The sequence below is a fragment of the Heterodontus francisci genome, chromosome 7, assembly GCF_036365525.1.
Source record: "Heterodontus francisci isolate sHetFra1 chromosome 7, sHetFra1.hap1, whole genome shotgun sequence".
Taxonomy (NCBI): domain Eukaryota; kingdom Metazoa; phylum Chordata; class Chondrichthyes; order Heterodontiformes; family Heterodontidae; genus Heterodontus; species Heterodontus francisci.
The window spans coordinates 42100776-42244954 of record NC_090377.1 but is presented as its reverse complement, the minus strand read 5'-3'; the positions used below and the strand labels follow the sequence as shown (position 1 = coordinate 42244954).

The following is a 144179-nucleotide window of genomic DNA, read 5'->3' as shown; positions in this document are numbered from 1 at the left end:
GATTACCTCTCTCACCTCACTGCTCCTCCAGAGATTTCCCCTCTCCCTTACTCGCTGCTCCTCCAATCAAATTCCTTCCCTCTTGTACTCACTGCTCTTCCATTCACAGCTGCACTTTTCCCACTCTTCAGTCGCTCGTAAAATTGCCATTGGGGTTTAATGCCCTGCCCTGCCCACCACTCTAACCCACTGTTGTGAGTGGCCTGTTTGTTACAATGTGCAGTACATTCAAGATTGCTGCATTCCCATACATACGCAACTTACAGGGAACATTGCCACCCAGGCTGGTAATATATTTTGTACTTAACTTTCATAAAAAGTTCCTTTTGCACTTCCTGTTTATTTTGGTTGGCCTTGATTTTTAAATATGACACCTTGCGCTAAATTTCTGTACAAGGCTTTGCAAACCTTTCATAAATTAAAACACATTATGTGTGGTGCCTGGCTGTACGTTGAGCACTTTAAAAGCAGCACAGAAGATATGATTGACATGTAGAGTGTGTTCCGGTTTCAGTTTAGGTCTGCTGTAGATAACTCCTTGGGTTCAATATCATTAAGTCATTCCCTTAAGCAGTCTAAGCATCTTACTTTGTGAGTTGACTCACTGCCGTATATATACTTATACAAGGACAAAACAATTGTATCCCCATGTGATTTGAACTGGATATTCATGTCTTTCAGATGTGTACATCCTCAATCTTCACAAAGGCAGACTGAGCAAACAATCGAGATAAAGCTCAATGAATCAATGCGCTCCTTTATATCACAACAAATCAACACACAGAACAGTTGTGAGCAGAATAGTTCATTCATTTTTTATTCGTTCTTGGTATATGGATGTCACTGGCAATGCGAATATTTATTGCCCATCACTAATTGCTTGAGAAGGTGGTAGTGAGCCACCTTCTTGAACCACTGCAGTCCATGTGGTGTAAGTACGTCACAATGCTCTTAGGGAGGGAGTTCCAGGATTTTGACCCAGTGTCAGTGAAGGAACATCAATATATTTCCAAGTCAGAATGGTAAGTGACTTAGAGGAGAACTTTCAGGTAGTGGTGTTCCCATGCATTTGCTGCCCTTGTCCTTCTGGTTGGTAGAGGTCGCGGGTTTGGAAGGTGCTGTCTAAGGAGACTTGGTGCATTGCTGCAGTGCATCTTGTAGATGGTACACACCACTGCCACTGTACACTGGCGGTGGTGGGAATGAATGTTTAAGGTGGTGGATTGGGTGCCGATGAAGTGGGTTACTTTGTCCTGGATGGGGTCGAGCTTCTTGAGTGTTGTTGGAGCTTCATTCATCCAGGCAATTGAACAGTATGCCATCATACTCCTGACTTATGCCTTGTAGATGGTGGACAGACGTTGGGGAGTCAGGAGGTGAGTTACTCACCACAGAATTCTCAGCTTCTGACCTGCAATTGCAGTCACAGTATTTATATGGCTGGTCTAGTTAAGTTTCTGGTCAATGGTGAACCCTAGGATGCTGATAGTGGGGGTCTCAATGATGGTAATGCTTTTGAATGTCAAGGGCAGATGGTTGGATTCTCTCTTATTTGAGCTAGTCATTACCTGGCACTTATTTAAGAACATTACAGCGCTGTACAGGCCCTTCGGCCCTCGATGTTGCGCCGACCTGTGAAACCATCTGACCTACACTATTCCATTTTCATCCATATGTCTATCCAATGACCACTTAAATAAACTTACCACTTTTCAGCCCAAATCTGAATCTTGTCTAGGTCTTGCTGCATGCAGGCTTGACTATCTGAGGAGTTTTGAATGGTATTGAACACTATGCAATCATCCGCAAACATCCCCACTTCTGACCTTATGATGGAAGAAAGGTCATTGATAAAGCAGCTGAAGATGGTTGGGCCTAAGACACTACCCTGAGGAACTCCTGCAGTGATGTCGTGGGGCTGAGATGATTGGCCTTCAACAACCAGAACCAACTTCCTTTGTGCAAGGTTTGACTCCAACAATGGGTATGACTCCAACCAGTGGAGAATTTTTCCCCAATTCCCATTAACTTCATAAAAACATATGAATTACGAGCAGAAGTAGGCCATTCAGCCCGTCTAGCCAGCTCCGCCATTCAATAAGATCATGGCTGATTTGTGTGTCTCGAATACATACGCCCATCCACCCCTGATAACCTTTGATGCCCTTGCCTAACACGAATCTATCCACCCCTGCCTTAATACCACATTTGGTCAAAAGCTGCCTTGATGTCAACATAAGAACATAAGAAATAGGAGAAGTAGACCATTCTGCCCCTTAAGCTTGCTCCCCCATTCAATAAGATCGTGGCTGATCTGATTGTAGCTTTAACTCCACTTTCCTGCCTGTCCCCCATAACCCTTGACTCCCTTGTCAATGAAACATCTGTCTAACTCAACCTTGAATATATTCATTGACCCAGTCTCCACTCCTCATTGGGGAAGAGAATTCTAAAGATTAACTACCTTATAAGAGAAGAAATTCCTCCTCATCTCTGTCTTAAAAGGGAGACCCCTTATTTTGAAGGCTGCATTGTCAGGAGTCACTTTGTATTTTGAAACTGTGCCCCGTGTCCCCAGAAGGGGGAATCCTCTCTGCATCTACTCTGTCAAGCCCCCTCAGAAACTTAAATGTTTCTGTAAGATCACCTCTCAATCTTCTAAACTCTAATGAGTACAGGCCCAACCTTTCCTCATAAGACAAATCCCTCATCCCAGGAATCAGCCTGGTGAACCTTCTCTGAAGTGCTTCCAATGCAAGTTTGTCCCTCCTTAAAAAAGGTGACCAAAACTGTACACTACGACTGTGCTCTAGCTGTGGCCTCACCAATGCCCGGTACAGTTCTGACAAGATTGCCCTACTTTTATACTCAATGCCTCTTGCAATAAAGGACAACATTCTATTTGCCTTCCTAATTACTTACTGTAGCTGCATCCTGACTTTTTGTGATTCATGTACTAGGACACCCAGGGCCTTCTGTACCGCAGCATTCTGCAGTCTCTCTCCATTTAAGTAATATTCTGCTTTTCTATTCTTTCTGCCAAAGTGGACAACCTCACATTTTCCCACATTATAGTTCATCTGCCAAATTTTTGCCCACTCACTTAACCTATCCCTTTGCAGACTCTTTGTATCTTCCTCACAACTTGCTTCCTTACCTATCTTCGTATCACCAGCAAATTTGACAATACAGTCGGTCCCTTCATCCAAGTCATTAATATAGATTGTATATAGTTGAGGCCCCAGCACTGATCATTGTGGCATTCCATTAGTTACAGTTAGCCATCTTGAAAATGACCCATTTACCCCAACTTTCTGTTTCCTGTTAGTTAGCCCATCCTCTATCCATGCTTATATCACTCCCATCGCCATGAGCTCTTATCTTGTTTAGTAACTTTTTATGCCATACAGTCATTGATGGCACAAAAGGAGGCCTTTCAGCCCATCGAGTCTATGCCAGGGCACCTTATCGAATGCCTTTTGGAAATCCAATACACTACATCTACTGGTTCCCCTTTATCTGCCTGCTTGTTACAAGCTCAAATAACTCTATAAATTTGTCAACATGATTTCTACTAAATCATGATTCGATGATACTAACAGAATTGAAAAAGGGGAGTCAGTGGACGTGGTATACTTGGATTTTCAGAAGGCTTTTGATAAAGTCCCCTACAGGAGGTTCATTAGCAAAATTAAAGCACATGGGATAGGAGGTAATATACTGGCATGGATTAAGGATTGGTTAACAGGCAGAAAGCAGAGAGTAGGCATAAACAGATCATTCTCGTGTTGGCAGGCTGTGACTAGTGGGGATCAGTGCTTGGGCCCCAGCTGTTCACAATATATATCAATGATTTGGATGTGGGGACCAAATGTAGTATTTCCAAGTTTGCGGATGACACAAAACTAGGTGGGAATGTGTGTTGTGAGAAAGATGCAAAGTGGCAGACTGGTACAAAAGGTGAAGTCACACGGGATCAGAGGTGAGCTGGCAAGATGGATATAGAACTGGCTCAGTCATAGAAGACAGAGGGTAGCAGTGGAAGGGTGCTTTTCTGAATGGAGGGTTGTGACTAGTGGTGTTCCGCAGGGATCAGTGCTGGGACCTTTGCTGTTTGTAGTATATATAAATGGTTTAGAGGAAAATGTAGCTGGTCTGATTAGTAAGTTTGCGGACGACACAAAGGTTGGAGGAGTTGCGGATAGTGATGAGGATTGTCAGAGGATACAGCAGGATATAGATCGGTTGGAGACTTGGGTGGAGAAATGGCAGTTGGAGTTTAATCCGGACAAATGTGAGGTAATGCATTTTGGAAGATCCAATATAGGTGGGAAGTATACAGTAAATGGCAGAACCCTTAGGAGTATTGACAGGCAGAGAGATCTGGGCGTACAGGTCCACAGGTCACTGAAAGTGGCAACGCAGGTGGATAAGGTAATCAAGAAGGCATACGGCATGCTTGTCTTCATCAGTCAGGGCATAGAGTATAAAAATTGGCAAGTCATGCTGCAACTGTACAGAACTTTAGTTAGGCCACACTTAGAATATTGCGTGCAATTCTGGTCGCCACACTACCAGAAGGACGTGGAGGCTTTGGAGAGGGTACAGAAGAGGTTTACCAGGATGTTGCCTGGTCTGGAGGGCATTAGCTATGAGGAGAGGTTGGATAAACTTGGATTGTTTTCACTGGAACGACGGAGGTGGAGGGGTAACATGATAGAGGTTTACAAAGTTGGCATGGACAGATTGGATAGTCAGAAGCTTTTTCCCAGGGTGGAAGAGTCAGTTACTAGGGGACATAGGTTTAAGGTGAGAGGGGCAAAGTTTAGAGGGGATGTGCGAGGCAAGTTCTTTACACAGAGGGTGGTGAGTGCCTGGAACTTGCTGCCGGGAAAGGTGGTGGAAGCAGGTACGATAGCGACGTTTAAGAGGCATCTTGACAAATACATGAATAGGATGGGAATAGAGGAATACGATCCCTGGAAGTGCAGAAGGTTTTAGTTTAGACAGGCATCAAGATCGGCACAGGCTTGGAGGGCCAAATGGCCTGCTCCTGTGCTGCACTGTTCTTTGTTCTTTGGTTTCAAGAGGATTTGGACAGACTTAGTGAGTGGGCAAGAACATGGCAGATAGAATATAATGTGGAAAAATGTGAGGTTATCCACTTTGGTAGGAGGGCCAGATGTGCAGATTATTTCTTAAATGGTAAGAGATTAGAAAGTGTAGATGTACAAAGGGACCTGGCTGTCCTCATCAATAAGTCACTGAGAACTAACATGCAAGTGTAGCAAGCAATTAGGAAGGCCAATGGTACGTTAGCCTTTATCGCAAGAGGATTTGAGTACAGGAGTCATGAAGTCTTGCTTCAATTGTATAGAACCTTGGTTAGACTGCACTTGGAGTACTGTATGCAGTTTTGGTCTCCTTACCTTAGGAAGGATATTATTGCCATGGAGGAAGTGCAACAAAGGTTCACCAGACTTGTTCCCAGGATGACGGGACTGTCCTGTGAAGAGAGATTGGGGGAAACTTACCTGGGAGCAGAGCAGCGATTGGCGGACCTGCGTGGAACCTGATCCGGATTGGCGGCTGTAAATAAAGAGCGGGGCTCGAGGCCCTCTTTCACTTACCTGGGAGCAGAGCAGCAACTGGCGGACCTGCGTGGAACCTGATCCGGAGGGGCGGCTGACTCCTTGTGTCTCTCAGCGTGTGCTGAGACTCGAGAAAGAGGAAAAAAAGCTTACAGTGACATCACGGGAATTCTGCAAGGTGATTGTGACACGGAACACAAAGGTCCGAGTGTATCAAGCTTGTGTCCTCGGTACCTTGCTCTATGGCAGCGAGGCCTGGACAACGTATGTCAGCCAAGAGCGACGTCTCAATTCACTCCATCTTCGCTGCCTCCGGAGAATACTTGGCATCAGGTGGCAGGACCGTATCTCCAACACAGAAGTCCTCGAGGCAGCCAACATCCCCAGCTTATACACACTACTGAGTCAGCGGCGCTTGAGATGGCTTGGCCATGTGAGCCGAATGGAAGATGGCAGGATCCCCAAAGACACATTGTACAGCGAGCTCGCCACTGGTATTAGACCCATCGGCCATCCATGTCTCCGCTTTAAAGACGTCTGCAAACGCGACATGAAGTCCTGTGACATTGATCACAAGTCGTGGGAGTCAGTTGCCAGCATTTGCCAGAGCTGGCGGGCAGCCATAAAGGCGGGGCTAAAGTGTGGCGAGTCGAAGAGACTTAGCAGTTGGCAGGAAAAAAGACAAAAGCGCAAGGGGAGAGCCAACTGTGTAACAGCCCCGACAAACAAATTTTTCTGCAGCACCTGTGGAAGAGCCTGTCACTCTAGAATTGGCGCTGCTCCACACACCACTGACCACCTCCAGGCGCTTACCCATTGTCTCTCGAGATAAGGAGGCCAAAGAAAGAAGAAGAAGAAGATTGGTTGGGTAAGTAACAGCTGTTAGTGCATTCAAATTGCTTAAAAAAGGGGAAAGTTTTTTTAAGGTGAGTAGTACTACTTAAATTAGAGTAATTTATTCAGGACTTTAGATTGTACTGGGTAGTGTTTGGAGTAGAACAAGACCCCTAGAGTAATTAGTATTTTTTAAAGGGAGTAACTAAATTAATTTAAAGGTAAGTCATGGCAGGAGAGCTCAGCCCCGTGGTATGCTCCTCCTGCACTATGTGGGAAATCAGGGAATCTTCCAGTGTCCCTGACAACCATGTGTGCAGGAAGTGTATCCATCTGCAGCTACTGAATACCTGCATTACAGAGCTAGAGCTGCGGGTGGATTCACTGTGGAGCATCTGTGATGCTGAGGACGTCATGGATAGCACATTTAGAGAGGTAGTCACACTGCAGGTAATGGCTGCACAGGCAGAAAAGGGATGGGTGACCACCAGGCGGAGTAGTAGGCACAGGCAGGTAGTACAGGAGTCCCCTGTGGCCATCCCCCTCTCAAACAGACATACCACTTTGGATACTGTTGTGGGGGATGACCTCCCAGTGGAAAGCAGCAACAGCCAGGTCCGTGGCACCAAGGATGGCTCTGCTGCACAGCAGGGAGGGAAAAGGAGTGGAAGAGCTATAGTGATAGGGGATTCTATCACAAGGGATACAGTGGCGCAGTGGTTAGCACTACAGCCTCACAGCTCCAGGGACCCAGGTTCAATTCTGGGTACTACCTGTGCGGAATTTGCAAGTTCTCCCTGTGACTGCGTGGGTTTTCGCCGGGTGCTCCGGTTTCCTCCCACAGCCAAAGACTTGCAGGTGATAGGTAAATTGGCCATTGTAAATTGTCCCTAGTGTAGGTAGGTGGTAGGGAATATGGGATTACTGTAGGGTTAGTATAAATGGTCGGCACAGACTTTGTGGGCCAAAGGGCCTGTTTCAGTGCTGTATCTCTAAATAAAATTTAAAAAAATAAATAGGCGTTTCTGTGGCCGCAAACGTGACTCCAGGATGGTATGTTGCTTCCCTGGTTCTAGGGTCAAGGATGTCACGGAGTGGCTGCAGGACATTCTGAAAGGGGAGGGTGAGCAGCCAAAGGTCGTGGTACACATTGGCACCAACAACACAGGTAGAAAAAGGGATGAGGTCCTGCAACAAGAATTTAGGGAGCTAGGTAGCAGATTAAAAAGCAGGACCTCGAAGGTTGTAATCTCTGGATTACTCCTGGTGCCACGTGCTAGTGAGTTTAGAAATAGGAGGATAGAGCAGATGAATGCATGGCTGAGGAGATGGTGCAGGAGGGAGGGCTTTAGTTTCCTGGATCACTGGGTCTGTTTCTGGCAAAGGTGGGACCTGTACAAGTTGGACAGGTTGCACCTGAACCGGAATGGGACAAACCTCCTTGCTGGGAGATTTGCTAGTTCTGTTGGTGGGGGGCGGGGGTTTAAACTAATTTGGCAGGGGGATGGGATACAGAGTGGAGGTACAGTAGGCGGTAATATAGAACAGAAAGTGAGTCTGCCTGGAAGACAGAGCAAATATAGACCTGGTAAGGCACAAGGGAAAAATGCAAGGTTGGATTGCATCTGTTTCAATGCAAGGAGTCTTAATAGTAAGGCAAATGATTAGCACATGGGATTATGATATTATTGCTATCACAGAGACATGGTTGAAGGAGGGACAGGACTGGCAGCTCAATATTCCAGGGTATAGAATCTTGAGGCGCGACAGGAGAGGGGTTAAAAGAGGAGGTGGCATTGCACTGTTGATCAAGGAGTCAATTACTGCAGTAAGGAGGGATGGCATCTTAGAAGGTTCCTCAAATGGGGTCATTGTGGTAGAACTTAAAAACAAAAAGGGGGCAATCACTTGGCTGTGTGTTTACTACAGGCCTCCAAACAGTTAGGAAGAGATAGAGGAGCAGATATGTAGGCAAATCTCTGAGAGGTGTGAAAATAATAGGGTAATAATAGTGGGGGATTTCAACTTCCCCAATATTAACTGGGATAGTCAGTGCAAAAGGGTTAAAAAGGGCAGAATTCTTAAAATGCATAAAGGAGAGCTTTTTGAGCCTGTATGTAGAAAGTCCTACAAGGGAAGGGGCAGTACTGGACCTAATCCTAGGGAATGAAGCCGGTCAAGTGGTAGAAGTGTCAGTGGGGGAGCATTTCAGGGATAGTGACCATAACTGTAAGATTTAAGGTTGTTATGGAAAAGGACAAAGATGGACCAGAAATAAAGGTACTGAATTGGGGGAAGGCCGATTTCAATATGATAAAACAGGATCTGGCCAAAGTGGACTGGGAGCAGCTACTTGTAGGAAAGTCTACATCACATCAGTGGGAGTCATTCAAAGAGGAAATAGTGAGAGTTCAGAGCCAACATGTACCCATAAAGGTGAAGGGTAGGACTAACAGGCCCAGGGAACCCTGGACGTCAAGGGATATAGAGGATTGGATCAGGAAAAAAAAAGGAGGCTTACGGCAGATCCAAAGCGCTGAAAACAGCGGAGGCACTAGAGGAGTATAGAAAGTGTAGTGTGGCACTTAAAAAAGTAATTAGGAGAGTGAAGAGGGAGCATGCAAAAACACTGGCAGGCAAGATAAAGGAAAATCCCAAGGCGTTTTATAAGTATATTAAGGATAAGAAGATAACCAGGGAAAGAGTAGAGCCCATTAGGGACCAATGTGGCAATCTTTGTGTGGAGCCGGAGGACATAGGTGAGGTTTTAAATGATTACTTTTCATCGGTGTTCACTATGGAGAAGGACGATGTAGGTGTAGAGATCAGGGAGGGGATTATGATATACTGGAACATATTAGCATTGAAAGGGAGGAAACATTAGCTGTTTTAGCAGGCTTAAAAGTGGATAAATCCTTAGGCCCAGATGAGATGTATCCCAGGCTGTTATGTGAGGCAAGGGAGAAGATAGCCAGGGCTCAGACACAAATTTTCAAATCCTCTCTGGCCACAGCAGAGGTACCAGAGGACTGGAAGACAGCGAATGTGGTACCATTATTCAAGAAGGGTAGTAGGGATAAACCAGGTAATTACAGGCTGGTGAGTCTAACATCAGTGGTTGGGAAAATATTGGAAAAAATTCTGAGGGACAGGATTAATCTCCACTTGGAGAGGCATGGATTAATCGGGGCTAGTCAGCATGGCTTTGTCAGGGGAGATCATGTCTAACTAACTTGATTGAATTTTTCGAGGAGGTGACTAGATGTGTTGATGAGGGTAAAGCAGTAGATGTAGTATACATGGATTTCAGTAAGGCTTTTGATAAGGTCCCGCATGGGAGATTGGTTAAGAAGGTAAGAGTCCATGGGATCCAGGGCAATTTGGCCAATTGGATCCAAAATTGGCTTAGTGGCAGGAAACAGAGGGTAATGGTCAAGGGCTGTTTTTGCGATTGGAAGCCTGTGACCAGTGGTGTACCACAGGGATCGGTGATGGGACCCTTGCTGTTTGTAGTGCACATTAATGATTTAGACATGAATATAGGAGGTATGATCAGCAAGTTCGCAGATGACACAAAAATTGGTGGTGTTGTAAATAATGAGGAGGAAATCCTTAGATTACAGGGAGATATAGATGGGCTGGTAAGATGGGTGGAGCTGTGGCAAATGGAGTTTAATCCTGAAAAGTGTGAGGTAATGCATTTTGGGAGGACTAACAAGGCAAGGGAATACACAATGGATGATAGGACCCTAGGAAGTACAGAGTGTCAGAGAGACCTTGGTGTACTTGTCCATAGATCACTGAAGGCAGCAGCACAGGTAGATAAGGTGGTTAGGAAATCATATGGAATACTTGCCTTTATTAGCCGAGGCATAGAATATAAGAGCAGGGAGGTTATGATGGAGCTATATAAAACGCTAGTTAGGCCACAGCTGGAGTACTGTGTACAGTTCTGGTCACCACACTATAGGAAGGATGTGATTTTACTGGAGAGGATGCAGAGGAGATTCACCAGGATGTTGCCTGGGCTGGAGCATTTCAGCTATGAAGAGAGACTGAAAAGGCTTGGGTTGTTTTCCTTGGAGCAGAGAAGGCTGAGTTGGGGGGGGGGGGGTCATGATTGAGGTGTACAAGATTATGAGGGGCATTGATAGGTTAGATAGGAGGAACTTTTTCCCTTAACAGAGGGGTCAAGAACCAGGGGGCATAGATTTAGGGTAAGGGGCAGGAGGTTTAGGGGAGATTTGAGGAATAATTTTTTCACCCAGAGGGTGGTTGGAATCTGGAATGCACTGCTTGAAGAGGTGGTGGAGGCAAGAACCCTCACAACATTTAAGAGGTATTTAGATCACCACTTGAAACACCATAGCATACAGGGCTACGGGCCAAGTGCAGGAATATGGGATTAGAATAGTTGGGTGCTGTATGGCTGGCACAGACACGATGGGCCGAAGGGCCTGTTTCTGTGCTGTATAACTCTATGACTCTATGGCAATGACTCTAAACTGGGCCTGTATTCTCTAAAGTTTCAAAGAATGAGAGGTGATCTCATTGAAATCTACAAAAGACTTAAAGGGGTAGACAGGATAGATGCAGCTAAGATGTTTCCCCTGGTTGGGGAGTCCAGAACCAGGGGACACAATTTCAAAATATGGGGGAAGCCACTTAGGACAGAGATGAGGAGAAATCTTTTTACTCAGAAGGTTGTGAATTTTTGGAATTCTCTACCCCAGAGGGCTGTGGAAGCTCAGTCATTGAGTATGGTTAAAGCAGAGATCAACAGATTTCTAAATACAAATTACATAAGGGGATATGAGGATAGTATGGGGAAAAAGCATTGAAGTGGATGATCATCCATGATCATATTGAATGGTGGGGCAGGCTCGATGGGCTGAATGGCCTACTCCTGCTCCTATGTTCCTATTTCCCTTTCACAAAATCATGTCGACTCTACCTGATTGTATTGTGATTTTCTAGATGTCCTACTTCTACAAGGGCAGTCACTCTCACCTCACCTCTAGAATTCAGCTCTTCTGTCCACGTTTGGACCATGGCTGTAATGAGGTCTGGAGTTGAGTGGTCCTGGCGGAATCCAAACTGAGCATCAGTGAACAGGTTGTTGCTGAGTAAATGCCACTTAATAGCACTATTGACGACACCTTCCATCACCTTCCTTGCTGATGTTTGAGAGTAGACTGATGAGGTGGTAATTGGCTGGATTGAATGTCTTGCTTTTTGTGGACAGGACATATGTGGGCAGTGTTTTAGCTGTACTGAAACAGCTTGACTTGGGGTGCAGCTACTTCTAGAGCACGACTCTTCAGTACTACAACCGGAATGTTGTTGGGGCCCAAAGCCTTTGCTGTATCCAGTGCCTTCAGGCGTTTCTTGGTATCACGTGGAGTGAATCAAATTGTCATGAAAACTGACATCTACGATGGTGGGGACCTCAGGAGAAGGCAAAGATGGATCATCCATTCGGCACTTCTGGCTGCAAATGCTTCAGTCTTGTCTTTTGCACTGATGTGCTGGGCTACCCCATCACTGAGGATGGGGATGTTTTTGGAGCCTCCACCTCCAGTTACTTGTTTAGTTGTCCACCACCGTTCATGAATAGATCTGGCAGGACTGCAGAGCTTTGATCTGATCTGTTGATTGTTGAATTGCTTAGCTTTCTCTATAGCATTCTGCTTCTGCAGTTTAACATGCATGTAGTCCTGTTTTGTAGCTTCAGGTAATGCCTGGTGTTGCTCCTGGCATACTTTCCTACACTCATTGAACCAGGGTTGATCCCCTGGCTTGATAGTAATGGTAGAGTGAGGGATATGGTGGGCCACGAGGTCACAGATTGTTTACAGCTAGAAAGGGAAAGCCAGCAACTCAAATAATGGATGTGAAGCATATTAAATTTTTAGCAAATGTGTTGCTTGTTATTTAGTTTAAAGGAAAAATTAATGCCATTTCATTATAATTTTAATTACCTATTACCTCACACCGTTTTAAAATAAATCCTGTGAGTACATTATAATTTAGAACATTCCATTTTGCCCACAAATCCCTTTCTAGACAGTCAGTTTTTTTTGCTCGACTTGTTATCTTGAAAGAAAAGACTAAATTGTCATGATGCATCTCTCAGAATTTATCAAAGGCTCTGGTGACATTTTTCAACTCTGACTGAAGCGAAAGGGCAGGTCTTGCAGATATTACATTTTGCAATTCTATAAATGCATTTATGTTGGCCAATCAGGACATCACTGCGAGAGTTCCTCAGGGTAGTGTCCTAGGCCCTACCATCTTCAGCTGCTTCAATCATCATCATCATAAGTGGATGATGATTGAACAGACAAGAACACAAGAAATAGGAACAGGAGTATACCATATGACCCATTGAGCCTGCTCTGCCATTCAATACAATCATGACTGATCCTAGGCTTCAACTCTACTTTCCCACCCGGTTGCCATATATTTTGATTCCCTGAGAGACCAAAAATCTGTTTAACCCAGCCATAAATGTATTCAACAATGGAGCATCCACAACCCTTTGGGATAGAGAATTCCAAAGATTCACAACGCTCTGAGTGAAGTAATTTCTCCTCAACCCAGTCCTACATGATCAGTCCCTTAGCCTGAGACCGTGCCCCCGTGTTTTAGATTCCTCAACCAGTGGAAACAACCTCAGTGTCTACCCTATCCGGCCCCTTCAGAATCTTGTATGTTTCAATGAGATTGCCTCTCATTCTTCTAAACTTGAGAATACAGGTCCAATTTACTCAGCTTCTCATCATAGGTCAATCCCCTCATCCCAGGGACCAATTTAGTGAACCTTTGCTGTACTGCCTTCCTAATTTCCACCCATACGGATTCTACTTCATGACCTCGAGGCCAGATCCTTTCTCATGAATGTCCTTATATCATCCAGGATACCCCTCCTGCTTTGCCATTCTGTCTTTCTGAAATATTGTGTACCTTGGTTTATTTCCCAATCTTGATCATTGTGTAACCATGTCTCTGTAATGGCAACTAGATTTAAAACATTTATCTCTATCTGTGGCACTAGTTCATCTATCTCATTATCTGAATGCATGAAGCATCAGCAAACAGGCTTTAATTTCATTTTTAAAAAACTTCTATTCCCTGCAATGACCTTATTCGCTGATGTACAATAAAAAAAAATAAACTCTGTCCCTTCCTGCTTGTCTTTACCCACAACACTACACTGTTCCGATGCCTAGCCCTTTCTTTTTGGATTTGAACTCACCAAGATTCCTTCGACAGCACCTTCCAAACCCATGACCTCTACCAACTAGGACAAGGGCAGCAAGCACATGGGAACATCTGCAAGTTTCCCTCCAAGCCACAAACCATTCTAACTTGCCATTTCTTCACTGTCACTGGGACAAAATCCTGTAACTCCCTTCCTTTCAGCACTGTTGGTTTACCTACACCACGTGGACTGCAGCAGTTCAAGGTGACTCACCACCACCTTCTCAAGGGCATTTAGGGATGAGCAAAAAATGCTGGCTTAGCCAGCGATGCCCACAAAGAATTTCTAAATCTCCTTCACCTGAACCCTCCCCATTAGTTCACAACCTCTATATATATGAACTTTTGGTAAATGAAGTTAACTTCAGCTGTGTTTCTTACTGGAAAAAATGCTGCCTGTACAGTTTGAGTCAACCAGAATTACTTGGAGACAGACTAATAAACAGATAAAGGGAAAGAAAATAGATATTTAAAGCTATGCAACAAGCTACGATCAAAATACAACAGAAATGTGGGCGGCACAGTGGTTAGTACCGCAGCCTCACAGCTCCAGCAATCCGGGTTCGGTTCTGGGTACTGCCTGTGCGGAGTTTGCAAGTTCTCCCTGTGACTGTGGGTTTCCACTGGGTACTCTGGTTTCCTCCCACAGCCAAAGACTTTCAGATTGATAGGTAAATTGGCCATTATAAATTTCCCCTAGTGTAGGTAGGTGGTAGGAGAATGATGGGGATGTGGTAGGGAATATGGGATTAATGTAGGATTAGTATAAATGGGTGGTTGTTGGTCAACACAGACTTGGTGGGCCGAAGGGCCTGTTTCAGTGCTGTATCTGAAAAGCAGAATGAGTCTCACTGGAAATGTCTGATCTAATGGACCTCAAGGTTATAATGGACTGTTTGTACACATTGTGTTGTACATGTGATCATGATTAATGTACAAACGGCAGTACTGAAAAATGAAATGGCAGGACCAATGGAAACAGTGATACGTATGAACCAACCAAACAGTGCACAAGAGAAGCCACTAGCTACAACAATAAAAGAACAGACCTGGAGAGGTTCAGTACATATATTTGAAGATGACAAAGGGAGAGACAAGAGCAGTCATGAGCACTCTGTGCCACGAAAGCTGAAGAGTAATGGCCATTTGGACTAGGATGTTAAGTTTTGCTTTTAGCCTTAATAAATCATCCTGATATCACAACATTAGCTGTCTCCTTGACCGAATTTTTATTGTCTGGTCCAAGAACCAATTATAAATAAGCTTCCAAATTTTGCACACATTCTTAAGTTTGTAAGATCTGTCCCTTCCTGCCACACTGATCATCATTACACTTATTAATATTGTGCCTTCTCTCTCTTTAAATTATCACATCTTCCCTCACCCCTACTATTTATTTTAAAGCCCTCTCTACCACCCTACTCACTAGGATGCTGGTTCCAGAATGGTTCAGGTGAAGACAGCCTCAATGGTACAGCTCCCACTTTCCTCAGTCCTGCTGTCAGTGCCCAATGAATTGAAACCCATTTCTCCTACACCAATCCTTACCATGTTCAGTCCCATTTTCAACTCCTCAGATACTGAAGCTGTTTGTGCCTGCATGTAGTGAGACCTAGGCAACATTCAGGCTTCACTGATAAGCGGCAAGTAACATTTGTGCTACACAAGTGCCATCTCCAACAGGATAGAGACATTCAACATGCTTGCCATCACTGAATCCCCCACTATCAACATCCTTCAGAGGGTGGGAGGTGCTTACCACTGACCAGAAACTTAATTGAGCCAGCTATATAAATATTATGGCTACAAGAGATCAGAGGCTGGAGGTTCTGCTGTGAGTAACCTACCTCCTGACTCCCCAAAGCCTGTCCACCATCCACAAGTCAGGAGTGTGATCGAATACTCTCCACTTGCCTGGATGAGTGCATTTCCAGCAACACTCAAAAAGCTTGACACCAACCAGCCAGCTTGACCAACACTCCATCCACCACCTTCAACATTAACTCCCTTCACCACTGGTGCATAGTGGCAGCAGTGTGTACCATATACAAGATGCACTACAACAACTTAGCAAGGCTTCTTCAACTTGACCTTCCAAACCTGCGACCTCTACCACCTAGAAGAACAAGGGCAGCAAGCACATGGGAACACTGCCTGCACATTCCCCTCGAAGTCATACATCTTCCTGACTTGGAACTATAATCGCTGTTCCTTTACTGTCGCTGGGTCAGAATCCTGGAACTTCCTTCCTAACACCATGGGCGTACCTATACAATATGGGCTACATCAGTTGAAGAAAGCAGTTCATCGCTACCTTCTCAATGGAAATTAATGCTGGCCTTGCCAACGACACTCACATCCCATGAACAAATAAAAGTACCTGTATAAACTGATGAGTGAAGAAAAATAGTTGAATATGAAAAAAGTGATTTCATTGGCTTCTCTTCTCTTTATTAGAAGTTTCATAGGGTCCTCATCAGTTTTTGTTTAGAGAGGGAACTTCAAAGAATACGATCCAAACAACTTTGCCTCTCCCTCCTTCAGAAACCTGCTGAAAACCCAGTCTTTCTAATCTCTTCTTTCCTGGCTTGGGTTCCATTTTACATGTACTTTTTTTGTGAAACTTCTTGCTCATTTGTTACCTGAAATATTACTCAACAGGTAATAGCAGTGCTATTTAACAAAGATTTGTTTATTAAAAAGCAGGACATATATTTCACATGCAATTTTTTGAAGAATAATGGTGCGTGTTAGATCCAATACTTCTACGTCAGCCTGCAGGATATGCTGGATTTCACTTATGCAATAAATTGCAAAGAGCAACTTCGCTCATCATAAATACTTTCACTCAATTTCAAATCCTTGTCCTGAAACAGATCTCTGGAGAAAAGCTATTAAGTAATAACTGGATCTTTTATGATTTCAATTACACCAAATCTGACAACAGATCATCACCCCATAACAGAATTTACTCCATCAATCATAAACAACTGTTTGTACTGGGTTTACACCTGGTACTATCCAAGTGACCTCCAGTCAGATACAATATTAATTTTTCTAATCTGCACAATAAAAAACGAACATACTTCCTTCTCCTACGAACATATTTTGTAAGCCATATCCTTCTCCTCACTATTCCCACACTTGCAATGCACTTCAGCTAATAGTTAAGATGTATACAAAGGTGCTATTGGGTAAATACCTCACCTCACTCTGCAGCCATCCTAACACGTGTGAGTATGTCTACATTAGAATTAAACAATAAATTGATAGCTAAATAGAAATTGATGTATAGATGGAATCTCAAAGTTATAGGGTGATAGTACTGGGTAAAAATATAATTTCCTTTACATTTTAATTAAGCCATCACATGGTAATTTCAGGACATTTTCTACATGAAATATATTTACAACAATTGCCTTAGATGTGCAGCTAGCTTTGAAGTAGCCTCATGGTTTACTTAAATTTTGCTTGCTCCTTCAAATTTCACCAAAACAAGATCCCATAAAATCTTTCTTACTTTGTTGGCAAGGGATTAAAATACAACTCCTTCTAGGTTGTATCACTTCTAAAACTTCATAATGCAATCCTTGTAATCTAGTTTTGATATAAATGCAAGTTATTCAGTCCTACTATCCAAAATAAAATTTGCTTACATTTTTCACTTCTAAATGAACTTTAAATCAGTAAATCGTAACTGGTAAAATGTAAAAGGCAGTGTCAGGAAAAATGTCTGCATTTTAAACTACTTTATCAACAAAACGTTGTGAATACAAGTTTGAAATACATACTATAATTTCCTTTCACCATTCAATCCAAAATACCACTGGTCTTCAAACCAAACATAAAAGTCCTAAAATCAAGCATTTTTAAAAATGTACAAGGCACCATTAGCTTATCCTCGATTAGCACTTCAATATCTTGTTCAGAGCCAAGGCCCAAAGCAATTCTACACGAATGGAATTAGTTGATATCAAAGCTTGTTTCATGCCTACAGTTTCAAAGTGGTGTGTATTTTATTGATGTTGTTAGAAGTAACTATAGATTCCAAATACAGATTCCAAGTTGATCCAGTGTAATATTTGGCATTTAATCTTCCAAAGCATAATTGGGATTAACTACAAGATAGGGGTCCTGCTCCAAAACTTCATCTCCCTCTCCTTTTCGGCTTTTCAGACCAGTCTGTTTCAATTCAATCAAGATGTGGTCCTATTAAGAAATTCAAACACAAATTAAGATTCCTACAATACAATGATGTAGACTTCTCCTGTTTTGTTTTAAAATCATTCTAAAGATCTGGATGATGCACCGTCCTTTCAAACCAATGCTTGAATGCAACCCAGCCTGGTGGGATAAATCCCCTCTTTTTAAAAGGTAAAAAAATTTTAAGTTTGAGTAGTCTAAACCAAATTTCTGCACCATGTGGGTCTACAGCACATAACTAACTATAATTCAGTACAAACTGGCAATTTAACCTACAGAAGCCACAATGATGACTAATGTGGAAAATGTAAAAACAAGCATTGTATCTTTAGTCAAGTAATTTAGGCCTTCCATGGCCAAAGTTAAGTGTGCGAATCCCCCAACATAGATATTAACATACACACACCAATTAAAATCAATGTTGGCGATAGCGATGCAGAACGTCATACTTTTCCAGTTTTGACATCCAGGATCAGTACTAGGATAAGAAGCAAAATCAACATCTCCTCCTATTGTACTCCACCTCAAAAGAACATCTCAAGCTATTTATATGATTGATCAGTTTTCTATAGCTTCATATTTATGGACCGAATTAATTGTCTCTATAATTTTCAACACCATATTGCAATACTAATGCTGGTAAATAAAGAGCAGATCAAATTACTATTTTATACAGCATTTATGCCAAGTGATTTGAACACTCAGAATTTGGTCCCACACTGCTGTCTTTTTTTCTTTATTCTTTCATGGAATGTGGACATCTCTGGCAAGAACAACAATTATTGCTCATCCATAATTGCCCTTGACAACTGAGTGGCTTGCTAGGCCATTTCAGGTGGCAGTTAAGGGTCAACCACATTGTGTGGGTCTGGAGTCACAAGTAGGCCAGACTTCCTTCCCTAAAGGGCATTAGTGAACCAGATGGGTTTTTACGACAATCGATGAAACTTTCATGGCACGATTAGAGACTAGCTTTCAATTCCATATTTTTATTAATTAGTTGAATTTAAATTCCACCAGCTGCCTTGGTAGGATTTGAACCCATGTCCCCAGGCATCTTGTGGTCTCCCATGATCAGTGATCTTCTGATCAATCTTTTTGCATAGGTTTGTTGGTTGCTATTTATCCACCAAGTTGTGCCTTCAATACACAGAATAGTTGAAGAAAGTGCAAGACAAGATATACTGGTACAAACTGCAACGAGAAACTACATGAGCAACTTACATAAATTGTAGCCCAGAAGCCACAAAATCAAATTCAACTGAGTAATTTGTGCAGGAAGTTCAGTCATAAGCTGCTACTTTCAATTTGGGTAGCAATTGCCATTTGTAGAAACCAGAAATGTTCATGTGATCTGTAATTTGGATTTTTCAGCTTTTACCTCTAATGTAATATTTTCAAAGGCACTTTGGACGTGCTAAGAGTGACATTTCAAATGTTCTTCAAAAAAAAAGACCCATCAACCTACCCAAATAGGAGCTCCAAAAATAAAACATACAAGACTAGAACAGATGATCGTGGAAATACATCACATGTCCACCACCAACTGGGAAGCAAAACACACAGGACTGAAATTTATCAGTGCACCAAATTGCAGCAGTGCGCTCTGATCCCAGTTTTCAGGCGCGAATGCATCGTCGCTGAGCCCCCAGGATATTTCGCACGGGGGCTCATTTAAATAGAGGGGGTGGAGTGACTGCCCCCGATGACGTAGAAGGGACGGCGGCTCTGACCCTGGCAGCAGCGTCCGGCGCAGTGCCATTTTTAAAGGGCTTCAAGCCCTTAGAAGAAACTTTAATTTTAAAGATATATTGTGGTGCATTGTTTGTAAAAATTTAAATAAATGCTGGAGGCCATTTCCCACTCCCTGCAATGTCTGTTTTCTGGGCAATATCAACAAAATGAATTTTATTCCCAACCCGAACTTCCCCCCGCAACCTCGTAACATGTACCCTTCAACCACTTCACACCATCCCCTCAGGCAATACAAAGTGTTTTCCCCGCTACCCACTCCGTACAGAGTTCCGAAGGTGCGGGAGTTATGGCTAGAATATTGGCGTGGGACAGCTGCTAGGACAAAGTAAGTTAATTTGCATCTTTTAAAATTAATTTCAATATTACAATGAAGGCCCCACTGCCAATCGGCAGGGTGTTCCGCAACGAGGCCCCCCCGCCGCTGATAAAATATGGCAGGGCCTTTTAGTGTTGGAGGTCGTGGCCAGCCTCTTCCAGAAGAATTTTCCGGGCCCCCCCTGCCACGACCCCCGACGCTGGAGGGCTCATAAAATTCAGCCCACATTTTCACTTCAGTTGAGTAAGATTCCTTCGAATAGGTGCTTTTCCAACAATTGGTTTGGATTTCAGATTTTCCAGGTTATTTTAATATAGCATATTAGGTTATGAATATATTTGGAAAATAAAGCTGTAATATCCATCCAAAGTACATCTACTGAAGACCCTAGCCTAGTATGTCATTTTAACTCTATCGTTGACATCACGGCCTCAGAGTCAGAAGGTTTTGGGTTAAAGCCCCACACTTCAAAACAGCACTGAAGTAGTGCTGCATTGTTGAATGTGCCATTCTTCGAATAACACATTAAGCAGAGGTTCCACCTGCCTCTTCCAGCACCGCACCACGTCGTGGTGGCGCGCTTTGAACTCGACAGCCTTCTGACATGGAATGCTGCCACTGAGCCTCCGCGATATTTTGCGCAGGCGCTCATTTAAATGGGAGGTGGCAGAGAGGCCCCTGATGACGTAAAGGGGGCGGCTGCTCTGTACCTGGCAATGGCGTCTGACGCCAGCGCGTAGGCACAGTGTCATTGTTAAAGGGCTTCAAGCCCTTAGGATAAATCTGAACTTTTAAAAAGAGCTGTCATTACACATTTAATTTAAAAAAAAAATTAAAAGCTGGAGGCCCTTTCCCAACCCCCACAGTGAATTTTTTTATTGTCTGATATGAATAAAATGTATTTCAGTCCCAATATGAACTCCCCCCGCCCCCAACCACATCAAATTTGTCCTTCAATCCCTTTGCACCACCCCCACAGCCAATAAGAATTGTTTTCCCCACATGCCCACCCCCGCCGCTCTGATTATTTCACTCCTCGCCCCTCCCCACTAGTGTCTCGCCTCGAAATTCCAAATGGAGTTCTGAAGGCGCGCAAGGTGCGGCTGGTGGCTGTAAAATCGGCGTGAGACGGCCGCCAGGACCAGTTAAGTTTATTTGCATTTTTTAAAATTAATTTTAATATTTAAATGAAGGCCCTGCCACCAAGTATTGAGGGGCTGGGGGGGGGGGGGTGGCCGCAGCGGGCCTCCCAGCCACAACCACCCCCTACGTCAAGGGGCTGGTAAGATTCAACTCACCATGTCACTATTTGGCAAAGAGCAAGGAATTGTCCTTGTGTCCTGAACATCCTTCCCTAAGTCTTCACCAGAAACACATCAATTGGTTATTTGCTTCATTTTCTTTGAAAGCATCTTGCTGTGCAGAAAATTATTGCATGTCATAATTATTCATTGAGACATTTTTGAGCAATGATTAAGTGCACGTTCCCATTCTTCCAAAAGTGATATCCTCAAGAAATAAACAGTAATAGATCTTGACCAAACAGGTCAGGCTGTGTGAAAGTATCAGAGTTGAGATACATTTCTTACTTACATAATGAATAAGTCTGTAAATAACTTTCTCAATTAATTTCTTTTTGTTAATTAGTTCTTCTTCTGATTCAATTTCTGATTCAATTTCTTTTAAGTACCAGTTAATGAGTTCACTCTTCTTTGGGGAAGCATCTTCATCTTCTGCAGACAGAATGAGACACACAAATCAGCTTCACAACATACAAACATAAATAATGTTTATTTTCTTATTTAGTCATCTAAGGTGAACTAAAGTCAAAGCATCTTAACACCAAATCTCCCCCACACCACAGCAACTGGCTTTTGAATGACTCAAGAGTTTCTGTCTTCACTAGATAACCTGCAGGACTATTTTCCAAATCGCTGTCCATGAAGTTCAGAACTTGCTGTTACCAGTTTCTAACTAGATTATATCCACTTACCCTGCTGTACTGATTTAACTTGAAACTGTGCTCAGGATTAACCTTTTCTATTCCACTTAGTATCTTACATCACTCAAAATGTTCAAGGTGGAAAAACCAAGCTTTTGTAACCTTTCCTCATAATTCCATCCTCTGATACTAGCAATCAACCACACTGCCCTCCCTTGTACTGCTTTCAGAATCCAAAGTTTACAGTGCTGCTTCCAGAACCTAAAGTTTCACTTGTCTCAGTGGCTAGAACTAAGAAGAGTATTCAAGAAGCAGCTTGACCAGAGTACAATGCATATTCATCATGGTCCCAGACTTAAACTCTACTGATCTGACATTATTGGTCAGCAATCTGCTTGCTTCTCTGTAAATGACTGGACTTAATGAGTGCATTGTCTATGAGAATGCCACTATCTTAGCTAGTTCAATACTATTGATCATGTTCCCCATTTTTCCTTCTAATCTGCAAGTTATTACACTTATTGAACTCCATCTGCCACAGTGCCTGTCAAATTAAATATTATGTAGCTCCAGCTGTGATTTCTCAGTTATTTCACTCAACTGCACCAATTCCTCCATCTTCATTAAGTTTAATTGGCACCTCCTGCAACCTCTCAATTTTTTTTATGCACCAAAATACCCTCTGCTTCAAGCTTTTCACTCGGACCTTTACTGAAGGCTTTTTGGAAGTCTACACACATTACATCATAATATGCAAAGCATGGTCTGTGAGCTCCTTCAACCCAGTGAGAATTTTCACTTCCCCTTTTTGTATACTTTGTGTACTAAGACTTGAGTGGCTTAAGTTCCTGGACGATCAGAAAAGCTGTTTCCTAACCGGTGTATTTAGATCAGAAGTTGCCAAACTTTTCTTTAGTGAGAGCTACTTCTGATAAAGGAAAAATATCACCAGCCACCACCCACCCCCCCGCTCACTCATCATGGTGGTGTCAGTGCGCGTGGTGACATTAGAATGCTTATGCGTCGATTAATGCTGGCAGGATGATGTAGGCGATTGGACTGTGTTATCAGGAGCTTTATGCGAGCTATGCTTATGATTGATGTGTTGGTGACCCCTGATTTAAACCAACCAGGCAGCAGCTTCCAGGCCTCCTAGTTTAAAAAGAGGGTAAAAATGTACAGGACTGCAGCAGACTAGGCAAGTCAGCTAAGCAAAAAGGCAAAAGCAAAATACTGACGACACTGGAAATCTGAGCTAAAAACTGAAAATGCTAGAAATACTGAGACAGAAACAGAGTTAACGTTTCAGGTCGACAACCTACCAGAGCAAAAAAAAAGCCAAGAATCTATGCATTTTTTTTTTTTAAAGGGTGCTAGCTTTTTATTCCATAGCTGGGCTTGCATTTCCTTATATTGAGGTTGGGTTGGGTTTTCAGTATGGGGCCTTGAACTTAATTGGATTTTGGGTTTTGTATAAGGTAGAATAGATTTTTACTGGAATGGTTTACAGCATAGAGGATAAAATTGCATGTACAGGTCTTGGATTTCTCATGCGAGGGAGTCTTGATTTTTAAGTCATTTGTTGCCCACTTAACCATGTCGATCTGGTCTTCTGCTCTGAAAAATAGACAGCCTTTGCACTAGTTATGGAGCTCTTGAATGTACACTTGGAATGTCACCTCTGTTCACTAATTTCCACTAACTGACTCAGATGGTACTTTCTAGATGTTTGTAAAATAGATTTACCATATTTCTCATTTAATATTATACCTCAATGGGAGCTTTTCCTCTTAATTGGCTTCTTTCTATACTTCAAGATTCTCTAATTTTCTTGTTCTCTTAACACCTGATCAATACTTGTTGCCCTTATCTACAGTATTTCAAGGAAGAATTTTTTTTTAAAAAATGGTATGCTGGCCACAAATCAGCAGAGGATTTTTAAAATGTGGTTTAGACAAAGCCTTGGCATGAGTTATATGGATTTGTATTTTACCGCTCTATAAGATTGCTTAATTGCTTGTACATTGAAGGTTGTTTCTAAGCCTTCCTATGTTAAATCAATTCCATTCATTGTGTATTTGTATCCCATTTTTCAACCACCCATGCTAAAATTAGCTAGTTGGTTGCATACCCAATTGCACAACCAATCTAAATCCATTGCTGCTTCTTCAATCTTCACCACTTATGTTGTCACCACAATTACAGCTATTTTATGGCTAATTTTATTATCTAGGTAACTTATGTAAATTAGAAATAACAAAAGTCTAAAACTAACCTGTGTGAGTACTCCACTCAACGCTTCTCTCCAGTGAATGCACGTGTACCATATTTTTATATCATTGCAAATATCAGGTGATTCAAGAACAAGCGTCTGATGCAGCATTTGTTAACCACGACTGGCAGTATAGTCGCTTTTTCTCATACCTATTTCTGCACAGGACTGGTTCCCAATACAAAGGTGAATGGATACTACAACTTCCTAAAAAAACAAGGTTTGTTCTAAGCATGTAGGGCTTTTTCTTAAGTCCTAGAGGACTTCCCTGAATCTATGCGGCATCCATCTTGGGTCAGTTACTTAAGAATCCACCATTTTAGCACAATAGCTGTCAGGACACATTATGTGCCTGATCAAAGATTTGAGCACCATTTTTCCAAACCATTATATTAATATCTTAATTGCATAATGCAGGTTGAGTAATCTGCATTCTTACCTTCTTCTAGTTTCCGGAGATGAATGACAATTAGGTTGGAAATTTTGCGATACTCCACAAAAGACAGTTTCATTGTGGATTTTGGCACTTCTTCCTTGATACGGTCTTCAGAATGGCCATTGACACCATTAATCCCATTTGGAATATCAGAATGTCCTGTCAGAATTACCATTTATTAGAACAACTGAATCCAGTACTATGCTTAATGCATACCAGCTTTCAGCATACAATGATAAATAAAACAAAAGTCACCAGTACTCTGCTGGTGTATCCATTATCTAAACCAATTATTTTGGGTCCAAGCAGCAATTCATCAGGTCTCAGCCAGGGTACAATGTGAGGAAAAGGACTTCAGGTAGTGCCTGTATGAGCATATCTCAGAGATCAACAGTTCTGGTTAGCACATGTCCCACTCAAAACAGCTGATTTAGGGTCCCCAGTGTAAAACAAAAAAAAAAGAGAAAAAGGATTAATCTTTTCTACAAAGAATAAATACCAGCTGTGCTAAAGCAATCAACTGATGTCAAAAGATGTGGCACTTGCAAATTATGTATTTTGGCAAATTTGAATGCGAGGGAAGTTGTAGAACAACTAGTTGGCTACAATTCCACATCCAGATGTCATCTTGAAGCCAACTCAATCCAATCACGATCACCAACATCCCCCACCCTTTCTAGGAAAATAGGTACTATGTGGGCAATAGCTTTGCAGACCACTGTCCCAAACCTCAAAGTTGACTCATCATTATGTGAGCATTTTGGTAGACGCCTATTTTCTTTTGAACACATTTCTTTTAGGAGTGCGCTGAGCAATAGCACTAGGTGCTTTTGATCTTGCTTCAATGTCTGCAAAATTCAAACTAAGGATTTTAAGTTTTTAAGATGAGCCCAAAAACTTCTTTACTATTTAGAATACTTAGCTATTTAACTATTAAGATCCAAGACCAAACCTGGAATTGATTTGTGGTTTTAAGGGGAAATAGTTTAAAGAGGACACAATCCTACACGAACCTGTTACAAAAAGTGGCGAGGTTCTACAGCAGTTTCTGCGAAACACCAGTTTTAGTACACAATTTTGCACAAGCGTGAAAGGACAAACTTTAAAGGGAAAACAGCTACAAATCATTGTTGTATTTAACCTTGCTAAAAGTACAGGGTTAACATTTCAAAAGGCCACATACCATGCTTATATTCTAAAAAAGGTAAAAATGTATGAAACAATAGATTTCTAGAAACTAGGGTGGAGGAAGGAATAACTACACCCACAGTCAGTCTAAAAAAAACTGTAATGAAGTGAAAAATGTATTCATTTCTGATGCAATTACTTTACCATTGATCCCTTCATGGACTTCCTGCTCCATCTCCTCTCCTCCTTCATCATCTTGGTCAAAATTTACATCTGGAGTCTCCACTCTAATGATCGATTTGTTCAGCAATCGGAAAGCTTCCTTGACATGCTTAGGCTGTACCTATAAATCCACAAGTAAAAATATCATACAAGTTCTTTTCTGGTAGGCTTTCTGTTGAAAGTATACAGCATGTAGTAACTGAATCAGCCCCAAGTTCTTTTTCTTAACCACCAAAAATCGATAATGTATCACTATAAACACAGAATAGTCCCTTGTATTCTGGGTTAACAGAGCAAACCATCAGTTTGCAAAATTCTACAAGTCATCCAACATCCACCTGTAGCAGCATATCACTTCCGAATGCAGCATCAGGGAAAGTTTTCCAGGGTCTCAGCTGGATTAAGAGTTCATTTCTCAAAGAACAGACAGTTCAAGGAAAGCATGCTGTGCAGCATTACATCGGCTGATTAAGGCCAGAACAATTGTAGTTCTGCATGAAGTTGAAGGAAAAAGGATTGCTCCGAAAGGAAATGTTCAACAGGGGTACCTTTCCAGCTCTATCAGCATAGCTTTGTAGAGAACTTCAGCCCCTGGCCTAAGTGCTATTTAAAATAGGTCTTTGGGTGAATCAGTCTGTTACTCGTACATTATAACTGAGACAACTCATGGTAGTAGAGCAGGAACACCCATTTAATCTTGGGAATCGCAATTGGAGAACAGAATTGGTGGAAGACATGGATAAGAATGACAGATGTACCTCTTCTGTATGACAAAATAGTGATAACAGAATTGAGTTGCAAAGAAGGGAAAGCAGAGTAAGCAACAATGCACGCTGTTGAAGAGGTTTGTTCTTTTGCTTTAATGAAGTTAATGGTTACCTCATCACAGCAATGCATTCTAGCCATAGATTCAGAAAGTCGAATCATACTCTCCAGCTGACGCACTGTGATTCGCCACGCTGATTTGGTTACTCCAGATCCATCCCTCTGACGGAGTCGCCTGTACTGTTCTACTATGAAGTCTTCAGATTCCTTTGAGATCTAGAAAATTAAACCCTTAGAAGTTATCGATTAAAAATAAGGCTTTTTAACTTATTTAAGAAAACTGCAAAAAAGTCATCGCATTGTCAGGACTAAAAGGACCGAAAAGCAATCAGGTGTCCCTGTTTTATTAAAAGGGCAATGAATAAAAGCAGGATTTTAAAGCATGCAATATTGATGCATTCCTATCAGGCTCTTCAACTTTTTATTTCACATAATTATCAAGAAACACAGTTACACAAAAAGATACAGTCCAATAAATGCCACATCACACTCATTAAATGACTGACCTTCGGCTTGAACTGCCTCGCAAATAACAGGTATCTCCTGATATCATCCAAGGAGTAGATCCGCTCAATGGATTCTTGAATTCGAGAATGCAGGTCCACTATACGCCTAGCAATGGCGTAATCAGTTACCTAATTTATCACAATTATATGAAGTAAATTTCTCCTACAAGTTGTTTAAAAATTAAAACACTTTCTGTAGGAAATGGAATTTAAAAAAACATTCCCACCTCATTACACTCATCAACCAGAATGAAGAACAAATCAAATCGAGACATGATCGGGGCTGTGAGATTCACATTCTGTTTGAGAGATTTTGAACGATCATACCGTCCACCAACTGGGTTTGCTGCAGCCAAGATAGAAGTTCTGGCATTCAAGGTGGCCTATATCAAAACAAAGATTTTACATCGTTTTTAGATGACTATGGAATTTATATTTTAACCCATTTAAAGGTAAAACACAATCTACACACACTTCATTGACACACCATACTTTCCCATTACTTTCAGCTGTCTACTTCCAAAGCACTAGCAATCCCTAGAAACCACTTCCCATTTTATTACAAAAGGCAGATTTCCTAACAATTGAAGGAAAGAAAACAGGATTTTCCCCAACAACGAGGCATGAACTAGGAATTCTTATCTTCTACACTGAAATTTAGACAAACATCTTTTTAATATCTGATTTTTGAGAAATTTTCCATAGCCTACCACTGATAAATTTTCACAGCATTTAAAATGTACATATACAACTTAGTAATGCAGGTTACTTTTGCATTGTCCTCGAGCTTGGGTGCACAATATTCTCAAATTTTCAGTTTTTTTCAGTTTTGAAAAAAGGCAGTTTAAAAAAAATTCAGATACTAGACCCCCCAAATCCAAAAAAAAAGACCAATTGAGATTTTTCATCCAAGTTGGGAAGGTCTCAATGACAACGGGCTGCATTTTGAAAGCCCGGCCCGCACACATGGGGCGCACATCGCGGAACTTCTGCGATTCCAAACGTGGAGGGGGAAGGCGAGCCGTCCCCGGCACGTCGCCAATGCACAGGAGCCATTTTTAAAGGGCTTAGAGCCCGAAATGACAAGTGAAATTTTTAAAGTGCCAGTTATTTTACAGTTAATAAAAATGAATAGAACTCTTTTCATGCCCTCCCCCCCAAGGCATTACACATCATTCCTGCTCTTCCATCCACCCCCGCGGAATACCTACCATGAATATATGACCTTCCACCCCCCCCAAAGTTCAGAACCTTTGACCTTTACCCCTTCCCATCACCACCCCCCCCCCCCCAACCAATCCAAAGAGTTTGACCTCGCTCCCCCTCACTGAGAAAAGTGCCTCCTCCCCCCCTCCCTACAAGGGTCGCGTCTCGTTTCCCCAGACAGGGATTCGCAAGCATGGCATTACCGGCCGCCAGAATGAAGATCGGTGCAGCAAATAAGGAGGTGAAGGGACCTTCATTAATGAAGGTAGATTAATTTATTTAAATATGGAAATCGTGGTCCCTTCGCCGAGCAGGGGGAGAGTCACCACGCGGCCTCTCTGCCTCTGTTGAGATCGGGCCCTGCCACAACAGTGGTGGTGGTGGGGGGGGGGGGGGGGGGGGGGGGGAGCCTCATCTGAAGCGATCTTCATACATCTCCAACACCACCGCCCCACCACTGTTCCCAGCGTCAGGGACCATTTAAAATCCAGCCCAATGGCTTGGTGCAGGAAGAGCTCAAAAATAAAAAGGATTTGGATTGGATAAAGGCACAAGACAAACTGAGTTCAACAGGAATAAATGGAAAAAAGCAATGATTAAAAAATATGGCATTGAAATAAAGTAAACACAACCTGCTGAACCAAGAACCAAAAACCAAGGTGAATAAAGTCAAATTTACCAGAATGGAAACTAGGCGTTCTGAAAGCAGATGAAAATTAAAGAAGAACACATCCAGTGACATTAGCAACAAAATTAGCTAGTGGGATGGATTTGGAACTTGTGTGAAAGATCACCCAGCAGTTCTTTGGACAGGGAGTTACATCAATAAAATAAACAGATGGGGAAACCACTAGAACAGCAGCAAGCTGGTAATACTGTAATGGAAATTGAATAAGTCAGTAGAAAGATGAGGTTATCACAACACTACATTAGTGCCTTACATTACACAGTGGAGAAAAAGGAATAAACTGGTATGTGTGAAACTTAGTAAGGAGTAAAAGGCTTGTAGAGGTTCTCAAAGAAATGGGAAAAAATTAAAAAGTGACAATTTTCTTTAAGGGGCCATCCATAAAGTATGCCCTTGAAAATTATGGATTTTTGACTCCACACCAGTGGTCCACTATATACCTGTCCAACTCCCTCCTCAAAGTATGCATATTTTGGGCCTTTTCCACTCCCCACAACTGGCAACCACAGGGTAATTTGAAAATAGCATGCATACACTTCAACAAACCACTCCTAACCATGCTTTGGTAATAATTTTCAATTTCCCTCCCATCCCCTAGTGTATCTAAATTAAGGGCAGGTTACAAATGAATAGTGGTTCTAGCTATGGACTAGCATTCTGGAGCTGGAGTTCAAATCCCATCACAGCAAGTTATGAATTGACTGAATAGAGCTGGTAATTTGTGGGCCAGTGCCAGGAAATGCTGGCATGAAATCTGATGGGTTGCTGCAAAAATCAACTAGTTCACTAATAATATTCTGCCATCCCATACTTAGTCTGGCTTACAGATGAATCCAGGGGACATTGAGACAACTACACAGTGTTGATCCAACTTGACCAAGCAAACTACTCAGTGTAAAAGTGTTATTGAAGAGATGGCCCACTTTCTCAAGAAAATTAGCATCGCCTTGCCAGCCACATCCCACAAATAAACAGAAAATAAAACAGATACTGAAGGATACAGATCAAAAAATTAGAATTAAAAAAAATTAGATAAAGGATAAGAGGAAAGACTTGAAAGAAAGATCATCTGTAATACTGCATTTTAGAACACAAGGAAGAAAAGAAGCATGACGAACATGAACTAAAGCAAGAATTGAGAAAATTGTAATTAGGAGGTACCATCTGTCAGAATATTTAAAATGACAAAAATAAGTCTCTACGCATGCTTAAGTTTCACAAGATTGCATTGCGCCATCTAATTACTACTGCCCACAGAAGGCATCAACTATAATTCATTCTTTTAGGATTCCATTTCACAGTAAACACCCATAGGTAGCTCAGTATCTTGAAACAAGTTACTTTGACTCCAGCTTTAGTGATGGAAATGGTCTGCTGCTCCATGGCTTCATGGATAGCTACTTGATCTCTTGTATCCATTTTATCAAATTCATCAATACAGCAAACACCCTGTAAAAAGAAAGGAATAGTTAAAGATTTTAAGAGTTTTTCTCAGAAGATTACAATAATTTATGGAAATTATGAGGAGAGAATTATTTCTGGAAACTTTGAACAATACAAGTAAAAAGAAAATGCCATAAGTCCAAAGCTTAGGACATGCCAAGAAGTGCCAGGACCTGTAAAGTGCAGTGAACTACGTTGTTAACCAGTAGATGCTGGTTTTACCATTTACACAACTCTGAGGCTCTCTAGTGACTGATGCCCAGTACTGCAGCATTACATTGCAGAGAATCATAAGAATGCCAGAGGACCCCTGATCCAGGAGCAAGAGTATTCACTTTTTGGATTTTGAATGCTAAGAGTGCAAAGAGTTATTCACTTCTACATTGGGTCACAGAAACCTTAAAACTAACAATTTCAAATTGAATATACATAGGAATGGGAGTAGACCATTTAGCCCCTTGAACCTGTCCTGCCATTCAATGAAAATCAGGTTTATGCGAGACCCCAACTCCATATATCTGCCTTTTCTCCAAATCCCTTAACAAAAATCTCTCAAGTTTAAAATTAATTGATCTAGCGGGTTCCAAACTTCTAGCACCCTTTACATGAAGTGCTTCCTAATTTCACTCCTGAAAACTCTGTCTCTAATTTTTAGTCTATGCCCAGTCCTAGACTCCCCAACCAGCAGAAATAGTTTTTTTTCTACCTACCCTATCTGTTCCCCTTAATATCTTGAAAACTTTGATCAAATCACCTCTTAACCTTTGAAATTCCATGGGATACAACTCTACAACCAATAATAAATTGTGCAGAATGCCCTTACATTATCAGCAAGCATCAATGCTCCAGCTTCAATTACAAATTCATGTGACTCTTCATCTCTCACAACTGCAGCTGTCAGACCTGCAGCAGTACTAGCTTTGCCACTTGTGTACACAGCCCGAGGGCTGAATTCCTCCACGTGCCTGTTTTACACAGAAAGTATGTATTTTTAATTTGTAAGTATTAAAACAAAATTAACAGTTATTATGCAACCTTTGCAAACCAAATGCTTAGCACATAAAAATATCCTTTTCACTCTCCCTAGCCATATGGTCTTGCTATATCTGGCTGAGAGGTTAGGCAAATAATCTACTTCCAGAGCTAGGTTTATTTAGATATGTCCAGGTGAATCCTCTTTTGTTTATCCCTACCTGTGATAAAGCTTTCAGCTCCACACTGTACTAGCGGTGCATATAATTAATAGTATTGGAGAAAGAATCAAAGCTACAAAGCTATGTCACAATATCCTACTGCACAACACTGAACCTTCAACACCAGCCACCACCCCCAGCATTTTTTCATTAAATGTTGTTAAAAACTCATTGGATTGTTGCTTTCTCCTATTTAATCAAATTATGACATCTCAATTATTTAAATCATAGCATGGTAGAGGTGGGAGAGAGGTAAGAATCATCTTACCGATAACATACTGAGGTGAGAGCAAGAATATCTAACTATATTTCATAAATTAAAGTACTCCTGTAGTAATAGTGTCACAGGTAGTAACAAAAATACTGATTTTTATGAGTACTTGTGCTACTAAACATCTAATATCTCAGCTTGGTATGACTTACTTAAGGAACTGGCTCTTAGCTGTACTTGGGTCTCCAACAACGCAAACATTAATATCACCACGTAGAGAAGTTCCCTCCAATGTAGTTTTTGGAACTCCTCCAAAAAGCATCAGTAAGACTCCACGTTTCACTTCATCATTACCTAAAAGACAAAGTTGCATTCTGTGGTTTCTAAGTAATGTACCACAAAAATAACTGGGCGATAGCTGTTTTAAAATAAACAAACTATAATAAATGAACATCTCAGTAAAAACATTCAAATTGAGCTCTAGAATACACATTACATGCCAATCAATATTATTGTGTTATTGTAGCAACAACTACCTTTGACAATTTTTGAAATCACGAACTTCAGATCAGTGCACAGGACCACCAAAATGTCAATACCAGCTGATCACGCTCACACCAAAAGAAAAAGTGTTTTAAAAAAAAGTACAAAACGTAGCTTCAAAATTTTGCTTCTTACCATGAATGGTAGGGAAAAGACTTGTACAGAGATTGTGATACAGGTTCTTATCTTGACTCATTTCAAACACCTTCTCCCACTCCTGAACCGTCATCTGATTTTTAATACTTTCTGCTGTCTGTTCTTCTTCTCTCATTTCTTTGCCACCAAACTGGTTTTTAAGAAAAAAGATTCAGTGCAGGAACAAAATTGCCTGACAGCACTATATGAAACTAAGATATAAATGCAATTTATGATGTTTTTCAGAACACAGGAACAAATTCTATAAGAGCAGTGATTAGCAAGAAGACAACCAATCATAACTGTAGTCATCCTATTTAATAAAGTTGTAATTCGGGTACGAGCTGCAACCGGCAGATTAATTCTCGAAACTCATTTTTCATTTGCGTTTTCCTAATCAAAACACACACCTTTTAAGCGTTTATTCAGAAGTAACTTTTGTCTAAAGCACCAATTTTAGTGTCAATTAGGTGCTCGCCATCGCTTAGTTGGTAGCATGCTCACCGGAGTCAGAAGGTTAAAGGCCCGCTCCAGGACTTCAGCACAAAAATCAAGGCTGACACTCCAGTGCAGTACAGGGAGTGCTGTACTGTTGGAGGTGCCGTTGTGGAAGTGAGCAGAAAGGCATGACTATGCTTAATGGGAAATATAACCAAGTTAGGAATAGTAGCTTTGCTGAGCTTTGATTTTAAGTGGCAGAAACCACAACGAAATAGTTAAAAGTAAAGGCAGAGCGTGTGAGACAGTAAAGACTAGCCGACACTGGTAATTGCAAAGACATCTGTTCTTTATGGCCTGAGTGTGTGACTCCCTGTGGTTTGAAGTAGATGGATTCATATGAATCAAATGATGTCCATCCCTGTGTGAGTGATAAGGAGTGCTAGGCCCCTCTTATCTTCGTGAACTGCCACTACTTGATGTTGCTGCAGACTGCACGAAACACTCAGGAATGTCCACCTAATAGAGATAGCAGGATGCGCTGCAATTACTTGTCACAGGGTAGAGACAGACTCATGATCCATGTAGGGAGTGAGACCAGCATGGTTATTGATGATTCCTATGCTCTTGTTAATTAGCTTGCTTATCCATTTTGTTTTATCTTGCTGGTACAAAACAATATTTTATTAGTAACAAGTATGTATTGAGAATGGTGTGGTATTGTTAACCTCAGTAACAGATGTACTGCATGTCACCACATGGGTGAAGCTGAATTGTATCGCACTGATTGGTTAAACAAGGAGGTGTAGCATGAATCTTAATGTATAAACAGTAGTACCTGTATCAAAAACTTCACTTACTCTGAAGGGGGGACCCGACAGACTCTGGTGGAGTCAGTGCCGCTGTTCTCAGAGTAAGTCCGCTGGCGACTGCGCAAATAAAGTAATTGATTTTACCTACACATCCGACTCGGTATATTTACTGAACCAGACTGAAGGCAAAAAGAACTCAGATTTACACCATCTTTCAGATGAGACATCAAACTGAGGCCCTGGCTGCCGAATCAGGTGGATCTAAATGATCCCATGGCACTACTTCGAAGAGAATCGGGAGTTATCCCCAGTGTCCTGGCCAATATTTATCCCTCAAATCGACATCACAAAAAAAATTCTGTTCATTATAACATTGCTGTTTGTAGGAGCTTACTGTGTGCAATTTGGCTGGTGTATTTCCTACGTTACAACAGTGACTACACTTCTAAAGTACTTCATTGGCTGTAAAGCACTTTGAGATGTCGGATGGTCGTGAAAGGCGCTATATAGAAGGCATTTTTTTTTTCTTTAGTGCTGGCAGTCAGATTGATGCACTCAAGACCTCATCACAACCTTGTTCCAGACATATGGAAGCAAAAGCTGAATACCACATAAGAAAGAGAGTACCGAGGCAATGCTTGACTGTGTTAATTTAGTCTACTCAGCTAACTGGAAAAGTTGAACATTTTTCACAAACTGCAAGTTCAGAATCGTGTTCCACCAGAATGTTGGGATCTTGAAATGTTAACAACGAAACAAAACAAAAACACATACGCCAGAGGTTGAATCTATGCCAACACGTAAATTAGAGAAACTGGGGTTTAATGTGGTTAGGTGCAATGGCAGCCAAAACTATACCATAAGTACAAGCAGAAAAGTGTCTTCAGATCAACAAATTGTCATGGACTTCAGTGCACCATTCAAAATAAACAAATATACACACCCGTGGATTTGTTTGTGCCACATGACATGCCAGGAAGGCCAGTTTGTAGGACAGGTCACGCACACCTAAAGCACGAAGACCTCTGACTCCTTCTGTTTCATATCCATCGGCACCACTGACACGAGACCCAGTTTCAGCACGGACACCTAAAGAAACACAAAGCTACTGATTAATCATGGGGAAAAATGGCATTGCTCTTTTATTACAATATTGGTCTACATTTCTTTACGAGGCTCGTGGCAACAAATAATTTTTGTTGAGCGTCCAAGGCAATGGGCAACCCTATAGATTTATTCTAGAGAATGATAACTACACTTTGCAGATCACCTGTTATCCAGTATGGCGGGGCAAGAGAAAGAGGGAGAGAGAGGGAGAACTAAAAAAAAATTATGAATGTTATCAGAGATGAATATATAATGGAACATGGAATCATAGAATGGTTGCAGCATTGAAGGCAACCATTTGGCCTGAGTCTGCAGTGTCTCTATGCAAGCAAATCGACTAGTCCCATTCGCCTGCCCTTTCCCCGTAACCCTGCAAATTTCTTTTCTTCGGGTGCTTATCCAATTTCCCTTTGAAAGGCATGATTGAATCTGCCTCCACCAGCCTCTCAGGCAGAGAATTCCAGATCCTAACCACTTGCTGCATAAAAAAAATCATGTTGCTGTTGATCTTAAATCTGTGTCCTCTGGTTCTTGACCCTTCCACCAAAGGGAACCGTTTCTCCGTCTAGACCCCTCATGATTGTGAATATTTCTATGAAATCTCTTCTCAGCCTTCTCTTCTCTCAGGTTAACAGCCCCAGCTTCTCCAATCTATCCTCTTATTTGAACTTTCTGACCCCTGGAACAATTTCCAAACAATCTTTTCTGAATCCTCTCTAATGCCTTCGCATCCTTCCTGAAGTACAATGTCCAGGCTTGGACACAATACTCCAGTTGAGGCTGAACCAGTGTTTCATAAAGGTTCATCTTAACTTCCTTGCCTTTGTACTTGATGCCTTGATTTATAAAACCCAGGATCCTATATGCCTGATTAGCCACTTTCTCAACCTGCTCTGCCATCTTCAACGATTTGACCACATATATCCCAGATCGCTCTGATCCTGCAATTTTGTTAAAATTGCATCCTTTAATTTATATTGCCTCTCCTCATTCTATCAAAATGTATCACTTCACACTTCTCTGCATTAAATTTCATCTGCCACCTGCCCATTCCACCAGCATGTCTCTGTCCTCAAAGTCTATCACTATCCTCCTCATAGTTCACAATACTTCAAAGCTTTGCACATTCACAAATTTTGGAATTGCATCCTGTACACCCAATTCTAAATCATTAGTATAAAATCAAGAAATGCAGTGGCCCTGGTACAGACCCCTGGGGAACACCACTGTAAACATCCTCCAGTCTTAAAAACAACTTTTTTAAAAAATTCATTCATGGGATGTGGGCGTCGCTGGCCAGGCCAGCATTTATTGCCCATGAGAAGGTGGTGGTGAGCTGCCTTCTTGAACCGCTGCAGTCCATTTGGGGTAGGTATACCCACAGTGCTGTTAGGAAGGGAGTTCCAGGATTTTGACCCAGCGACAGTGAAGGAACGGCGATATAGTTCCAAGTCAGGATGGTGTGTGACGTGGAGGGGAACTTGCAGGTGGTGGTGTTTCCATGTATTTGCTGCCCTTGTCCTTCTAGTTGGTAGAGGTCGCAGGGTTGGAAGGTGCTGTCAAAGGAGCCTTGGTGCATTGCTGTAGTGCATCTTGTAGATGGTACACACTGCTGCCACTGTGCGTCGGTGGTGGAGGGAGTGAATGTTTGTAGATGGGGTGCCAATCAAGCGGGCTGCTTTGCCCTGGATGGTGTCGAGCTTCTTGAGTGTTGTTGGAGCTGCACCCATCCAGGCAAGTGGAGAGTATTCCATCACACTCCTGACTTGTGCCTTGTAGATGGTGGACAGGCCTTGGGGAGTCAGGAGGCGAGTTACTCGCCTCAGGATTCCTAGCCTCTGACCTGCTCTTGTAGCGACGGTATTTATATGGCTACTCCAGTTCAGTTTCTGGTCAATGGGAACCCCTAGGATGTTGATAGTGGGGGATTCAGCGATGGTAATGCTGTTGAATGTCAAGGGGAGATGGTTAGATTCTCTCTTATTGTAGATGGTCATTGCCTGGCACTTAAGTGGCAAGTAACATTCACGCCACACATCAGCCCAAGCCTGGATATTGTCCAGGTCTTGCTGCATTTCTACAAGGACTGCTTCAGTATCTGAGGAGTCACGAATGGTGCTGAACATTGTGCAACCATCTGCGAACATCCCCACTTCTGACCTTATGATTGAAGGAAGGTCATTGATGATGCAGCTGAAGATGGTTGGGCCTAGGACACTACCCTGATGAACTCCTGCAGTGATGTCCTGGAGCTCAGATCATTGACCTCCAACAACCACAGTCATCTTCCTTTGCACTAGGTATGACTCCAGCCAGCGGAGGGGTTTCCCCGATTCCCATTGACCTCAGTTTTGCTCGGGCTCCTTGATGCCATACTCGGTCAAATGCTGCCTTGATGTCAAGGGCAGTCACTCTCACCTCTTGAGTTCAGCCCTTTTGTCCATGTTTGAACCAAGGCTATAATGAGGTCAGGAGCTGAGTGGCCCTGGCGGAACCCAAACTGAGCGTCACTGAGCAGGTTATTGCTAAGCAAGTGCCGCTTGATGGCACTGTTGATGACACCTTCCATCACTTTACTGATGATAGACAGTAGGCTGATGGGGCGGTAATTGGCTGGGTTGGATTTGTCCTGTTTTTTGTGTACAGGACATACCTGGGCAATTTTCCACATTGCAGGGTAGATGCCAGTGTCGTAGCTGTACTGGAACAGCTTGGCTAGGGGCGCGGCAAGTTCTGGAGCACAGGTCTTCAGTACTATTGCCGGAATATTGTCAGGGCCCATAGCTTTTGCAGTGTCCAGTGCCTTCAGTCGTTTCTTGATATCACACGGAGTGAATCGAATTGGCTGAAGTCTGGCATCTGTGATGCTGGGGACTTCATGAGGAGGCCGACATCAACTCGGCACTTCTGGCTGAAGATTGTTGCAAATGCTTCAGCCTCATCTTTCACACTGATGTGTTTCCTGTCACTCAGCCAACTTTGTAACCATGCCGCCACTGTCCCTTTTATTCCATGGACTTCAACTTTGCTGACAAGCTGTTCTATGTAATCTATGTGGCACTTTATCAAATGCCTTTTGGAAGTCCATATACACCACATTACCATCCTCATCAACCTTGTTATTTCATCAAAAAACTCAATCAAGTTAAACACAATTTGCTCTTAAATCCATGCTGGCTGTCCTTAATTAATTTATCCTTTTCCAAGTGACATTGATTTTGTCCCAGACTACTGTTTCTAAAAGTTTTCCCACCACTGAGGTTAAACTAACTGGTCTGCAGTTGCTGGGTTTATCCTTACACCCTTTTATTAGGGTGTAAAACATTTGCAATCCTCCAGTCCTCTGACACCACCCCTCCCACATCGAAGGAGAACTGGAAGATTACAGCCATTACCCCTCCAATTTCCGCCCTTACTTCCCTCAATATCCTCGGATGCATCCTATCCAGTCCTGGCGACTTATCAACAACCAGCCTTTCTAATACCTCCTCCATCAATTTTTAACTCATCCAGTATCTCAATTACCTCATTCTCCACTATGACTTCGGCAGCATCTTCTTTCTTGGTAAAGACAGATCCAAGTACGCATTTAGTACCTCAAGTATGCCCACTGCCTTAATGCATAGAGCCCTTTTTGGCCCCACTCCTTTTCTTACTGCCCTTTTACCTATAAATGACTTTTGGATTCCCCTTTATGTTAGTTGCCAGTCTCTTCTCATACTCTCTCATCTCTTTTTTCACTTTCCCTCTGAACTTTCTATATTCAGCCTGGATCTCACTTGTATTATCAATTTGATACCTGTCACACGCACCTTTTTTTTTTGCTTCATCTTACTATCTCTTTTGTGGGTGCTCTGGCTTTGGTTGTCCTCACTTTCCCCCTTGTGGGAATCTACCTCGACTGTACCCAAACAATCTCTTTAAAGGCTGCTCATGGTTCGATTTACACTTTTGCCTATCAATCTTTGATTCCAATTTACCCAGGACAGATCTGCTCTCAACCCGCTGAAATTGGCCCTCTTCCAATTAAGTATTTTTACTCTAGATTGCTCCTGGTATTTTTCCATAGCTAAGCTGAACCATATAAAAATATGATCACTGTTCCCTAAATTTTCCCCCAAAACATCACATTACAAGATACAACAATAGGAAATGGTTCATGAGACATAAACTAAAACAATGAATCTGGTTTAAAAAAAAGGTTTTTGACTTCTTATTGCATTATTACTTTGTTGTTACTTCCCGGGCATTTATTCTGTGAAACAAATTATAAACAACTGTAAGAATCAGAATGTGCAAAACCACATCATGTAATCACAAAGCTTATCCTCAGAAAGAAACTGATCCCTAGTTATCAGCTACTGCCTGTATATTACTGATAAAGTATTGAAACTCTGCTCTATTCTCTGTATTATTCAAGGCTTATCAATAACATGCAAACCAATATAATTAACACAATATTTAAAAAAAAGCCAGAACAGAAATCACAATGAAGGTCCAAAATACAGGATACCATCAAAGTTGAAGAATAAAAAGAAACAAGTCAGGTAAAGTCAAGTAGGATTTTTTCTTTTAATTTAAAAACTGCAATATCCACATGGAAGATAATTGCTGAAAGGTGATGGGCTATTTTGCTTTTGATACAGCCTCTTTACAGAATTCCCTATTTGACAGTATGACATTTTTATCTCCAGTACTATTTCCAATCAAATTACACTAAACTTTGTTGGTCTACAAATCTTGCCTTCATGTACTAAAACAGCACATATTTAATCTGAAATGACTGCAAATTTATTGAATACCTGGTGTAGTCAGTTGAGATACATCAGGAACCACAATAAGCATCCCTGTGAAGTCACATTTGTCACCAGCCTGTGCTGATTCCACAGCTTCTGCACGCAAGATAATTTCCACACTGCGGGGAATACTACCACGGGGTAACTCAGCCTGGGTTTCCTGAATACGAACCTGAAAGGGCAAGGTCGTGCAACTTAACCAAGTGACAGAGGACACAGAAAATAACCATTCTTTAAGCAATACCATAATATTATGTTTAGCTCCTCTAAGTTCACATAGTTCAGCAGCAATACCCATGAAATTTGTCTTTAACTGGTTTTGAATCTTGTTAAAATTTCCAGAGAATGCTTAGAAAAGTACAACACTAAAATTACATGTTGTTATTTAATATTAGGTTTTAATTTTGCCTTTTAAATTATCAGTTTTACTTTTATAGGAGCTGTTATTTGTGCTTTTTATCTTTTTAGATCATTTCTATTTTCCCAAAACGAGAGCTGCAGCTGCTTCGTCAGCTGGGAGGTCAGCAGAATGTTAGGGTTGCATTATAAACAGGTAAAGCACTGAATGCAGAAGTGAAAACTTAACTTTAAACCACTCGCTACACAATTATGTAATACTCAGCACCAGGGTGGTCCAAAACGAATACAATATGGCAGAAATCTGAAAACTGAGCTGTGTGTGGGCCAACCAATAATGCAACCAATTTTAAGAATGTTGTAAGTAAATACAAAGGTCTTTTGTTAAATGCTATAATTATTTCTGTATTTATCATTTATTTATTTTTTTCCATTTGTAATGCAAAATTGTTTGAGTTATATGACCCATTTCTAAGGTGACACGAAAATCGCTGATGTCGTAAATAGTGAGGAGGAAAGTCTTAGATTACAGGACGATATAGATGGGCTGATAAGATGGACGGAGCAGTGGCAAAAGGAATTTAATCTTGAGAAGCGTGAGGTGATGCATTTTGGGAGGACTAACAAGTCAATGGAATATACAATGGATGGTAGGACCCTATGAAGTACAGAGTGTCAGAGGGACCTTGGTGTACTTGTCCATAGATCACTGAAGGCAACAGCAAAGGTAGATAAAGGTGGTTAGGAAGGCATATGGGATACTTGCCTTTATTAGCCGAGGCACAGAATATAAGAGCAGGGAGGTTATGGTGGAGCTGTATAAAACACTAGTTAGGCCACAAATGGAGTACTGTGTACAGTTCTGGGCACCACACTATAGAAAGGATGTGACTGCACTGGAGAGGGTGCAGAGGAGATTCACCAGGTAGTTGCCTGGGCTGGAGCATTTCAGCTATGAAGAGAGACTGAAAAAGGCTAGGGTTTTTTTCCTTCGTGCAGAGAAGGCTGAAGGGGGGAGGACTTGATTCAGGTATACAAAATTATGAGGGACATTGATAGGTTAGATAGGAAGAAGTATTTAGATGAGCACTTGAAACGCAATAGCATACAATGCTACGGGCCAAGTACTGAAAAATGGGATTAGAATAGTTAGGTGCTCGATTACCGACACAGACACGATGGGCCTGTTTCTGTGCTGTATAACTATGATTCTATATAATTCAACAGGGAAAAGGGAACTTGAAAAGAGAACATGTGTCAGCCATGGCTCAGTTGGTAGCACTCTCATCTGAGCCAGATGGTTGTGGATTCAAGTCCCTCTCCAGGAGGGAGTGCTACATGGATCATATTTTGAATAGATGTTAAACTGAGGCCCTGTCTGTCCTCTCAGGTGGACGTAAAAATCGCGTGGCACTATTTCAAAAAGTTATCCCCAGTGTCCTGGTTAACATTTAATCCCTCAATCAACATTACAAAAAATAGCTGCTGTGTTTCCTACAGTGACTACTACTTCAAAAAAGTACTTCATTGGCTGTAAAGTGCCTTGAGATGTCTGAGGGTCAGGAAAAGGCACTATATAAATGTAAGTTTTTTCTTTTTCCTTTGTTCCTTTAGCAGAATGGCAATTAAGCCACAAAAAATTGAATTAGCACATCCAGGATAACTTTTACCTTGTTTTTCCTTTCGCTCTACTGAATGGGGGAAGAGAGAACTGTTCTCTACTTGAAACTTTTCCTACCATTGAGATTTACAAGATCTTTACTGAGCAAGTCAGTTTAAAATATGGCAGATTTTACTCATATGAATTTAATATTGAGTAAGACAATTTTATATCAAGTGAATCTGCTTAAAAAACAGCAGTTGTTTCCTTGAAAAAAGGAGTTCTTAGAAGAACTGGCAGGCTTTGACATTTTGGGCAGCGTATTATGCCCATTGTCTGGAAGAATAACTAGAATGGGTGGAAACAGTAGGTTTATATGTGGTGCAGAATGGGAATGTGGGAGCAATTCTAGTGCTGATAGGTCATTACATGTTCTTGCTATTGGTCAGCTAAATGTGTTCCATGATAGGTCGGTACATGCTATTGTTCTTGATGCTGATTGTTCAGCTACTGTGTCTCGCAGTAAGTCAATACATACTATTGATACATAACCATATGAAATTAATTATAAAATTAAATGTAAGTTTTGCTTTGGAACATGCACATTAAAGCAAGCTTAATACAAAATTTCAATTAATTTTCTATTATGCATTTCTATTCCAGTAAGCCAAGACTCTTTCCAAAATTCCCAAGCATTTTATCATAGCACAAAAGCAAAATGGTAAACTGAATTCCAGCTGTACACTCACCTTCTGAAAGTCAACAAATCGTGACTTATTAGTGTCCAGCGTAAATCGCCTCCTGTTGGCGCACACTGGATTCCTGCAGATATTTGGCTGTGTGTACTTGAACTGTTGCTCTACATCCTTAACCACTGTCTGACAATCGAGGCACATAAATGTTCCACTGACCAATTCTGGATGAACAGGGTGGGTTCGAACAACCTGTCCACTAATGCGTAGCAGGGTTCCAATCCTTGCTGCTGTCAGTTCTCGGATTCTAGTTTGAAGAAGTCAGCTAGTTTAGCATTTGATCATTTTTGTGAATGATTGTGAATGACTAATTCTAATAGGATCGAAACTGGCAATCCTGTATTACTTTTCTTCCCATCAACTAGTATTAATTTGATAATAGTGTAAACTTAATGAAACCTATTACATATAAACACAGTAAAAAAAAAAATTGAAAAGTATTTAAATTTGTAGTATTTTGAAATAATACTTTGGTGCATTTGAATTGCCAATTAGAAGCTGGGCACAGATTCATAAACTAGAAATGAGACAATACTTGGTAGTGTGACAGTTAGCACACAGCCTTTAAATTCAAATCTGTCAGTGGTCAATTGTTACTCTTCCTCGAATTTACTGTAAACTGAATACAGTAAAATCTAGTCACTAAAAATGTCTGTCCAAAGCTAGTAAGCAAAACTGATGTGAACTGAATGGGGTCACTCTCAACTCATGGTTTAAAATGGCCCACGAGAGCTGGATTAAGGCAATGTTGTACTTTCTGACCCAAATGCAATAGCCATCTTAAAAGAAGCTTAAACTCCTAAGTCACCCAACTTAAATTTCACTTCACTTAACTTCAAACAGGCAAAACCCACAATTTTTTCTCTTACTTGTGTCTGGCTGGCAAATCCTGGATTGCTACATAAAACTCCTTGTTTGGTGGAATATTTCCATGGTCTCTGGCAAAATTCCGAACAGCACGGCAGAGGTGTGGGTAAACTCTGAAAGAGAGAGATTGACTATAAAACAAATAGATGAGATCCTCTGTTGCTAGTATTAATATTTGACATATGTTTGCTTTAATTGTTTTGAATTTTGAAGCAGAGTTTTAAAATTTACCTTCTCCATGACAGTGCTAAAGGAAGGATTTCATGTGTGGAGCATAAGCAGTTAGTCAGCTGATGTTTCTTCCTCCAATAAAGCAAACCTACCTCCTCTTAAAATCTTCATTTTGTAAATATTTTAACAGAGGTTCCTCACTGGTTATCTCTCATACACAATGTGGAGTGCATAAGCACAGTTATTTTTAAGTTTCAGTGTAGATTAGCAGTTAATAAAAGTAAAAGTTATTTCACCTGTAAAATTCCTCTTGAACAGTGGTAGCCAGTTGCTGGTTATACTGCTCCAGATCCACAAAGCTTATAGCAAGTGTGTTCCTTTCAGGGCGAATCAGCTCTTCAGCGTCATGCAAATATTTAACTTCGCCATCACTGTTCTGGAACCTGGGGGAAAGAAAAGTTTATTACAAAATCAAAAATGGATGTTTTTGCAGTCTGATCTACTGATGGAAAGAATGGCATTTCTTTATTACAGGACATAGCATTTGCAGTTAACATCTCCTGAGCCATCAATCACAGGCATACAGAATTCCAGAAAGAACAAAAATGAATTGCAATAGGTTTAGAAAGACTTGCTATACCTGTAAGACTATGTGGAAATGTAATTTATCGATAGATCAATTTATATGCCCACAAATAAATTAGGATTATTGTAACAACTTGACACTTACACACATAATGCCACCAAAATTAAACATGTGACAAATGGTGCAAAGCATCCCTTAAAGCGATCTACTGCAGACTAGTGAGTAACTCATATTAGGTGGATATTAGATGATATTAAGAATCTGGATTTACGTAAAAACTTTCAATTCCTCAAAAAACGCTGCACCACCATTGAAGTATAACCATTGTTAAGTGGACACAAAAATCAGTTTGAGCATAGCAATGTCCCCCAAACAGTAAACAAGATAAATGAGTAGCTAATCAATTTTAGTGATCTGGACTGAGGGATAACGGTCAGTCAGGGCACTGGGAGAAGTCCCAACTCCTCTTCAAGTAGTGCTACAGGTTCTTATATGTTCACCCAAACAGATTGATGGTGCCTTGATTAGACATCTCATCCAATGATGGCACCTAACAATGAAGCACACTCTCAGTACTGAATTGTTCAAACTGGCCTTCCTTTTTGTCTTCAGCCTGTCCTGAGGGCTGCTGTGGCCCCTCTGGGAACCAGTGTGCACTGTCCCTGGAAAATGAGGCAAGAGTCCAGGAACAACCCCGCTGCTACCAATTCCACTTAATTTGCATTTCTGCAATGGGTACTTAACGCAGACCCAGCTATGCCTTCTCCCAGAAGCCCAGAGCAATGTAACAGGGATAGAAACCTTTTTTCCAGAAAATTGTTTTCAGGGAATTGGGTGTTGTCCAGGAGCAATGGTCAGGAAAATCATTAAGTTCTCTCACATTCTGCAAATTTTTACAAATTCCACTTTACTTTCAACTATTTTTCAATCGTACTTTTAATATAGTTAATTTCAAGTGGCACTATTGTATATTTTATGTCAAAGGCCATATATTTCAGCTCAAAGTTCCAATAAAAAGTCTTGCATTTATATAGCACTTTTCACAGCCACCTAACGTCTCATAGCATTTTACAGCCAATGAAGTACTTTTGAAGTGTAGTGAAGTGTAAGAAACATGGCAGCCAATTTGCACACAACAAACTCCCACAAACAGCAATGACCAGGTAATCTGTTATTGTGATGTTGATTGAGGGATAAATATTGGCCAGGACACCTGGAATAACTCTCCTGATCTTCTTCAAAATAGTGTCATGGGATCTTTACATCCAACAGAGTAGGCAGACAGGTCTTCAGTTTAATGTCTCATCCAAAAGATGGCACCTCTGACAGCGCAGCACTTCCTCAGTACTATACCAGAGTCAGCCTTCATTTTTGTGCTCAAATCCTGGAGCGGGACTTGGCTCGGAATGTTGTGAGTCAGAGGCAAGACTGAGCCATGACTGTCAGTCTAAGACAATGACACCAAAATATTGTCTTGTTACATAGATATCAGATTACTACATGTCAGCATAGCTCAATAGTCAGAATGGATCAATTCAAGCCACAATCTAGGAGTTGAGTATATAATCTAGCCTGATTCTTCAGTGTACAGGAACTTGACAAATGGTCTATTCTGCTCCCATACATTATGAAACACATTATACATGAGACCAAAGTACGGAAGGTCCTCATCAGGGAACTCCTCTTTGCTGACGATACTGCATTACATCCTACACAGAAGAGTGTTTGCAAAAACGCATCGATAGGATTGCGGCTACCTGCAATGAATTTGGCCTAACCATCAGCCTCAAGAAAACGAATATCATGGGACAGGACATCAGAAATGCTCCATCCATCAATGTCGGTGACCACGCTCTGGAAGTGGTTCAAGAGTTCACCTACCTAGGCTCAACTATCATCAGTAACCTGTCTCTCCATGCAGAAATCAAGAAGCGTATGGGAAAGGCGTCCACTCCTATGTCCAGACTGTCCAAGAGGGTGTGGGAAAATGGTGCACTGACATGGAACACAAAAGTCCGATTGTATCAAGCCTGTGTCCTCAGTGCCTTGCTCGATGGCAACGAGGCCTGCACAACCTGTCAGCCAAGAGCGACATCTCAATTCATTCCATCTTCGCTGCCTCCGGAGAATCCTTGGCATCATGTGGCAGGACCTTATCTCCAACGCAGTAGTCCTCGAGGCGGCCAACATCCCCAGCATATACACACTACTGAGCCAGCGGCGCTTGAGATGGCTTGGCCATGTGAACTGCATCGAAGATGGCAGGATCCCCAAGGACGCATTGTACAGCGAGCTGGTCACTGGTATCAGACCCACCGGCCGTCCATGTCTCCGCTTTAAAGATGTCTGAAAATGTGACATGAAGTCCTATGACATTGATCACAAGTTGTGGGAGTCAGTTGCCAGTGATCGCCAGAGCTGGCGGACAGCCATAAAGGCAGGGCTGAAGTGTGGCAAGTCGAAGAGACTTAGCAGTTGGCAGGAAAAAAGACAGAAGCGCAAGGAGAGAGCCAACTGTGTAACAGCCCGACAACCAATTTTATCTGCAGCCCCTGTGGAAGGGTCTGTCACTCCAGAATTGGCCTTTATAGCCACTCCTGGCACTGCTTCACAAACCACTGACCACCTCTAGGCACTTACCAATGTCTCTCGAGACAAGGAGGCCCAAGAAAGAAAGAACATTACGAAATTTAAAAAATTATTTCACTGGCTGTGAGTACTGAGTGATGCCCTAAAAACATGAAAAATACCATCTAAATTCAGGCTCTCGAACTTTCTTGAGCGATCATGCCATCTCAAATGGCTATTGCAGATGAACCGGCATTCGGGGGGGGCGGGTTGAATAGAACGAGGTGTAATCCACAGTATAACTCGGGTCTGCCCCATCCACTCTCCACGATACTGAGTGGATACCGAGAACAACAGGGCCCCGGACTCAGCAGCTCCTGTTCACCGTGCCGCCGCAGCCCTGGCCCCAGTTGTGCCACCAACTCACCACACACCGTGGGCCCAGTTTAGGAAGGAAACCCTTTATCGGTGCGAGGGCTGCGGGCTCAGAGTTGTGCTCCTGCCGGTACTCCGACAGACGGCCCCCGAGGCCTACCACCCAACCACGGCGGATCGCCCGATCCCTGCTGAAACCACTCACTCCTCTAGGAAATCCTGGAACAGCTTCTGACATTTCTCCGCCAGCTCATCCTTGACCTGCTGCCCGGCAGCTGCGACCGCGGTCTCGGCCAGATCCATCTCCCTCTCCTTCCGAAATTCAGAAACAGCAAACAGACGCGCTCGAGCACCGACAATGCCAAAATTTCGCGCCACTGCAGATCACGTGACCATGTTCCCGCCAGACAAGTGCCAATCCATGAGCCCCCTGGCTGGTCATGTGACCAGCCTGCGCGGGTTCACCGGCTGCCCCGGAGGAGGAGCAAATTGTAACGGAAATGCGCTTTGGTTAAAGCATCAGCTGTGGTGTTGATTGCGTTCTGTGTGGGTAGACATCGTACTGAAGGAGATTTTTTTTTTATTCTTTTAGGGGATGTGAGCGTCGCTTTTTAAAATTCGTTCTTGGGATATAGGCGTCGCTGGTCCATCCCTAATTGCCCTTGAGAAGTGACCTGCCTTTTTGAACCGCTGCAGCCCCTGTGATGCCAGGACAGCCCCAAGTGCTGCTCGGAAGGAAGTTCCAGGAATTTGACCCAGTGATAGTGATCGAACGGCGATATAGTTCCAACTTGTCGGGTGTTCTATGTACTTTGGTATGGTGTGTACAAGATTATGAGGGGCGTGGATAGAGAGCAGCTGTTCCCCTTAGTTGAAGGGTCAGTTACAAGGGGTCACAAGTTTAAGGTGAGGGGCGGGAGGTTTAAGGGGGATTTGAGGAAGAACTTTTTTACCCAGAGGGTGGTGACAGTCTGGAATGCACTGCCTGGGAGGGTGGTAGAGGCGGGTTGCCTCACATCCTTTAAAAAGTACCTGGATGAGCACTTGGCACGTCATAACATTCAAGGCTATGGGCCAAGTGCTGGCAAATGGGATTAGGTAGACAGGTCAGGTGTCTTTAATGCATTGGTGCAGACTCGATGGGCCGAAGGGCCTCTTCTGCACTGTATTATTCTGTGATACCTGCCGCCCATGGTTTTCTAGGTCAGGGGTCACCAAACTTTTTTTACCTGAAGAACCTTTTTTTTAAAAAAATAACCATTGGGAGCTGCAAGATGAAATTTAGGCATTTCTAAACCAAATGCCTGGTAAATTGCCAAATGTCTCTGGTAGAATGTGTAAATAATATGTCTTGAATTTATGTATCAGAAGAAAAAAAATAAATTTGACCTACTGTGTGTTTTGACTTTTTAATCATAATTTTGTTAGTAAAGTCATCTTCAATACAAACAATAACTGAAGATGTGTAGAATTAAGAATTTTTTCAGCTGTTGATTCTTGTGATTTAAAAAAAAACTACTATTAGAACATTCAGAATAAGTTATCATCTCAGCTGTATTAGAAACAATAATGGTCGCAAGCATCAAGCCTGTTCTCAGAACCAAGGACAGATCTATAACCATGGTTTATTTGAAGCACAATGATGTTTCTCATTTAAAAATAATCATTTGAAACTGTGCAGTGCAGCATAACGTTTAGCTTTTTATCCCCACAATAAAAAGACAGCTCTTGCTTTTCTTAAATTTAAGGATTTTTTCATGTTAATCTGTTCCAACTGGAAAAAGTTGGGAGCTGCAAATGAGATTCAACAACAACGTAAACTTATATAGCACTTTTAACGTAATAAAACATCCCAAGGCACTTCACAGGAGCATTATAAGACAAAGTATGACACTGAGACACAAAAGGCAGATCACCAAAGCTTGGTCAAAGAGGTTTGGAGGAGTGTCTTAAAGGAGGAAAGCAAGGCGAAGAGATTTAGCGAGGGTATTTAAGAGTTTGGAGCCTAGGTAACTGAAGCCGTGGCCACCACAGATGGAGTGATTAAAATCAGGGGTGCACCAGAGGCTAGAATTAAAGGAACGTCGCGCTCTTGAAGGGTTGTGGGGCTGGCGAAGATTACAAAGATAGGGAAGGGCAAGGCTATGGAGGGATTTGAAAATGAAATCAAGCCAATGTAGGTCAGTGAGCGCAGGCGTGATAGGGCAGTAGGACTTGGTATGAGGTTAAGATCCAGGAAGCAGAGTTTTAGATGACCTCAAGTTTGTGGAAAGTAGAGTGTGGGAGACCAGCCAGGAGTGCATTGGAATAGTCTAGAGGTAACGAAGGCATGAGTGAGGGTTTCAGCAGCGGTCGAGCTGAGATGGGTGAAATCAAACAATGTTATGCAGATGGAAATGGGCGGTCTTAGTGATGGCACAAATATGAGGTCGGAGCTCATCTCAGGGTCAAATGTGACATCAAGGTTGTGAATAGATTGGCTTAATCTCAGGCTGTTACAAGAGAGAGATGGAGTTGGTAGCTGGGGAACGAGTTTGGAGCGGGGACTGAAAACAAAGGCTTCAATCTTCCCAATGTTTAATTGGAGGAAATTTCTGCTCGTCCTGTACTGGATGTTGGATCAGCAGTCTGAATATTTTCTTACTCGTTCATGGGATGAGTGTCACTGGCAAGGCCAGCATTTGTTGCTCATCCCTAATTGCCTTTGAGAAGGTGGTGGTGAGCTGCCTTCTTCAACTGCTGCAGTCCATCTGGTGTAGATATACCCACAGTGGTGTTAGGAAGGGAGTTCCAGGTTTTTGACCCAGTGACAGTGAAGGAATGGTTATATAGTTCCAAGTCAGGATGATGTGTGACTTGTAAGGTAACTTGCAGGTGGTGGTTTCCCTTGTGTCTGCTGCCTTTGTCCTTTTAGGTGGTAGAGGCCACTGGTTTGAAAGGTGTTGTTGAAGGAGGCTTAGCAGGTTGCTGCAGTGCATCTTGTAGATCACGGTTGTCCAACATACGGCCCGTGGGCCAGGATCCGGCATGCCAAAGGTTTCCATCTGACCCACGTAAGTATTTCAGGGATTAGAAATTTCCCATTGGCTTTTATTAGCTTTTATTAGTAGGGGGATCGAGTTTCGGAGCCACAAGGTCATGCTGCAGCTGTACAAAACTCTGGTGAGGCTGCACGTGGAGTATTGCGTGCAGTTCTGGTCACCACATTATAGGAAGGATGTGGAAGCTTTGGAAAGGGTGCAGAGGAGATTTACTAGGATGTTGCCTGGTATGGAGGGAAGGTCTTACGAGGAAAGGCTGAGGGATTTGAGGTTGTTTTCGTTGGAGAGAAGGAGGAGGAGAGGTGCCCTAATAGAGACATAAGATAATCAGAGGGTTAGATAGGGTGGATAGTGAGAGTCTTTTTCCTCGGATGGTGCTGGCAAACACGAGGGGACATAGCTTTAAGTTGAGGGGTGATAGATATAGGACAGATGTCAGAGGTAGTTTCTTTACTCAGAGTAGTAGGGGCGTGGAACGCCCTGCCTGCAACAGTAGTAGACTCGCCAACTTTAAGGGCATTTAAGTGGTCATTGGATAGACATATGGATGAAAATGGAATAGTGTAGGTCAGATGGTTTCACAGGTCGGCGCAACATCGAGGGCCAAAGGGCCTGTACTGCACTGTAATGTTCTAATCTAATCTAATCTTCCGTACCGGCTTTTAAAAACATAGTGTTGCCAGTTTCACAGCTGACAAGTACTGATATCGGGACCAGCGGTTGATAAATTTTGGACAGATTTGTGGCTTTCTGGTGGGTTCTGACTTTTTTTAAACATTGACTACTTGTGCAAGCAAAAAAATGCCAGGTATCTCACTAAATCAGTGTCCAACATAGTGAAGAGAAAGTAAGTCAATACATTAAACTTCTCTTTTAAAGTTTCTTCACAACAATGTACATTTGTTGTTTTGATTAATAGTAAGATACATTTTTAATGCCTTTATCTTTCCGAAATTGTCTCACCAGCCCCCCTATGTAAGACACAAATGGTAATGTGGCCCCCCACGTGAAAAGGTTGGACAACACTGTTGTTGATGGTACACATTACTGTCACTGTGCACATGTGGTGAAGGGAGTGAATGTTCAAGGTGGTGGATGGGGTGCCGATCAAGCAGGGTTTTGCCCTGGATGGTGTCGAGTTTCTTGAGTGTTTTTGAAGCTGCACTCATCTAAGCAAGTGGAGAGTATTCCATCACACTCCTGACTTATGCCTTGTAGATGGTGGGCAGGCTTTGGGGAGTCAGCATGTAAGTTACTTACTGCAGAATTCCCAGCCTCTGACCTGCTCTTGCAGCCACAGTATTTGTATGGCTGGTGCAGTTCAGTTTCTGGTCGAAGGTGACCCCCAAGATGTTAATGGTGGGGGTTTCTGTGATGGTAATGCCGTTGTATGTCATGGGGAGATGGCTAGAAAATTTCTTGTTGGAGATGGTCATTGCCTGGCACTTGTGTGGTGTGAATGTAACTTGCCACTTTTCAGCCCAAGCCTGAATGTTGTCCAGGTCTTGCTGCATATGGACATGTACTGCTTCAGTATTTGAGGAGTCGCGAATGGTATTGAACACTGCAATTAGCAGCAAACATCCCCACCTCTGACTTTATGTTGGAGGGAAGGTTATTGATGAAACAGCTGAAGAAGGTTGAGCCTAGGACACTACCCTGACGGACTCCAGCAGCGAAGTCCAGAGGCTGAGATGTTTGGCCTCCCGACAAGCATAACCATCTTCCTTTGTACTAGGTATGACTCCAACCAGTGGAGAGTTTTCCCCCGATTCCCATTGACTTAAATTTTTCTAGGCCTCCTTGATGCCACACTCGGTCAAATGCTGTCCTGACGTCGAGGTCAGCCACTCTCACCTCACCTCCTGAGTTCAGCTCTTTTGTCCATGTTTGGACCGAGGCTGTAATGAGGTCAGGAGCTGAGCGTCCTTGGCCGAACCCAAACTGAGCACCAGTGAGCAGGTTATTGCTGTGTAAGTGCCACTTGATAGCAGTGTCGACAATACCTTCCATCACTTTGTCGATGATTGAGAGTAGACTGATAGGGCAGTGATTGACCAGATTGGATTTGTCATGCTTTTTGTGAACAGGACATACTTGGGCAATTTTACATATTGTCAGGTAGATGCCAGTTTTGTAGTTTTACTAGAATAGTTTGGCCAGTGTGCGGCTAGTTCTGGAGCACAAGTCTTCAGTACTACAGCTGCGGATGTTGTCAGGGCCCGTAGCCATTGTTATGTCCAATGCTTTCACCTGCCTCTTGATATTATGTGGAGTGAATCGAATTGGCTGAAGACTGGCATCCGTGATCCTGGGGACCTCAGGAGGAAGGGGAGATGGATCATACACTCGACACTTCTGGCTGAAGATGGTTGCAAATGTTTCAGCTTTGTTTTTTGCACTGATGTGCTGGGCTGCCCCATCATTGAGAATGGGGATATTTGTGGAGCCGTTCTCTGGTTAGTTGTTTAATTGTCCACCACCATTCACAACTAGTTATGGCAACACTACAGAGCTTTGATCTGATCTGTTGGTTGTGGGATCACTTTGCTCTATTGCATGCTGCTTCCGTGGTTTAGCATGCATGTAGTCCAGTGATGTAGCTTCACCAGGTTGGCACCTCATTTTTAGGTATGCCTGATGCTGCTCCTGGCATGCTCTTCTGCAATCCTCATTGAACCAGGCTTGGTCTCTTGGATGATGATAATGGTTGAGCGAGGGATATGCTGGGCCATGAGATTTCAGATTGTGGATGAATACACTTCTGTTGCTGCTGATGGCACACAGTGCCTCATCGATACCCAGTTTTGAGCTGCTTGATCTGTTCTGAATCTATCCCAGTTAGCACGGTGGTAGTGCACACAACACAATGGAGGGTAAACTCATTGTGAAGACGGGACATCATCTCCAAAAGGACTGTGTGGTGGTCACTCCTACCAAAACTGTCAAGGAGACTTGCATCTGCGACAAGTAGATTGGTGAGGGTATGGTCAAGTAGGTTTTTCCCTCGTGTTGGTTCCCTCACCCCCTGCCGCAGGTCCGGTCTGGCAGATGTTCTTCAGGACTTGACCAGCTCAGTCATCAGTTTGCAGCACTTAAAAAGGAGCCACTGCTTTACTTTGTAGTGAGACCTAGCTCCTGTTGGGGCTGACTGCACGGGAATAGGGGCCAGGCCAGGGCTCCTCTTTTCGGCCTAGAGTTTCCTCCTGATTTCCGCGCACCGGCATCTGTTTTCTCATGAATCCAGTGTTAATCAGCTGACCACTAGGCAATTCAAGCCACAGGCCTACCCTGATACTGCAGAAATCATCAATTAGTTTAAAAAGGTGAAAGATGGCTCATTTTCTGGCAATCTATGATCTATCTAGAGGAGGAGAAGGAACAGGAGAGAAAGTTACAGAGACTTGAGGTTCGAAGAATTACGTCATAGGAATAGACCGCACCCCACTAGTGATTACCCTGCCCACAGAGTGTATATGCACCTCATAAGCTACGTGAAGATGTCAGAGGAGTTGGTTGTGTGCCGGCTGCGCCTCAGTCAGTGTGCGATTGGTTGACTGACTTGCTGCAGGATGGCCTGAAGCATGAAACCTGACATGCTACTGTACCATCATGTGCATACTACAAACTGCCACCCTAATTCCAATGTCTCTCCATTCAAAAATGTTTGGAAGATGTTCCTAAATTTGAAACCATCCTTCCCATATTTCCATGTTTAAATCCCTCCAATCAGATTTTCACCTGGCCACAGTACTGAAATAGCCCTTGTTAAAGTCACAAATGACATTCTTTGTGACTGTGCCCATGATAAAATATCCCTTCTTGGCCCATCTACAGCTTTCGACACAGTTGACCACACCATCCTCCTCCAATGCTTCTTCTCTGTTGTTCAGCTGGATGGAAGTGCCCAAGTTTGGTTCCCTTCTTAACTATCTACATGCTACCCTTGGCGTAGGTCTCAAATACAAAACACATCATGTCCTGATCAAGAATTCCTCTATGCTGATGATGCTGTGCGATTCGCTGACACGGAAACTCAGTTACAAAGACTCATGGACTGTCTCTCCCATGCCTGTAACTTGTTCACCTTGACTATAAACATCAAGAAAACCATGGTCATGGGACATGGTGTTGCATCTCTGCCCCTGATCACACTAAATAATACCCCATTGGAAGTGGTTAGCAAATTCTGCTACCCTGGGTCCACAGTGACAGATAATCTGTCCCTTGATGCAGAGCTCAACACACACACAGGAAAAGCAGCTACCACCTTTGGCCAACTTGCGAAATGCACATAGGATAACACCAAGCTGACCTTTAAGACCAAGCTGATGGTTTATACGGCCTGTTTTCTCAGCACCTTGCTGTATGGCTGCAAAACATGGGCAACTTACAGCTATCAGGAAAAGAAGCTCAATAATTTCCAAGTTTGCTGACTGCGACGCATTATGGGTATATCCTCGCAGCACAAAATCACAAATGTGGCAGTCCTTTCAAAGGCAGAGCTCCCAAGTGTGTTGGCACTAATCAAACAAGCAGCTTTGGTGGATTAAACATGTCTGCAGGATGGAAGACAGCATACCCAAGGATCTTCAGTATGGTCTGGTAGCCGATGCCAGGCGACCAGTGGGGTGCCCAAAGCTCCACTTCAAGCATGCTTGCGAGCGTGACGCGAAGGCTCTAAATGTCGACCATCGCACTTGAGAATCACTAGCTATTGAAAGACGGAAATGACGACACATCCTGTGGACTGGTGTGCACCATCACGATGACCAGTTGCTACAACAGCTTGGCAACAGGCGTCAATGACAAAAACAACTCACAGTGTCACTTGGCAGCTTCAAGTGCAGCACTTGTGGCAGAACCTGTCTTTCAAGGATTGGCCTTCACAGCCATCGACCAAGGTGCACCAAGAGGAAAATGCTCACTTAAATGGATTGTTTGCTGCGTGTCCATCATCTTTCGTAGATGGAAGGCTGCTAACCGCTACCCTCTGCGATATTATCCAAAAACACATCAGGTTCCACATGTATGCTGACAACACTAGTTCTATCTCACCACCATCTCCTTGGACCCTCAACTCTCGTTGATGTGCCAAACTGCTTGTCTGGCATCCAATATTGGATGAGCAGAAATTTCCTCCAACTAAATGTTGGAAACACTGTAGCTATTGTCTTTGGTCCCTGTCACAAACCTTGTTCCCTGTCCATTGTTTCCATCCCTGGTACCTGTTTTAAGCTGAGCAAGACTGTTTGAAACCTTGTTGTTGTGTTTGACCTTGAGTTGAGTTTCTGACCACATATCCAGACCAACATCAAGACTCCCTACTTCCACCAACATAACATTGCTCGACTCTGACCCTGTCTCAGCTCATCTGCTGTTGAAACCCTTTGTTATCTATATTCCAATGCTGTCTCATCTGGCCTTCCATCCTCCACCTTACACAAGCTTGTCCTTATCCAAAACTCTGCCCACATCTTAACTTGCTGCAGTCTCATTCACCCATCACTTTTGCTTGCTGACCTTTACTGGCTCCCTGTCTAACAATGCCTCCATTTGAAAATACTCATCCTTGTTTTCCAAATCCCTCCATGGCCTCCCCTTCTGTGTAGGCTTCTCCAGCTGTATAAGCTTTTGAGATATCTATGCTCCGCCATTCTGGCATCTTACCAATTCCTGATTTTAATCACTCCTTCATTGGTGGCTGGGCTTTCAACTGTCTTGGGCATTAGAGAGGGTGCAGAAAATATTCATGAGAATGGTTCTAGGGTAAGGACGGCAAGGGGGTGAAAGGTTATCGGAGGTAGGTGGAAATGTGGAGTAATCAGTTCAGCCATGAACTTATTGAATGGCAGAGCAGGCTCGAAGGGCCAAATAGCCTACTCCTGCTCCTAATTCGTATGTTCATATTTCCTTCCCTAAAGGATATTAGTGAACCAGATGGGTTTTTACAACAATCGACAATGGTTTCATGGTCACCATTGCTGAGATTAGCTTTTCAATTCCAGATTTATTAATTTAATTTAAATTACACCAGTGTCCCAAGAGCATTAGCCTGGGCCTCTGGATTGCTAGTTCAGTGACACTACCATTCGGCCACCGCCTCCCCCAAAGCTCATGATACAATGGTCACTATTACCAAGCGCTCCCTGACACGGCCCACCTCATTTCCCAGCACTAGATCCAGCAATGCCTCCTTTCTAGTTGGGCTCATACTGATGATGAACATACTGATCAAGGAAGTTCTTCTGAACACATTTCAGAAATTTGTTCCCCTCCTTATCCTTTACTCTAACATTATCCCAATCAATATTTGCTCATTCAATATTTAGGTAATTAAAGTCCCCCAATATGAGCACTCTATTGTTCTTGCATATCTCTGATTTCCCTGCAGATTTACTCCTCTATCTTTCTCTCATTATTTGGAGGCCAATAGAATACCCCTAGTAATGTGATCACAGCTGCTTTGCTTCTCAACTCTAACCAAATGGATTCTGTCCTTGCCCCTTCAAGGACATCTTCCCTTTCCAACACTGCAATGTCTTCCCTAATCAATTCTACCTCCACCTCTGTTGTATATTAAGTGCACAATCCTCACCATTTTAAAGCTATGTTTCCATTATTGGCATTACATCATATTCCCATACTGCTATTTGTGCTTGTGGCTCACCAACCGTATTCACCACACTTTGTGGTACACATGGATTGTAATCCTGTCTTTGCATTCCTCGTTGTCCTTCTCTGTCCCTTCTCATGTGATACGGAACTGGACTAACACTCTGAAATAAAAGTAAGAAATGCTGGAACCACTCAGCAGGTCTGGCAGCATCTGTGAAAAGAGAAGCAGAGTTAACGTTTCGGGTCAGTGACCCTTCTTTGGAACTGACAAATATTAGAAAAGTCACAGGTTATAAGCAAGTGAGGTGGGGGTGGGGCAAGAGATAACAAAGGAGAAGGTGTAGATTGGACCAGGTCACATAGCTGACCAAAAGGTCATGGAGCAAAGGCAAACAATACGTTAATGGTGTGTTGAAAGACAAAGCATTAGTACAGATTAGGTATTAATACACTGAATATTGAACAGCAGCAAGTGCAAACCTGAAAAAAAACAGTGGGTAAGCAAACTGAACAAACTAAGATGAAATGAAATAAATGCAAAAAAAAGATTGTAAAAAAGAATGTAAAAAAGAAAAAATAACTAAAAATGAAAGTAAAATGGGGGCTGTCATGCTCTGAAATTATTGAACTCAATGTTCAGTCCGGCAGGCTGTAGTGTGCCTAATCGGTAGATGAGATGCTGTTCCTCGAGCTTGCGTTGATGTTCACTGGAACACTGCAGCAATCCCAGGACAGAAATGTGAGCATTAGAGCAGGGGGGAGTGTTGAAATGGCAAGCAACCGGAAGCTCAGGGTCCTGCTTGCGGACTGAGCAGAGATGTTCCGCAAAGCGGTCACCCAGTCTGCGCTTGGTCTCCCCAAAAGTAGAGGAGACCACACTGTGAGCAGCGAATACAGTATACTACATTGAAAGAAGTACAAGTAAATCGCTGCTTCACCTGAAAGGAGTGTTTGGGGCCTGGGATAGTGAGGAGAGAGGAGGTAAATGGGCAGGTATTACACCTCCTGCGATTGCAGTGGAAGGTGCCATGGGACGGGGACGAGGTGGTGGGGGTAATGGAGGAGTGGACCAGGGTGTCGCGGAGGGAACGATCCCTTCGGAATGCTGACAGGGGAAGATGCGACTGGTAGTGGCATCACGCTGGAGGTGGCAGAAATGGCGGAGGATGATCCTTTGGATATGGAGGTTGATGGGTGGAAAGTGAGGACAAGGGGAACCCTGTCACGGTTCTGGGAGGGAGGGGAAGGTGTGAGGTGCGGGAAATGGGCCGGACAGGGTTGAGGGCCCTGTCAACCACAGTGGGGGGAAATCCTCGGTTGAGGAAAAAGGTCATATCAGAAGCACCGTCATGGAAGGTAGCATCATCAGAGCAGATGCGTCGGAGACGGAGAAACTGGGAGAATGGAATGGAGTCCTTACAGGAGGTAGGGTGTGAAGAAGTGTAGTCGGGGTAGCTGTGGGAGTCGGTGGGCTTATAATGGATATTAGTAGACAACCTATCCCCAGAGATGGAGACAGAGAAGTTGAGGAAGGGAAAGGAAGTGTCAGAGATGGTAAAGGTGAGAGAAGGGTGGAAATTGGAAGCAAAGTTGATAAAGTTTTCCGGTTCGGGGCGGGAGCAGGAAACGGCACCGCTACAGACATCAATGTACCGGAAAAAGAGTTGGGGGAGGGGGCCTGAGTAGGACTGGAACAAAGAATGCTCGACATATCCCACAAAAAGACAGGCATAACTAGGACCCATGCGGGTACCCATAGCGACACCTTTTACTTGAAGGAAGTGCGTGGAGTTGAAGGAGAAGTTGTTCAATGTGAGAACAAGTTCAGCCAGGCGGAGGAGGGTGGTGGTGGATGGGGACTGGTTGGGCCTCTGTTCCAGGAAGAAGCGGAGAGCCCTCAAACCATCCTGGTGGGGGATGGAAGTGTAGAGCGATTGGACGCCCATAGTGAAGAGGAGGCGGTTGGGACCAGGAAACTGGAAATTGTCAAAATGACGTAGGGCGTCAGAAGAGTCATGGATGTAGGTGGGAAGAGACTGGACCAGCGGAGAACAGATAGAGTCTAGATAGAAAGAAATAAGTTCAGTGGGGCAGGAGCAGGCTGACACAATGGGTCTGCCGGGACAGTCCCGTTTGTGGATTTTGGGAAGGAGGTAGAAGCGGGCTGTCCGGGGTTGCGGGACTATGAGGCTGGAAGCTGTAGAGGGAAGATCTCCAGAGGAGATGAGGTCAGTGACAGTCCTTTGGACGGTGGCTTGATTTTCGGTGGTGGGGTCATGGTCCAGAGGGAGGTAGGAAGAAGTGTCCGTGAGTTGGCGTTGAGCTTCTGCAAGGTAGAGGTCGGTACGCCAGACAACAACAGCACCACCCTTGTCTGCAGGTTTGATGACCATGTTGGGGTTAGACCTGAGAGAACGGAGTGCCTCAAGTTCAGAGGGGGACAGGTTAGAGTGAGTGAGGGGGGCAGAGAAATTGAGATGACCAATGTCTCGCCGACAGTTTTCAATGAAGAGATCAAGAGCGGGTAAGAGGCCAGGGGGAGGGGTCCAGGCAGAGCGAGAATGCTGGAGGTGGGTGAATGGGTCTGCTGGTCGGGGGGAGGACTCCTGGTCAAAGAAGTGAGCCCGGAGGCGGAGGTGACGGAAGAAGAGCTCAACGTCATGCCGAGCGCGAATTTCATTGAGGTGGGGGTGTCAGGGGATAAAACTGAGACCTTTGCTGAGTACAGAACGCTCAGCATCAGAGAGGGGGAGGTCAGAGGGTATAGTGAATACACGGCAAGGGGTCAGATCAGAAGGGGTGGGGTCAGAGGTACTAACACTCTCACCTTTTTCATCCTTTCTATTTCTATATGCTGGAGCCCATTGCCCTGATAATTTCATTTAAACCTCCCCAACCAGACTACAGAATCTCCCCGCGAGGATACATTTGTCCTACTCCTGTTGAAGTGCAATCTGTCTCTTTTGAATAGGTGCCTTTTGCCCCAGAACTGGTTCCAACGCCCCAAGAATCTGAAATCCTCCCTCCAGCACCATGCTTCAAGCCACGCATTGATCCTATCTTCCTATTTCTACTCGTGCTAGCACGTGGCACTGGGAGCGATCGAGGTCCTACTTTTTAACTTCACCCTAGCTCCTGAAAATCTGACTGCAGGACCTCAATACCTGCCCTATGTCTTTGGTACCAACTTGTACCACAACTTCTGGCTCACTCTCTTCCTTTGGCAGAATATCCTGTATGCTCTCCATGATGTCCTTTACCCTGGCACCAGGGAGGCAACACACTATGGGGGACTCACGGTAACTGTTACAGATATGCCTATCTGTCCCCTGACTATGGAATCACCTATAATAACTGCATTTTGCTGTTCCCTCCTATACAGTCGCATGCCCATTGGTGCCATGGTCTAGACTGCACTCCTTCAAGGTGTTGTCACTCCCAGCAGTCTCCAAAGCTGAGTACTGGTTTGAGAGTGGCACATCCAAAGACTCCTGCATTTCCTGCCTCTTACTACTCTTCCGGATGGCCACACACCTACTATCCTGAACTCCTCCTGCCTGTGGGATGACCACCTCCTGGAATGTACGATCCAGGAAACTCTTCTGCTCCCTGATGCTCCGCAGTGATTCCAGCTGCCCTTCAACCTTGGAAATTCTGAGCTTGAGCTGAAGCAGCTGGAGACACTTCATGTTTGTGTTAAAACTTTGGCACAATTTTACCTCGCTTATATGGGCACATTTCCTGACTGCATCCTTGGAGGAAATTTCTGGTTCTAATGTTGACTGTATTAGTAAAAATCAATAAAACCAATCACAACCAAGACTCCACCTATAATAAAACACAATGATAAACGGGAAAAAGGCTTTGATTTAGAGATTGCACGATAATTTTGGAAGGCCAGATATGGCAATTTTAAAATGTTAAGCGTTCAAAAGTCAGTGGGACTGATTGCAAACTCATTTAAACATAGATGAGTAAAATTATATTGGAAAATTGGAAACCAAAAGAAGAAACCCTGTTCTGATGAAGGTTTCTACCTGAAAAGTTTATCTTTTTGCAGATGCTGACTGGTGAGTATATTTCCAGGGCTTTATTTTTGTTAAAAGCATAGATGAGGATATTTAGTTTTCAGAGTGAAACAGTAAACTAGATCCTATTATAAAACAAGCTTCACAGGTCTGATAAACCACATAGGTTATAGACATGTCCTTTATTGTGCCATACATAACCCAGAGCCACGGGATGTTTCTCATTATCTCACATTGATTCTCCTGAAAGTGGCAACTAATCATTTCCTCTCAAGCTAATGTGTAAAACTATTCAAATAGCTGTGTACTGATGTTTTATCAGAAGGCACCAAGCTGTAACCAAAGCAGTACCAGTACCCATTGCTTAGGGTTCCAACTTCGGTAAGTGGCATCCCTGGAGGGTTGATCATGTGACTTCAAGGCAGATATCTGCAGATGGTTAATTGCATTTATGGTAAAAAAAAAAGTTGGCTCCCTGTAGTTGAGTATCTTTGTGGTTTTGTGCCGAAGGAGAAGAGGGAAAACAGGATAGGGAAGTGTGATTTGCAGTGGAGAAACCAGAGGTAGGAGGAACTTTAGTTGCACCATTAATCTAAGTTACTCACTGAAACTGCACTAGTAACTGAAGTTTTTTTGTAACACTTATATTCCCCTCATAGCCAACAATAATATATAGTCATAGGTGTAATGCTTAGAGCTGGTGGGCAACCATAAAAGTGGGGCTAAAGCGTGGCGAGTCGAAGAGACTTAGCAGTTGGCAGGAAAAAAGACAGAAGCGCAAGGAGAGAGCCAACTGTGTAACAGCCCCGACAACCAATTTTATCTGCGCACCTGTGGAAGAGTCTGTCACTCTAGAATTGGCCTTTATAGCCACTCCAGGCGCTGCTTAACAAACCACTGACCACCTCCAGGCGCTTACCCATTGTCTCTCGAGACAAGGAGGCCAAAGATTAGACATCCAACCAGTAACTAGTATTAATCCTATATATTCATTCTGAAACTAGTCAGAATTCCCCTACACTGAACAAGGTCTTGTCAGGCTCCCCAGTCAATGCTACTTTTGATAGGCCCGTCTCCACAGACTCCGGTTGTTTGTGAAGATGACAACTCTGAACTCGAAGCCTCAGTTAGAGCTGATCTGTAATAAAAACAAGAAATGCTGGAACCACTCAGCAGGTCTGGCAGCATCTGTGAAAAGAGAAGCAGAGTTAACGTTTCGGGTCAGTGACCCTTCTTCGGAACAGATCAGAGCTGATCTGTACTTGGACTTTACACAACAAAACCAAATGGCACAGACGGATCTGAACCAAACTGAGAGATCGCCAAAGAACAGCAGTGTTTGGGGTGCATTTTCCTAAGTAGAGCTGAGCACCAAAAATCTCCCTAGCCTTTGACTCTCCTTTAACCCCATTCACCTCAGAAACTTATATTCCTCCTTCCCAAATATTAATCCCATTGCCTTTTAAATGTTCTAGTCTCGAATTCAATAGCCACTTGTGGTGCAGTATCCTATGGTCTAATCATTCTCCGTTCAAGAATAATCCTTATGCTTTGGTTCTTCCAGTGAGAATCTTCAGTCTCTGTCCCCTTGTTCCCCATTCATTAACCAGTGAACAGTTTTTCACAGTTTACCCACAGCAAAGTCCCCAGGTTTCAATCGCCCCATTACTAGCTGCTCTTCTCAACTGCTTCAGCTAGCTCTACAGGAAATGTTGGGGCCCCTGCCCACCTCCATTCCCAAGCTCACTCTCTCCGCACCCCCACTGCTGATTGTACAAGGAACACAATGTTTCACAACATTCATCCAGGAATAGGGTTAGTAGTGAAAAAAGGGTTGTGGATGCCACGGACACTGTAGTGGTACTTACCTGACTTTAAAAAAAATAGTATCACAGACTTGTATTTTGCATTATCCTGTTTTAGTTGCAAAGAGCAGTTTAAGCAACTGACAATGTTAGTCTTAAAATGCCTTTTTTCAAAAGCTAGTTGGTAGTAACATTCATTGGCTTGCTAGTATCTGACTTAATATGTTTAGCTGTCATGTGAAGTAACCAAGATGGAACAGAACAGAACAATAAAATTAGTATGATCATATTCATAATGGATTCAGATGGGAGAACTAGGGAGCATGCATATAAAATACATAGGCAAGAGTTAGGACACATATTGAAAGTTCTTTTTCCTCCCTCAGAGAAAATCAATGGTCTCTGGAACAGACTACAGAATTGTGCAATGACAGTGGATTGCCCGCTATCTTTCAAAAGGGTACTGGCCAATTTCCTAAGGGAATGCATTTCCAGTTTGCGAGGAAATAATAAGATTTTTGAGTTACTGCAGTCTCCTAGTGATTTTCCCAATTGCCTTATGCTTGGACAGCAATATTGGTTTTTCATAAATTGACGTTTTTGCCTTTCACTGGCGATCATGTGACATGAGGCAGTGAGGAAATGATGCACGGATTGAAACATGATTGGGTGCTCTTTTTATATGGATACTTAAATTAATGAACATTAAAATATAGAAACAATGAAAAGGTCCTTTGACTCAAACTGGCTTGGCCTGGCCTTTAGGTCACATTTCAGGACTTAAATAGACATTTTATTTTTATTGCAGAATATTTATATTAGAAGAACCTGTAATGTTAATTTCTAAAAAATAAGTAGCTGCAGTTCAAGCAACAGATCGAAAACTGGTGGTTGCCAGGTTGGTCCATGCAATCCTGACTATAAATAGAGTAGCAGCATTAGATGGTTATTAAGTAATTACTTTGTCAAAAAATAAGTGACAGCTAAATGACATACAATTCATTTGAAGAGTAGGTGGTTGTGAGGAAAAAGTGTTGAAGATCATCCAGCACAAGGAACGATTAAAGAAACAAAAATTTAAGTGATAAATTATTTTCTGATATATACATAATCTTAGTAGCTTACACGTTCCCTGCATAAAAAAGACTTGGATTTATATAGTGCTTTTCATAACCACCAGACATCCCAAAGTGCTTTACAGTCAATTAAGTACTTTGAAATATAGTCAAAGTTGTAATGTAGGAAACACGGCAGCAAATTTGCACACAAGAAGCTTCCACAAACAGCAATGTGATAATGGCTTGATAAAGATACCGGGAATAACTCCTCTGGTCTTCAAAATAGTGCAATAGGATCTTTTACATCCACCAGAGATGGCAGGTGAGATCTCATTCAAAAGACAGCATCTCTCTCAATAGTGCACTGGAGTATCAACCTAGATTGCTGTGTTCAAGTCCTGGCGTGGGATTTGAATCCACAACCCTGTGACTCACAGAGGGAAGAGTGCTACCAACTGAGCCAAAACTGACACTTTCACTGAATGCAATGAATTTTGTTCACTCTAATTTATCTATTCATATTTAATATGTTGATATTTAGAATCTTTTAGTCTACACAATATAGTCAATTTTTGCACTAAGATTTGAATTACCCAATAATTTAAATTAAGCATGGCAATTAATGCAAAAAACTGAATTGTCGGATTATTTGAAGTTTAGGTTTTCTCCCCATTATATATACATCATTCCTTAATATTTGCCAAGAATTTTTGTTCGCTGGTAGAAAAATGATAAACGCTGTTTTGTTAATTTAAGATTAAACCTTCTAAATTTTTGTGTTTGTGCGTGCGTAAAAACAAAAGTGTATATATCAATAACACATGTCCTTGCTATCATCTACCACATCATGTCTTCTTCAGCTTAGAACTCAATAAGCTTTGAGCTTATCTGTATGTCTGGTGTGGTCCCAGCTTTCTGTCTTACACACCAGTCTACTCCTATTCTCTAATTATTCGTATTTAAAGTAATAACAATTACATACATACAAACATACGAATTAGGAGCAGGAGGAGGCCACTCGGCCCCACGAGTCTGCTCCGACATTCAATAAATTCATGGCTGAACTGATTACTCCACATTCCCACCTACCTCTGATAACCTTCCACCCCCTTGCTTATCAAGATTCTATCTACCTCTGCCTTAAAAATATTCAAAGACTCTGCTTCCACAGCCTTTTGAGGAAGAGAGTTCCAAAGACTCACGATCCACTGACAGAAAAAATTTCTCCTCATCTTTAATGGGCAACCCCTTATGTTTAAACAGTGACCCCCAGTTCTAGATTCTCCCACAAGGGGAAACATCTTTTCCACATCCACCCTGTCAGGACCCTTCAAGATCCATATGTTTCAATCAAGTTGCCTCTTACTCTTCTAAATTCCAGCAGATACAAGCCTATCTTATCCAACCTTTCCTCATTAAACAGCCCGCCCATTCCAGGTATTAGTCTAGTAAACCTTGTCTGAACTGCTTCCAATGCATTTACATCCTTCCTTAAATAAGGAGACCAATACTGTACACAGGTCTCACCAATGCCCTGTATAGCTGATACTTATATTTCTTCCAGTTACTTCTGTATCCAAACACAGGCCTAGAAATGATTTAAGTTCTTTTATGTTGTCTTTAGATAGAAAAGGTCAGGCTTTTTATATGAAAAATCTTAAAAGAAATTAAATTTTTTTCAGTGCTATGTCATTTTAGATTTTTAAAAAACCTACAGCCACTTGTAAGTTTTCCAATATATCCATTCTGTTAATCAAGACTAGCTACCAGTATTTATTATAGGCATGTAGGATTAGGTAATTGACAGCCTTCTAGATTCAACATTGAGATCACAATTTCAGATCATAACCTCTGTCTTTTTTTTTTAAGGCAGTTGTTGATGATGACTCTGCTTTTCCCGTTTACACTTTCTCCAGACCCATCCTTTGTTTCTTTACTTGTCCCATTATCATCTCCTTTTGTCTTGCACCAACATCTTTTGTCACTTAATCTCTCCTGTCCTCCAACCTGTCATACCTTTCCTTTCGTTCTTCTCCCCAACCCCTTTCCCTGCCTCTGTACTTGCTTAAAACCTGTGGCATCTCTAATCCTTTCCAGTTCTGACAAAAGGTCATCGACCTGAAATGTCAACTCTGTTTTTCTCTCCAAAGATACTGCCTGACCTGCTGAGTTGAACCCACCCCCAGCCAAGAAATTCTTCAGCTGCAGTAGGCAGACTGCTCTTATAACATGGAGGTTGTGGCAAGAACAGTGTGAGAACAGAGTTTTTAAGAACAAATTAATATGGGGACATTTAAGATGAAATAATTAATCAATCATGTATTGCTAACAAGCTAGCTTCGCAGCTGCACAGACAGCTCATCAGTAATGACTTCATAGCTTTAGAGCTTCTGCAGACCGCTTATCAGAAATTCATAGTAGCCTATTCAGTGCTGCAGGGAGGGACAGTTTATCAGAATAGCTTCGTAGCTTTAGGGATGCACAGACAGCTTATCAGTAGAAATAGACTAACCAGCTAAGGCTAGCAGGACAGCTGCAGATGTTGAAGACTAACCCTTTGTATGACAAATCAGCCCAACATTCCCATGAGATAGGGGAATAAGAAACTGCTTGAGGGAGAGGTGACAAGGCAGTGCCCCAATCAGGCCTTAACACCAAGAAACTGCAGAGTTTGTAAACCAATTGGGAACATAAAGGGTGTGTCACTGATTTGTAAGAAGAACTATAAGAAAGGCTTGAATTCCCTCCTCCAGCATGGAGGAATAGGGAGGAGAGCCCAGGTTGTTGTACGCTTTGCTGATGATGTAACCACTAAGTACTTCAATAAAGTCTCTTAAAGCTACAGTCGGACTTCGTCTCTTTTTGGTGTAACCAATGAGAACAGGAAAATTGAGATCCAACAAACAGTAAGGGGAAAAAGCACAGAAATCTGTTCATAAATTCTGGAAATGTATCAGCTGTTAATTTGCAATTTAATAGACAACAGAGTAAAACAGAAAACTACTTCACAGTTTTAAATTATTAATCAATTTATTGCAATTTGTTGAGTCTCGAATTTATTTTAAAATTGAAAATTTGCTATCACAGTAAGTTACTATTTCACTGCACCCTGTAACTTTCTTAATTTGATCTACCACTTCAATTTATGGCTAATTCTGAAAACCATCTTACAGGTTCCCACATGCAACTTATAACAGAATATAGCCTGTACACAGTACTCTACTTAATACAATAGCATTAACTCTGATTTTCACACATCATTTTGTAAATTGCCATTACATTAGAAATGTCACGTGGTGCTGTGTTTTCTTTACAGAATTTCAATGTTAAGTCTAATAATTTAAGAATTTTTATTTCAAAACTGTCTTATCAAATGTGAATTTAGCAACCTATCAGAGTAGTGGAAAAGCTATCATTTTGGCACTTTATTAGTATTTATTACTGATCATTTATGCAAAAACATACACCAGTTTATCACGGTAGATAAACATGTTCAAGGAGTTAGCCGCTTGGGGTCACGGGGGAACATAGATGTCTGACGTATATTGTGCAAACCCAGGTACAGCATTGTGACACGTTCCAAACCTAAATGTTGAGAAAAGGAAAACAGATGAATACAATTACATATTTAAACCTAATGCTGATCATTTGTAAATTGCCAGAGCAGAAACAATACGTTACCTATGCCACCACCTGCATGTGGAGGAGCCCCAAAACGGAATGAATCAATGTATGATTTTATTTTTTCTATATCTGCATGAAAGTATAAAAAAAAGTTTAAATTTATAAATCAAAGCTTTATTTCCTCTCGATTACATCACAGCATAAGATATTAAGTAGAATGGAAAAAATGTTTTACAAGTTATCAAATTTAGACTATTAGCAAGTTTAGGCAGGGAAAAGAAAACCCCCACCTCCCCGGACCAACTGGTCTCACTTGTTTTCAGTTCCTGGGAACCTCAGCCTGTACCTGAGCCACTTGATTTTGCTGCTCTCCCCCGGCCCCGCCCCATCCCATGACTATCCAGCTGTCTCTGGGGCCACAATTAATGCCTGCAGCTAGCTGGTAATAAACAAATCAGGTTGGAGAACTAATAATCCATAGTCCTGCCACTGACCTCATCACATTTTTGATCCGGTGATCCAGACAAGGTATACCGAAATCTGAAATGGTGCAGAGTTTACATTTTTTAAAAAAGTGTACACTTACCTATCCCAAGTTGGAGTGCTCGATCAGTCAGAAGTTGAGGGTCATGGATTCTCTGGGCACCAGACAAAATCTCCTCTCCTCTCATAAACATGTCATATGAGTTGGAGTATCTCTGGAACATTTAAAAAAATTGTCATTAAAATATATAAATGTAATTATTTTTGCTTGAATTATGTTACCTCTTATGATGCCAGTTGAAGCAAAATAAAAGTTTTACTTACAGGATCATGTGGATCTGGCATTGTGTAGAAAGGCCTCACAGCTAGAGGATACTTGTCAAGGATATAGAAGTCTGTATCATACTGTGATAAAAACAGTAACATTGATCAGACTTTACCTGCATAGCAACTCCATTTTTTTTGTATGCACAAGTTGTTCTAAATTTAAGCATAAAATATAACTTGAGAGCGAAACTATTTTTACATTTAGAAGCCCTGACACACGAAAACCAATACCTAACAACAGCGGCCTAAAACAAATTAAGGCAGCGGATTTTCATTGCCAAATTATTCTATCAGTTCAAAAGTAAAAATGATAATCACCACCTACTCATTTCTGCAGTGTACCCAGGGCAAAAAGTCACTCACAATTTGAGGAACAGCATCTCATTTACTGATTAGGCATACTACAGCCTGCTGGACTGAACATTGAGTTCAATAATTTCAGAGCATGACAGGCCTCCCTTTTTATTTTTAGTTATTTTTCCTTTTTTATTTGTCTATTTATTTTTACCATGTGCCTACCCACTGCTTTTGTTCATGTTTGTTCTTTGGGTCAGGCTGTTATATTTTTCTGTCAATTAACACCCTCTCTGCACTAACGCTTTGTCTTTCACCACACCATTAACATACTGTTTGCCTTTGCTCCATGACCTTCTGGTCAGTTATTCTCTGTGACCTTGTCCTATCAACATTTCTCTTTGGTTATCTCTTGCCCCACCCTGCTTTATTTGCTTAAAACCTATTACATTTCTAGCCTCTGCCAGTTCTGATGAAGGGTCACTGACCTGAAACGTTAATTCTGCTTCTCTCTCCACAGATGCTGCCTGACCTGCTGAGTATTTCCAGCATTTCTTGTTTTTATTTCAGATTTCCAGCATCCGCAGTATTTTGCTTTTATTCACTCACAATTCATTACTGATTTAACACTATACAAAGTATATAGCATAGATTATTAGGGCATGTTGGTTAAAAGACAAAATCAGAGACCTATCTTCAATTCTACACTACTGGACAATGAATATTTTTTTTAACTTTCATAGAAAGATTTTATTTATTGTATCACCAGCAGGGATACTAAAACAAAAGAGCTTTTATATTTCTTTTTCTCTGCAAGTGCAATTAGGGAAGGGCAACAAATGCTGGCCTCTCCAGCGACATCCACATCTGTGGAAAAAAAAACTGTGGCAGATACTGGCTACATCCTGCATCAAATTATGAGTTCAGTATTATATAAACAGTTCATATGAAATTTTAGCAAGGTAAAGCAAGGTTAATTTGAACTAGTTTCTGTTAATTGCTTTCTGGTAGAGATGTGACACACGTGTACATGTGTAAAAATATAACATACACGTCTTTCGAATGAGACTTTAAACTGAGGTCCCATTTGCCCTCTAGGACGGACGTAAAAGATCCCATGGCGCTATTTCAAAGAGGAGCAGCAGAGCTATCCCTGGTGTTGTGACCAATATTTATGCCTCAATCAACATCAGCGCAACAGATTAACTGATCATTATTACAATGCTGTTTGTGGGAGCTTGCTGTGTGCAAGTTGGCTCACACGGTTCCTACATTGTAATAGTGACTACAGTTCAAAAGTACTTCTTTGGCTGTAAAGCGCTTTGGAATGCTCTGTCGTCATGAAAGGTGCTATATAAATGCAAGCCTTTCTTTCTCTTACATGATTATGTCTGAAGTCACTATATGTTAAACTGGAACAGATATTCTCTCCCATCTGTAAAATACTGGATGTCCCAACAGCTTTTCAACTGCACCATACAAACTCATGGATCTTTTGAAGGACAACTATGATTTTATTTATAGGCGGTGCAAAATCCAAACGTAAAGGTGCAGCAGTTATCTCTAACTGCTAAGCTGGGCATACACTGTCAGCTTTAGCAAATCTTGGGTAATGTAAATGGTAGGAGTCTTCTCATTATAGCATGGGATAAAAAAAAAATTCTTCTGCATTATATCTTGGATCCAGCTTGATTGATAGTTTTATATACTCTGAAGCTTTTCAGTTTGCATTAAATACAGTATGGATTTAGCTATAATTTTAGTTTACTTGTTTTAACTATCTAGTAGCAGTAAGGACAGAATTCCATGGAGTTAAATGCCCATGTTACATCCAGTTAAAGAGTTTCTTAAGAATATCAAAACATTGTTATTTGATTCCAGAAAATGGCTTTAATTGGCTAAGTGATAGCCTTTGGTGAGTAAGGAGGTCATGGGTTCAAGCCTCACTCCAGGACATAATCTAGCCCACAGTTGTCCAACATCTGGCATGTGGGCCAAGATCTGGGCCTCCAAAGGTTTCCATCCAGCCCATAGATGTAAACTGCCGGAATGTCAGGCACCTCGGTGGGCAGCTATAGGTTTGTTAGCATGCCACTCCCAAAAATATGGCTGCACCCAGCGCGGAGGAGGCATTCATAGCCTACCTCTATTATCCACATTTATGGTGAGTGCACAGATGGGGAGCAGGGAGGGGAGAGCCGGGAGCAGGGAGGGGAGAGCCAGAGAAAGCGAGTGGGAGAAGGAGCCAGACAAAGCAGGGGGAGACACACAGAGATGGGCGGTGGGGGAAGAGAGAGAGAGAGAGAGAGAGCGGGGAGGGGGGGGGGGGGAAGAGAGAGCGGGGAGGGGGGGGGGGGGAAGAGACAGCGGGGAGCGGGGGGGAGAGAGTGGGGAGCGGGTTGGGGGGGGGGAAGAGACAGAGCAGGGAGGGGGTGTGGGAAGAGAGAGAGCGGGGAGGTGGGGGTAGATAGAGAGACAGTGGAGGGGGGAGAAGAGAGAGACCGTGGGGGTGGAGGGGGGGAGAAAGAGAGAGAGACTGGGAAAGGGGGGGGGGGGGGGAGAAAGAGAGAGCGGGGAGGGGGAAGAGAGAGCGGGGGGGGGGGGAGAGAGAGCGGGGGGGGGGGGGGAGAGAGAGAGCGGGGGGGGTGGAGAGGAGGAGGGGGGTGGAGAGAGAGCGGGGAGCGGGGGGGAGAGAGCGGGGGGGGGGGGGGAGAGAGAGCGGGGAGGGGGGGTGGAGAGGAGGAGGGGGGGTGGAGAGAGAGCGGGGAGGGGGGGTGGAGAGAGGGAGGGGAAGGGGGGGGGGGAGAGAGAGCGGGGAGGGGGGGTTGGAGAGGAGGAGGGGGGGTGGAGAGAGAGCGGGGAGGGGGGGGGTGGAGAGTGGGGAGGGGGGGGGGAGAGAGAGCGGGGAGTGGGGGGGGAGAGAGAGCGGGAGGGGGGGGGGGAGAGAGCGGGGAGGGGGGGGGGGAGAGAGAGCGGGGAGGGGGGGGGGGAGAGAGAGATCGGGGAGAGATCGGGGAGAGAGAGAGAGAGAGCGGGGAGAGAGAGATCAAGATCGTTCCTGACAGATGGACATCTCTCTGGAATACTCTGCATCGCTGCATCGTGAACAGAGATTGAGTTCTTGTCCAAGCAAAAAACAAACAATGGGCTGGATTTTACTCGCTCCTCGATGCCATAGGTCATTTTGGGGAGGTCCGTTAAATGTTAGCGGGAGCGGCCCCACCACGCTGAGAGCACCCCGCCGGGTATTAGAAGCGGCAGCGAGGCCTCGGTGTGGCCCCTACGCCGCCAAGTGGCGGGGCATTCATTAAAATATTGAAATTATCTATATTAACATGCAAATGTACTTACCTACCGCTGGCACTGTCCCATGTCAATTTTACGGCCAACCGGCTGACACACGCACGCCTTCGGAACTCCGTTGGAGTTCTGAGGCGAGACACTTGTGGGGAGGGGGTGAGGAATAAAATTATCAGGGCAGGCGGGGGGAAGGAGGGAAGTGGGGAGAACTATTCCTATTGGATGGTGGGAAGGGGTTGAGGGTCAAAGATACTGAGGTTTGAGGGGGTGAAAAGTTCACAATTTCAAAAAGTGTACTTTTGAGGGGATAGGTCAATTTTTGTGTTTAGGAGAAAGTGGAGGGGGGGGGTGGGTGGGACAGGGGATTCAATATTACATTAAACGTTTATTAATGTTTTTAAGCCTACAGGCAGCTTTAAATATTTAAATATATCCTGAAGGGCTTGAAGCCCTTTAAAAATGGCGCCGGCGCCTACATGGTGGTGCTGGATGCCATTGCCGTGGACGCAGCAGTTACCCCCTCTACATCATCGGGGGCAGACACTCCACTCCCTCCATTTAAATCAGACCCCGCGCATAATATCGCGGGGACTGTGCGGTGGCACGCTGATAAAACTCAGCCCAATGTCACCAAATCAGCGTTTAACATAGTGATGAGAAAGTAAGTCATTAAATTAGTCTCCTCATTTAAAGCGTCTCCTCATCTGTGCATGTCCACAAGTCCCTGAAGGTGGCAGGACAGGTAGACAGAGTGGTGAAGAAGGCATATAAGATTGCTTCCCTTTATTGGCCGAGGTATAGAATACAAAAGCAGGGACTGAATGCTGGAACTATATAAAACGCTGGTTAGGCCACAACTGGAGTACTGCCTACAGTTCTGGTCACCACATTACAGAAAGGACATAATTGCTCTGGAATGAGTACAGAGGAAATTTACAAGAATGTTGCCAGGGCTTGAAAGTTGCAGCTATGAGGAAAGATTGGATAGGCTACAGTTGTTTTCCCTGGAACTGAGGAGGCTGAGGGGAGACTTAATTGAAGTGTACAAAATTATGAAAGGCCTAGATGGAGTAGACAGAATGGACCGGTTTCCCCTGGCGGGGAGGTCAGTTACCAGGGGACACAGATTTAAGGTGATTGGTAGAAGGATTACAGGGGACATGAGGAAAAACTTTTTCATCCAGAGGGTGGTGGGTGTCTGGAATTCGCTGCCAGGAACGGTGGTGGAGGCAGAAAACCTCAAATCTTTTAAAAGGTACCTGGACATGTACCAAGTGCTGTAATCTGCAAGGCTATGGACCAGGTGCTGGAAGGTGGGATTAGGTTGGGCGGCTTGTTTGTTCCCGACGGCACAGACACAATGGGCTCCATGGCCTCCTGCTGTGCTGTAACTGTTCTATGGTTCTAAGCAAATACCTTCTGGAGAGTGATCCAAGTAAAATACCTGGATATGCAACATAGATGCATGTTTAAGAATGCTTAAAACCTGGAGAGGCACAATTTATGGCAGACAATAATGAACAGTGACAAGAACTGTGTAAATACTCAGTTAACAACTTAATATTTCACAGACAGATGACATAAGAGTTTTTGTTCTTTTAAAAAGACAGTTAACAAGTACATCTGAAAATTACCAGCATAATCAAACTGAGAAAATGCGTATTGAATAAATCAAGGGCAACTTCATGTTATTGTGACAATTTTTTTCTGACTGCCTCAATGAAATTTAAGGCAACCTCGTGATCAATCAGGTCATATGATAGTGATAAATTAAGCTGCACCACCTCGTTATTAAAATCCTCTGATTTAGCAGAATATTTAATATTTGAATATAATGCATTAATTTCCTTAAAGAATAATATAATTATATCTCTATTACCTTTTCCTTCACCAGGCGACCCAATAGCTTTTCATTTGGGGTGCTGAAAAGTAAATGTAATAATATGCTCACAATCTTAATTTACCATTATAACTCTAACCACAAGTGCAGCAAATCAATATTTACCATCTCAAGCTAATTCTAATATCAGAAACCTTTAGAATTGTGTAATTCTAGAAATTAAATTGGAAAAATTATGTCAACAAGTGACTCAACATCTTGTTCTCCCAATAATTTCTTGGTAGGTGTAATTAGTTTAAGTTTAAACTACTGGATTAACTTAGTTGGTAGTTTGCTGCCATGTTGAACAAACAGTGATTGATTGTATTAAAGACTAAGTGCAAAAAACAAAGCAATTTTTTTGTTTCGGAGGCTACAAATTTCTCAGTTAAAACACTGGGCTGAATTTTATTCGTGCACGGCAGCGCCCTTTAAACTCGGCGGGGTGCTCATTAGCATCAGTGCGCGAGCCGAGCCGCCCCGCCCGGCCCCACCCCCCGCCATATTATGTGGGGAGAGGCAGGACATTCGGTGGTGAGAGACCTTTTGACAGCTGTGCAGCAGGTGCTGGGGCCCTATTTAAAGCACCCCAGCACCTGCTTCCTGACAGCTGTCAAAGAAATACTTACCTTGGCTGTTGAAGAGTAAGGCTGCTGTCAATCTGGCAACAAAGCAGAAAGTGCTACAGAAACTCAGGTCAGGCAGCATCTGTGGAGAGAGCAGAGTTAACTTGACCAAGTTCACAGAACAGATGCTGCCTGACCTGCTGAATTTCCATAGCACTTTCTGCTTTGCTGCCACATACTTATCCTGCTGAGTCCCAGTGTCCTGTGAAGTGGCGATCCTCTTCTTCCACTCAAGTGTAACATTCCTTCTTGTAGGCGTGCCGCACCTGAGTGAATAATCTTAATTTTGCACATTCCAGGACGTGAGACTTAAATATACCATAAAAGGCAAATACACAACAGAAATAAAACCATAATGGAAGAATATTTACATACTATGAGCTTCTAATCAGCTGACTGTGAAAAGCCACAGACTAATGTGCATTCGGAATCTGTATTCATTTCTCTGCTAACCCGTTATGTGAAAATACATGTAACTGCAATTAAACAAACTATGTTAAAAAACAGGAAAATATGTTCATATTCTAGCTGCATTGCAAACTAGACATATTACACCAATAAATATGATCAGCTGCTGTAGAAGCAAAGTGTTCGTGAACGTGTGTCGATGTGTAATAGTTGAAAAACCATGACAACAGCACAAATTTCCTCACTAGTCCTGCATTGGTTTTCAAACATGTACAAGACAAACCTTGCAGCCAGAAGTTAAAGCAGTTACACGGTAGAGTCATTTTTGCATTTAAAGAACCACACCAAAAGCCCAGGATGGCAGAGAGGTGTTCTAGGGTGGCCCCTTCACTGTGCAGCGAAGCCTCCCAGCTCATTCTTCTCCAGGCTGTGCAGGTAAGGCGGGAGGTCCTTTTCACCATCAATGGTAAGAAGAGGCCTTCCCGCCTGAACAAAGCAGTCTGGCTGGAGATGACAGAGGAGGTGAATAGCCGTGGGGCCATGCGCCGTCAAAGGGTCCAATGCTGGAAGGGGATGAACGAGCACTCCTCCAGCCAGCCAGGGCCCATTAGGCCTCGTGTGCACAGGGTATGAGCGCCAAAGTTATCCACAGCCAAAGGACAATCAGATCAGCAGCCTTCCTCCAGTCAGGCTGCTAGTGCAGAGGTTGCACCAAGAAGGGGCAACCTCTCCGTTTACAGAGAAGGCACTGACACAAATCGGAATGCACAGGTGTCACAGCAATGTAAATACGCCTTTCACTAAATGTTCCTCACCAACATGTGTGTCCTTTTCTTTGTGTGAATGAAGTGTGCCAGCACGTAGTGCCAATGTCACATCCCTTTGCATCGTTGGCCCTTTAGGAGAGCCACGTATGCAATATCATTGCCATGCCACCATTACTCATGAGCATCTCCATGGATGCAGTAACATGGACATTGGCTCAGTCAGTTGCTGCCTCTAATGGTTCATACAGAGATGCTGCAGATGTGGACTGGTGCACAGCAGGTGAATGAGGGTGATGTGTGACTTGCAGAGCTCATGTCGGTTCATATGAGCATAGAACTTTGGTCCGATAAGTCACTGGCATACATCCCTAGCTCACTGCTAGCCCTGCGTGCACAGCATCTGCCCTCCCATGCATCTTTCATGTTGTAGGTCTTCAGCGTCCTCATATTCCGAGGAGGAATCCTGTTGACGTCTCTCCTCATCATGCCAGGCCTGGCCCCTATTGGGTGCATAGTTGTGCAGAGCAGCAAAGAAAGGAGTTGGCCTTTTCGGCCCGTAGTACAGGGCAACACACTATCCATCCAGGCATTGGAAGCGCTCTTTCAGCATGCTGATGTCCTGTTCAATGGTGGCTCTTGTAACTCAGTGGCTGGCATTGTATCTCTCCTCTGCAGCAGTGGTGGGGTCTCTCACTGGTGTCAGCAGCCATCTCTGCAAAGGATAGCCCTCATCTCCAAGAAGCAACCCCTCCATCTGTGAACAGCGATGGCAGCTGGGACTGGCGCAGGTCCCAGGTGTCATGGCAGCTGCCTGAGAAGTGGTCACAGGTTTGCATGAAGCATCTCCGGTGATCACATACCAGCTTCACCTAGTTTGAGAGGATTTCTTTAATGGTGACATCTGCAGGTGGTAGCCTGGCGGGAAGCGTGATGGCCACACGAGTGCAGTCTATGAACATTAAACTCTATGGTTCTCCGGCAATGGTGTTGAAACTGATAGCCCTCTGGGCCTGGCTGTGACAGTCCATCCAGAAGCGGACATACTCACTGGCCCTCGGGTGCAGGGCATCGGTGACCTCCCTGATGCAACAGTGCACTGTGACCTCACAAAAGTCTCTGAAGGGCCCCTGAAAAGCTGCATAGGCGTCAAGCTTGAGAACCGCTGCCACTATGAGGAGCAAAGGCATAGAATGTCTACTGAAGCCCATGGGCTGCAGGTCATCTTTGAGCAGGGCACAGAGACATGTCACCACCCTCTCTACATGCACAGTCGCCTCTGACATTGGTGCTCGGACATCTGATGACATGTCACGTGGGGCCTGTAGATGCACGACAATCGCAATGGCGAGCTTCCCTTGGGGGCTGCTGCGCATGACCGAGGGCCTCTACGTGGATCGCATCTGCCTGCTGATTTTGCCTCTGGCGCATACAGATCCTCAGGAGCAGAGGATCACACAATGTAGGATGAGCCATACCTATTTCCATGTGATAAATAAAGTTGAACCCATCATTAATTCGAAAGTTCCTAACAGGGCAGGGATTGGTGTTGACGGGTACATCAGGTGCTTTCATGGATCAACTATGTATTGTGCCATAGCATTGCCCATCTTGGCCGACACTCAGAGTGGCACAGCAAGACCACATCAAGATCCTACCAGCTGAATCGACTGCCCCCACCATCCATATAACCTTAACGCTCCTACCCTATCTGGCACCCTCCACACACAGAGGGTGACTAGAATGCTATTGCTCCTTCACAAACACAACAAACGCAAAGCGTACATTGTTTACGGAGGGAGGGGGTACAGTACCTCCCTTCACGCCTGCAGAGCTTTCCCTCCAGTAAACCCAGACCCCTTTCCTCCTCTCTTTAAGAATGCAGAGCTGAGACCCCTATAATTCCCCCCTCCTCCCTTCCAGTATGCAGAATGAGACCCCTGTAATCCCCCCACTCTCCTCCCTTTAAGAATGCAGAGAGAGATCCCTGAAAATGGAACTTACGTTCCATTGCGAAACCTTTTGCCTCTAAGGACTCGCCGGCTTTTCTGTTCATTAGCGGGACGGCACGTGACAGCCGCCCGTTCAAAGTAAAATCTGGATGCGCGCAGGAGAGGCGACGGGCTGCATAATCTACAGAGGTAAGTACTGTTTTACTTATGTTTATTAGGGTGCTGCCCCGAGCAACGGGGGGAGCTGCACCGAGGTCCCCCCGCCACCAGTAATTTGCAGTGGGCCCTTCTCAACGTCGTGGGTCAGGGCGGGCATCTCCCCGCAGAATTTTACCGGCCCCCATGCCGTGATCCACGGTGTCGAGGGGCCGTTAAAATTCAGTCCATTATTTATAGTGCCATTAATACAGAATATCATGTTAAGTTCTTACTATGAATCTACTTAAACAAAAAAGTTTAATTCTTATCTTTACCTCAAATCCTCTTCATCACCCATCTCCACACCAGCTTCCTTCAGCATGGCCACAGCTTCAGGAAATTCCAGCCTCAGAGTTGGTTCCAAGAACTTAAAAGGTTCACATGGGTATTGTTTACATATTGTTTGAATCTCAGTCTGATACCTGTTCAGTTTTAACAATGCAATGAATTAATGCTTTACTATCACATCATACAGTTTTGGATTACAGTTAAAATGTATTGATTTTTTTCAATTAACTATTAGCTTTCAGTTATTGCTGCTAGTTTTAGCTGTAAGGGGAAGCAAACTGTAAACTATAAAATGCCCATCAATTTTTATGAACTTTTAACTAATGGCTGGTCAAATATCTACAACAAACTGAGTGGAATGCAATGTCCCAATTTATTTTTGTCTTTTTTTTTTTTGGAGAGATTTGTACCTGTGTCAATTTTACATGGACCTGAATAATTTCCAATACTGGCATCCAGTGACTGCATCAATTACTCCCAGACCAAGCACAGCATGGATTAGATACAGGATAAAGCTCCTTTAAAAGCAGGCACTTGTAAAGGGGACAACATCCTAGTACAGATGTAAATACAGTATTTTAAATCATTTTTATATCTGGCCGCTAAAAAAAAGGGAAAGTGCTGTACTAAAATTTTCTGCAGCTGAAATTCTTTACAATGGGCAAAACTGTGTTCAAAAAGAAACAACACATGTCATTACGATCATGCTGGTTGGCCAGCGACTTGCAGTGAGGAAGGGATATCTTGTGATTTGCCGGAAGTTGCTGGCAGATTTGCATCGCTCCACCATTACCTTTGCGAACATGGGATCCCACCCTTAACCTTCAGTGATTTTCAGCAGGTTTTTGCATGTGTACATTAATTGCCCATTAAAGTTACTACAGAAAGTCAAGTTGAATAATTAACAACATAAACACCTTTTTAAATGTGATAATTGTTGATGACTGCCAATCAACCTCTTTCCCAGAAAGTGAACAATCATAAGTATGGTGTCTTTGTTGTTCAGGTTCTCAATTGCTTTCGGAGATTTAAAAATGTTTTAAGTTTTTTCTTACTTTTCCTTTCTGTATCTTTTTTATTTCTCTTAATTCAATCTTTCTTTCCTTCTTTCTATTTCTCTTTCGTACCTGATTTGGCACTGAATTTACCCACTCTAATTCATCCTCCTTCTCAGTCCTTCCTCGGAACGAGCGGGAAGGTGGGGGGGGGTAAACGAGCAGGGGGGGGTGAACGAGCGGGAGGGAGGAGAGATTGAGTAGATTAGGCCTACATTCCCTAGCTTTTTAGAAGAGTGACAGATGATCTCATTGAAACATAAATTTCTGAGAGAGCTTGACAGAATAGATGCTGAGAGGCTGTTTCCCTGGCTGGAAAGTTTAGAACTAGGAGGCATAGTCTCAGGATAAGGGGTCAGTCATTTAGGACTGAGATGAAGAGAAATTTCTTTACTCAACAATTGTGAATCTTTGAAATTCTCTACCCCAGAGTGCTGTGAATGCACAATTGTTGAATATGTTCAAGGCTGAGATCGGTAGACTTTCAGACTCTAAGGGAATTTGAGGATTCAGCAACAAGTGGAGTTTAGGTCAAAGACCAGCCATGATCTTATTGAACGGCAGAGCAAGCTTGAGGGACTGCGTGGCCTACGCTTGCTCCGATTTATGTTTTAAGGGTTTAAATGCAAATTGTCGGCTGAGGGAGAAATGTTGACGAACAACACTGGAGAATTCTCTCAGTTTCTCAAACAGTGCCATCATAAACAGGCAGATGAGGCCTTGATTTAATAACTCATCTCAAAAGGCAGTACCTCTGACAATGCGAGACACTCCATACTGGAGAGAAATTTTAGCCTAGATTATTGCAGAATCACAATGGGTGGACACATGGCAGATGAAATTTAATGCAGAGAAATGTGAAGTGACACATTTCAGTAGGAAGAATGAGGATAGTTAAAAGCACCTTAGCTGCTGAGACTTTTGCACTGATGGAATCTATAGATATGGGTATGCATTTTAAAGGGACTCATGTATAAGGGGCAATCGGGAGAAAATTTTCCTACAAAATGCTATACAGATAACTATTCTCTCTGGGACAATGTCCATTCGCCAAAAAATGTCACAGAAAAGAGGTTGAGAATTGATCCGAGTATAAAAGAAATGTTGGGGAAAAAAAAGAAATTTCCAAAATAAAATGGGTCGCGTATGTCATCAGTTGTCGGATTGTTTTACAAAGAGGGGTACTTGTTCAAAGAAATTGTTGGATGTCCTCGGCTGTGTTGTGTTATGATGAGTTAGGAAAAGGTGGAAATTTAAAAAAATGAAAAGATACGTATATGTATTTAAAGAAAAGAGAGGAATCTGTTAGTGTCTAATAAGTTCTGTTAATCGATGTTAAATACGATGGGCCGAAGGGCCTATTTCTGTGCTGTATAACTCTATGACCAAGTAGTTGAAGGTTAAAGGGTGAACACGTGTTGGATGCTGATTATACATACATCTGAGTACAATTAACTATAGAAAAGCCAATCAGCCACTGGCTGGGTGGTGTTAGGAGTGGAGAAGTAAGCTCTGAGGCAAGCAATGAACAGTGTCCTTGTCTTCTTCACAAACAGGCTTAGAAGTTACTCTTAACAATTGGCAAAAGAACCAAAGACAACATAATTTTTTTTTCTTATGCAGTAAGTGTGTAGGATCTGGAATGCACTGCCTGAGGTGGTGTTGGAGGCAGATTCAATTGTGGCCTTCTAAAGGGAATTGGATGAGCACTTGAAAAGAAATTAGCAGGGTTATGGGGAAATGTTGAGGAAGTGGGACGAGCTGAATTGTTCTTGGAGAGAGCCGGCATGGACTCAACAGGCCGAATGGCCTCCTTCTGTGTTGTAACCGTTCTAGAATTCTGTAAAGTCCATGACGTGGGATTAGAAGCTACTGCCTCAGACAAGATTGCCACTACTGAGTAATTCAATAAGTTGGAATGCAGCATTATATTCAAGTTATTGCATCATGTAAGGGTATCACTGAACATTTCAGCAAGCACATTTTCCCTTCCAAACATTCAAATTATACGTTCATCCTCCCACACAACAACCTCAATAAAGGGGAAATAAACTGAAAATATGGGAAGAAATAAACTAACAGAATGTAGACAAAAGTTATTTTACCTATCTCTCAAACCCTTGAAAATCTGTACCAGAGTTTCAGCAATTTCTGTCACCACCTCATGATAGTGGTAATTAAATGCCATCTCAATATCCAACCCAACAAACTCAGTCAAGTGGCGATGTGTGTTGGAGTCCTCAGCTCGGAACACTGTGAAAAACATGGTAAACTTAATGCATGGTCATTTTCTAAAATTCAAAACTAATTAGGATATAATATGGTCATATATATAAATTGATAGTATTGCAACATAATGGACAGTTAAGCTTTGTCTGAAAAAAAAAGGAATTGAACAATGGGCTGCCTTCAAAGAGGAGATAGTTCAGGCACAGTCAAGGTATGTTCCCTTGAAAGGGAAAGGTAGAGTTAACAAATCCAGAGCCTCTTGGATGACAAAAGAGAAAGTAGAAAAAGTGTGCTTATGACAGATGCCAGCTGGAAAATACTATTGAGATTCAGGCTGAATATAGAAGTTTCAGAGAGGAAAAAGCAAATAAGAGAAGCAAGGAGAGTCTATGAAAAGACACAAGCAGCTAATATTAAAGGGAATCCCAAAGTTTTCTATAGACATATAAATAGTAAAAAAAAGAGTGCGGCCGATTGGGGAGCATAAGGGGATTTATGCATGGAGGCAGAGGGCATAGCTGAGGTAGTAAATGAATACTTTGCATCTGTCTTTACTAAGGAAGAAGATGTGACCCAGGCAATGGTGAAAGAGGAGGTAATTCAGACACTAGAAGGGTTTAAAATTGATAAGGAGGCGGCATTGGATAGCTTATCTGTACTTAAAGTGGATAAGGAACCAGGACTGAATGAGATGCATCCGAGGATACTGAGGGAAGTGAGAGTGGAAATTGCAGAGGCACTGGCTGTAATTTTTCAGCCTTCCTTAGACTTGGGAGGGTGGGAGGGTGGGGGGTGGTGCCAGAGGACTGGAGAATTGAAAATGTTACACCCTTGATCAAAAAAGGGTGTAAAGATAAGCCCAGCAACTACAAGTCACTCAGTCAATTTAACATCAGTGGTGGAGAAACTTCTAGAAAGAATAATTTGGGACAAAATTAATAGTCACATGGACAAATGTGGGTTAAAGAAAGCCAGCATAGATTTCTTAAGGGAAAATCATGTTTAACTAACTTGCTGGAGTTTTCTTTTGAAGAGGTAACAGAGAGGGTTGATGAGGGCAATGCAGTTGATGTGGTGTACATGGACTTCCAAAAGGCATTTGATACATTGCCACACAAAAGACTTGCGAGCAAAGTTATCACTCATGGAATAAACGGGACAGTAGCAACATGGATACGGAATTGGCTAAGTGAAAGAAAACAAAGAGTAGTGGTTAATGGATGCTTTTCGGGCTGGAGGAAGGTTTGTAGTGGAGCTCCCCAGGGGTCAGTGTTGGGACCCTTGTTCTTCCTGATATATATTAATGACCTAGACCTTGGTGTACAGGGCACAATTTCAAAGTATATTGGTAATATTAAACTTGGAAGCATTGCGAACTGTGAGGAGGATAGTGTAGCACTCAAAGGACACAGCCAAGCTGGTGGTGTGGGCAGACAGGTGGCAGATGAAGTTCAAAGCGGAGAAATGTGAAGTGATACATTTTGGTAGGAAGAACATGCTGAGTCAATATAAAATAAAGGGTACAATTCTAAAGTGGGTGCAGAAGCAGAGGGTCCAGGGCGTACATGTGCATAAGTCATTGAAGGTGGCAGGACAGATTGAGAGAGCGGTCAATAAAGCATACAGTATCCTGGGCTTTATTAATAGGGGCATAGAGTACAAGAGCAAGGATGTTATGTTAAAACTTGTATAAAACCATAGTTCGGCCTCAGCTGGAATATTGCGTTTAGTTCTGGGCCCCGCACTTTCTGCAAGATGTGAAGGGATTGGAGAGAGTGCAGAAAAGATTCATGAGAATGGTTCCAGGGATGAGGAACTTTAGTTATGAAGACAGACTGGAGAAGTTAGGAATGTTTTCCTTGGAGAAAAGAAGGCTGAGAGAAGATTTGATAGAGGTATTCAAGATCATGAGGGTCTGGACAGAGTAGATAGGGAGAAACTGTTCCCACTTGTGAAAGGGTCAAGAACGAGAGGGCACAGATTTAAAGTAATTGGTAAAAAAAGCAAAAACAACATGAGGAAAATCTCACGCAATGAGTAGTTAAGGTCTGGAATGCATTGCCTGAGAGTGTGGTGGAGGCAGGTTCAATTGAAGCATTCAAAAAAGGGCATTAGACTGTTACATGAAAAGGAATAATGTGCAGGGTTGCGGGGAGAAGGCGGGGGAATGGCGCTAAGTAAATTTCTCATTCGAACAGCCGGTCTGGACACAATGGGCCGAATGGCCTCCTTCTGCGCTGTAACAATTTTGTGATTTCTGTGAATGTGAAGTACTGCAAAATGAAATCACTAAAACTGAAAAGGCAGATAAGGACGAAGGGAATATGGAACATCTGCATGCCTTTAAAAAGTTGCGGGTGATTGCGCCAGTGCAGCTGTAAACCCAAAATAAAGAGTTTCAGAATACTGGAACATTTCAATAATGTGCATCAGAACTGCTGACACGAAGTCATCTGTTATTTATACAATATAAAATGATTAAGATCCTAGTTTATAAGCAGAAGTTCTTTATAATATCTATACAATCTGAAAATGCTGCATCAACAGATAACATACAAAAATAGCGCATGAAATAGCTTGGTTTTTAACTATTTTATTGCCATCTATAAATTTGCGGCACCAGTGATAGAACCCTCCTAACCAACCCAAATCCTCCCATAGTTATAGCGCTTAAAGGACAGAGAGTACAGAACAAAAAAGACTCACCAGGTCCAACGCAAAATACTTTGTCAAAGTCTGCACAAATACACATTTGCTTGTAAAGCTGTGGTGATTGAGCCAGGTAAGCACTGGTTTTAAAATAGGACACAGTAAATACATTGGCCCCTCCTTCGCTGGCAGCTGCAAGAAAATCAGTAGATTTTTAAATTCCACAATTGAACATTTACATCGCCATAATCATGATTAATTAAAAAAAATTAAAAATAGGTTTCTATCAACATTTTCAGTCCCAACACATCTCCTTGGGAATTAACTGTAGGTTCCATTTGAGAGGTCTTGTAACCTAACTTGACTGAAACACCTATAGATATAGTACCTTTGGAATGCAGAGACCACAAATTAATATACTAAAAACAAAGATTTTTATAAATAGGGAAATATTTAGATTACTCACACATTTGACTATATTAAAATAATGAACCACATCATGGTTGCTCATGTTAGATTAAGGATTTAAGGGATAATTTAATGGTGGTTCGCAAACAACCCGAGCACACAAAGGAAGTGGGGGTGGGAAGGAGGAGATTGTGTGAGAAAGCTTCAAGCCAATTCTGCATCAGACTTGTGTTGCCTGTTATTTTCTGGTCAGGTTGTTCTCATGGTGTGCTAAGGTCTCAATAAATGTTTAAAAAACATGTAAATAAGGCAGAGCTTGCCTTTCTCACAAATTCTGTGAGACACATCATTGCTGAATGCACATTTTAAACAGATGCATTGCAAGCTCATTTCCTGCCTTTTGCTGCGTGCAAAAGGGCTGACACACTACACAAGCGAATACAGTCCAAAAGTGTTTCAGTGGCTGTGAAAGGTGCTACATAGATGCATGCTTGTTCGTTCTCCTTTGAAAGCTTCTTAAAGTTGTGTTTAATTGATACGAAAAACTGTGAGCTGGTACTCCTTTTTGGTTTGCATTTGTTTAATTTAGTCAGTCACAATTTTTCAGGGCGATTTTGCTTTTTTCCCCTACATTTTCTGTTTTATTTGAATTACTTTCATTTTGACTGAAAGGGAGTTATATTCTCAATTCAAACACCCCATTCTGATAAGTAGGACACTTCTCTTGCACGCAGTGAGCTAGAAGATGCGGATTTCCAGAGGAATGCACAGAGGTAGGTGCATCAGCATCAGGGGTGGCCTGACCTGATTGCTTTGACCCCGTCTTTCGGATGCGATGTTAAACCGAGGCCCTCACTACCCTTACAGGTGGATGTAAAAGATCCTGTGGCACTATTTCGAAGAAGAAAAGCAGGGCAGTTATACTCCCCAGTGTGCTGACCATCATTTATTGCTCAATCAACATGAATAAAATAGACAATCTAGTCATTATACATTGCTGCTCGTGGGAGCTTGCTGTGTGCAAATCGGCTGCTACGTTTCCTACAGTACAACAGTGATTACACTTCAAAAAGTACTTAATTGATGGTAAAGCGCTTTGAGATGTCATGTGGTCATAAAAGGTGCTATATAAATGCAAGTCTTTCTTTTTTAAGGAGATGGGTCAATAACCTAAGTAACTGTGTGATGGAGTCATATCTGAGCAACTTTGCCTTCTCTGCTCACTCTATCAGATGGCTTTGTCATTTCCTGCAGTCCAATCTGCAAACTTCATCCAAGACTGCAACAGCCTATAGAGGCAACTATTGCCACAAACTTCCACACAACTGCCTCCTTTCAAGTTGCCTCAGGTAACAACAGTAAATCTGCAATACACCATTGCATACATCAGGTCATTGCTGCCTTGTATGCCAGACCTACTGACCATCGCTTTTCCAAAGAAAAAGCAGCCAACAGGAGGAGCCTCTTCACTTGCAAGCTCACTAATTACTGCACTGAGCAGAAAACCGACTCTCAAGAGATTTCATGAATAACCGCTCAAACAGGATTGACACCAGAGGGCAGTGTTGTATTAGCCACAATAAGCCATTGAGCCGCACTGAAAAGTGCAAAGTTAAGTGCAAGCAACAAATAGGTTACTGAAACCAACTCTCATGACAAATTTGTTTTATATGATTCATACTGGATGAAAAATGAATCAAAAAGACAGACTAATATTTTTAAATATTGGCGATATTTATGATCCCTATAAGTTTAAATATGACACATCACAAAATGGCTGGGTGAAAAATAAAACTGCAAATACACCTCTGGCACACATTGTACCATTGATTGGCCTGGATGATCATATGATCCAATCTATTAACGTTGCTCCAAATTTAACGTAGGACTTCTTTTTCTACCTCATTTCTTACAGGCTTAGAAAAGTTAGGTTTACTTAAGAGAACTACGTATTAAAATGAGTATTTGCCAAATTATAAACAATTTTTTAGTACTGATAATTGCACAGGTTTACGTAATAAATACAACTATGGGCATCACTTTTCATTGTACTAGATTAAAAGTTTCAAGGGCTTTTTTCTTTTGCCGTGAGCATAATTTTTGTCAGTACAACAATTTTATGCAAACATCTGCTTTGCGTAACAGGACATTCCAGATACTATCTGATCACAAATTTTTGCATATCTCTGCACAGTAGTTTGCAATTTCTCTTTTCCTCACTGCAAGATAACCAATTTATATAATTTAACAAGTTATTTGAAACAGCAGTTACAATTATGTAAACTTGTTAACAACCTTTTCCAAACGCTTCAGATATGTAATACCAATGGGTATCATTTGGGATTAAGAAAATTGCAAAAGTTTTGCTAGATATGCAGTCAAGCTGAAAACCTTGAAACTATGATTTAGGGCTCCTGATAACACTTGAGGCAAGTAGCTAAAAATGGTTAGCTTTACAAACTGACTGCAGCTAATACGATCAAACAAGTACAATTTTGCATGGTGTTCACATTTTATAACACTACACCATCAGCAGAGTTTTCAAATTTGTATCAAACTTTGCATACATAGAGGGAGCTAAGCTTACTGAACAGGGCCAGTGGTGTATGGTGACAGAGTCGAGGCCTCGCTGCCGCTGGTAAAATGCGACAGCGCCTTCTCAGCAGAGGGTCGTGGCGGGCCACTCCTGCAAGTATTCTACTGGCCCCCTCGCCACAACCCCCGACATCGAAGGGCTGGTAAAATTCAGCCCAATATGTTTGCAATTTACTTTTATCCTTACATGTTTACAATGTAGCATGTTCTAAATTCCTTTGTACATCATTACATACACAGCTGAAATATTTATGACTAGATCACAAAAGTAAAATAAAACTCTATGTACCTGAGATAATTTTGGGAGTCTGGACTTCAACAAATTCCTTTTTGGTTAGTGTTTCCCGGAATAGTTGGCATACACCAGCTTGCAGTCGGAAGATAGATTGACTGGTCACTGTCTGCAATAAAGTCATTCAAGGAGGTAAGTTTGTTGCATGGGTGCTGATTGTAATAGTTACTACTGAGATTTAGGAAAAAAATCTTAAGACCAGTTACCTAATCATTTAGGTTCATAAGCTGGTTCATTTTCCATAGGCTCTAATATAACTATGATCAAGTATTTTATTAGAACAGTTTTACAACATTAGCTAGTGTAATAATGTCATCTGTAAACTTGCGATCTTGATAGTCTCTAAAATTTGTTGGAATTTTTTTTGAAAACCAAAAGTGGCTAGTGTTACAGATGTAGCAGTTTCTGGCCAATTAGGAAGGGCAGAATTCATGAAGCTACATTAAAAAAATCTTTCAAAAGTCTCAGCCCTAACTACAACGACAATGACAAGTTAGTCCAAGAAGTGTCTTGCAAAATTGATAATTATAATATTTTTTGCCCACTTTTGTACTGCCATCTCTCTTCAAATATGCAAGCTAGTCACTATTCCCAGCCAAGGGGTTAGATAGACCGTCTTATTTCTCTTTAGGTGTCCACCAGTTAGGTTTGTGACAACAGACTAGTTTGAGTCAACCACAGTTTCCCTTCCCTCCCATTCAGTCAGTGAAAGCTTGGCTGCGCTCAGTGCATCACCAAAGTCCAAAAGATTATCTAAGTTTTGTCTCACCACCCTAAGACATGACATGTAGGACATTAGCTGCTGACTTAATGAGAGGTGTCTAAGTGAAAAGTATAATTACAATAAACATAACATTCATGTACTGGTATAAGAAATGTGAAAGATTCACATGTCTAATTATCGACATACACAATTATAGAAGATAAAATATGCATGATTTCCTTTCATAACCACACAAACACAAGTTGTCATTGAGCTAATGAAAACACACAGTTTCACTACTCAACAATTAAGTAGAACAAATGAACACCATAAACGCCATATGATCCCGATACAATCATTCTACTATACATAATATATTTTTGGCTTACTCAAGTCATACAGTGACAGTACTGTCTTGTACTTAGTGTCAACTATTTATGAGAAGACCCTTTTAATCGCCCCTCCCAACCCCGTACATTTTCTTTGGAAAGTGTAAACTTCAGCTCGGTAGGGAGGGATCATTCCCAATTTAACTGGGCAGGAGAGTCAGCAAACAAAATAATGGATTTTCAGGAGAGAATCTTCAAATATGAGATTGGGTTAGTACAAAACAGATATATTGCTACTAGGCAAAAAGCAGTACAGAGGATAGAGTTCCATGAATAAATAGATTAAATCCAAAATTTAAATGGGGTGCATATGATAAAAACAGGGTTAACAACACCAAAGAAAATTGTGAATAGAGAAAGTGTAGTGTAGACATGAAAAGGGCTAAAAGCAATTATAAGAGAAAGTAATAAGGATGTTTCCAAGCATTTTTAAGGTAAATGAATTGTTGAAGAAAGGTAGGATTACTCAGTGATGACAGAAGGAGTCTATTTGTGGAGGATGAGATATTTTGCAACAGGTCTATACATGACAGTGGTTGTGAATGGAGGTTTACTAGAGAAAGATATGGAACATTGTTTGTTATATCAATGAAAAGGAACTGGTTCTGAAAAGATTAACAGAACAGATTGTGGACATGGCACTTATGGTGTGCACGCTAGGCTGTTGAAGGAGGTTGGAGAAGAAAGTGCAGAAATATTGACCACAATGTTACAATGCTCTTGAAACATGCAAATTGTAACCGGGGACTCAAGGCTAGCCATCATTACACCTTTCAGGAAAGAAGGAAAATCAAGGTAACCATACCGCTGAGTCTAATGTCAGTTGTGGACAAATTACTAGACTCAAGAATTTGAGATCAAATATTCAACAGTTAGACACGCATAGAATAATGAAAAACACCCAGCAAAGATTAAATGCTAGTTGTGTTTGGCAAATTTAATAGAATTATTTTTTTGGAGAGGAGCTCCATTGTATAGATACAGGGACTGTAGAGTTCATGCATTTTTGATAACGCATCTTGCAGGGGGCTTGGTAAAGAAATTCAGGGACACTGCAAGAAAAACATGGCAGAAAGTTGGTTAGCAGACAGAAAATAAAGGGTTAGGGATAATGGGTTTTGTAAGTGGTGTGCCCAACTGTATCTCCCTCCATAAACCCCCACCCTCATCTTTAACAAATGCAAATAGTTCATAAAATTTATCAGTAAGAAAGGGAACCATGCATTCAACTGCCTCAGCAACTTTACCCATCCTTTTGCCCATTAAGTTAAACTCGTTCCCCTCAATCTAGCCTTAAAACCCCATCCCTATTTAGTTTCTCAAGAACCTCCCTTTGGAAAGCCCTTTCCAAGCTCATCTAGTCCACGAGGCCTACCTCCTGGTTCCTGTGACTCAACTCCCAATAAACGCCTGACCATCTAACTTAATTTCCTGGCTTCAATGCTAGCTAATATTGTAAATGGTTTCCTTTTCTCAGATACTGTCCCCATCCCTTTCAAAATCACTGCCATCCTCCACTTCTTCAAAAAATCCAACCTCAACTTCTCTGACCTTGCTAACCACTACCCCATCTCCAACATCTCTTTCCTCTCCAAGGTCCCCTCCCATCTCCATGTCTATGTCAACCGCAATTCCCTGTTTAAATCCCTCCAGACAGACTGCTGTCCACCCTCCCCCCCAACAACGAAAGTCGTGAACAACATCCTTTGTGACTGTGATTATGATGCATTTTCCTTCCTCATCCTCTCTGCAACTTTCAATATGACTGCCAACACCATCCTTCTTCATCCCTCTCCTCCATTGTCCAGCTTCATGTGACTGCATTTCCTTTCATTCTTACCTAGCTGCTCATAGGCATATCATCTCCAGCACTGGACTGCCACTCCAGAATTCCTCAAGATGGCCCCCTCCTTTTTGTCATCAACATGCTGTCCCTTGGCCACATTATCCACAGATACTGGGTCAGCTTCCACGTTTGATAACCACCTCAATATCTCCGTATGTCCACCTTAATAAGATCACTGTCTGCCTGTGCCTCTACCTCAGTCCACATTTCACGGAGACCCTCACAGATTGCTTTGTCATGACAAGCCTCAATTACTCTGGTGCCCTCCTGGCCAGTCTCTCATTCCTCATCCACAACAAACTTCAGCTCAGCCAACGCTCTTCTGCCCATATACTATTCTTCATCAACCTTGTCCTCCCTGAAACAAATTGAGTCTTTGAAGAGCCACAAGTCAAATTAAAAATTCTCATATGTGCAGCTAAATCCCTCAATGGCCTTGCCCCTTAACATCTTCTAGCCCAGTTTCTGGAATGGCCTTTCTAAGCTGCACTGCCTCTCCATCTCCTCCTTTAAGACCCTCCCTAAAACCCATCCATTTAACCAAGTTCTAACCATTCTGCCCAATCCTACCTTCCTTGGTTTGGCGTTGGTTTATACTGACACCTTTATGAAGTACCTTGAGGCATTTTTCTACGTTAAAAGCAATATATAAATGCAAGTAGCTGTTACGATAAATTTTCTCCTCTGAGGTAGGATTTAAGACAATGGAATTATTTCCACTGAGCAGAGAAGGCCAAGGTGATTTACTAGAGGTTTTTAAAATTCTGAAAGATTATGATGAGGTCAGTAGTGAAAGGTTATTTCCTCTGACTAGTAAGTGAGAGGTGGTCATCTATCAATTTAAAATTGATAGGTCCTGGAATAATTTTCTTAATGCAGACTGTTAGAGCATCGACTGCTTTGCCATAATGATTTGCTGAGGCAGAGATCTTTGAAGCGAAGAGTTGATAAACAGTTGAAACAAACGAATAACAGGGCTATGGGGAGAGAACAAAGCAGTGGGATTAGATTTGGATTGCTTTAGCAAAGAGCTACAAAAGCATGATGGGCTGAATGGTCTCACTTGGCACTTTGAACTTCTATAGCACTAAAATTTGCTTCAGTGATAACCCTCTACACTTTGCGGGGGAAGCTGCTGGCTTCTGCTTGCTGCTTATAAACAAGCACTCAGGTGAAGCAAAGTAAGTACTCAATTGTGATTTCAGCTCATTTACTGTTTGTTGAGTCATTTTCCTCGAGGGATGGATGGCCTGATCCTGGGATCTGCGATATTGGCAGGCTGCACAGGGCAAGGTGGTTGCTGTAGAGCCACAGTGAATAGCAGGTTCTATCCAAATTTGAGGGATTAATGACCTACAGAGCCCTGTTCAAGAACTCCTCTTTCCCAACAGACCACAAGATATCAGATTACATGACTTCTACAAATGTTATTACATTTACTTTACAAAGGTAGGGCCCCCTGTAGTTGAGAATCTTACTTTATGATTTTGTGATAGCAGCCATTGTGTGAGTAGTTGCAAGAACCGGAAGGTCATCTGTGAGCAGGTGGAGAGGGGAAAACTGAGGGGGCGGGAAGAGGAGAAACCATGGCACTATTCAAAGAGCAGCAGGGGAATTCTCCCTGCATTCCTGGCCAATATTTATCCTTCAACCAACATCTCTAAAACAGATTATCCAGTCATTATCTCGTTGTTGGTGGGATCTTGCTGTGTGAAAATTGGCTGCCACACAGTCAATCATCTGTAAAACGCTTTGTGATGTCCAGAAGTTGTGAAAGACACTATATAAATGCAAGTTCATTCTTTCTTTCTCTCCATCTCTCCCCACTGAGCACCTATTCCACATCTCTCCACAATGATTTCAAGGCAACCACACACCCCACCACCCCCCCCAACCTGCATTCCACAATTTCAGGGTTCTCAATTCTGGCCACCACAAACCCCCCCATTAGGCAGTTTCCAGTTTTTGTACCATAGAGCCGTGCAAGCATTCAATCCCAGAGATAGAGCAGTTTTTCTGCTGCGATGCACGCTCCATTACATAAAGCCTCTTTTCTCACCCGCTGGCACCTTGCACTTAGCTTCATGTCCCGTGTTTTAAGTTGTTAACAGACTTGCTGCATTGCAGGCTGTCTGTTGTTCATAATTTGCGAGTGTCTATGGCTTCATGGGGCAGCTTGTAGCTGTAATGACCCAAGTTATTTGGGACTGCCAGCAAGTACCCGTTTTTGGAGTGTTCATTTGTACAGGTTTCACTGTATAACAAATGTTACAATACTTCTATTTTGAAATATTGTTCACCAGAAAATGAATGCCAGCAAATCTATCAGAATAACATGATCCACAGAGTGTAAGAAAATTAAAACAAATCATATTGTCAGTGTACAACAGTTACAAAACTGTTTCAAATCAAGAGGAATGTTTCATCTATTCACTTTAGGTGATGCTGAAGTGAGTAACCAAGTTAGGGAAAAAGTGATAATGGCAGGTACAAATGAAAACAAAATACCTTAAATAATAGCAAATAAATAATACTTATAGAATATCAAGTCAAAACCATCTCAATCTCCTCACACAATGAATTACTTTTTGGATTGACGTGATCATTCTGTAGAAAACTTGACAGCAATCATGTGCCAACAACATCCTACAATGAGATGAAGACATACTCAATCGGTTTTAATTTTGGGCCATGTTGGTTTCGGAAAAATGTTGGTCAGGAAATCAGAAGAACTCGCTAATTTCCTATACCATGGCATCTGATCTTGCCCAACCACCTGAACAGGCGGCAGGGACCTTTAAATGTCTCATCTAAAGACAATGCTGTAGCCCCTCATATCTACACAGGATTATCAGCCTACATAATGCTCTCAAGTCCTAGCAAACAGCACCTGGGACGAACATAACTGCTGCAACAATCTAATCTATGCCTTGATTCTTTGAATCCTATATTGAATTCCAGGAAAAAGAAACAGACAAAATAAAATTCTAGACAATAAGCACTTGAAATCTACACAGCAAGCTGCAAGTGCGATATAATTGCTATTAAAAACAGAACTTCAGTCTACTTAAATTAATAGTACCATACTTAAGGTCTAACAACAACTTCTCTTTCCATAGACAGTAGTCAGCTAACTTGAAGATATATTTGTAAGCATGCTACCAAGTTATAAAGTTAAACATTCATACAAACTCCTCAACTTATTGATGATACCAGTAAAGGTATCGAAAAACTCTACCCAAAATACATTAGTCACCAGTTGAGACTAATGGATTGTTTCAAGGTAAATAGGCATATGTAGAAAATAAAAAGTTACCAGCGTAACTATCAAGAGTAAAAATTGTAAACATTGCATATTTTGTGACAGAAAATACCAGTGAGATGAACTCAACTCAATTAATAAAATTATGTTGCAGGATAAAGATCAAGGTAGTGATGGAGACGAAACCTGCACAGTCAACTTAGATAAAGTAGACAATTCAAAAATAAATACAATAGCAAAGAATATCTATGATTACTGCTACCAGCAGGTAGTACGAAGGATGCTAAACCACATATGATTTAGGGAACAGCAAAGTACTGCAGATGCTGGAAACCTGAAATAAAAACAGAAAATGCTAGGAATACACGGCAGGTCTGGCAGCATCAGTGCAGAGAGAAACAGAGTTAATGTTTCAGGTCAATGACCTTGTCAGAACGTCATATAAGATTTAGCTTACCCTTAGGTCAATTATTCGATTATCAAGTCTTGTATCTTGGTTGACTGTAGCCCTTCCTTCCTAGATATAAAAATTATTTTATATGTGAACATGATCATGAGGTTAAACAATTATAGTTATTGAATCTTGTTTTCAAATTTTAAACTAGAAGCCTATTAGTATTATGGTGTAAGGGCATACTCTGTGCAGAAACTGAAAAATTGCAGGGTATTCCTTCGCTTCCCTCCCCCCCTCCCAAAATCCTAAGTGCTTGTCCTAAATCATCAAATTAGCCAATACAAAAATGTGAGAAAAATTGGCTTGGGATAATTGGTCAAATTACATTGGAAGATATTGGCCTAGGCTTTGCAATAGTAACCCATTAACAGTTATCCATAAAATGAATGAGTTACCATTTGTGTTACGATCAGTAAACCTAATCTGTTATCTTGAGATGCATAAATTAGACAACAATGATGGTCGCGAAATCACAATCAACTTACTCGGGAAGGGAGGAAGCAGTTAACTACAAAAACAACACAAAGCACTGATACATGGAAAATAATGCACAACTCCAACACAAACTACAATTAAATACTATTTTTAGTTTTTTTTTGTTGACCTCGCTGCAACCATCTGCTTCTAACAGTTTAATTCAGCTTCCCCCCTTCAGACACCTGCACCGTCAGACATGTCGTCCCAAAGGATTTTATGTTTGCCCTCTGTAATACGTCATGTTACAAATGTCAAAAACAGAACAAAGTCTTAAAGTGTCCCATCGTTTAAATGCTTATGGACAGTTAACACTACATATTTTCATTATTTCTAGGCATAGAACATTTCCATGTTTTATAACCAAAAGATACTGAAAAACTACTCAAATTACAATTTGATGAACTGATCAATAAGCTTTAGTTTAGTTTAGAGATACAGCACTGAAACAGGCCCTTCGGCCCACCGAGTCTGTGCCGACCATCAACCACCCATTTATACTAATCCTACACTAATCCCATATTCCTACCACATCCCCACCGGTCCCTACCACCTACCTATACTAGTGGCAATTTATAATGGCCAATTTACCTACCAACCTGCAAGTCTTTTGGCTTGTGGGAGGAAACCGGAGCACCCGGAGAAAATCCACGCAAACACAGGGAGAACTTGCAAACTCCACACAGGCAGTACCCAGAATTGAACCGGGGTCGCTGGAGCTGTGAGGCTGCGGTGCTAACCACTGCGCCACTGTGCCGCCCTAATTAGCATTGCTAATTAAAATATTTTTACATGAATGAATTTCAGTTGCAGCTCAAATTAATTTTTATCCATTAAGCTCTCAATGTGAAGCAATGTTACAGTATTGCTGTACTGCTACACTCTCTACAATAATCAACTGACAGTGTCATCAGAAATTTCACAACAAAGTCAAAGCTAAAATGTCAATTAGACCAGCTATAAATCATTATGACAGAAGTTAAATATTTGCTCACAGCAAATTTAGTGATGTTGTTTCGAATGGCCAATTGTAGATACTGCATATATTTATTTGTTTCAAAAGGATCTGCCATTAGAAGACCACACAGTTAATGTAATAACTGTTAATCTGAGTGAGAATAGATAGTTAAACTGTCAGGGTGCAGACTTCAACTGTAATTCTTGCATTAAATAACTTTGTGGATGTGGGTTGCAAATTTAATATTCGACTATGCAATTTATAGTTGTTGACATATGAACAATTTTTAGTCAGGGTTGAAAAGGAGTCAGGTGTTTCCTACACAACAGTTATGCTACCTGTCTCACATGTTGCTCCTTTCACAGTCTTGTGCTCAATGAATAAGAAATAGTTACCATTAAGATAATAATCAATGTTTCAACTAGTACACACACAATAGAAGGAACAACCCATGTGATGTTCAATCAAGCGAATGTGCCTTTACATATGTAGATTGTATAATGAAAATTATATTAATGATAAAACACAAGGGTTAACAAGGAAATGTATTGTGGGAAGCACTTTCTCCTATTGTGTTTTATTCATAGATCATCAAGGATCTCTTAAGCATTAGGAGAAATGATAATTTATGTTTCTACAGTGCTGCCACAAGGAGACTTGACATTATAGGTAGCAATGGAATCTGATACACGTTCAGCTGATATGAGCCATAGGTTCTTGTCAACAAGATTCTATGCTGCAAAAAATTGTGTAGGGTCTGCCAACATCCTTTTTATTACAAGATATTTAATCTTGTAATGTACACTTGGGAGTACAGGGCACAATTTCAAAATTTGAGGATGACACAAAACTTGGAAGTACTGTGAACTATGAGGAGGATAGTGATAAACTTCAAGAAGACAGAGACAGGTAGGTGGAATGAGTGGACAAGGGGCAGGTGAAATTTAATGCAGAAAAGTGTAAAGTGATTCATGTTAGTAGGAAGAATGAGCGAAAGCAAGATAAATGAAAGGGTACAATTCTTAAGGGGTGCAGGAGCAGATAGGCCAGGGGTATATGTGCACAAATCATTGAAGGTTGCAGGGCAGGTTGAGAAAGCAGAAAATAAAGCATTTGGGATCCTGGGCTTTATAAACAGGAAGAAGAGCACAAGGACACGGAAGTTATGAAAACCCTGTCTAAAACACTGATTCAGCCTCAACTGGAGTATTGTGTCCAATTCTCAGCAGCACACTACAGGAAGGAATGTTAAGGCATTAGAGAGGGTGCAGAAAAGATCTACAAGAATGGTTCCAGGGATGAGGAATATCAGTTACATGGATAGGTTGGAGAAACTGGGGCTGTTCTCCATGGAATAAAGAAGATTAAGAGGAGATTTGATAGAGGTGTTCAACATCATGAGGGATCTGGACAGAGTAGATAGGGAGAAACTGTTTCCATTGGTGGAAGGATTCAGAACCAGAGGACACCGAGTTAAGATGATTGGCAAAAGAAGCAACGGCAGCATGAGGAAAAACTTTTTTAAACAGCGAGTGGTTAGGATCTGGAATACACTGGCCAAGAGTGTGGTGGAGGCAAATTCAATCAAGGCCTGCAAAAGAGAACTGGATAATTATCTGAAGAGTGAAAATTTGCAGGGCTACAGGGAAAAGGCCAGAGAGTGGAACTAGGCGAGTTGCTCTTGTACAGAGCCGGCAAGGACCCGATGGGCTGAATGGCTTCCTTCTGTGCTATAACCATTCTATGAATTAAACCCCTAATTCATTACCCCTTGTGTTTGCTCTACACTAGGTGACAAAATAATTGCAGTTCTGCTAATCTGCTTGTTCAGCGGCTGACCTCATAATCCTATCTCAGGACCTATAACCAGATCTGACATGTATTTCCTGCAAACGGGAAGAAGAGGATAGAATGCTTCCAGTGTCAGATCCTTTAGAACAGGATAAAATTTTACTTGGACAGTACGCTGTCTACACTGGGGATGGTACCAAATTATTAGATTGGTTATTATTAGAAATGTAGCCATTTGTTCCTATTAGGGTACCGATTGCATCAGGAGTTCCATATTCAGAATCAATTCAAAATAATAGAATTATATATTATAAAGTGAAGTATAAGAAAAATTTAGAGTATGTCTGTAAATAGTTTACAAGAGAAAGGGACCACCTACATGCAAGCAGTTTGGTTTGTAAGTAGGATTGCATTGAAACATTTCTTCAATTAATAACAAATTATTTCTGTCCATTCAGCATTGCATCCAAAATAATAATGCTCCAGATAGCAGGACATAATATTGTTGAATTTCACTGCATCTCTTATTAGCTAATTTAGCACCTGTAATGAATTTACCAATGGTCAGTCTGCTGCACAAAAGAATACATCTCAGGATATGAACAACTGACAAAGTTACAAATGCAATATGATATGGTGTTAGGCCAATACAATAGCAAATTTAAAGTTTCCCCAATGGGATGATAGAATCAGTTCCAGTTAGAAAAAGGCCATGTGGAAGTCAAATCATAGATGGTGGAACTATTTACAGGAAGAACTGAATGGATGAATGAATGAGAGTAGGGAAAACAGCCACCATAGCTGGCACCGGAGAGGAGCATGCTGGCAAGCTTTTATGACATCAATGGCCAACCAGGTCATAAATGAATGATCGACTGACCATAGATATAAACCAAATTAAATAAAAATACATTTAAAATGTAGGTCAGCAAATAGTAATACACATCATGTCTGTCAAGAGAGGTCAATGCCAATAGAGCCTGTTGTAATTTCGACATCAGTGATACTTTTACATCTAATTACCAGAGGTTCATTTGTATAGGCATTCCATTCCATTTATCAAATCAGGCCGGTGTAGAAGTTAATTGAGTTCAAATATTTTTTTAAACTGTCAAGTAGCAATCAACTAATACATTTGTTAAGTTTTAACCAAGCAATATTCAAATAAGGCAAAGGAAAAAGAAAATGAAGTGTGGAGAATTGCATGAAATTCAGTGTGTGCTGATCCTAAGTAAAATACAGCACTGAAATGCTTAACAAGATTTGGATTATATTATTTACCTCATCACCTGCTTCAGGACGTATTGCATCCTCTAGCTGCAAAGGCAGGCGTGGTTCAGCTGCACTGATAACATAGATCTGAAAACAAATAATGGCATAAATAGTAAGATAGTAACAACAAAACAACAGTAAGTACAGAAATAACAGTAGGGACACTGTTTAAATCTAAAAACATTTCCTCAGATGTAACTGAAACTGAATTTGCATAGTAAGAAGGCATATTTGCCTCTAATTGCATATTATAGTCGTTATACAGCACAGAAACAGGCCCTTCGGCCCACGGTGTCTGCTTCAGCCATCAAGCCTATCTATTCTAATCCCATTTTCCAGCACTTGGCCTGTAGCCTATTGCTGAAATCAAATGGCTTAATGATAAGCAGTTCTGTTTTTTTAAAGCAGCACAGAAAACCAACTGGGATGGTTGGCTCTAAAGCCTGGCTACCCAACCTGAACCCGACCAAATCCGATTACATGTGTCATGTTCGGGTCGGGTCTGTATTCGGCGTCCAGCATTCGGGCTCGGGTTGGGTCGGGCTGGACTGTACTGTTTTATTTCGTATTGTTTTTGTTTTAGTCTGTGATCTTTTTCTGTTTCAAAAATGTTTGTTACTTTCGGGTCAGGCACTTAAAAAAATTAAAAGGACTCAGTCCTGGGTCAGGTTTTAATTTTATACCCGAGCCAGGCTTTAGTTGGCTTGATATACAGCTTGCTAATTAAAAGACACCGTTAAGGTCTTGTGTTAAAATCTTATATGTATAAAGTACAACTGGTACAGAAAAGTAGTGCAGTAATTTAAGATTTTAGGTTACCAGCGTGCAAAATGAGCCTTTTTTAAAAAATTCATTCATGGGATGTGGGCATCGCTGGCTAAGCCAGAATTTATTGCCCATCCCTAATTGCCCTTGAGGTGGTGGTGAGCCACCTTCTTGAACCGCTGCTGTCCATGTGGGGTAGGTTCACCCACAGTGCTGTTAGGAAGGGAGTTCCAGGATTTTGACCCAGCGACAGTGAAGGAATGGTGATATGGTTCCAAGTCAAGATGGATGTGACGTGGAAGGGAACTTGCAGGTGGTGGTGTTCCCATGCAACTGCTGCCCTCGTTCCTCTACATGGTAGAGGATGTGGGTTTGGAAGGTGTTGTCTAAAGGAGCCTTGGTGCATTGCTGCAGTGCATTTTGTAGATGGTATGCACTGCTGCCACTGTGCTTCGGTGGCAGAGGGAGTGAATGTTTGTGGATGGGATGCCAATCAAGCGGGCTGCTTTGTCCTGGATGGTGTCGCGTTTCTTGAGTGTTGTTGAAGCTGCACCCATCCAGGCAAGTGGAGAGCATTCCAACACACTCCTGACTTGTGCCTTGTAGTGGACAGGCTTTGGGGAGTCTGGAGGTGAGTTACTCGCTGCAAAATTCCTAGCCTCTGACCTGCTCTTGTAGCCATGGTATCCAGCTCAGTTTCTGGCCAATGGTAACCCCCAGGATGTTGATAGTGGGGGATTCAGCGATCGTAATGCCATTGAATGCCAAGGGAAGATGGTTAGATTCTCTCTTGTTTGACATAGTCATTGCCTGGCACTTGTGTGGTGCAAATGTTACTTGCCACTTAGCAGCCCAAGCCTGGATTTTGTCCAGGTCCTGCTGCATTTCTACATGGATTGCTTCAGTACCTGAGGAGTCGTGAATGGTGCTGAACATTGTGCAATCATCAGCGAACATTCCCACTTCTGACCTTATGACTGAATGAAGGTCATTGTTGAAGCAGCAGAAGATGGACACTACCCTGAAGAACTCCTGCAGTGATGTCTTGGAGCTGAGATGTTTGACCTCCAACAACCCCCACAACCATCTTCCTTTGCGCTAGGTATGACTCCAACCAGCGGAGTGTTTTCTTCCTGATTCCCATTGACTCCAGTTTTGCTAGGGTGCCTTGATGCTGCCTTTATGTCAAGGGCAGTCACTCTCACCTCACCTCTTTTGTCCAAGGATGCTCAAGGATATGACTGTAATTTGAAATGGGATTCATCATAAATGTATTTTATACTCTTTTAGGTTGTATCCACACCAAACTACTCTGTTTTATTCTATTCACAGTGCATATTTTACAACTTAGAAGGATAAACTTGCTTTTTCAATGTGTAGCTCAACATCTTGTTGGGAACAGCTCTCTATTTTTTGCTCCACTTTCCTTACAATGCCTTCCACGTCCACTATGCTCTCTTTGTTGATGCTATATAAAAGGAAAAAACAGTATTTATGGTCCAGCTCAATAATTCCATTGCATATAATGTTGCAAATCTTACTTTGTCAGACTAAGTTTGATCAGAAATCAAACGACATGGTGTACAATTATTTGTAATTTATAGTGCATTCACTGCAGAAAGCAAACCGAATTAATCGCCCCAGAGTTTGCTTTGACTTTAGAGAGCCAATTGGTAGTGGCTCCTACAAAACAAGATCTCACTTCCTGTGGCTATGAAGTTTTTGAGCCTATTACCTACAAGTGCTAACGTCATTGTGCATGAATACACAAGAGCTGGTTATGTTTCCAAAGAATTGAAAGTTTTTTGTATTAATCCCAGCACTGACAACCAATTCAAGTTTTTTTCCTTATATTTTAACATTTTTTTGCCTTGCTGACAAAGCTCCAGTTGTGCCCTTGCTCGACTCGGAATCTAAACTGCAAAGATTGCATTCGCACTGCATCTACCAACTGAAGTTCAGGATCTGCACTCTTTGGGGCTTTATTTCCATTGTGATCCACTCTGTAACTACTGGATGTACTCTAAATGTGCACATCAACTTCAGTGTCACAGTGCAGTGAAACAGGTAAATGAATGCATCCTTCGAATGGCCAAGACAAATTTAAAAGGTTACAAATTAAGTGACTTGTTTCTAAAAGGTAGGTAGGTAATACCAAAGATATATTGGAACAGGAATGTCCAAGCTTTCTATCAATCTGGGCCATTTAGGTACATACCACTAAACCTCATGGAGCAAAGTGCCAATGTTAGTTATTGGCATTCTGATTTGGGATGTATCCATCAATGAGGCAACAGTGCCAAGGACAGCCCTTTCCAAACCTTCAGGCCCATAAAATTCAAAAAGGACAAACTTTTTTTTAAAGTCACCCCCTGTTGGTTTCTAAAAATTTTCCTAATCTTCTGGCCTACCACTAATCTTTGCAGCATTGTATGCATTTTCTTTTAATTTGATGCCATCCTTAACTAGTCACCTTTGCTGCATACTTTTCATGGAGCCTTTCTTTCTCAATGGTATTTATCTGTTGAGAATTATGAAATATCATCTTGAATGTCTGCCACTGCTTCTCTACTGTCTTACCGTTTAACTTATTTTCCCAGTCCACTTTAGCCAACTCTGTCTTCAAACTCTTGTAATTTCCTTTCGTTAAATTAAAAACACTAGTTTCAGACCCAAATTTCTCACCCTCAAACTGAATGTGAAATTCTATCATGTTATGATCACTCTTGTCCAGACGATCCTTTACTATAAGGTCATTTATTAATCCTGTCTCATCACCCGACTATTGAGAAATAACCAGTTTGTCTTTGTATTTTGAAACATGCCATTGCAAGTTTGACAAAACTGTAGAGACCTGGGAGTTTTCCCACAAAGGTTTTAGTTCCGTACTTTGCACTGCGAAGAAAGCCAAGATCGGGAGGGAACCTTCATGGGGCTACTTGTCTATATATAGTTTCACCCGAGTTGAATTTTTAAAAAACCTACAATTTTTTAAAATTGATTTTGGAACAGTTCAAGTATTGCTTGCTATGCTTTTCTGTTCCTGTATATTTATCCTGACTTATAAATAAATCTTACCATTAGTTTAACCTGAATATGGTGGTCTGACAGGTTTGCTGGTCTTTAGAGTGGACAGGAGAACATGGTGGGCTACTTAAATGAATTCTATACATAATATTGTGGTAAAAGAGAAATTGCTAGTTCTATAGCATGCTATCACATTCATAACATGCATAAAGGAGCAAATTTCTGGTCATAGGGATGTTGGTGCACTTATAGAAACTGCCTTTTTGTTGTGAATATGAGTTAAAATTGTTGGGAGGGAACCCAAAATGTAACAGATTCAATTATCACATGAAACATGTTTGCGTTGCAACAGTCTCCAAGTAAAGTTAAATCAAAGCTAAAACAGGGCACTATTATTTGACAGATGTTTGATTTCTATATTATTTCAAATGGCTCACAAATACTTAGTGCATTGTGTCTGAAATCCCAGCATTCCTTAATAAATAAAATATTCAGAAATCTTGCCCAAATGTCTAGAAAATAAAACATATGGACTGGAATTTTTTGCCACCCCAACGAGCCGAATGGTGGTGGTGGGGGGGGGGGGGGGTGGTGGCGTAAAATGGAGCGGGAGGCTTTCCCGACCCACTCCCGCCTCCGCCCCCCCTTTACGTAGGTTGGGGAGGGCGAGAAACAGCCAGCCCACCCCAGGCCAATCAAGGCCCTTAATTGGCCTGCTAATCCTGCAGGGCCGACCCCGCTACCCCTACCACCCCCAAGACCCAACATGCCCCCCTTACCCCCAAATGACCACCCTTGCCTGGCCGGGGCCCGACCGATTACCCCCGACGAGGCAACTAAAACTTACCTGGCCTCCCGGTTCCATGTTTCCTCTGCAATTGGCTGGGCTGCAGTCCCAGCAGTGGCCACCGCTTCCAGTGGCGCTGCTGGGACTAAGAGCTGCTGGCCGACTGATTGGCCAACAGCTCAACGAGGTGGGACTTCCTCCCTCAAGCGGGTAGAACTCCCGCCTCAGAACAATTAAAGCTTGGGGACCCGTAAAATGCGGTTTGGATTCCCAGGCGAGGGGGAAGCGGATTCACCACCGACTTTTCAGTCAGTGGTCAGCTCTTGTCTGCCCAAAGTGAAATCCCGGCCATGAATTTTTAAATTTGATTTTTCTTCATTACTGTAATTTTATTTTCTCTCTCCTTTTCCATTCTAACTATGGCCACAGTATATTAACTTGAGTTTTTTTTAATGCATTCTTAAAGTCCTACTTTCCTTCAAGATTTTAAAATTTTAAAATGATTCATAAAAATAGGTCAAGCTTTCGTAATTAGAAAATATTTACACTTTTTCCACATCTAAATATATAAATAAAAGTTCCTGCAGCATTCACAAAATAGAATGGTTCTTCAAGGCACTGTTCAGTCTGTGGGCCTAGGGTGGTGGCCTGGTGTCGAACAGGGTATACGTGTGTAGTGTTAGTCCAGGACTGGGGGCAGGGAAGGGGTGGTGGGGGAAGAAAACGAGAGTGTAAGACAGAGAGACAGAGCACACAAGAAGATTGCAACAGCAGATGTCATTCACGCTTGGGGCACTGATTTATAAATGAAATTTGTTCACTTTGGTGTACAATTGATAGGTAGCAATGAAATTAAGGTCTTATGTTCCATTGATTTAATAGTGGCAGTGATGCAAGAATTCTCATGGTGGCTGTAAGACAACTGTTTTTAGTAGCATGTAATTGATCCTATTTCAGTTAGCCTCACAGAAAAGGTTGAAGGCAGCAGCCCCCATTCATGCTCATCTTTAAAGAATGTATAGCTTTCAATTACTCAAGTACAAGTATAGATCAAATGCGAATTTTGTACGTGTCTAATTTTGTTTTTGAAAAATAAAATGATTCATCAACTAACAGTTTCATAATCACACAATATGTTTTAGCAGAATAAAGGATTATAAAGGAAATGAATCTAGGCATGAAGCCAACTTTTGCTAAAACTTTAAATTGCTCCATCCCTAAACTAACAAAGTGTATTGTGGAGACATCTGATATGGTCAGACATAAGCTTCTGAATGAGGAGTTCCTGAGCATGGGCAGTCTGGAGGTCCAAATAAAAGTGAGTTTAATGGAAGAGAGGGGGTTAGAAAATAATCTGATGGCTGAGTAACACTAGTCTTTTGTAACATCTTTGCTATAAACATCGGGAAAAACAAAGGTAAAATATTCGAGGTGAACCATATCCATCTATACTTTAATATATTAAAAGCCTTGTGTATCGTGTGCACTTCCTGTAAGTATTCCTATTCATCATGTTTAAAACTCATTTATTATAGTTACTTTCAACTGAGTCTCCTAGCTCTGTCTCCAATGTAGAAGGTGTTGTTCTCCATATCCCTCATTAAATCTACCAAGTGCCACTCAAGTTTCTAACTCTTCCCATCTCTCACTACCAACCCATCCCAAGAAAGGCACAACAGTCAGGTTCCTAGTCATATATATCTTGAAGCACTTCCTGCTAGTTTACTAAGACTGTAAAAGCACAGCAAGTTCTCTGAAAAATGGAAAACATGATGCTGCTTTTCTCACTGGGGAGTGGATGTAGGAGGTCACACAAACAGCATTCCCCAGCATAGAACCTGGGAACTGTTTGCTCCTTGTTTGAAGCAAGCAGTGTGCATACCAGGACTAACTATCGCATAAGCACACTAAATGCTTTAAATGAAGAAATAAATTGCACTTATATAACATCTTTCAAAATCCCACGACATTCTAAAGCGCTTTACAGTCAAATAAAGTACTTTTGAAGTACTGGTATAATGTATGAAACTGCGTAACTGAAGCTCAGTGCTGGGAAAACACTCTCCTAAAGCTTCAGTAGAGTGTCATGGAATAGGGCAATAAATTTAGAAGGTTCACAGCATTCATTCCCTTACGCCCCCAAAATACTACCAGAGCAGACCTTCCTTTTGATAAATAAAATAAAACTAAGAGACCTGATATACATGTTCAAAACAAGAGGTTTTATAAGGCAAATTAATACTATTTCCACTCGTTGATGAGTGAATCATTAGAAGACAAATTAGAAGATCACCAAAATAACATATACCCTGGCAGCAGCAGTGGTGAAAGCAGAATCCACAATTACTTTTAAAAGGGAAGTGGATAAATAAATGTTTAAAAAAGAAAAATTTTAAAGGTTATGGGACCAAGCAAACAGCTTTTTCAGAGAGCCAACTTCAAAAATTGTTTACAGTAAGGTTTATAAATTACATAAATAATGTTGGCTATGTAACCAATTACAAGGGATAACAAATAATATTGTTTCCCCTACAAATCAACTAAAAGGTTTGCTTCATGGTATTTAGGTTGAAACCTGAGACACTGGAGGTGTGCATTCTACCTGTAAAAAATATAACTAGCCTCCGAATAACCAGGATCAACACCATGGGAGATCCAATAAAATATATACATATCAGGGAAGGAACTTAAAATTTGCTAAGAGGTATAATTGTGAAAATATAATTTCAGATGTTTTCATTTTTTTCTCTTGAATGGTATGCTTCTTGCATGAACAACTAATTCATATATTATATGCACACAAAACACAAATTGCATATTTGTCTACTGGCACCCTCCAGTTGAAGCTGTAATCAGACACCCATACAATAAAAATACTGCATAGGCTAGCAGGGAACTCTATGAACTGAAACAGGTGGAAATGAATTTCCTGTCTCAGTCTGTTAAACCAGACTTATCAGTTTAACACAAACAAACAGAACCATCTGTTAAAAAAGCTGCAACAGAACAGCAACAAAATAATCACACACATAACTATAGGTTTACAATGCCCTTTAATGACCAGTGACCTATAATCATCCTTACAAAAACATCCGACAGGATATCTAATTAAAACCCACAACTGTACAATTGCACAATAGCTGTAGGTTTTTAAGATATCCTCTAAAATCTTCTAGGAAAAATGTAAAACCACTAACAAAGGTAATTAAGCACTGAGAATTTTACTTTAAAACAGTTTGAAAGTTATTTTTGATATGTTATATTAAAAAGTCTGAAAATGTTGCACAGAAACAGATTTGATTAATCAAGTAGATACCAGTATTTTTCTCCATGAACCACCTAATCTAATCCCATTCTCCCAAAACCTTTTCACACTCCTTTTTCAAGCAACTAATTTCCTTTTAAATAAACTTAAGGAATCACAGAACCTTGCAGCACGGAAGGGAGCCATTCCGCCTGTCATGTCTGTGCCAGCTCTTTGAAAGAGTTGTTCAATTTAGTCCAACACTCATCTTTTTTCCCCATAACCCTGCAGATTAATCTTCTTCAAATATATTGTTACGACTGAGGCGGGAGGAGTGCACTGTTAATTCAGTCCCACTTCTCCACAGGTCACAACATATCTTTTAAATTTTCCCACTTACTGAAAGAGTCAATTAGATACACTATTTTCCCCAGAATAGAACACACTAACTAGGTTTCTTTACTGAACAAAAAAATTATCAGTTTATTATAAAACAAGTCTTAACTAGTAATAAAGTAAAATATAAACACTCAGATTAAAATTTAAAGTCTCAACATTAAATTTTAAAAGTTCCCTTTTTACTTTAGCCCCTTCTCTCTCTTTCACACACAACACAGTTTTCTGCCTTTCCAGGTGCTCTGCTACTTCTGGGCTAGTCCAATCTGCCCATTACCAGGGTTTCTGCTCCAAGCCTAACCCGAGCCATGCGACAACCAGCAACACTGTTGCCAATCTTGCTCACTCAGAGTTCTCTTGATGGCTCTCGTTTTAAAAAAAAACTTGTTCCAATATTTATTCAGCTTAACTATAAATTTCTTTAAAAAATATAACAAAAAACAGAATCACTTTCATAACAATATGTACAATTGCCTTTTGGAAGTTCCTATTGAATCCAATTCCATCATCCTTTTAGGTAGTGTGTTCCAGATCATAAACAACCCTCCTGTGTGAAGAAATTTCTCCTCATGGTAGATGCAATTTAATGCGGCTAAGTGTGAAGCGATGCACATGTAAGAGGCATTAGCAGGGAGACCTGGGGGTGCATATTCACAAATCCCTGAAGGTGGCAGGACAAGGCAGTTGAGAAAATGTTTGGGATACTTGGTTTGTATACAGGGACATTGAATACAAAAACAAGAAAGTCATGATAATCTTTTACAAATCACTGGTTAGCCCTCAGCTGGAATACTGTGTACTATTCTGGGCACCACAATTTAAGAAGGATATCAAAGCCTTGCAGACAGTACAGAGGAGGTTTGCCAGGATAATACCATGGATGACAGACTTCAGTTTATGTGGAGGGATTTGAGAGATTGGGATTGTTCTCCTTAGAGCAAAGAAGGTTAAGAGGAGACATAATAGAGGTATTCAAAATTATGATGGGTTTTGATAAAGCAAGTAGGGAGAAACTGTTTCCTTTGACAAGTGAGTCAGTAACCAGAGATCACAGACTTAAAATAATTGGCAAAAGAACTACAGGGGAAATGAGGAAAAATACAGTTTCTCCTTACTTGCTTCAGTGGCCCACAGAATTTTTGAAAATGATAAATGGAGCCTCTAATATTTCTTTCCCATCTTCCCTGGGGATCCTTGCATGCAAACCACTATGATGTCTTTACATTAAGTCTGAGTGACTTCTTTTCTTTAATACTAATCTCGAATAACAGTTCTGGTGTTTCTCCAATTTTGATAGTCACCTCAGGTATGAAAACTAAAGCAATATTCTTTGCTATTCTCACGCTGCATCACAAACTTCCTCTACCACTTAGCAGCTCCAGCCTTAACTACCTTCTTACGAAGCATATGTTGATAGAAGGTGTTTTCGCTGCTCTTGGTTAATTTTTTTCCACATATTCTCAAACTGGCCTTTTCAATCTTGTTCCTTTTCATAAACCCTTCATACTTCTCCTGGCTCTCATTTTTTTTTTAACTGCAATGTAAGTAATAAATATTTTTTTAAGTTTCAAATTTGATTTATTCTCCCTACTCAACTATTGAAACCTAGCCTTCGACATGTTTTTTGCTTATTGAAATGTACCGGATTAGATTTAGTTTGAATAGATTTCCAAAACAGACAAGGTTTCAAAACTTACAAACTTAAATAACACTACATGATTTAATAACTGGATGTTAACAATGATTCTTATCTGAACTATGGCATGAAAAGTAGACCTAATGTAAATCGTTTACTTTCTCATTATTGTATTTCAGACAACAGGATGCAATTCTGAACTTACTTAGCAGAAAATTTGACCATCTGCTTGCTCACATGGTCTCCTACAGCCACAAGTCCTTGGACGTTAAACTGCTGCTGACGCAGGACTAAAAAACATTGCTTCCCTGTAGAGATAAAAATAGTGCTCTTTGAGTGCTATATACATCAGATCCCCTGATACACTGTTTTGGTTCTTACAACTTAGTCACTTTTTTAGTTATTCATACGCTTTTCCTTTAAAGCTGTGCAGAAATTCATGTGTGGAAAAACATTTCAATCCATAGATTAAAGGGAAATATTAACCCACGGAAACTCACAGCCCGAAATAACCATTTTATTGTACGTTCATCAATTTTATATCGTGTTTTTCCCTGAAAAGTTGTTTCTTGACTTCTAGGTTTCCAAGATGTTTTAAACAAAGACCCACTGCCAGGGACTAATTAGCCATTTTCGTAGCATGCCCTATAAAAATGTTACTAAAAATGAGGATTTCATTTACTAAATATAAACTTAAAACATTCGCTGTCCATAATTCTCTACTCAAGGGGGCTGTGAATGCTCAATGAGTATATTCAAGACTGAGATCAATAGATTTTTGGGCATGAAGAGAATCTAGGGATATGGAGATAGGCAGGAAAGCGGAGTTCATATAGAAGTTCAGTCACAATCTTACTGAATAGCGGAGCAGGCTCGAGGGTCTACGCCTGCTCCTATTTCTTATGTTCTTAATTGCCAACATCCAGGGAGTGTATAGTAAAAATGACTTGACAGACATCACTGTTTATAAAGCATGGGATTTACTACCAGTAGCGCTTTGATTCTTTGAATGGGAACATACAAGATTAATAGGAATGAAGAAGGCTATCTGGCCAATCCAACCTCATCTATCCATAAGGAACCTACATATGTCCAACTTCCTTCCCACCCACCAACAAAACCTAAGCCCCCACAACCTGGGTGGCGCAGTGGTTAGCACCGCAGCCTCACAGCTCCAGCGACCTGGGTTCAATTCTGGGTACTGCCTGTGCGGAGTTTGCAAGTTCTCCCTGTGTCTGCGTGGGTTTCCTCCGGGTGCTCCGGTTTCCTCCCACATGCCAAAGACTTGCAGGTTGATAGGTTAATTGGCCGTTATAAATTGCCCCTAGTATAGGTAGGTGGTAGGGAAATATATAGGGACAGGTGGGAATGTGGTAGGAATATGGGATTAGTGTAGGATTAGTATAAATGGGTGGTTGATGGTCGGCACAGACTCGGTGGGCCGAAGGGCCTGTTTCAGTGCTGTATCTCTAAACTAAAAAAAAACTAAACCGGATCAAGCTATTTCTTAAAGACTTTTGTCTTCTCCGCTTCATCTTAAAATCCAGTCCATGTGAGAAACACAAGTTGTGGGGATAACTTTCCAGCATCTGCCTAAATGAATATTTTGCTCATTTGAACATGGACACTCTTTTTCTACACTCTCAGTTTAATTTGAAGAGGTCACCTATATAATTTACTATCTTGCATACTTCAAGAAGTCTCCAGGCACCTCCTTTCAAAGCTGAAAGGTCCACAAAACACATAATCTTTGATGTAATGCAGGGAAACACGACAGCTAATTTTTGCATAGCAAGAGGTTAAATGTCCAGATAATCTTTTTTTTAATGTAGTGATGGTAGTTCATATTTTCCAAGACAACAGAAGCACACCACTGCTCTTCTTCAAATGCAGTCAAAAGACCTTGGTTTAAGGTCTTATCCAAAAGACAGCACTTCCAACATTGCAGCACTCCTTCAGTACTGCACTGAAATGTCAACCTAGATTAGATGCTCAAGTCTCTGCACTGGGGCTTGATTAATTATTGACTAATTGTTTAATTAAACATTCTTATTTCAAATATTTCCTAACCAGCTAACACAGTACCATCTTTCCTTTGTTGCTAACAAAAACAGATACACAGTTTCTATTTTACTCTATTAATTTTCTATTGTATGGCACCTAAATAAGCCTTATTCTTAGGAAAGAACATTAAGTGGAAACATTTACCATGAGAAACTTCTACCTCCAAAAAGCTGTTTCCTGTTGACCAAGTATAAAGTGAATACTGTAATGCATTTTTCTCACCTTTGGCTCTGCTGGTATGGACTCTGGAACGGAGCCAGACCACCTGGTCAGCTTTTTCTTCTGTCAGAGTTTTCACATGAACCAACACACGGTCTATACATAAAGAAGATACCTCTGTTTTAGAGTAAGCTCAGAAAATACAATGTCACTACAACAATCAAAACATCAGGATATTCAAATGATCAATCAAAATACCAATCTAGTTAAGTGACTGACCTCAGCCTTAAAGATCAATATATTTTCAGTACAAGGGCTTCAGGCTGGATCTCCCCATCCCCATAAAAGGAGGCCAAACTGCTATCCTTTATATTAGCAAATCAGTAAGTCAGTATTCTCTTATTTTCACTTTCCTGGGCCAGGCATACACCAATCAGCTACAGTGTTTTTCCCAGAGACCAGCTAGCATCAGTGCAGCACAAATAAGGAACCAATCCTGGAAATTTTTTGGTCTGTCCACCTCAGTACCACATTACACAGTGCAATTATTCTGTTCTTTTTCATCACATTTAAGCTAGTACAATAGCATCCATTTGCTTGAAGAAAGCGCTGCAATTTAAACCCTCTTTGGAAGATATCTAACCAAATTTTTCATTGTACGAGGATCCTCAGGACCTCTAAGATAGGAAACTCTAGTTTTTGTTTTAAATTGTTTGCAAAATTTGCATACCATTTTTGATTTGGTGTCCCTGGTAAGGAAATCATGGAAACATTTGCAAACACAAAATCAATTAGCAAGAGACTTTGGAAGCATTGTGTGTTTATTGGCAGAAAAGAAACATTTCCTGCAACTCAAGTAATATTGATGGAAATTTTCACGAAGCACAAAAGTACGATTACTGTCTTTGTGCAATCTTGCTTCATGTGATGGGATGATATGGTTGTGCCCAATACCGAATGCAATTTAAAGAAGGCATAGAACAGACCATGTTGAAAGAAGCGCAGCAGCTGTTGCAACAGATCAACAGACCATCACTTTTCAGGGGGCAGGGAGGAAAGAAAATATCATTCATAACTAAACTCACCCAGTTTTTCCTGTGATTGAATCATTGGAAGAATTCCATATCTGTCTTTAGCAAAGTCCTAAAAGGGAAACCACATTTTGTCCACTGGAAATTTATATGTAACCAATAAATCTTATTGCATGGATGGCAATTTGATACCAACAGTTCATATTCTACTACTATAACAAATCACATCCAACAGTCTGGCATAATAACTGTCACTGTACTTCAAAAGAAATTATTGTGATATATTCTTAAGACCTTTCGTGACAAAGTATATAAACACAAGTAGTATTTCCTGAACAGAATTTGTTTTACTGAGCCAGAGTTGTACAATCAATAGAATAAATCTAATTCTTAAAATGAAAAGAGCAACACTGTATCTACCTTTTAACACTACTGTAAACATTTATTAGAAAGTTTATTGCAAAACCGATTGAATATTTGCATACAACAGAATCATAAAAATTGTGCAACCTTCTGGCGAAAATGAATATTTAAGATCTTCAGCTATACTTAAATCAACTATTGATTATATAATATTGCACAAACATACATTCTAATACTTATTCTGTCATTGAAACATCATGAGTTTTAAAGACCAAGACTGTAACTCAATCTGGCACTGAATAAAAATAGATCATAACCTATTAATAGGCACAACCCCACAACAGATGTGTTATCTCAAAATAAAACATTTAAACTCTTTGCCCCTGACCACCACCACTCGAATAAGACTAGGTTTAGGTTTCTTCCGAATGGCTTTCTGGCAGATCCTGGGCAACTACAGCCTAAAAAGTGCTTGGGGACATTCCTCACTGCATTTCCAGCTCCCTTCTCTTCTCATGGAGAGCAGGCCTAGAGCCATAAAATGTGCCGACTGTTTTCTAGACTGGCACGTGCAAAACAGATGAAAACTAGAAAAACACATTTTGCCATTTGCTATTTGAATGCTAGTGTCAAGGTGGCTTAGGACTACCTCTGTAGACACATACAACAACAAAAATGTAAAATCAAACAACTTTGAAGTTACAAAAGATAATAGATAACTGCATCACCCAATTACTTTAATTATTTAGCCACACTTTACACCTTGGAAATCTATTTTTTGATCCCTATAGGGGCTGAGAGAGGTCTTTTAAAAATCAGAACACAGACAGCAAAGCGGGAAATTAAACAGAAGGTGGTTCTGTAAGGAGTGAACCACTACTCATGACACTAGGCTATCTAAGAAAGACGAGAGAGGGAAACGATGGAATTATAGACCAGTTAGCCCAATATTTGTTGTCAGGAAATTAAAGAGTCTATAATCAACTGAACGAATGGCGACTGAGCACCTTGAAATTTTTCAGCGGATCAGAGACAGCCATCATGGATTTTAAGGCTAAGTAATGCCTGATGAATCTGATTGAACTTTTGAAGAACAGACTTTAGTGGACAGGGGAATGTCTATGGATGTTATTTATATGAAGTTCCAGAAGGTATTTGAAAAAGACCCTCTTAAGGGACTGTTAGCTGAAGCTGAAACTCATGGAATTGAGGAAAAATTATTGACCTGATTAAGAAATTGGCTCAGCGACAGGAGACGGAGAGTAAGGATAATGTTCAGATAGTCTAATTGGCAGGATGTGGCAGGTGGTGTCCCACAGGGATCCATGTTGGGACCGCAACTATTTACTGCATTTATTAGCAACTTAGATGATGGGATAGAGATCCACATATCCACGTTTGCTGATGTCATAAGGATAGGTAGCACTGCAAGCAGAGTAGAAGAAGCATAAAATAACAAAGGGATATTAATAGATCAAGTGAAACGTCAAAACTCTGGCAAATGAATTTTAATGTAGACAAATTATAGGTAAACTTTGGACCTAAAAAGGATGAATCAGAATACTTTCGAAATGGTGCAAGGCTAAAAACAGTGGAGGGCCAAATAAACTTAGAGGTTCATGAGCATGGATTAAAATATCATGGACAGGTACAGAAAATATTTAAAAAACTAATGGAATACTGACCTTTACATCTAGAGGACTAGAATACAAGAGATTAGAAGTCATGCTACAGTTCTTCAAAGCCCTGGTTAGACCACAGGCCTTCAGTTCTGGGCACCACACCTTAGGAAGGATATATCACCCTTGGAACGAGTGCAGTATTGATTTATTAGAATGATTCCAAAGATTAAATTGTGAGTAGATATTATAAACAAGGTTTATAATCTGTGGAATTTAGAAGTTTAAGGGGTTATTTGATCAAAGTTTAAGATATTAAGGGGCAGTGATAGGATGGATAGAGAAATACTCATTCCCCTGTTGGGCTGGGGAGTCTAGTACTAGGGGATATAGCCAAAAATTTAGAGCCAGGCCATTCAGGAATGATATATAAATGAAACAGAAATATATATAAATGCAAGTTGCTGTTGTTGCGCAAAATTAGGAAACACTTCGACATGCAAAGGATGGTAAAAGCTTGGAACCATCTTCCACAAACAGCAGCTGACGGTAGGTAAATTGTTAATTTTAAATCAGAGATTGATAGATTTTTGATAATCAAAGGTATTAAGAGACATGCAGCAAAGACAGGTATATGGGCCAGAATTTTACACCACCCAACGAGCTGGATGGTGGTTGGGGGGCGCGGGGGGTGAACACTGGGCCACCCACACCAGGCCAATCGAGGCCCTTAAGTTGCCAATTAATGGCCATTTAAGGGCCTTCGCCCACCTCTACGCTGATTTTACACATGGCAAGCGGGCGTCCTGGAGCTGGGAAAGGCCGCCAGTTAAAAGCTGGCAGCCTCTCAGTGCCCCAGGGGTGGGCCCTGAAAATTGGGCACTGTCCATGCTTCCCCAACCACCCCCAGGACCCAACATGTCCCCCACTTCCCCCCAAACGCCAACCCTTGCCTCGCCGGGACCCGACCGATTACCCTCGGCAATGCAACCAAAACTTACCTGACCTCCCGACTCCATGTCTTCATCTGCCGTCGGCCGGGCTACAGTCCCAGCAGGGGCCACCGCTCCCAGTAGCGCTGCTGGGACTAAGAGCTGCCAGCCCGCTGATTGGCCAGCAGCTCAAATGAGGCGGGACTTCCTCCCTCAAGTGGGTGGAAGTCCTGCCTCGGAACAATTAAAGCCTGGGGACCTGTAAAATGAGGGATGGATCCCCGGGCTAGGCGGAAGCGGGTTCGCTACCGAATTTTAAGTCGGTGGCCAGTTCCCGTCCCCCCAATGTAAAATCCTGCCCATGGAGTTAGGTCACAGATCGTTCATGATCTGCTCCATAATCCATTAAAATACAAACATGTAGTAAAATGAAGAAATAGTCTCAAAATTCTTCCACATGCATTAATAAAGCAAAACATATCACAATAGTACACTTAAATGAAACTGCCTTCAGACAGTGCCCAGACAAGCCCATGCGTTTATCTACCCCATATATGAAACTCACTTTACCCCCAGTCCAATTTATCCTCAGTTGCCTAACGCATCTGAGAAATTCTTCATATAATCAATAGATAAAATTCACATTAAAAGGACTAGACTAATACAATTTCTAATAATGTAGAATCATAGGATGGTTACAGCACAGAAGGAGGGCATTCGGCCCTTTAGCTGGCTCTCTGCAAGAGCAACTCAGCTAGCCCCACTCCTCCACACTTCCCCTGTAGCCCTGCAAATTTTCTCTTTAGGTAATTAGCTAATTCCCTTTGGAAAGCCACAATTGAATCTGCCTCCAGCATACTCTCAGGCAGTGCATTCCAGATCCTAACCACTCGCTGCATAAAAAAAAACTTTTCCTTATGTCACCTTTGGTCCTTTATTCACCTTAAATCGTTGTTCTCTGATGCTCGACCTTTCTGTCAATGGGAACAGTTTCTACCTATCTACTCTGTCCAGACTCCTCATGATTTTAAACACCTCTATCAAATCTCCTCTTAACCTTCTCCAAGGAGAACAGCCCTAGCTTCGCCAATCTATCCATGTAACTGAAGTCCCTCATCCCTGGAACCATTCTCATAAGTCTTTTCTGAACTCTCTCTAATGCCTTCACATCCTTCCTGAAGTACGGTGCCCAGAATTGGACACAATAAGCCAGTTGAGGCTGAACCATTGTTTTATGACAGTTCTCCATAACCTCCTTGCTTTTGTATTCTCTCCCTCTATTTATGAAGCCCAGGATTCCATATGCCATATTAACCATTTTCTCAACCTGCCCTGCCACCTTCAATGATTTGTTCACATACATCCCCAGAAATGTATTATTTCACACTTCTCTGCAATAAATTTCATCTGCCAATTGTCTTCCCATTCCACCAGCCCACCTATGTCCTCTTGAAATTTACCATTAACCTCCTCAGTTAGCCATACTTCCAAGTTTTGTGTTATCTGCAAATTTTGAAATTGTGCACTGCATACCCAAGTCCAGGTAATTAATGTAGATCAAGAAAAGCAGTGGTCCAAGTACTGACCCTAGGGAACCCCACTATATACCTTCCTCCAGTTCAAAAATACTTAAAGTAAAATCAATTCCCCATTCATGAAAAATATCACTGATATATCAAGTTCTACTATATTCAGAAAACTAGACCTGCAAAGATTTCATCAATTGGATGTCAAATGTAGGAATCAGATAATGTAGTTACTAGCAAGAACATTTTAAAAATAATTAACTCAACAAAATAAGCAAAAGTAGAAAAACGTCGGAGAACAATAGATACTTGGGATTGATTTTATCTCCATCTGGCAAAGGTCCAAGAGCATTTTAAGTTACAGAGCTAACACCTGATTTCAGCAACAACTTGTGTACTTTTGAAGTATAGCCACAGTTATAATGTTGGAAACGCTGCACCCATTTTGCTCACAGCAAGCTCTGACAGCAATGGATTAATGACCAGATAACACAGAAGCAAAATACTGTAAATGCTGGAAATCTAAAATAAAAACAGAAAATGCTGGAAATACTCAGCAGGTCGGGCAGCATCAGTGGGGAGAGAAACAGAGTCAAAGTTTCAGGTCGATGACCTTTCATCAGAACAGTCATCAACCTGAAACATTAACTCTGCTTCTCTTTCCACAAATGCTGAGTATTTTCAGCACTTTTTGTTTTACTTTACAGGAGAATTTTAATTGTATTGCTTAACCAGGAGCCAATGTAGGTCAGTGAGCTCAGTGGTGATGGGTGAACAGGACGTACTGCGGGTTAGGATCAAGTACCATACATTTTCAAGTGGGAGCTGGGTGCTCCCAAATGGATAGGCTGATAGATTTAGAAAAAATCTAACTCTCCATCCTGTGGTATAGTAGGAAGTGAGGAGAAAAATGTCACATAGGATATGGACAACTTCCACATGGTACAATCAGATTATGAGAAAACATTTCTGAAGACAACACATTTCACGAGAGCAACCAAAACACGGTTAGGTCTTAAAAGAAGTTCTGACAGGATCAATCTAAATGTGAACTAGAAATTGCAGAAACACTACTGAAACATTGCTCTACATTAAGTTATCTAATGATTTAAAAAAAATAAGCATTTGAGGCACCATAAGGATTAGAATAGTTTTATGAAAGTTCATTTTAAAAATTAAAAACTTTCCATTAAACACCTACCTGTTCATCTCCTGCTTGATTTTCTGCTGCCTACAGGAAATAACATTAAACCAGGAGGAAAGTTAACAATCTTACAGGTGTAACAAGCAAATTTATCATATCAACAGAAAATGCTGGAAATACTCAGTATTTTACAAATAAAGTATTTTTCCAGATCAATATCGTATCTAGTGTGATATTATTCATGATTGCCACACAACTAAATAATTTTTTGCTGATTATCTTGCATTCAAAAATCAGGACCAATAGCATCCCCATAATTTTTATGTAAATGTCTGCTACTTTACATATTTCCAGCAATTTTGCCAAAATACAGCTTGAACAGCTACCCTAATGACTTAATAGGCAATTGCTGAGCCAAACAGACTAGCAAAGGCCCAACTTCAATATGAAATCTGTAATGAGCTGGCTGATCTCAACCATAGTAGCAATTTGGTACCACAATTCAGCCCTATGGATCTCAAGGTTGTAGACAGAAGGAGAAGCGTGAGGTGTGGTGGAGAAGAAGGAGACACAAACAAAAATCAATCATTCAGAAACATCTGGAGACACATGCTCAAAAATGTCTATTTGTGTGAACTTCAGATTGAGGATAAGATTAGGGCGAGTTGCAGTACTCCTCATGATCAAAAAGTCTGCAGGCACTCACTCATGAAAAATGTCCACTGGACAGTTCACGAGAACGGTGCCGACAACCATGAGCGTGAGTATGCAGCATAAGCCACTTCTAAAAGGAGTGGAAAAAAACTGGGGAACAAAAGGAAACATACGCCTTACGTATTAACATACAAACAAACATGTTTCCTGCCCTTACTGATAAAATTGTCCAATCCACAATGCAACTCCCCACCTCACATATTGTAAGATTGTAGTTTACAACAGAAGTTAATGTTCCTGTCACATTTTTGCTATTGAAGGTTAAAGGTATGCCAATCCGAAAAGTGTTAAGAGTTTAATTCTGTAAATTGATTTTATTTAAGAACTGCAAAAGCTACATCTACAAATCTTCTTGCCACCCATCTATCAAATTTGGATAGAACAGCATGCTGCTGAAGATGTTTCAAACTGACCAATTTGGCCTGCTTATCTGCCTTCTTGGCAGCCTTTTCTGCTTCTTTTTGCAGTTTCTTTGCTGCCTTCTTCGACTGTGCCTGGTCCTCTGGGACACTGTAATGGATAAAATAGCAGTCATTGAAATGTTTAAGTGGCAATACAAAAGTTATTAAAATCAGCGTTGTTATTTCCATCTATTGTGCATTTCATACACTTCCTTGAGGATGTTAAAGGTTTATTAGAAATGAGACTTGGAATTCTACTAGATGTAAAAGTGGTTTAATAATTCCTGGATAAACTGATTTTGTTTATATTTCCCATTCAGATGCTGCATATTTTACAATATTGAGAATTACTGATGCTTTATTTTACCTTCTCCTCTATCAAAACAGCTATAATAGATCACAGTAGACAAATGTGATCACATTCAATTGCTGAGCTACTTTTTCAGGAAACAAACACATATGAAATGTTCGTCATGGGATACCAGCTGCAAGGAAGCCAGACAAAGGCAGCAGGTGGTTTAAATTCAAAACTGCTTTGTTCTTGTTAGTCATTTTGCTACTTCCACTGAATGAACAGGCTGCAATTAGAATGCCAAAGCACAGGATAACGCGACACAATGTTAACGTATTGGACTCAGCTAGGACTTGGCGTGAAATCTCAATAAATGGTGATAAAGATGATTACTAACTTTCACACACAAAAGCCTGTGCTATCAGAAAACTGTTCTGTAATTCCATAAATGCAACACATCTACAACATAACACTTAAGTTGTACAGGGATAAGCAACAGATCTAATATCATGGTTCAACTCCTGGCATCATTGGATAAATCTCTTTTTTTATATTGAAATGGAACGACTTTCATGGAACATCATGCTGACAACTGACATAATTCCAGAACCATCTTTCAACACTACTTGTTTCACTTCCCTGTCTACTCCAAAAATTATAATTCTAACTTCTACTTCTTGAGGCAGTAGCATCACAGCAACATATGAGTTATGTCTGGAGGCACCAGCTGCTTGTTTTTTTGCAGGCCAGGAACTACACTAAGCACTATGCTCACGCCCCCAATCCCCAAAACCCAACAACATTATTCCGCAGCCTTTTTAGCTGATGCATTAGCAAGAAATCCCAGTGCCACGCGCAAGTGAGTACAGAAATAGCGAATAAGACAGATGAATGCGTGGCTGGAAAATTGGTGCAGGAGGGAGGGCTTCAGATCCCTGGGACATTGGGACTGGCTCTGGGGGAGATGGGACCTGTACAGGCCGGACGGGTTGCACCTGAACAGAGCCAGGACTGAATTCCTTGCAGGATGTTTTGCTAGTGCTGTTGGGGAGGGTTTAAACTAGTTTGGCAGGGGGATGGGGACCTGAGGGTAGACTCAGTTGGGACAAAATCAGAAATGAAAACGGAAGGCAGAAAGTTAGCAGATGAGTCTGGAAGACAGAGGAAACAAAGGTTAGAAAAAAAGTTTGGCAGTGCTCAAGGGTATCTACTTCAATGCAAGGAGTATAACAAATAAAGCAGATGAGCTGAAGGCACAGATAGACATGTGGTAGTATGATATCATAGCTATTACAGTAACATGGCTGAAGGAGGGACAAGAATGGCAGCTCAATGGTCCTGGTTACAGGGCTCTCAGCCACGATAGGGAGGGGGTAAGAAAGGAAGGGGAGGGGCAATTTTGGTTAAAGAAACAATTACAGCTGTGAGGAGGGATGATATGTTGGAAGGTTTATCAAATGAGGCCACATGGATCGGGCTAAGGAACAAAAAAGGGACAAATCACACAGCTAGGAGTGTGCTAAAGACCCCCAAACAGTCAGAGGGAGATAGAAGAGCGGATATGTAGACAAATCTCTGAAAAGTGCAAAATCAATAGAACAGTAATAGTAGAGGATTTTAACTACCCTAGTATTAACTGGGACAGTGTGATTTAGTGTGAAAGGAATTGAGGAAGCAGAATTCTTGAGGTGCATTCAGGAGATCTTTGCTTTTCCTGATATATATTAATGACCTAGACCTTGGTGTACAGGACACAATTTCAAAGTTTGCAGATGATACGAAACTTGGAAGCATTGTGAACTGTGAGGAGGATCGTGTAGAACTCCAAAAGGACATAGACAAGTTGGGCGGACAGGTAGCAGATGAAGTTCAAAGTGGAGAAATGCAAAGCGATACATTTTGGTGGGAAGAACACAGAGAGACAATATAAAATAAAGGATATAATTCTAAAGCGGGTGCAGGAGCAGAGACCTGGGTGTTTATGTGCATAAGCCATTGAAGGTGGCAGGATTGGTTGAGAGAGCGGTTAATAAAGCATACAGTAGCCAGGGCTTTATTAATAAGGGCAGAGAATACAAGAGCAAGGAGGCTATCCTGAACTCGTATAAGACACGAGATCGGCCTCAGCTGGAGTACTGCGTCCAGTTCTGGGTGCCACACTTTAGGAAGGATGTGAGGTATTCGAGAGGGTGCGGAAAAGATTCATGAGAATGATTCCAGGGATGAGGAACTTCAGTTATTAAGAAAGATTGGAGAAGCTGGAACTGTTTTCCTTGAAGAGAAGGCCGAGAAGTGATTTGATAGAAGTATTCAAAATCATGAGGGGTCTGGACAGAGCAGTTAGGCAGAAACTGTTCCCACTCATGAAAGGATCAAGAATGAGAGGGCACAGATTTAAAGTAATTGGTGAAAGAAGCAAAAGTGACACTGGGAGAAGTGGTTCATGTCTGGAATGCACTGCCTGAGAGTTTGGTGGAGCCAGGTTCAACTGCAGCATTCAAAAATGTGAAAAAGAAGAATGTGCAGGGCTATGGGGAGAAGGTAGGGGAGTTGCAATGGTGAAATGCTCATTCGAAGAGCCAGTGCACACACGATGGGCTGAATGGTCTCCTTCTTTGCTGTAACAATTCTGTGATTCTGAGGAGAACTTTTTTGGCCAGTATGTAGCAAGTCCAACAAAGAAGGGTGCAGTTTTAGACGTAGTTTTAGGAAATTAAGATGAGCAGATGGAAGATGGGAGAGCATTTTGGTGTTAGTGATCATCATTCAGTCAGTTTCAACATAATTATGGAAAAGGACAAGGATAGAACAGGAATTAGAGTTCTCAATTGGGGCAAGGCCAATTTTACTAAACTGAGGAGTGATTTACCGAAAGTGGACTAGAAACAACTTTTCTTCTTCTTCTTTGGCCTCCTTGTCTCGAGAGACAATGGGTCAGCGCCTGGAGGTGGTCAGTGGTTTGTGAAGCAGCGCCTGGAGTGGCTATAAAGGCCAATTCTAGAGTGACAGGCTCTTCCACAGGTGCTGCAGATAAAATTGGTCGTCAGGGCTGTTACACAGTTGGCTCTCCCCTTGCGCTTCTGTCTTTTTTCCTGCTAACTGCTAAGTTAAATAAATCCCTGAAAGTTGCCACCCAGGTTAATAGGGCTGTTAAGAAGGCATATGGTGTGTTAGCTTTTATTAGTAGGGGGATCGAGTTTCGGAGCCACGGGGTCATGCTGCAGCTGTACAAAACTCTGGTGCGGCCGCACCTGGAGTATTGCGTGCAGTTCTGGTCACCGCATTATAGGAAGGATGTGGAAGCTTTGGAAAGGGTGCAGAGGAGATTTACTAGGATGTTGCCTGACATGGAGGGAAGGTCTTACGAGGAAAGGCTGAGGGACTTGAGGTTGTTTTCGTTGGAGAGAAGGAGGAGGAGAGGTGACTTAATAGAGACATATAAGATAATCAGAGGGTTAGATAGGGTGGATAGTGAGAGTCTTTTTCCTCGGATGGTGATGGCAAACACGAGGGGACATAGCTTTAAGTTGAGGGGTGATAGATATAGGACAGATGTCAGAGGTAGTTTCTTTACTCAGAGTAGTAGGGGCGTGGAACACCCTGCCTGCAACAGTGGTAGACTCGCCAACTTTAAGGGCATTTAAGTGGTCATTGGATAGACATATGGATGAAAATGGAATAGTGTAGGTCAGATGGTTTCACAGGTCGGCGCAACATTGAGGGCCGAAGGGCCTGTACTGCGCTGTAATGTTCTATGTTCCAAGTCTCTTCGACTCGCCACACTTTAGACCCGCCTTTATGGCTGCCCGGCAGCCCTGGCGATCGCTGGCAACTGACTCCCACGACTTGTGATCAATGTCACAGGACTTCATGTCGCGTTTGCAGACGTCTTTAAAACGGAGACATGGAAGGCCGGTGGGTCTGATACCAGTGACGAGCTCGCTGTACAAAGTGTCCTTGGGGATCCTGCCATCTTCCACGCGGCTCACATGGCCAAGCCATCTCAAGCGCTGCTGGCTCAGTAGGGTGCATAAGCTGGAGATGTTGGCCGCCTCGAGGAATTCTGTGTTGGAGATACGGTTCTGCCACCTGATGCCAAGGATTCTCCGGAGGCAGGGAAGATGGAATGAATTGAGACGTTGCTCTTGGCTGACATACGTCGTCCGGGCCTCGCTGCCGTAGAGCAAGGTACTGAGGACACAGGCTTGATACACTCGGACTTTTGTGTTCCGTGTCAGTGTGCCATTTTCCCACACTCTCTTGGCCAGTCTGGACATAGCAGTGGAAGCCTTTCCCATGCGCTTGCATAGAGAGACAGGTTACTGGTGATAGTTGAGCCTAGGTAGGTGAACTCTTGAACCACTTCCAGAGCGTGGTCGCCAATATTGATGGATGGAACATTTCTGACGTCCTGTCCCATGATGTTCGTTTTCTTGAGGCTGATGGTTAGGCCAAATTCGTTGCAGGCAACCGCAATCCTGTCGATGAGTCTCTGCAGACACTCTTCTGTGTGAGATGTTAATGCAGCATCGTCAGCAAAGAGGAGTTCCCTGATGAGGACTTTCCGTACTTTGGTCTTCGCTCTTAGACGGGCAAGGTTGAACAACCTGCCACCAGATCTTGTGTGGAGGAAAATTCCTTCTTCTGAAGACTTGAACACATGTGAGAGCAGCAGGGAGAAGAAAAAGATCCCAAACAGTGTAAGTGCGAGAACACAGCCCTGTTTCATGCCACTCAGGATAGGAAAGGGGTCTGATGAGGCGCCGCTATGCTGAATTGTGCCTTTCATATTGTCATGGAATGGGGTGATGATACTTAGTAGCTTTGGTGGACATCCGATCTTTGCTAGTAGTCTGAAGAGACCACGTCTGCTGATGAGGTCAAAAGCTTTGGTGAGATCAATGAAAGCAACGTAGAGGGGCATCTGTTGTTCACGGCATTTCTCCTGTATCTGACGAAGGGAGAACAGCATGTCAATGGTGGATCTCTCTGCTCGAAAGCCACACTGTGCCTCAGGGTAGACGCGCTCAGCCAGCTTCTGGACTCTGCTTAAAGCGATTCAAGCGAAGACTTTCCCCACTATGCCGAGCAGGGAGATTCCACGGCAGTTGTTGCAGTCACCGCGGTCACCCTTGTTCTTATAGAGGGTGATGATATTGGCATCGCGCATGTCCTGTGGTACTGCTCCCTCGTCCCAGCACAGGCAAAGCAGTTCGTAGAGTGTTGAAAGTATAGCAGGCTTGGCACTCTTGATTATTTCAGGGCAACTACTTAAAGGTAAATCAGTGTTAGAGCTGTGGGAGGCATTCAAAGGGGAGATTCAAGGGGTTCAGAGTGAACATGTTCCCACAAACAAAATGGGTGGGACGGCCAAATCTAGAGCCCCATGGATGTCAAGGAGCTTGCAGGGTAAGACAAGGCAGAAAGGAAAGCTTATGTCTGATACCGAGAACTCAATATTACAGAAAACCATGAGAAGTATAGTAAGTAAAGGGGTGAAATCAAAAAGGAAATTAGGAACTAAAAACAAGAAATGCTGGAACCACTCAGCAGGTCTGGCAGCATCTGTGGAAACAGAAGCAGAGTTAACGTTTCGGGTCAGTGACCCTTCTTCGGAACAGGAAATTAGGAAAGCTAAGTGAGGGCATGAAAGAATATTGGCAAGCAAATTCAATGTGAACCCAAAGATGTTTTATCATTACATTAAGAGCAAGAGGATAACTAAGGAGAAAGCAGGGCCCATAAAAGACCAAAAAGGTAACCTTGTAGGGGCGAAAGATATTGGTATTCTTCTAAATGAATACTTTGCCTCTGTCTTCACAAAAGAGGGAGACGATGCAGATATTGTAGTTAAGGAAGAGGGGTATGAAGTATTGGATGTGATAAACATAGAGAGAGAGAGGAAGTATTAATAGGATTAGTATCTTGAAAGTTGATAAATCACCAGGGCCAGATGAAATGTACCCCAGGCTGCTAATAGAAGCAAGAGAGGAAATAGCAGAAGGTCTGACCATCATTTTCCAATCCTCACTGGATACAGGTGTGGTGCTGTTTGTACCTGTTGTTTAAAAAGGGAGAGAGGGATGGACTGAATAAGTACAGGCCAGTCAGTCTAACCTCAGTAGTGGGCAAATTATTGAATTCAATTCTGAGAGACAGGATAAACTGTCACTTAGAAGGGCATGGATTAATCAAGGATAGTCAGCATGGATTTGTTAATGGAAGATCTTGTCTGACCAACTTGATCAAATTTTTTTGAAGTAGTAACAAAGAAGATTGATGAGGATAGTGCAGTTGATGTGGTCTACATGGATTTTAGCAAGGCTTTGACTGGTTACAAAAATAGAAGCCCATGGGATACAGGGGAATGCAGCAAGGTGGATACAAAATTGGCTCAGTGGCAGGAAACAAAGGGTAATTGTTGACGGGTGTTTTTGCGACTGGAAGGCTGTTGCCAGTGGCATTCGTAGGGCTCAGTACTGGGGTCTCCTGCTCTTTGTGGTATATATTAACGATTTAGACATAAATGTAGGGGGCATGATCAAGAAGCTTGCAGACAACACAAAGATTAGCCATGTGAGTTGATAGCGAGGAGGATAGCTGTCGACTGCAGGAAGATATCAATGGACTGGTCAGGTGGGCAGAAAAGTGGCAAAAGGAACTAAACCCGGAGAAATGTGAGGTGATACATTTGGGGAGGTGAAACAGGCAAAGGAATACACGATTAAGGGGAGAATACGGAGAGGTGTAGGGGAAGTGAGACACCTTTGAGTGAATGATCACAGATTCCTAAAGGTAGCAGGACAGGTCGATAAGGGGCTGAAGAAGGCATATGGAATCCTTTCCTTTATTAGCCGAGGTTTGGAATATAAGAACAGGGAGGTTATATTGGAACTGTCTAATTATTGGTTAGGCCACAACTGGAGCACTGTGTGCAATTCTGGTCACTTCGTTACAGAAAGGATGTAATTGCACCAGAAAAGGTACAGAGGAGATTTACGAAGATGTTGCTGGGACTGGAAAAATGCAGCTATGAGAAAAGATTGGGGTTGTTCTCCTTGGAACAGAAGGTTGAGGGGAGATCAGATTGAAATGTACAAAATTGTGAGGGGTCTGCATAGAGTGGAGGTGAAGGGCCTATTTACCTTAGCAGAGAGGTCAGTGACTAGGGGCATAGATTTAAAGTGATTGGTAGAAAGATTTGGGGGAGATGAGGAAAAATCTTTTAACCTAGAGGGTGGTGGGGGTCTGGAACTCACTGCCTGAAAGGGTCGTAGAGGCAGAAGCCCTCAACTCATTTAAAAGGCACCTCAAGTGCCGTTGCCTGCAGGGCTACAGACCAATTGTCGATTGTTGTAAAAACCCATCTGGTTCACTAATATTCTTTAGGGAAGGAAATCTGCTGTCCTTACCTGGTATGGCCTTCATTTGACTCCAGACCCACAGCAATGTGGGTGACTCTTACATGCCCTCTGAAATGGCCTAGCAAGCCACTCAGTTGTATCTAACCGCTACAAAGTCAATAAAAAAAGAATGAAACCGGACAGACCACCTGGCATCGACCTAGGCACCGGAAACCACAACAGCAAACCCAGCCCTGTCAACCCTGCAAAGTCCTCCTTACTAACATCTGGGGGCACGTGCCAAAGTTGGGAAAGCTGTCCCACAGACTAGTCAAGCAACAGCCTGACGTAGTCATACTCACGGAATCATACCTGACAGACGCTGCCATCACTATCCCCGGGTATGTCTGTCCCACCGGCAGGGCAGACCCAGCAGAGGTGGCGGCACAGTGGTATACAGGCAGGAGGGAGTTGCCCTGGGAGTCCTCAACATCGACTCCGGACCGCATGAAGTCTAATGGCATCAGGTCAAACATGGACAAGGAAACCTCCTGCTGATGACCACCAACCGCCCTCCCTCAGCTGATGAGTCAGTACTCCTCCATGTTGAACAGCACTTGGAGGAAGCACAGAGGGTGGCAAGGGCACAGAATGTACTCTGGGTGGTGGACTTCAATACCCATCACCAGGAGTGGCTCGGTAGCAGCATTACTGACTGAGCTAGCCGAGTCCTGAAGGACATAGCTGCTGGACTGGGTATGCAGCAGGTGGTGAGGGAACCAACAAGAGGGAAAAACATACTTGACCTCGTCCTCACCAATCTGCCGACCGCAGATGCATCTGTCCTTGACAGTACTGGCAGCAGTGACCACCGCACAGTCCTTGTTGAGACGAAGTCCCGCCTTCACAATGAGGATAACCTCCATCGTGTTGTGTGGCACTATCACCGTGCTAAATGGGATAGATTTCCAACAGATCTAGCAATGCAAAACTGGGCATCCATGAGGCACTGTGGGCCATCAGCAGCAGCAGAATTGTACTCAACCACAATCTGTAACCTCATGGCCCGGCATATCCCCCACTCTACCATTACCATCAAGCCAGGAAACCAACCCTGGTTCAATGAAGAGTGCAGGAGGGCATGCCAGGAGCAGCACCAGGCATACCTCAAAATGAGGTGTCAACCTGGTGAAGCACAACACAGGACTATCTGCGTGCCAAACTGTGTAAGCAGTATGCAATAGACAGAGCTAAGCGACCCCATAACCAACGGATCAGATCTAAGCTCTGCAGTCCTGCCACATCCAGCCGTGAATGGTAGTGGACACTTAAACAACTAACTGGAGGAGGTGGCTCCACAAATATCCCCATCCTTAATGATGGGGGAGCCCAGCACATCAGTGCGAAAGATAAGGCTGAAGCATTTGCAACAATCTTCAGCCAGAAGTGCTGTTGATGATCCATCTCGGCCCCCTCCTGAAGTCCCCAGCATCACAGATGCCAGATTTCAGCTAATTCAATTCACTCTGCGTGATATCAAGAAACGACTGAAGGCACTGAATACTGCAAAGGCTACGGGCCCTGACAACATTCCGGCAATAGTACTGAAGACCTGTGCTCCAGAACTTGCCGCGCCCCTAGCCAAGCTGTTCCAGTACAGCTACAACACTGGCATCTACCCTGCAATGTGGAAAATTGCCCAGGTATGTCCTGTACACAAAAAGCAGGAAAAGTCCAACCCGGCAAATTACTGCCACATCAGCCTACTCTCAATCATCAGTAAAGTGATGGAAGGTGTCATCAACAGTACCATCAAGTGGCACATGCTTAGCAATAACCTGCTCAGTGATGCTCTGTTTGGGTTCCGCCAGGGCCACTCACTCCTGACTTCATTACAGCCTTGGTTCAAACATGGACAAAAGAGCTGAACTCAAGACGTGAGGTGGGAGCGACTGCCCTTGACATCAAGGCAGCATTTGACCGAGTATGGCATCAAGGAGCCCTAGCAAAACTGAAGTCAATGGGAATCAGGGGGAAAACTCTCCGCTGGTTGGAGTCATACCTAGCGCAAAGGAAGATGGTTGTGGTTGTTGGAGGTCAATCACCTGAGCTCCAGGACATCACTGCAGGAGTGCCTCAGGGTCATAAACTAGGCCCAACCATCTTCAGCTGCTTCATCAATGACCTTCCTTCAATCATAAGTTCAGAATTGGGATGTTCGCTGATGATTGCACAATGTTCAGCACCATTCGCAACTCCTCAGATACTGAAGCATGTAGAAATGCAGCAAGACTTGGACAATATCCAGGCTTGAGCTGATAGGTGGCAAGTAACATTTACGCCACACAAGTGCCGGGCAATGACCATCTCCAACAAGAGAGAATCTAACCATCTCCCCTTGACATTCAATGGCATAACCATCGCTGAATCCCCTAATATCAACATCCTAGGGGCTAACACTGACCAGAAACTGAACTGGAGTAGCCATATAAACACCATGGCTACACGGGCAGGTCAGAGGCTAGGAATCCTGTGGCGAGTAACTCACCTCCTGACTCCCCAACGCCTGTCTACCATCTGCAAGGCACAAGTCAGGAGCGTGATGGAATACTCTCCACTTGCCTGGATGGATGCAGTTCCAACAACACTCAAGAAGCTCGACACCAGGACAAAGCAGCCAGCTTGATTGGCACCCCATCCACAAACATTCACTCCCTCCACCACCAACACACAGCAACAGCAGAGTGTACCATCTACAAGATGCACTGCGGCAACGCATTGAGGCTCCTTCGACAGCACCTTCCAAACCCATGACCTCTACCAACTAGAAAGACAAGGGCAGCAAATGCATGGGAACATCACCACCTGCAAGTTTCCCTCCAAGTCACACACCATCCTGACTTGGAACTATATCGCCATTCCTGCACTGTCGCTGGGTCAAAATCCTGGAACTCCCTTCCTAACAGCACTGTGGGTGTATCTACCCCAGACGGACTGCAGTGGTTCAAGAAGGCAGCTCACCACCACCTTCTCAAGGACAATTAGGGATGGGCAATAAATGTTGGCCTGGCCAGTGACGCCCATATCCCATGAATGAATAAAAAAAAATGTTGGAAGGTAGGACTAGATTGGGTGGCTCGTTTTTTGGCAGTGCAGACACAATTGGCCAAGTGACCTCTTTCAGTGCCGTAAACTTTCTATGACTTCTATGGTAAATCAAGTCAGTCAATCAAGATTGTCAAACAACTGCTCATGAGCAATCCTGTTGTAAAAACTGTCCCAAAATAAAAAACTGGCTGCGTTTCACAGTACCACCAGCCAATGCTATTACAGAACCACTTCAATTTGGTGTTCTCCAATATGAGTCAACATAATACCTTTCTCACTGAAGGTAAAAACTTCCTAGTTCCTCAAGGTACACATGGATTTAAAAGCAGCTATTTTTTTGCTTTAAATATATTTCATTATAGGTCATTATGTAATATCGTAGATTTAAAAAATGTTACCAATGTTTTGCCCTTAACCAATACCTTACCCAAATGGACATTAGTCATATGTAAGCCTTGACAGCGAGGGTCGTCTGAACGAGGAATTACCAGACCAGAAAAGATATATCCCTTATATCTACATTGCCAACTGGAGAACAGGCCATCCTAGACTGGGTATTGTGTAATGAGAAAGGATTAGTTAACAATCTTGTTGTGCGGGGTCCCTTGGCGAAGAGCGACCGTAACATGATAGAATTCTTCATTATGATGGAGGGTGAGACAGTTGATTCCTAGACTAGGGTCCTGAATCTAAATGAAGGAAACTATGAAGGTATGAGGTGTGAGTTGGCTATGATAGATTGGGGAACGTTACTTAAAGGGATGACGGTGGATAGGCAATGGTTATCATTTAAAGAGCGAATGGATGAATTACAATTGTTCATTCCTGTCTGGCGCAAAAAATAAAATAGGAAGGGTGGTTCAACTGTGGTTTACAAAAGAAATTAGGGATAGTATTAGATCCAAGGAGGAGAAATATAAAATGGCCAGAATAAGCAGCAAACCGGAGGATTGGGAGCAGTTTAGAATTCAGCAAAGGAGGACAAAGGGATTGATTAAGATGGGGAAAATAGAGTATGAGAGTAAGCTTGCAAGAGAACATAAAAATGGACTGTAAAAGCTTCTATAGATGTGTGAAGAGAAAAAGATTAGTGAAGACAAATGTGGTCCCTTACAGCCAGAAATGGGGGAATTTATAATGGGGAACAAAGAAATGGCAGACCAATTAAATACATACTTTGGTTCTGTCTTCACAAAGGAGGATACAAATTACCTCCCAGAAATATTGGGGAACATAGAGTCTAGTGACAAAGAGGAACTGTATGAAATCAGTATTAGTTAGGGAAATGGTGTTCGGGAAATTGATGGGATTGAAAGCCGATAAATCCCCAGGGCCTGATAATCTACATCCCAGAGTACTTAAGGAAGTGGCCCGAGAAATAGTAGATGCATTGCTGGTCAGTTTTCAAAATTCTATAGACTCTGGAACAGTTCCAACGGATTGGATGGTAGCTAATGTAACCCCACTATTTAAAAAAGCAGGTAGAGAGAAAACAGGGAATTATAGACCAGTTGGCCTGACATCAGTAGTGGGGAAAATGCTAGGGTCCATTATAAGAGATGTGACAGGATCGGACAAAGTCAACATGGATTTACGAAAGAAAAATCATGCTTGACAAATCTACTGGAATTTTTTGAGGATGTAACTAATAGAATAGATAAGGGAGAACCAGTGGATGTGGTGTATTTGGACTTTCAGAAGTCTTTCGATAAGTTCCCACATAAGAGATTAGTGTGCAAAATTAAAGCACATGGCATTGGAGGTAAGGTACTGACATGGATAGAGAACTGGTTGGCAGACAGGAAACAAAAAGAGTAGGAATAAACTGCTCTTTTTCCGAGTGGCAGGCAGGGGGGGGGTACTGCAGGGATCAGTGCTAGGACCCCAGCTATTCACAATATATTAATGATATAGATGAGGGAATTAAATGTAATATATCCAAGTTTGCAGATGACACAAAGCTGGGTGGGAGTGTCAGCTGTGAGGAGGATGCACAGAAGCTCCACTGTGATTTGGACAGGTTGAGTGAGTGGGCAAATACATGGTAGATGCAGTATAATGTGGATAAATGTGAGGTTATCCACTTTGGTGGCAAAAACAGAAAGGCAGATTATCTGAACGGTGATAGTTTGGGAAAGGGGGAGGTGCAGCGAGACCTGGGTGCCCTTGTGCACCAGTCGCTGAAAGTAAGCATGCAGGTGCAGCAGGCAGTTAAGAAGGCAAATGATATGTTGGCCTTCACAGCGAGAGGATTCAAGTACAGGAGCAAGGATGTCTTTCTGCAATTATACAAGGCCTTGGTGAGACCACATCTGGAGTATTGTGTGCAGTTTTGGTTTCCTTATCTGAGGAAGGATGTTCTTGCTATGGAGGGAGTACAGCGAAGGTTCACCAGACTGATTCCTGGGATGGCAGGACTGACGTATGAAGAGAGATTGGGTCGATTCGGCTTGTATTCACTAGAGTTTAGAAGAAGAATGAGAAGGGATCTCATAGAAACCTACAAAATTCTAACAGGACTGGACAGACTAGATGCAGGAAGGATGTTCCCGACGGCAGGGGAGTCCAGGACCAGGGGTCACAGTCTAAGGATAAGGGGTAAGCCATTTTAGGACTGAGATGAGGAGGGATTTCTTCACCCAGACAGTGGTGAACCTGTGGAATTCTTTACCTTGGAAAGCAGTTGAGACCAAATCACTAATTATATTTAAGAGAGTGTTAGATATAGTTCTTAGGGCTAAAGGGATCAAGGGACACAGTGAGAAAGCAGGAACAGGGTACTGAGTTTGGATGATCAGTCATGATTGTATTGAATGGCGGAGCAGGCTCGAAGGGCCGAATGGCCTACTCCTGCTCCCATTTTTCTGTGTTTCTATGTTTCTAAATGATTATCTCACCAAACGTTTGTCCAACAGTCTCTTTAATTATTGTTGTCATTAGCTTCAATTACTGCCTGCCTGCATAGTCTATTCCAATATTCACCACTGTTACGACTGGTGAGAAAGAGGTCTAGAGTTCCCTTTCAGCCTTCACCTGGTCTTACCGTAACATGGTTTAATTTTAAACACACCGTGTTTATGGCTCCCCCTTGGTGAATCCTTGTACAACGCTTTCCAATTATAAGGCAAAGAAACCAGCACAAACAGGCTTTCTTAGGTTAAAAGAAAAGTTGAAATTTATTAAACTTAAACTCTAATGCGGTTAATGCCTGCAGATACACGACGCATATGCGATACACACATGCAAATAGAGACAGAAAAGAGCAGAAGAAAAATAAAGTGGAAAGGTTTGAAGCAATATCTGAAGAGTTGTTGTTATGGTTCTTCGAGCTCACTGTAGAGTCCTTGATTGTAGTTAGATCTTGCTTTTCGTTGGGGCCCAGAATTCTTCTTAAACCTTGTTCGCTGGAGCAGACTTTTCTCTCTTGGGGTTCATGTGTCTTCAGTGGATTCAGAGGCTTGTCAGAAAGAGATGTGAACAGACAGGAGAAATCTTCTCAGTCCAGGAGCAAAAACTCTGCCTTCAAACTCTCTGTGGCCTGTTCAAAATAAAACCCCGGAACAGCCAGGTAGTCATGTGACCAGCTGGTCTAACTAGTCCTTGCCCTTGTGGATTGTATGCTCCTTAGCACGCCCTGGAATGCGCTTCCTGCCACAGCTGATCTGTTTAACAAGTCATTTCCTCACTCCAACAACAGTTAAAAATCAATCTTCATGACAAAATTGATGTGCCTCATTCTTGGCAGGTGGGGGCCTAGCATGACAACTACCTTGTGTGAAACAGTTGTATCCCTGATCGATCCTTTCATGATCCGTCTTTTGAACATTATCCCATGTCCGTCATTGTTCTCAGGGACATGGTAAAGTTTCTCAGGGTTCAACATTTTGACACCCTTACAAAGTTTAAATACCTCAATAAGTTCCCCTCTCAGTCTTCACTACTGTAGGGTAAACAAACATAGCTTTCTGACTCTCCTTCTAGCTCAGGTGTATGATGCAAGGTACCAATACAGGTAGTCCATGACCGAACTACCTCTTTCGTGGAAGGCCGCAACCAGAGCTGCACATGGTACTCCAGTTGGGGGTGAACCAAATGCTCAGTATCACGTCCAATGATTTGTGATCGATACAACTAAATATCCTACATATCTTATTTACTGCTGTTACATATTGCAGTTCCACCAAACTGATCTGTATTCCATCTTGTAAACCAACATTTATTTTCTAATTCCAATTTTAATTCTCCTTCCCCAGTCTCATCACACTGCACTTCCCACTAATTAATTTAATTTGCCATTTTTGAACCCAGCTTCCCAATCTTTCAAGGATTGCTGCAGTTAAAGAAGACAGTCCACCATCACTTGCTCAAGCCAACGAAAGGACTGGCAATAAATAGGGCATTCTTGTTATCACCTACATCACAAAAGAAAACCACTCTACAACTATCTATTTGCAACTCCCCATGCACCTTCATATCATCGTCAAAATTTGACGTTTTTGTTTCTATCCCCATTTCCAAATCATTGATGTATGTGAATAGCAAATGTCTCTGTACTGATCCCACTGACATACCACTAATCACTTCTCCCCACTCAAAAGCAGTTCTATGCATGTCCAAGCTCGATCTCAGTCAGTTGTCAATCCATTTCAATAACAGTCCACCTATTCCATGTTTTTCTATGTTATGGACCAACCTCCTATGTGGCATCATGTCAAAAACATTCTTGAAGTCTATATTAATATTCATGGGGTTCCCTTCATCCATAACCTCCCAATAGTTCAAGAATTCTAATTGTTTTTCAAGCATCATTGTCTCCCTATGAATTCATGTGGTCCATTCAACCAGGGAGGGGGAGATAATGGTCACTGGACAATGATTCAGAGCAAGAACCTTGGTTGATTTTCCCTGAAGCAATGAGACCAACTGTTGTGTACTGACTGTCACCCTAACTGAAATCAATCAACGAAGAAGATTGTTTATTAAACCTGGTACCTCTGTATGGCTCATAAGAACATAAGGAGCAGGAGGAGTAGGCCATACTGCCCATTGAGCCTCCTCTGCCATTCAATATCATGGCTGATCATGGGCTTCAATTCCACTATCCCACCCACTCCCCATATCCCTTGATTCCCTAAGAGAACAAATGTCTTCTGTATTTCAAACATTTATTTAATTACAGATTACAATGATACAATTTTGCAGATAGGTGACTTGCTGAATCTTTAGGTAATTGTGAATTTTCAACTGATCTGATTTTAATAAATGAATCTTCATTCAAGCATTGTATTTTGTGAAAGATTTTGGCTGAGAAGATGGTTAAAGAACAATTAATTGAACTGCAAGCATAAGTACATATTATATTCCAGAGCACAGGACCTAAATGGCTGAAGACAAGACTGATAATGGTGAGGTGAAGAGAAGGGGTTTGTGGGTGTGTAATATGCCAGAATCAAAGCAACACGACTTTGGGGGGGAAATTGTAGATCTAGAGGTGGTTATGTAGATAAGGACGTTGAGGCCAAAGGATTTAAACATGTTAATTTTAAAATGCCGGCACTGAGGGACTCAAAGCCAATGTAGGTCTGCAAGGACAGAGGTGATGGGTGAATAGGGTCTGGTGCAGGATAGGATAGCAGCAGAGTTTTAGATGAGCAGACATTTACGGGGAGTGACGGTTGGGAAGCTAGCTAAGAGAGCATTCACAGAATCGTTACAGTACTGAAGAAGGCCATTCGACCCATCATGTCTGCACTGGCTCTCTGAAAGAGCAATTCCCTCAGCATTGAAAGAGCCAGGTTTGAAGATGACAAAGGCATGGATGAGGGTTTCAGTAGATGGGTACAGGCATGGGAGCGGGATAATGTTGAGGTGGAAAATCTATATGATGGAGAAGGTATGTGGTCTGAAGTTCAGCTCAGGATCAAGTAAGATGCCAAGGTTCCAAGGAGTCTGGTTAAACCCAAGACAGTGGACAGAAAGAAAGATAGAATTTATGGTAATGCTACAGAGTTTGAGGCAGGGTTGAAAAGGATGGCTTCAGTCTTCCCAACGTTTAACTCAAGGAAATTGTGACTCATCCACGATGCAATGCCAGACAAGCAGTCTGACAACAGAGGCAATGGAGGGATCAAGACAGATGACAAAAAGGTAGAGCTGGATCTCATCAGCGTACATCTGGAAGTTGACCCCATATCGACATATGATGTTGCTAAGGGCATCGTGTAGATAAGGAATAGGAAGAGGTCAAGGATATATCCTTGGGGTCCCAGAACTAACTGTATGGGGCACAAAGGGAAGCCTTTGCTGGAGATATCTGGCTACCACTTGATAGGCAAGAGTGTAACTAAGAGAGGGCAGTTCTGCTGAGTTGGACAAGAGGTGTTCCAAATTTTAGGGACAAACACAATCTCTATGAATTGGTTAATAACGTATAGAAACAGGAGTAGACCATTTACCTCTCGAGTCTGTTCTGCCATTCAATGAGATCATGGCTGATCTGCGACCTAACCTTTGCCCCATATCCCTTTATACCTTTGGTTAACAAAAATCTATCAATCTCACTTTTAAATTTAACTATTGATCTAACATCAATTACTATTTGCAGAATGGCGTTCCAAACTTCTACTACCCATTACATAAGAAGCGTTTCCTAAATACATTCCTGAAAGGTCTGGCTCTAAATTTTAGACTATGCCTCCCCCTACAGTCCTAGACTCCTCAACCAATGGAAAGTTTCTTCCTACATACCCTATCTGTTCCCCTTCATATCTTGAAAATTTCAATCAAATCACCCTTTAACCTTCTAAATTGAAGGTAACACAACCCTAGTTTGTTTAATCTTACCCTTGGAGTCCAGACATTATTCTCGTAAATCTACGCTGCAGTCGCTCCAAGGACAATAAATCCTTCCTCAGTTCTGGTGCCCAGAACTGCTCAAAGTACTCCAGGTGTGGTCTAACCAGGACTTTGTATAGCTGAAGCATGACCCTTGTATTCTAGTCATCTAGATATAAAGGCCAGCATTCCATTAGCCTTTTTGATTATTTTCTGTACCGGTTCACAACTTTTTTAAAATGACCTTAAACGTTACTGATTTTATAAATGGTCTTCAAAGCATTCCAGCATCCTACATTTTGAAGAGAAACCATTTTAATATGAACTCACAATGAAGTTATTACATTAAAGCTTACTGTGGGCATTTACTTGATTTTCACTCAGTATTAGACATCAATATCTGACCAAGAGAAATTGGGTATATTAGCTTTGACACAAGCCTGGTCAAATCCATGAGAAATGTATAACAATTGATTGTTTTCTTTAAAATCCAGCTGCTCAAAATTGAATTGCTACACCTGCAACTTTTATGAATGGTGAGACTATACCAGAAATTACAGTTGCAAACATTTCCTCTGGTAAACAGGAAAAGCTTAGCAGTGATTTCCTTCACGTAACACTTCTAGTAATGCCTGAAAAAATCCTTTTAACAATAAAACCCAATATTAGAAGTTGGCAAAATGCCAATAAGGATTCCTCTCCAAAATTAGTATGAACAATAATATAAAAGCAAAATACTGCAGATGTTGGAAATCTGAAATAAAAGCAAGAAATACTGGAAATATTCAGCAGATCTGGCAGTATCTGTGGAGAGAGAAGCAGCATTAACGTTTCAGGTCAGTGACCCTTCATCAGAATATTCTGATGAAGGGTCACTGACCTGAAACGTTAATTCTGCTTCTCTCTCCACAGATACTGCCAGACTTGCTGAGTATTTCCAGCATTTCCTGTTTTTATTTAATACGAACAATGTTCAGTTCCGGTGTTCATAACGTTAATCGCACAGACTCAAAAAAAAAACATAACTTTTTGTTTCCAAATCATCATTGTGGAAAAAAAAATCAACTCTCAACTACATAACCCTAAGGAGAGCATGATTTGGACAACTGTCTTCTTCAAGATGGGCCAGCAGGAGATCATGTTGGATGAAGCAAGATAATTTTACTCCCTCTGCCTGATTAAAATATTTCAGCCATTTCTGCTATTTCATCTATTAATCTAGATAACTTGTACACCTCTGCCAAAGAAGGCAAGTGAGTTGGAGAAAAGTAAGTTGTGAAGAGGATATAAGGGGGCTACAAAGGGAAATAGACAGATTAAGTGAGTGGTCAAAGATCTGGCAAATGGAGTATAATGTGGGAAAGTGTGAAATTGTCCACTTCGGCAGGAAGAATAAAAAAAAAGCTTTTATCTAAATGATGAGAGATTGCAGAGCTCTGAGATGCAGAGGGATCTGGGTGTCCTAGTGCATGAATTGCAAAAGGTTAATATGGAGGTACAGCACATAATTAGGAAAGCTAATAGAATGTTATCATTTATCGCGAGGGGAATTGAATACAAAAGTGGGGAGGTTATGCTTCAGCTATATAGGGCATTGGTGAGACCACATCTGCAGTACTGTGTACAGTCCTGGTCTCCTTATTTAAGGAAGGATGTGAATGCTTTGGAGGCAGTGCAGAGAAGGTTTATTGGACTAATACCTGGAATGGGCGGGCCGTCTTACGAGGAAAGACTGGACAGGCTAGGCTTGAATCCGCTGGAATTTAGAAGAGCAAGAGGCGACTTGATTGAAACATATAAGATCCTGAGAGGTCTTGACAGGGAGGATGCTTCCCCTTGTGGGAGAATCTAGAACTAGGGGTCACTATTTAAAAATAAGCGGTCGCCCATTTAAGACACAGATGAGATGAGAATTTTTTTTCTCTCAGAGGGTCTTTGGAATTCTCTTCCTCAAAAGGAGGTGTAAGCAGAGTCTTTAAACATTTTTAAGGCAGCGGTAGATAGATTCTTGATACGCAAGGGGGTAGAAGGTTATCGGTGGTAGGTGGAAATGTGGAGTAATCAGTTCAGCCATGAACTTATTGAATGGCGGAGCAGGCTCAAAGGGCCGAGTGGTCTACTCAGGCTCCTAATTCATATGATCGTATGTAACAGGAGGCCTAAAGACTCAAACGCAAAACTGCAGTTCTGAATTAATAGTCATAGAATTTAAAATACTAGACCACCATTGTCTTATTTCAAACGATGTCACATACCTAGTGGAAAATATATTCAATGGACAGATCATCACTGAGTCTACTGTAAATAGATGTGTCACTTCTTTTTGAGGATAAACAGATATTATATGATGAGACTTCTTAAGCTAGGTTTTAAACAATGTACGACAGAACTTAAGACAGAAATAAGATAAACTGTACAGATGGTATATGACTTCAGATTAAACCCAAAAATTAGGAACAGAAGACATACATTAAATCAGTGGAAAGTAACAGGTATTATAAAGAATTTCCTTACTTAAAAAGTGATTTTAAAAAATGGTGGAATAATCTGCTGGGTGAGTAAGAAGCAAAATTCAAGATGTTTTAAGTGCAGGTGGACATTATAATGGGAAAATATACTAGATGTGATTTAATAGGCCTTCTCCTATGTTGTCCAATTATATAAGTAGCACGGCATTGTCATCTCTGGCTGGTAACTAAAAATGCAGCATAACAGGAAGATTTGATCTTTCAGCTTCTTATCCCTGTAAGGGAGCATCTGTCTGATACTTCCCTCTGACCTAATTGTGGGAAATTGCCTGCACGCAACAATTCACAACACAAATCATTGGAATCATCAGAGGTCTTCCCTGGCTTAGGTACCATACCCATTAGCCCAGCTCAGAATGGACAAAATGATCACAACCATGGCAAGTGTAGGTTAATTCTGTCCAAGCATTGCACCAAAGACTTTTTTAGATGTCACATCTGAGATCAAATATTTGCCCTGTCTGCCTAGAAGTTACTGAAATGAATAGACAGAAAGACATTTTGAAATATTAAGTCTGAATAAAAATGCTCCTCCACTCCCTGCCCCCATTGATCTTACGACAACAAAACTCAAAATTAATTTTACAATTAGCGTAAGGAAGAGAAAGGATAAAATGAGTCACATCATTTTACAAATGGCATTAGCTCAAAGCAGTAGTTTGCTCTTATCTATCTGTTCTAGTCAGGTATAATTCATTCTAATACTCAACTGAACATTTCCATTAAAAAGGATGCTGAGTTTTTTTAAATGTTTGGGAAATTGCTTCCTCTTCCAACTTTCAATTTTCTTAAGGCACTGACTTTTGATGGGTAAATGCAGTTGTACAATACTTCATCTATATAACTAATTATCATTTTTGAGCATAAGCAGTGAGTAATGACCTACTATTTGACCTTGGGGGGGGGGGGCATTACATTGAGGCCAATCTTATCCTCACTTGACCTTCACATAACCCTGCACAGGTCACTAGTTAGAATTCCTCTCTTTTCATTCTATGAACTCAGAGTTCAGCTGTGGCACCACTGTTCATAGAATGATACAGCACAGAAGGTCAGTCAGCCCATCACAGCTGTGCCAGCTCTTTGATAGAGCCATCCAACTAGTTCCACACAACGTTCTGGTTAAGCTGCATGGCCGCGAAGCAGCCTGCAAGGTACCATACAGGCCATGTTCCGTGTGCACAGCCTCAAAACAATTCAAAAGGGACCATGGACAACAACTAAGTTTTAATGAAAAATTGGTCCCACAGCCCTGCTATTTCCACATTGTTCTGCAACTTTATCCCCTTCAAGTACTTATCCAATTCCCTTTTAAAATTAAATCGTTTACCTTTTCAGGCAATGCAAGTCATCATAGCAAGTTACTGAGTAAATCTTTTTCTTCATGTCACATCTGGTTCTTTTGTCCATTACCTTAAATCTCCTCTGGTTATTGATCCTTCTGCCACTGGAAACAATTTCTCCTTGTTAACTCTATCAAGACCTTTCATGATTTTAAACACCTCTATTGAATCTCCCTTTAACCTTCTCTGCTCAAAGGAAAACTCTGGTCTCTCCACATGACTGAAGTCTTTCATCCCTGGTACCATTCTAGTAAACCTCCTCTGTACCCTCTTCAAGACCTTCACATCCTTCCTAAAATGCAATGACCAGAACTGGACACAATACTCCAGTTGTAGTCAAGCCAGTGTTCTATAAAGTTCATCAAAACTTCCTTGTTTTTTTACTCTATGTCTCTATAAAGCCTAGGATCCCATATGCTTTTTTAAACCACTTTCTCAACCTGCCCTGTCACCTTCAACGATTTGTGCACACATAGCCCTAGTTAGAATTGTATACTTTAGTTTAAATTGCCTCTCCTCTTTCTTCCTACTAAAACATATCACTTCCCACTTCTCTACATTAAATTTCATCTGCCACGTGTCCACTCATTCCAACAGCCTGACTATGTCCTCTTGAAGTCCATCATCCTCCTCACAGTTCACAATACTTCCAAGTTTTGTGTCATCTACAAATTTTGACATTGTGCCTTGTACAACCAAGTCATTAATATATACCACTAAAATCAACAGTCCCAATTCCCACACCTGGGGAATCTCACGTTATATTTTCCTCCAGTGTGAAAATAACCATTCACCAGTTATTCTGTTTCCTGTCCTTGAACCAATTTTGTATTCATGCTGTCACTCGTTTTATTCCTCGGGCTTCAACTTTGCTGACAAGCCGATACTGTGACACTTTACCAAACACCTTTAGGAAGTCCAACTCCCTTTCAGACGCTCCTTTGACAAACCTTTTGATCATCTGCCCTATCATCTTATGTGGCGTGGTGTCAAATTTTCTTTGATAACACTCCTGTGAAGTGCCTTAGGACAGTTTGCTACTTAAAAAATGCACGCTACATAAATGCAAGTTATTGTTGTTGGATAAAGGGCATTAAACTGAACCGAAGCTCCATAATAGGCCTATATGATAGGTTAGGCGGGGGCGGTGGGAAGCCCCATGGTTCTATAATAGGTGAGATAAAGGCAATGGGAATCCCCTTGGGCCTGCAGCGGAATGGGTGGAGGACAATCGGCCGGGGAAGTCCAATGGTTTTGAAGTCGGTTAGGGTGTGGGAGCCATGGGGAAGCCCCATGGTCTTACAGCAGGTGTTCAGGATAGGGTCAGGGGGAAGCTATAAACGAAGAAGCCCCAAAGTCGGGAGGGGGAATAGGGGGTGATGCAACATCCGTGACAGTTCAGTCTCACTCATGCTCTCAACGATCCTTCATCCTGACCACGATCCAAGCCCCAGCTCTTACCCTTCGGGATCTCCTTTTGTCATCGTGGCGATTAAAAAAAAAAATCAGAGACTCTTAAATTAAAATATAAAACGTGCTCGCCGACAGACACCAGCCTCACCTTCCGGTCCGCACAAACCGGAAGTGAGCTCGGGGCACACCAACCGCCGCTCCGGGTGCAACGGGAGTCTCCAACTATCGATCCGGTACCGTTCAAACGCTCCCACAGGTCAGACTGACAACTAGACAAATGAACCAGCCCCGCAAAATATTGATAGGCACAAGTCTGGGAACGCAAAGGTTCGGTATCTGAGCCTGAATTTTTCGAATGGAGAAGAAACGAATCTTTGGAAGGGGGTTTCGTAGTGGAACTCACTGTGCAAATAAAACTCATCTCAGAACAAAACAAAACGTTGTTAAAAGTATGCATCTACACTGTATGTTCAATGTTGGTGTGGCGATGGATATTTAACACCTATTAAAACTGTTCATGTAAATCCATAGTGTAGTTCCAAACTCAATCTTCGGCAAAGCAGAGCGAGACTGCCTGCAAGTGACAGTCTCACGCCATTTTCCTTCAACGCTACTCAGTGTAAATAGTGCAGTGGGAACTTCATTTAGAAAATGCTCAAGGAATCTCTTGGTCCAGTTGTGTACTTTGTAAACCTTCCTAATTTTAATTTAAATGTTATGGGACTGTAGATTCTCTACTGTCCGCTTTTCAACTATTTATATTTTAACTGCTTAGAGATAGCTATTTGTGACCTGTACCTGTATTTTTAGGCATCCACACAACTACTGATTCAGGCAGACAGGAGAAAGGCAATGTAAACATAGTTTTGTAACGCAAACTACAATTACTGGTCTTAGACATTTACCTGTGGTATAGATTCGTTTCAGCATAACTGGATGTGCAATATCTAAGGATTGTTTGTGGATCATTTTCATATTACATTTAACAGGGAGTGTGGTGAGAAATGGTTGAGGAAGTAGATAGGAGAAAATCATTGCCTGGGAAGGGTGTGGATGGCTATTTGGTGCCAGGAGGTTAGTAGAAATATCTTCAGCATATATGGAACGTTTGTGTAACACAAATTCGAATGTGGTAACCAGATTTTCATGGCACCAGGTCTCATTAACTAAAAACATTGAAAAAGTTGGAAATCTGAAACAAAGATATTGCAAGTATTCAGTAGTTTGTTTTTTCATTCATGGGATGTGGACGTCACTGGCAAGACCAGCATTTATTGTCCATGCTGAATTGCCTTTGAGAAGGTAGTGGTGAGCCACTTTCCTGAACCACTGCAGTCCTTGTAGGGTTGGTACTCCCACAATGCCATTAAGAAGGGAGTTCCTGGACAATGATCCAGTGATGACAAAGAAACAGTGATATATTTTCAAGTCAGGAAGGCAGATGAACTTTCAAGTCGTGGTGTTCCCATATATCTACTGCCCTTGTCCTTTTACCGAGTAGAGGTCACAGGTTTGGAAGGTGCTGTTGAAGAAGCTTTTGTGAGTTTCTGCAGTACATCTTGTAGATGGTACAAACTGCAGCCAAAGTGCGTGGTAGTAAATAGAGGGAGTGAATGTTTAAAGTGATGGATGGGGTGCCAGTCAAGTGGGCTACATTGTCCTGGATGGTGTCAACTTCTTGAGTGTTGTTGGAGCTGCACCCATCCAGGCAATTGGGGAGTATTCCTTACATTCCTGACTTGTGCATTGGAGATGGTGGAAAGGCTTTGGGGATTCAGGAAGTGATTCACTTTCCACAGAATACCCAGCCTCTGACCTGCTCTTGTAGCCACAGTATTTATGTGGCTAGCCCAGTTAAGTTTCTGGTCAATGGTGATCCCCCAGGATGTTGATGGTGGAGGATTGAGCAATGGTAATGCCATTGAATGTTAGGGGGAGATGGTTAGATTCTCTTTTGTTGGAGGTACTCATTGCCTGGAACTTGTGTGGTGTGAATGTTACTTTCCACTTATCAGCTGAATGCTGTCCAGGTCCTGCTGCATTCTGACATGGACTGCAATCATTATCTGAATAGTTGTGAATAGATCTGAATGCTGCAATCATCAGCAAACATTCCCCCTTCTGACCTTATGATGGAGGGAAGAACATTGATGAAGCAGCTATAGATGGTTGGGCCTAGAACACTGCGCTGAGGAACTCCTGCAGCAATGTCCTGGGACTTAGATGATTGGCCTCCAACAACCAATAACAACTTCCTTTGTGCTAGGTATGATTCCAACCAGTGGAGAGCTTTCCCCTGATTTTAATTGACTTCAATTTTGCTCAGGCTCCTTAGTGCCACACTCAGTCAAATGCTGCCTTGATGTCAAGAGCAGTCACTCCCACCTCACCTCATTAGTGAGCCAGATAGGTTTTTTATGACACTCTGGTATTTTCATGGTCACCACTGCTTTTTATTTTATCCAGATTTATTTTATTTCTAGAAGTTAAATTTCCCAGTTGCCGTGGTGGGATTTGAACTTATGTCTCATAATCAGTAGTCTAGTAACATAACCACTGTGCTATTGTTCCCAGCTAGCTGTTTGATAAAAGGCCTACTTCTGTGTCATCAGTAAATTTTGAGATTGTGTTTTCTGTACCCTAAGTCCAAACCATCTACATATACAGGGAACAACAGTGGACCCACCCTAGGGTGCACTACATCCAACCCTTCTCCAATTCAATCAACATCCATTTATCCTAACTCTTTCTTTCCTGTATGTCAACCAACTTTCTATCCATACAACTCCATTTCCTCTTCTTATATGCTTGAATTTTTCTAACAAGCTGGTTGTGAGACACACAATTGAATATCTTCTAAATGGCCACATACACTACATGCCCTTTATCTATCCAAAGGGTCTCTTCAAAAAATTAAATTTGTCAAACATGACAAATCCATGCTGACTAACCATAAGTATATTTTATCACAGAGTTTACATACCCATGTATTTATAAATACTCACTACTATTATCATGAATTATACATTCTAAGAATGAACTTTAACTGACGTTGTACTAAATGATCTATAGTTACCATCTTATCCTTCTCTCCCTTCAGCTAAAGTGTTACACTGCCCATGGTCCAGTCCAGTGGAATATTTGCATAATTAAGAAGGATTGAAAATTTGTGGCCAAAGCTTCTGCTATCTCCTCTTCGACTTCTTTCAACAGCATGGAGTGAATTCCATCAGAGACTAGTGACTTAATGGCCCTGAATACTGCTAATTCTTTTCAGGACATTTCCTTTTCTACAGTTC

The 144179-nt window shown here is 42.0% G+C and overlaps 2 protein-coding genes across 2 annotated transcripts; both read right to left on the bottom strand.

Moving 5' to 3' along the window:
- Positions 1-16362: 16362 nt before the first annotated feature.
- LOC137371938 (DNA replication licensing factor MCM6-like) lies at positions 16363-47552 on the bottom strand. The gene is made up of 17 exons (XM_068035040.1): positions 47347-47552; positions 43909-44055; positions 43444-43554; positions 42572-42821; positions 39872-40037; positions 34906-35051; positions 32713-32863; positions 32247-32388; positions 31454-31595; positions 30529-30636; positions 27521-27676; positions 27294-27422; positions 26842-27003; positions 25945-26083; positions 24616-24771; positions 21556-21695; positions 16363-17897 (listed from the first exon to the last, which is right to left on the bottom strand). Exons 1-17 carry the CDS (start codon positions 47442-47444, stop codon positions 17778-17780), a joined length of 2463 nt encoding a protein of 820 aa, XP_067891141.1. The 5' UTR covers positions 47445-47552; the 3' UTR covers positions 16363-17777.
- Positions 47553-66702: 19150 nt separating this feature from the next.
- dars1 (aspartyl-tRNA synthetase 1) lies at positions 66703-141060 on the bottom strand. Its single transcript, XM_068035039.1, has 18 exons — positions 140929-141060; positions 118032-118128; positions 116962-116991; positions 111375-111432; positions 110353-110445; positions 108272-108374; positions 100342-100444; positions 98221-98298; positions 93720-93779; positions 87060-87171; positions 83825-83959; positions 80995-81142; positions 77822-77968; positions 73599-73641; positions 68123-68203; positions 67902-68013; positions 67373-67444; positions 66703-67276 (listed from the first exon to the last, which is right to left on the bottom strand). Exons 1-18 carry the CDS (start codon positions 140949-140951, stop codon positions 67185-67187), a joined length of 1587 nt encoding a protein of 528 aa, XP_067891140.1. The 5' UTR covers positions 140952-141060; the 3' UTR covers positions 66703-67184.
- Positions 141061-144179: the final 3119 nt, after the last annotated feature.

Bases quoted from the DNA above. Each gene is read 5' to 3' on its own strand.
- LOC137371938 (XM_068035040.1), bottom strand. From the start codon at position 47,444: ATGGATCTGGCCGAGACCGCGGTCGCAGCTGCCGGGCAGCAGGTCAAG. The intron at 35,052-39,871 runs GTATTCAATAAA...GTGTTTCTTTAG, and splicing joins ATCTCAACTGACTACACCAG to GTGTCCGTGCTGAAACTGGG. The intron at 32,864-34,905 runs GTGTGTATATTT...CTTAAAAACCAG, and splicing joins TGGCACAAACAAATCCACGG to TTTGGTGGCAAAGAAATGAG.
- dars1 (XM_068035039.1), bottom strand. From the start codon at position 140,951: ATGACAAAAGGAGATCCCGAAGG. The intron at 116,992-118,031 runs GTCAGTTTGAAA...TATTTCCTGTAG, and splicing joins CAGATAAGCAGGCCAAATTG to GCAGCAGAAAATCAAGCAGG. The intron at 67,445-67,901 runs GTAAGTGTACAC...ACTTTCATGCAG, and splicing joins AGCACTCCAACTTGGGATAG to ATATAGAAAAAATAAAATCA.